Source organism: Rana temporaria, chromosome 7 (assembly GCF_905171775.1).
Source record: "Rana temporaria chromosome 7, aRanTem1.1, whole genome shotgun sequence".
In the NCBI taxonomy this organism is placed as follows: Eukaryota; Metazoa; Chordata; class Amphibia; order Anura; family Ranidae; genus Rana; species Rana temporaria.
This window is the reverse complement of record NC_053495.1, coordinates 150,525,688-150,669,866: the sequence shown is the minus strand read 5'-3', so window position 1 is coordinate 150,669,866 and position 144,179 is coordinate 150,525,688. Positions and strand designations below refer to the sequence as shown.

The following is a 144,179-nucleotide window of genomic DNA, read 5'->3' as shown; positions in this document are numbered from 1 at the left end:
AGTACACTGCTCTCCTTGCTCACAAAGCCTCAGGATGCAGCAATTCAGTGGTAATCCTCTGGATTACTTATAGAGGCCTTAATTGCCTCATTCTGAACAGCTGAAGTTTTTCAACGCCCTTAGACCTTTTCTGGCTACTTTTGCAGCTGACGCCTAATAACAATTGGTGTATTGTCTAAACAAGGCAAAAATGTATGTCCCGTCTGTGACAACACCCACAGATTTACCTGACTTCCTGTCACAATATATACTGACTCAATGTCCACAGGTCAGTTAGGCCAAGGATTCCCCAATGCTCTAAAACAACAGGGTACCATTAAAAAAAAAGAGCTACTACTAACGGACAATTGACAGTTGCCTGAAAGAAATTGAAGAAGACAGCTTCCCACCCCCCAATCCCTTGTCATGGATTTTTATGTGGTGCAACCTCTTTACGTATGGGGTAAATAGTTTTTTGCCTATTAGAATAATAAAATATCATTCAGCCCAAGCCGTAGTGGCTGTGTGGTATTTTGTAAGTGATGTTATATAATGTGTTTTTAATATAATTTTTGTAAAATGTATAAATTGAACCACTTGCCGCCCGCCAATGACAGATTGACGTCGGCAAAGTGGTTGTAGAATCCTGACTGGACGTCATATGACGTCCTCAGGATTCTGAGCCGCTGCGCGCCCCCGGGGCGCGCATCGCGGCGATCGTTGTTGCGGGGTGTCAGTCTGACACCCCGCAACACCGATCTCGGTAAAGAGTCTCTTACGTAAAAAAAAAAAAAAAAGCTGTAAAAAAAAAAAAAAGTCTGTAAAAAAATTAAAAAAAAAGCATTAAAAAAAAAAAGATGCCAATCAGTGCCCACAAATGGGCACTGACTGGCAACATAGGTAAATCAGTGCCGCCCCAGTGTCCATCAGTGCCACCCCACATTGTCCATCAGTGCCACCCTACAGTGTCCATCAGTGCCACCCTACAGTGCCCATCCATGCCCAGTGCCCACCTATCAGTGCCCATCTGTGCCACCCATAACTAGCCAACAGTGCCACCCTTAAGTGCCGCCCATGAGTGCCCATCTGTGCCGCCTATGAGTGCCCAGTGCCGCCCATGAGTGCCCATCAGTGCCGCCCATGAGTGCCCATCAGTGCCGCCCATGAGTGAACATCAGTGCCGCCTATGTGTGCCCATCAGTGCCGCCTATGTGTGCCCATCAGTGCCGCATACAAGCGCCGCCAATCAGTGCCACCTCATCTGTGCCCGTCAGTACTACCTCATCGTTGTCCATCAGTGCCATCTCATCGGTGCCCATCAGTGCCGCCATATCAGTGCCCGTAATTGAAAGAGAAAACTTACTTATTTACAAAAAAATTAACAGAAAAAAATAAAAACGTATTTTTTTTCAAAATTTTCAGTCTTTTTTTAGTTGTTGCGCAAAAAAAAAAATCGCAGAGGTGATCAAATACCACCAAAAGAAAGCTCTATTTGTGGGAAAAAAAGGACGTCAATTTTGTTTGGGTACAGTGTAGCATGACCGCGCAATTGTCATTCAAAGTGCGACAGTGCTGAAAGCTGAAAATTGGCTTGGGCGGGAAGGTGTATACGTGCCCTGTATGGAAGTGGTTAACATTTGAATTTATTATTATACCAATAAAACAGCGGCCTACAGTACTATCCAATAAAAATGTATTTCAAATGAAATTGCTTGTCTGGATTGAATAAAAAAATAAAAAATGCCTGCTGCCTTCTATCCCATGGCTCCCTTTCCTGGCAGCCAGGCTGCATGCTTGGATTAAGGGTCTGGTATGTATTTTTAGGGGGACCCGCATGCATCTTTTGTATGGGGTAAACCCTTTAAATCTATACCAGACTCAATGGGTCTCTATGCAATTTGGAGGGGACTCTATGCATGTTTTTGTCTTTTTTGCTGTAGGATGTGCTAAATTAAATTAATTGGGCATTCATTTTTCATTCACAGAAAGCATTACTCTCAGCCAACTAGAATGTAAACATGTTTTTTGAATGGGTACAGTACATGTTCCCCAGTGCCCATCCCCCATGCTATTTTTTTTACTGCCCTTGCCTATTAGCTCAGAAAATTGGCATTTTTAATTTTGCAGATTGGGCTCCCATTGTTTTCAATGAGAGGTGTAGTAGCTTCAGAATCTGAGCTTTTTTGAAGTTTGTCAAACCCCAGTTCAAACTTTACACAGGGGAGTTCAGCTCATTCATAGTGGTCAGTGGAGAAGGATCCCCTTAGATTGGTAGTCAGTGGGTGAAAGACCCCCTGACATTAGTGTTCACTGGGAAATGGCCTTTTAACTGTTGATTAGTAGAAAAAGGGATCTATTACTACGCTAGCCATTGTGAAATCTACCCCTTACATTGGCGGGGGAAGAATGCCACCCTTACAGATAGCTAGAAAAATCTATTTGATATCTGTTAGAAATGACTGGTTTATCCTATTTCAGCATATGCATTGAAAATAAATGAACCTTTGCAAGCAACCGCAAAAAAAGCAAAACAAGCCAATTACAGGAGTAAGTAGATTCAAATTCTTGAAATAATTTCTGCTAATTGAATAATTTTTTAAGCAAACCATTTCTTAAAGCGGAGGTCCGCCCAAAAAAAAGAAAAAATTAAAAGCCAGCAGCTACACATATTGCAGCTGCTGGATTTTAATAATAGGACACTTACCTGTCCTTGGAGTCCAACGATGTCGGCACAGCAGCTGATGTTTCCATCAGCTGTCGGTTGCTGCCGCCGCCATTGCAGGTATGGGAACCCAGCAATGTAGTCTCACGGCTTCACGCCAGGAACCCTACTGCTCATGCGCGAGGCCCCGCTCCTCTCTCCTACTGGCCTGGGGACAGGGGTAGGAGAAGGGAGGAAGAGGGAGCCCCGCAGTGACGTCATGGCACTCCCGGAAGTGGGAACAGGATACCTGTCAAAGACAGGTAATCCTGTCGTCCCCCCGAAAGGTGCCAATTGTGGCACTGGAGGGGGAGAGGAGACAAATGAGCGGAAGTTCCACTTTTGGGTGGAACTCTGCTTTAAGCAAACACATTTATGTGAATTGGTTGCAAAGATTCTTACCTAGAGATTCTGCCTGCAACAGCACTTCCTGTTTCTTGCTGTCAACGCTAGGCCAATGCCCTGCAATTAACCACTTGCAATTGGTGATCTGGTTTGTAATACACCTCCTTTATAATAGTGCCCCCACTTTGCACAAAGCAAGGTCCATAAAGGCATGGATGAGCGAGTTTGGGGTAACTTTTTGAACTTTTTACTATATCCAAAATAAAAAATAAAAAATAACGTCTTCATCAGTTTAGGCCAATATGTATTCCTCTACATATTTTTGTAAAAAAAAAATTGCAATAAGCATATATTGATTGACTTGCGCAAAAGTTATAGCGTCTATAAAATAGGGGATATATTTATGGCATTTTTTATTTTATTTTTATTTTTACTAGTAAAGGCGGCGATCTACTATTTTTAGCTGGACTGCAACATTGTGACGGACAGATCGGACACTTTTTGGGACCATTGACATTTATGCAGCGATCAGTGCTATAAAAATGCACCGATTACTGTGTAAATATTACTGGCAGGAAGGGGGTTAACACTAGGGGCGATAAAGGGGTAAATGTGTTCCCTGGGAGGTGTTTCTAACTGTGGGGGGATGGGACTGACTGGAGGAGGAGAGAGATTGCTGTTCCTAATAACTAGGAACAGCAGATCTCTCTGCTCCCCGGTCAGTGGGGATCTGTCTGTTTACATTGACCGATCCCTGTTCTGGCTCTCTGTTGAGCGATTGCGGGTGGCCGGCGGACATCGTGGCCGCAGGCCCCGCGCCAATGGGCTTGCGCGCCCTACCACTCTTAAAGCGGCCAACATACACCTACGGCGATTCGCCCAGGAGAGCCAACCTGCCACAGTATAATGACGGCAGCTGGTCCTTAATCTGTTAAAGACTTTACAATCACTTTAACTCAAGGTTTACTTTTGTATGAAAGGCATTAACTTTATATGAAAGTGGGGACTCAACTGTAATCTTTTATGAGAACATTCTGTTACTTATACCTGTATCACAAACAGCACACCAGCTAGCCTGAAAAACAACCAAATTGACCCTAACAAGTCACATTAAAAACAGAGGGTATTGTTTGCACATATTTTCAAATATATATAAATACGTGTTAACCGCAATGTCCATGTTAAAACAGAGTTCCACCCAAAAATGGTACTTCCGCTTTAAGGGAAGGTGACCCCCTGACATGCCACATTTGGCATGTCATTTTTTTTTGGGGGGGGGGGGGGGGGAGCGGCCACTGCTGCTCTTAGCTAAACCTGTGAGTGTGGGGAGAGGAGAGAAAAACTAAAGCAGGGAACAGCACTGGATCGATACAGGGCTCAGGTTTTGACCTTAATCGGTTAAAGACTTTACAATCACTTTAACTCAAGGTTTACTGTTGTATGAAAGGCAATAACTTTATGTGAAAGTGGGGACTCAACTGTAATCTTTTATGAGAACATTCTGTTACTTATACCTGTATCACAAACAGCACACCAGCTAGCCTGAAAAACAACCAAATTGACCCTAACAAGTCACATTAACCACTTGCTTACCGGGCACATATACCCCCCTCCTGCCCAGGTGAAATTTCAGCTTCCGGCACTGCGTTGCTTTAACTGACAATTGCGCGGTCGTGCGACGTGGCTCCCAAACAAAATTGACGTCCTTTTTTTCCCACAAATAGAGCTTTCTTTTGGTGGTATTTGATCACCTCTGCGGTTTTTATTTTTTGCGCTATAAACAAAAAAAAGCAACAATTTTGAAAAAAAAATCAATATTTTTTACTTGTTGCTATAATAAATAGCCTAATTTTTTTTCCAAATTTTTTTTTTTCTCAGTTTAGGTCGATACGTATTCTTCTACATATTTTTGGTAAAAAAAAAAAAAAAATCGCAATAAGCGCTTACAAAATATGGGACAGAATTATTATTATTATTATTATTTTTTTTTTATTTTTATTTTTTACTAGTAATGGCGGCGATCTGCGATTTTTTTTTTTATTGGGATTGCGACATTATGGCGGACACATCGGACACTTTTGACACATTTTTGGCGCCATTCACATTTATACAGCGATCAGTGCGATAAATATGCACTAATTACTGTATAAATGTGACTGGCATTCAAGGGGTTAACACAAGGGGGTGAGGAAGGGGTTAAATGTGTGCCTGTATTGTGTTCTCACTGTAGGTGGAGGGGGGGTGACTGGGGGAGGTGACCGATCTATGTCCCTATGTACAAGGGACATAGATCGGTCTCCTCTCTCCCCTGACAGGACGTGGAGCTCTGTGTTTACACACAGAGCTCCACGTCCCTGCTGTCACCGCCGATCGCGGGTACCTGGCGGACATCGCGACCGCCAGGCACGTGCATCGGCATCTCGGGGACGCGCCGGGCGTGCGCCGCCGCCGGCACGCTCGCGCGCCCCCCAGTGGCCGGAGGAATCCAGGACGTCAATTGACGTCCTGTTGGATATTCAGAGCCACCGTGAGGCCGTCATTTGACGATGGCCCGGGGCTCAAGTGGTTAAAAACAGAGGGTTTTGTTTGCACATATTTTCAAATATATATAAATACGTGTTAACCGCAATGTCCATGTTAAAACAGAGTTCCACCCAAAAATGGTTCTTCCGCTTTAAGGGAAGGTGACCTAACGTTTACGTTAGGCTTTTCCCGGCATATAGTTGCCCCTGCTATATGAGGCGCAGCCTATGTTAAGTATGGCCGTCGTTCCCGCGTCGAAATTTGAAAAAGTTACGTTGTTTGCGTAAGTCGTTCGTGAATGGGGCTGGACGTCATTTACGTTCACGTCGAAACCAATGACGTCCTTGCGGCGTACTTTGGAGCAATGCACACTGGGAAATTCCATGGACGGCGCATGCGCTGTTCCGCAAAAACGTCAATCACGTCGGGTCACAGTAGTTTAGCATAAAACACGCCCCCCCCCCCCTTCCACTTTCGAATTAGGCGGGCTTACGCCGGCCGATTTACGCTACGCCGTCGCAACTTACGGAGCAAGTGCTTTGAGCATACAGCACTTGCCCATGTAAGTTGCGGCGGCGTAACGTAAATCGGATACGCTACACCGCCGCAGAGATACGCCCATTGTACAAGAATCTGGGCCATTGTGTCCAATACCTGCATTTTCCTTCTGTTCCAAAAACTGTGGCAAAAAACAAGATCATCTTTGGGTGTCTATTTTCCAAAATGAAGTTATTGCAGGGGTGTTTATATTGTCCAGGCAGTTTTGTTTTTTTATATGTTTTATAACAGAAAGTATGAGAACTAGTTTATTTTCAAAATGTTTAGTTCCTGTTCACAGTAAAAATTAAAACCCAGTGGTTATTAAAGCGGGAGTTCACCCATTTAAAAAAAAAAAAAAAATCTCCCCTTAGCTTCCTGCTCGTTCGGTCTAGGGGAATCGGCTATTTATATTAAAATAGGTGCAGTACTTACCCGTTTTCGAGCTGCATCTTCTTCCGTCGCTTCCGGGTATGGGTCTTCGGGAGCGGGCGTTCCTTCTTGATTGACATTCTTCCGAGAGGCTTCCGACGGTCGCATCCATCGCGTCACTCGTAGCCGAAAGAAGCCGAACGTCGGTGCGGCTCTATACTGCGCCTGCGCACCGACGTTCGGCTTCTTTCGGAAAATCGTGACGCGATGGATGCGACCGTCGGAAGCCTCTCGGAAACCTGTCAATCAAGAAGGACCGCCCATTCCCGAAGCCCATACCCGGAAGCGACGGAGAGGATGCGTCTCGTAAACGGGTAAGTACTGCACCTATTTTAAAATAAATTGCCGATTCCCCTAGTAATAACGAGCAGGAAGCGAAGGGGGAAAAGTGCCCTCTAAGGGTGAACCCCCGCTTTAAGGTGGAGTTTCACCAAAAAGTGGAACCTCTGCTTATTTGCTTCCTCCCCCCCCCCCCTCCGGTACCACATTTGGCACTTTTCAGGTTAACAGGGGGGGTGGAGGTAACAGGGGCCTGTTTTTGTCCCCACTTCCGAAAGACGGCACCGCTGCACCGTCCCTTAAAATTTAGGCCGCCCTCCTCCTTCCTCCAATTAGACCAACTAGAAAGAGCAACACACTTCACGCATACACAGTTTCCCTAAGTGGAGATGGTGGCATCAGAACCTGACAGCCGATCCAAAGATGGGGTGCCAACATTGTGGGCTCCCTGGTCAGGTAAGTGTACATATATTAAAAGTAGGGTTGTCCCGATACTAGTATCGGTATCGGGACCGATTCCGAGTATTTGCGGGAGTACTTGTACTCCCGCAAATACCCCCGATACCGAAATAGAATACTTGCACCCCGCCGCCGTCGCCGTTACGCCGCATCCCGCCGCCGTTACGCCGCATCCCCGCTGCCGCCGACTGGGTAATACGGGCGTATGGGGGACATGGCTGGATATGGGGGGGACATGGCTGCATATGGGGGGGACATGGCTGCATATGGGGGGGACATGGCTGCATATGGGGGGACATGGCTGCATATGGGGGGGACATGGCTGCATATGGGGGGGACATGGCTGCATTTGGGGACACATTTAAAAAAAAGTATCGGTATTCGGTATAGGCGAGTACTTGAAAGAAAGTATCGGTACTTGTACTCAGTCCTAAAAAAGTGGTATCGGGACAACCCTAATTAAAAGTCAGCAGCTACAGTATTTGTAGCTGCTGACTTACTTTGTTTTCCCCCAAGAGGAACTCCTCTTTAAATACCATCCAAAGAAGCCTGATCTAAAAGCGATATAAAATTATTTTGAGCACAGCGTTATATGACCAAGTAATTGTTAGCCAAAGTTAAACAGCAACAAAACTGAAAAATGACCTGGTAATAAAGAGGTATTGCAGGCAAGTACTGAGGTGGTTAAACCACCAGACAGTGGCTGAAGGGTCAATCATACTAGTTTCTCTGCGGAAATATAGGCATCACATATGTCATACCCTAAGGCGATGTTAGGTAAAATCTCTGTGTTTTGGTTGATCTACTCAATGGCAAAATCAAATGCTGTGTCTACATTTGGAAGATTCGCCACTCTATTTGTCCTGGTGATTGCTGTCACTGGGAAGGAAAGTGAGAAAAAATCCCCATTTTTATAGTTGTCCCCAGAGATGAGGAGAAATCTTCCAATGGGAACGCCTGTTACAAGGACAACTGTCTAAGAAGGGAATACTCCTCACTTTGGGAGATTTCCTCTCTCTTGTAGAGACTCTGGGACTGGAAGTAAAGGGCAAGTTCTCCACAGCCCCTGGTGCACACACTGAAGCAGAGGAGGCAAGCTGCACAAAATCTTGTGTCAAGAAATTTTCAGGCTCATCCAGAAATAAACTAAAGCCCTGTACACACGATCGGATATTGTCGGATATCCGATGAAGCTGACTTTTATCAGTCTTGCCTACACACCATCAGTCAAAAATCTGATTGTGTCCAACGCGGTGGCGTAAAACACTACGACGTGCTGAGAAAAATTAAGTTCAATGCTTCCGATCATGCGTCAACTTGATTCTGAGCATGCATGGATTTTTGACCGATGGACTTCAACACAGACGATCGTTTTTTCTATCGTTTTTGTATCCATAAGAAAATTTTAAAACATGTTCTATTTTTTTTTCACCAATGGAAAACAAACCGATGGGGCCCACACACAATCGGTTTGTCCGATGAAAGCGATCTATCGGTCTGTTTTCATCAGACAAACCGATCGCGTGTACAGGGCTTAAGAGTAACAAAAAAGAGCAGGAACATAGTGACAGTTGCTGAGGCTAACCCTACACAGTTCCCGCCCAAGGGATTATAATGGACTATCTCGGTACTGAAACACCACAACATGCAATGATATGTAAAAAAGGGTAATTTATTACATATAAAAATTACATACAATGTACATTTTAAAATTCAAAAAACATAAAACAGATACTCAAAGTTCCCCCAAGGAATTTCTGTTAATGCAGAGTATAGATTGGTCTCGGTCTCAACTATTTTTGCGGTTAGTACCACTTTCTCAGGAGGACTAATCTATAAAACAAATTATACAATAAAGTACAAACAATATAATTCAACAGCAATAATAATACAGCACACAATAGTATATATTGCTCACCCAGTGGATCGATAGCCATGTGCGGACCCAGGCTGGCCAGAAAATATACCCCCCCCCCCCCCCCCCCCGCGGCAGACAAGGGGGATTATGCGGAACAATAGAAAATTTAAAGAATCTTAGAATCCATGCTTCTTATGAGAACAATCTAAATAGTTACAGGCTGATTCACCATGGCTAGACGGTATACATTATGCGTAACTGCTTATGGATAAAAGGGAAAGGCATAATATTGGTGGAGAAACCTAATACATAAACTAGAATAAACTAAAATGTCTGTCTGCATTAGCATGTAAAGCAGGTGCACAGCAGTTGCGTACTTGCCAGCATCTTATGACAACTAAGATTTGAAATCTATGCTTGCATCTTATAACATTAAACTAACGTAATGCAGTTGAGGCTTTTCGACATCTTGCAGTTGGATAGTTTTAACATCAGGTGGTGCCAACCAAGTTCTGAAAAAATAAAGCGTCTTTATAAAAACAATTAGAACCCTTACAAATGGTGACATCTTGTGGTCTAAATCGGATATGGCAATTCAGTGGTTGTCGATGAGGATGAAATAATTCCTGTGGTGTCATTCAACAGAATGACAAATTAAGAGCATTTTTGACAGTTCAACAAGAATTTTTCTGTACTTTCAGGGTCTTTAAAGGGTTTGTTTTTTATTTTCTAAATATGTTCCTTTAAGCTAGTGCATTGTTGGTTCACTTACCTTTCCCTTTGATTTCCTTACTAAATGTTTTTTTTTCTTTGTCTGAATTTCTCACTTCCTGTTTTTCCTCAGTAAGCTTGCCCCCATCATCCGAGCTGTTCTGGCTGAGGGTTAGTCAGCGTGCTCGCCCCCTCCCTTGGTACTGTGGAAGAGAATTTTATACTGGTTTTCCTTATATATGGTGCATATGGAGCTGTTGTACTCCTGGGAACAAATAAGTTGCCACATCTTCAGGGGTAGCTTTTCCCCCCAGGCCTGCTTCCACCTTCGCATATAGGAATGCTGAGCTGTATGTGGTGTGGTGACGAAAATGAGGAGTTGATACATTTGAGAGATCATTTCCTTGGAGGATGGTCCTTCTAGACTAATTGTGCGGGATGGCATATCGGTAGATAGCTGAAGAAGGCCTAGCTCTGAGGAAGGGGGTGCGCCCCTGAAACGCTTCAAATGTACCCCGTGTTCTGTGTATGTCCATGCACTGTGTTTATGGCCTTTTGTCAGTTGCATTTTGTACCCACTTTTATACAAAAATGTCTTATTTCTTATTATTAAATTATCTCTGGTAATGCACTAGGTGTGCGTGCCTTCCATTTCTGTTTTTCTTGTAGTTCCTTTCGGATTCCCCAATCTTAAGAAGACTGCATCCACTTAGTTTTGGGATACCATATATACCTTTCACACCACCATTTTATCTGACATCTGTTACGCCACACCTTGGAAGACTTATTAGCCCTGGAAGTGACTGTGTTTTTTGTATTTCAGCTGAAGAAGGCCTGCCTGGGGAGAACATAAGCATCCTGCAAGTCTTGGAAGGTGTGCAAGATTTTATTTCCTGCAGCAGTATCTTAGTCGATATGTTATTATTTGATTTGTTTATAAAGTTTGGGGACCCGTTATCTATATATTACAATGCATTTTTCTATAAAAATCATTATAAAGTGTCCCATGCTCCATCATACATCAAATAAAGTCCATTAAATAAAGTTTTGTTCTCCAACAAATGCCATCCACAGTATTCACACCCTTGTGTAAACACCACCTTTTCAGCAACTTACTAGAGGGAATGATTAAATCAGTCTCTATTATTACATTATCCCTGGATCAGCCCACCTCCAGTTTCTGCAAGCTATCACACACGTATGCCAGGTTACTCATCATCGGCTTTCAGTTAATCCCCAATGGAGAACCAGAACAAAAAGAATTGTGTAAAAACCCTATTTTTATTAGAAATACAGCATCAAATTTTGCAGTTGCATATCTCTTAGTGCCAATTCTGACATTTAGGAACAATAACTCATATATAGTTTTAGGTCATGCTTGCACCAGCTGCGATCAGGGCCGCCATCAGGGGGGTACAGGCAGTACACCTGTAAGGGGCCCAGAGGTCCCCAGGGGCCCGGATGGCAACCCCCTTTTTTTTTTAGGGGTCCGGAGGCCAACAGGGCCACAGATGGCAAATTATATTTTTATTTTATTTTTTATTAAAGGGCCAATTTTTTTTTATTTTTTAGAGGTCCGGATATCCCCAGGGCCCCGGATGACAACCCCCCTTTTTTATAAAAAAAAAAAAATGTATATATTTTTTTATTATATATATATATATATATATATATATATATATATATATATATATATATATTTGTATTTATTATTATTATTATTATTATTAAAGGGCCCAGGATGGCAACCCCCCTTTTTTTATAAAAAAAATATTTTTTTTTATATTATTTTATTTCTTTTTTGACGGCATTAACGTAGCCCCCCCGCTTCTCAATTTCAGGCGGCAGCACCCCCCCCCCCCCGGTTCTCTCTGCTCCAGGGGGCCCATGCCTGAAGCTGTGTAAGGGGCACCATAATTCCTGAGGGCTGCCCTGGCTGCGATCCACAGGCTGCAGGCAAGGCAACAGCCATGCAAAATATATATGTTATATATATATATATATATATATATATATATATATATATATACACAGTGGGGATCGAAAGTTTGGGCACCCCAGGTAAAAATTTGTATTAATGTGCATAACGAAGCCAAGGAAAGATGGAAAAAATCTCCAAAAGGCATCAAATTACAGATTAGACATTCTTATATGTCAAAAAAAGTTAGATTTTATTTCCATCATTTACACTTTCAAAATTACAGAAAACAAAAAAAACAGCGTCGGCAAAAGTTTGGGCACCCTGCAGAATTTATAGCATGCACTGCCCCCTTTGCAAAGCTGAGACCTGCCAGTGTCATGGATTGTTCTCAATCATCGTCTGGGAAGACCAAGTGATGTCGATCTCAAAGGTTTTAAAGCGGATCTCCCATGCCAAAAACGTTTTTTTAGTAATGGCTATTTAAAATTTAAATGACACTAATTTGCCAAACTCACGTGTCCTGTCTCCCCCGGCCGCTCCGCTGCTATCCAGTCTCAAAAAATAACTTTTATTCATCCTTCCGGTTTCCTCTCCATTTTAACTGTGGGCATAAGCCCACAGCCCGGCACTTCCTTGTTGCGGTGGATGCTGATCTCCCAGCATCCACCGCTCGATCTCGCGCGCGCTCTCGATGCGCGCGAGCAACGGGGAGCAGCGGCTTTGGCGTCTGTGTTGCCATGCCTCTTCCTCGAAATCGCGCGATATCTTGCCTAACAGGGTAGAATACAATATCAAGGGAGCTATGACACAAGCTCCCAGAAGACACTACGCGGGACAGAAAACTGAGAAACCCGACAAAAAACCCGAGGGAGGCAGACCGGAAGCCCGTACAGTTTCATGGTACAGTAAATATTATTTTAATTAAAAATCTCGGTTTCAGCATTCTTTAGGAGAAGTATTATTTATGCGATAATGTTATATTTTGGGTGGAGATCCGCTTTAAATGCCCAGACTCATCTGACCTTGCCCCAACAATCAGCACCATGGGTTCTTCTAAGCAGTTGTCTAGAAAACTGAAACTAAAAATAGTTGACTCTCACAAAGCTGGAGAAGGCTATAAGAAGATAGCAAAGCGTTTTCAGATGTCAATATCCTCTGTTCGGAATGTAATTAAGAAATGGAAGTCATCAGGTGGAAGTTAAAGCAAGATCTGGAAGACCAAGAAAAATATCAGACAGAACAGCTCGCAGGATTGTGAGAAAAGCAATTCAAAACCCACATTTGACTGCACGATCCCTCCAGAAAGATCTTGCAGACACTGGAGTTGTGGTAAATTATTCCACTATAAAGAGATACTTGTACATAAATGGTCTTCATGGAAGAGTCATCAGAAGAAAACCTCTTCTACGTCCTCACCACAAAAATTAGTGTTTGAACTTTGCAAATTAACATATAGACAAGCCTGATGCATTTTGGAAACAAGTTCTGTGGACCGATGAGCAAAGGTACGTTTGGAGAAGAAAGGGCACAGAATTTAATGAAAAGAACCTCTGTCCAACTGTTAAGCATGGGGGTGGATCAATCATGCATTGGGGTTGTATTGCAGCCAGTGGCACAGGGAACATTTCACGAGGAACACCCACTACTGCACAAGTCTGCTCTCACTCGTAGGATCACCAGGAGGAATCAAATGTCATTTGCCCTCTGTTCTGCTTGCAGTGAGGTTTGAAGCACCTGCTACCAGAGTAAGGTTAGGTAGTCCAGCCAGCGATATTCCAGCCTCCTACATCCAGCCGGACATCCAGCAGGACTCTGCACCCCCAGCGCCGACTCCTAACTCTCACTCCTAGGGCCAGACAGGCAGGGGTCTCCTCAGCCAGGATCAAGGACAGCTACTCTTCCTCCACCTTTGTCCTCCCTCTTTCCTCCCCAACATCATCAGGGTAAGCCCTTTTTTCGTTCAGGTAATTTTTTTCCCCGGTCACGGCAGATTGGCATAGCACGGCCAGGGTTCTTTCGCCTTCCTCTGGATCAAACGGGGAGGAAGACTTGCTGAGTGATTTGCGATTTGGAAATCGCCCTTCCCATCATCATTGAATACCTCCCCGATCAATTATCACTTTCCCTGGCGTTTTTCTGCGATTATGTCTAATCTGAGATACTCTGCAGAAATCATTTGGGGTCCAAAGCCATTTTCCTCAATATTACCAGCCGTCACCAAAAAAGCTCTAAGGAATGAGCAACTGTTAAGAATCATTCGACGATCGACAGTCAAAAATTACACGCATTTACCCCAACCTAAGCACATATCATGCGCTTTGGTCAATACAAGGTCGGCAGTAAAACACAGACAAGAAATCCATGATTTCATTCTACAAAACGATTTAGACTACCTTTTTATCACAGAAAGCTGGCTCACAGCTGACTGTAACGCCATTCTAGGAGAATTGGTGCCAGAGAATTATCGCATTCTAACAGAAAAACCCTCACTCTGCAACTGCAAACAAATCCCCAGGACACCGTTCACATACTCCTGTGCAGTAGACCACCGGGTCCAAAAACGCACCTGCTCATGTCATTGACAGAGTTCATCTCCACCTATACACTAAACACCAAACATCTCCTGCTGCTCAGGGATTTTAACCTCTGGGCCAACTCCTCTCAGGACCCCGTCGCCGACGCCTGCATCAACCATTTGGAAGGATTAGGTCTGCAGCAACTAGTATGTGGGCCCACACATGCTTCAGGTCACACACTCGATCTCATTTTCAGACAAGATCTGGAAATTAATATTCTGGAAAATGAGCCGCAACCATGGACTGATCACCATGCCATTAAATTTGCAATCAACATAATCGCCCCCTCAAAAAAAAACTGTAAAACCAGTGACAACTCACTGGACTAGATCTCAGAAGAAGCTCCACTCGGAACTCTTCAAAACTACATTAGGGAACAAAATAAAAACAATCCAACTACATCAAACAGCCACTCAAACTCTTGATGCGATAAACAAGGCTCTGCTACAGTCAGCCGACTTAGTAGCGCCAAAACGCACAACGAGCATCTGGAAAAACAACTCCAGCTGGTTTAACGACCAGCTGTCGTTGCTAAAGCAAGAGCGCAGAAGAGCAGAAGCAGCCTGGAAAAGAAGCTCTTCAGAGGAAAACCACACCATTTATAAGATAATAACCAAAAAATACCATAAAGAAATCTTTATTGCCAAAAATTATCACCAATGCCCTAAACCGCCCCCGTGAACTCTTCAATCTAGTTACCAAGACCATGAACCCAGTCTGTCTAGAAGCCCCTAATTCTGATTCAGAAGAATTTTGCAACAAATTATCGGATTATTTCATCAACAAAATTTAAAGAATCCGTGGAAGTATTCAGCAAAATACAACCTCCATCTATCCCCCCCCCCTAAATTACAAACCTAATACCCACATAATTCCGCCACAATCACCTAACTTCACTCTAAAACCCATTTCCATCGATGCCACTAAAAATATCATCAGGACTCTGCGAAATAGCACAGCGCCCAATGATATCATCCCCACCAAACTGCTGAAAGAATGTGCCGATATTTTGGCTCCAGCTATCATGCAGCTCATAAACCAGTCATTCAAGGAGGGCGTGGTGCCACCCTTGCTGAAACAAGGTATAATAAAACCAATTCTAAAAAAAAAACACCCTCGACCCCAAAGACCCTAACCACCTTCTCCCCTTAACAGGCCTGAATGTCTTCTCCAAGGTAATGGAGAAAGAAGTTGTACAACAGCTACAACATCACTTAGACACCCATAAATTACTTGACCCATTCCAGTCCGCTTTCCGTCCAGGTCACGGGACAGAAACAGCACTGCTCAAAATATGGGATGACGCTCTAGAGGCCACAGACGAAGGAGAATCTTGTCTTCTAGTACTGCTGGACCTAAGCGCAGCTTTTGATACGATAGACCACAAATTATTACTGACTCGGCTAGTTGAAGTAGCCGGAGTTGCGGAATGTGATTTATCGTGGTTCTTCTCCTTCTTGGAAAACTGATCACAAATAGTGAAACTTGGTTCTTTCACTTCTGAAAAACGCACAGTGTCATGCGGAGTCCCCCAGGGATCCCCTCTGTTGCCTGTTCTTTTCAATATCTATCTCCACCCTCTTTTTGAAATCATCAGTAACCAGAAGTTACTTTACCACTCTAATGCAGATGACACACAACTATATTTTCGCATCTGCAACAAAAAGGATCATTATCTCGGACTAGAGAAATGCCTTTCTTTGATAGAAAAGTGGATGACAGGGTTACCTTAAACTCAATGGCTCAAAAACAGAACTTCTCCTGTTTCAGGCCAATCGGAAGATTCATCCCGCAACAACATGGACGCCCCCGCCCATTCTGGGTCAATCCATCACCCCCAGCACCAAAGTCAAAAGTCTCTGAGTCATCTTCGACACCTACATGACAATGGATGCACAAATAGGGTCAGTAGTCAGTGGATCGCACCATCTGCTGCGCCTTCTACGCAGACTCACTCCCTTTATCCCAAAAAAAGACATAGCAGTCATGGTGGGGACACTTATCAACTCCAGACTTGACTATGCAAATGCCCTCTATCTTGGACTCCCAAAATACCAAATCACTCGTCTGCAAGTCGTTCAAAATACGGCCGCTCGACTTGTGACTGGGAAAAAAACATGGGAAACAATCTCACCTTCGTTGAGATCCCTTCATTGGTTGCATGTAAAAGACAGAATCACTTTCAAAGCACTCTGTCTAACGCATAAGTGTATTCTGGGAAATGCCCCCCAATATCTATGCAAGAAACGAAAAGCTCACAACACCAATCGCATTCTGCGATCCACCAACCAAAATCTACTCCAGATACCCAAAGCCAGATACAAGTCCAAAGGAGAACGAAGATTTGCGGTCCAAGGACCCAGACTATGGAACGCTCTACCAACCACCAGCCGATTGGAGGTAAACCACCTGGCCTTCAGGAGAAAGATCAAGACCCATCTCTTCTGAGGGCCCAGGGAATGAATACCAAGCGCCCAGAAGTGATTCAGTTTGCATGTGTTGCGCTATATAAGTTTCTCACTCACTCACGAGTAGAAGGAAAAATGGGTTCAATAAAATTTCAGCAAATTTTGGATGGTAACTTGATTCCATCTGTGAAAAAGCTGAAGTTAAAGAGAGGATGGCTTCTACAAATGGATAATGATCCTAAACACACCTCAAAATCCACGGGGGATTACATCAAGAGACGTAAACTGAAGGTTTAGCCATGGCCTTCACAATCTCCTGACCTCAACATAATTGAAAATCTATGGATAGACCTTAAAAGAGCAGTGCGTGACAGACAGCCCAGAAATCTCAAAGACTTTTGTAAGGAAGAATGAGCAAAGATACCTCAAACAAAAATTGAAAGACTCTTGGCTGGCTACAAAAAGCATTTACAAGCTGTGATACTTGCCAAAGGGGGCAGTACAAGATATTAACTCTGCAGGGTGCCCAAACTTTTGCAGACGCCATTTTTTTGTTTTCTGTAATTTTGAAAGTGTAAATGATGAAAATAAAATCTAACTTTTTTTGACATATAAGAATGTCTAATCTGTAATTTGATGCCTTTTGGAGATTTTTCCATCTTTCCTTGGCTTCGTTATGCACATTAATACAAATTTTTACCTGGGGTGCCCAAACTTTCGATCCCCACTGTATATAGTAAAACCTTGGTTTGAGAGTAACTTGGTCTGAGAGCATTTTGCAAGACAAGCAAAATGTTGTAATCAATTTTGCCTTGATATACAAGTGATGTCTTAAAATAAGAGTAATGTCATGTCAGAACTGAGTATAAAAAAGAAGAGAGGAGCTTCTAAGTGTAGCAATATCGTTCCATTTAATGAAGGTACAACATTTAGCAACTTATTGCTACAATTAGAGGTACCTCTCTTCTCTTTTCTACCCTGTAAAAAAAAATGCTTTGATATACAAGTGCTTTGGATTACAAGTATGTTTCTGGAACAAATTATGCTTGCAAACCAAGGTCTTACTGTATATATATTGTAAGATTGGGGTTATTAGACTCCAGCGATAGATGCGTTTTCCAGTGAGTACGCCAGTCCAGAACTAAGTTCTTAAGGGCCTGGTAGCCCACTTTTATTTAAAAATGCACAAAAGTTCACAAACACAATAGCACCCCTCGCAGGGGGTTCCACCATTCCTGTATCTTGCAAAACTCAACAGTTTAGCCTCCTGGCTTTCACACACTTGCCATCCGGCTGTTTCAGGTCTTTAACTTAGGCCCAAGTTCTGCTCCTCAGAACTACCCGTTTCCCAACGGTAAACACACACCTAGCTTCTTCTGTCAGCGTCTTGCTGCGCAATTTTTGTTCCTCAGAACAAAACAGTTTCCTGGAGCCAAGCTCAAACCTCGCTTTCTCCGGTCTCTGACTTCTCTCAAAGAGGTTGGGAGTCACCTGACTCCGAGCACAGACCTCCTGTCTGTAGGGTGGGGCCATGAGCTATAGTCAGGTCAGAACTAAATAGCTAAACACACAGCTGTCTAATTAGTGTGTCTTTCCCATAGCACAGGGTCCTGCCTCACAATATATAATAGGATTTTATACTCACCGTAAAATCTTTTTCTCTGAGTTCATGGACGGACACAGCCTTAATCTTGACAAAGTGGGTATTAGCCTTCCTTTAGGAGTGACTAGGCAGAAAGTGTTAACAACTTCAAAGCTGAACAGCCCCACCCAGGAGACGGTCCTACTGGCTATATCCCCTCAGTCTGCACTAAGCAGCTCAGTTCGTCAAAAAGAGTACAAACTTAAAAAAGAGGGGGGGGTGGGTGCTGTGTCTGTCCATGAACTCAGAGAAAAAGATTTTACGGTGAGTATAAAATCCTATTTTCTCTTTTGTTCATGGACAGACACAGCCTTAATGGACGTCCCAAAGCAGTATCAAAAAGAGGGGTGGAAACAGCATAAAATTAAACTTCACCCCAAAACAAAACAGAGCTCCTCAACTGAGGAATTGTAACTCTAAACCTGCAAAACTTTGCGGCCGAATAAGCATCCGAAGATGCACTCACATCAACTTATAAAGTTTAGTGAAAGTGTGACCGGGCGACCAGGTCGCCGCCTTACACACCTGGGAAACAGACGCGTGATGTCAGAAAGCCCAAGAGGCACCTATTGCCCTGGTTGAATGTATTGTGACAGGGAGGCGCCCGACCCTTTATGACCTAAGCCAGGTCACGATCTGTCAGATCCACCTTGAAATAGTGGCTGATGAGACCGCTGGGCCCTTCTTGGGACCAGCCACCGAAACAAACAGTGAGTCCAAACCCTGGAACGGAGCAGTAACAGACAAGTATACTCTCGGAGCTCGGACAATGTCCAAGGAATGCCACGTCGTCTCCTTAGGATTCGGCGGATGAGGACACAAGGATGGCAGTACAATGTTTTCCTTGAGACGGAAGGTCGAAATGACCTTAGGAAGAAAAGAAGGCTGCAGACGCAGCACCACCTTATCCTTGTGGAAGATCAGATAGGGAGCCTTTCATGACAAGGCTGCCAGCTCTTAACTGACATAACGGCCACCAAAAGGACCACTTTCTGATAAACTGTCAACAAGGGAACTTCCCTAATGTTCTCAAACGGTGGTTTCTGAGGCACCTAGAGGCCATGCTGTTAAGGCCATTGACTGTAAAGCAGGATGACGTATGGAACCTTGCAACAGCAAGTACTCTCATAATGGTAGACGCCAAGGAATATCTGCTATTCAAATCCCCACGGAGGTAGTGGAGGACAGACCAGAGGGGCCGCATGCCGAACCCCCTGTACAAACGTTCTCAATAGAGGAGGGATATCTGCCCCCAATTGTACTTAAAGCAAATTTTTGGTCCGCCGCACGCTGTAAGAACAGCAGGACTCTGGGAACCAACTAGGCACCTAATTCCTCACAAATGGATATGTAGGTTGATGTGCGATGGTAAATCTTCAAGGAGGACGATTTCCAAGCACTCCTCATGGTAGAGATCACTGAGTCTGACAGGCCCCGGTCTCTTAGCACCTGGCTCTCAATAGTTCTGCCGTTAAAGCCAGCGACTGTAAAACAGGATGGCATATGGGACCTTGAGACAGCAGGTCCTTTCCTAGCGGTTGATGTCAAGGGACGTCTGCTACTCGACGCACTAGGTCGTCGTACCAAGGACGCCAAGGCCAATCCGGAGCAATTAGGATCACTGGAATCCCCTCTGTCTCCACTCTACGAAGCAGATGATGAAGGAGCTTTAGAGGAGGGAAGGCATAGGTTAGCCGGTACTGACTCCACAGTGCCACTAACGCATCTGTCGCGTCTGCCCATGGGTCTCTTGACCTGGCCACAAACCTCAATACCTTCCAATTGGGTCGAGAAGCCAGGAGATCTACGTCTGGCGTGCCCCATCTTGGGCAAAGGAGCTGAAACACATCCGGGTGCAGAGACCATTCTCCTTGGTCCAGCATCTGGCGACTCAGGTAGTCCGCCTGCCAGTTTTCCACGCCCGGAATGTATATGGCCGACAGGGCCGGTACACTCCTTTCTGCCCACCTTAGGATGTGAGCGACCTCTGACGCTGCAGCCGAGCTTCTTGTTCCTTCTTGATGGTTGACATATGCCACTGCCGTGGCGTAGTCCGACTGGATGCCCCTGTAGCCTCCGAGACCATGTGGAGAGGCACAGCCTGATCGCCCAAAGTTCCAGGACATTGATCGGCAAGTGAGAATCCTCCGGAGACCAGCGACCCTGGGTCGACTGAACTTCCCAGACCCCTCCCCAACCGGTAAGGCTGGCGTCCGTCGTGATGACTATCCAGTGAAAAGGAAGGAACGACTTCCCGGACAGAAGTGCCAGTGAGGTCAGCCACCAAACAAGGGAGGTCCTAACCGGGTGGCTCACCCGGATTTGATAATCATGGGATGATGGGCACTTGTTCCATCTGGACAGAATTTCCTTCTGTAGCACTTGCATGTGAGGTTGCGCATATGGTACCGCCTCGAAGGAGGCCACCATGAGGCCCCGGACTCGCATGCAAAAGCGGAGTGACGACCATTTTTGGGATGTCAACTGCCGCACCGCAGCCCGAAGGGTCTGCAATTTTTCCACAGGGGAAAAACCCTTTGCCTCTGAGGAGTCCAGAATCAAGCCCAGATATACTAAGCATTAAGTCGGTACCATTACTGACTTCTGAGTGTTCAGTACCCAACCAAAGTGTCGGAGGGTTTGACAGGTTATAGACACGCTCACCTCTAATTCTGAGCTTGAAGTGGCCCTCAGAAGAAGATCGTCCAAGTAGCCCACGATAGCGATGCCACGTTGTCTTAGTAGGGCCAGAATTGGGGCAAGCACCTTGGTGAATACCCTTGGTGCCGATGCTAGGCCAACGGAGAGAGCCGCAAATTGATAGTGGTCTTCCCCGACCGCAAAACGCAGATATCTCTGATGCTTGGTGCATATGGGGACATGTAAATAGGCGTCCCTGATGTCCAAGGATGCCAGGAAGTCCCCCGGCTGGAGGGCAGTGACGACAGAGCGAATCGATTCCATCCTGAAACTTTGTACCTTCACAAAGCAATTGAGGGCCCTGAGGTCCAGGATAGGATGAACGCCCTCCTTCTTTGGTACTATGAACAGATTTGAGTAAAACCCCTGAAACCGTTCCTGTACTGCGACAGGAATAACCACCCCGCGTTTCAGCAGGTCTTGAACTGCCCCACGTAGGGCATCCCGAAGAGTCGGCTATGGCTGGAGGTTGGAGGGAAAAAATCTGATTGGTGGGCAAGATAGAATTCTATCTTGTACACTGGAGACACTACTTCGCAAACCCACCAGTCGGGGACCTGAGATGTCCACCGGGTCGCGAATTCGCGGACGTAGCTTTGTTTGCAGGTTTGTTGGGTTTGCGAAACCAGGGACGTCTCTGTCCCTGAGCAGGCGCTTTATCGGCCTGAAGTCTTTTACCTGCCGCACTGGGCGGACGAAAAAAAAAACGCTTATGCGTGGTGAAGAAGGGCCCTAGCCAGTGTGACTCCTTCCTTTTTGGAATGTGGGAGCAGTGTGCTCTTACCTCCTGTGGCATCTTTAATTATGCCATGCAGGGAAGCTCCAAAAAGTCTGTCGCCCTTAAAGGGAAAGTCCATCAGGGCCTTCTTAGAAGATTGGTCCGCAGACCAATTCTTTAACCAAAGAAGACGGCGTAACACCACTGCATGGCTTGAAGCCCTGGCCAGCAGAGGAATCGTGTCCAAGGCTGATTCGCAAACGAATTTTAGGCCCTGTACCAGTTGGTCAGCTAGGGCTACCTCATCCGGGGAAGCCTAACGTGCTTCTAATCCATTGTGCAGCATCTTTGCCCATTCCGTGAGTGTCTGAGACATCAGGGCCCCAACTATGGTTGGGCGTACCACCGAACCCACTACCGTGTACAGGTTGCGGGTGATCACCTCGGTCTTCTTGTCCGCAGGGTGCTTAAAGGCGGGAGCCCCCTCCAACAGTATAGTGGTTAGCTTGTTTAGTCTGGACACAGGAGGGTCCACTATCGGAAGCAAGGTCCATTATTTCCAGAAACTCTCTTCAAGAGGGTAACGCACTGCTAGATTTCTAGGGACTGAGAAAACCTTCTGTGGTTTGTCCCACTCCTTGTATAAAAGATTGTCTATAAAAGACACACAAGGAAACACCTTAGCAGTGTAGGTCGCCTTACGGAACCCAAAGGGGACCGGCGCTTCAATTGCTTTTGCAGACCCCTCAATCTTTAGAGTCACTTACCAGAGCCCTATCGTGTGCTGACCCGGATCCGGAGTCATCCTCACTGTCCGGCCGGTCTTGGTCCACATTCTCAGATACCTCAGAGCCAGGGTTATGAGCCATAGCTGTACCCGGTTCTACATCTGAGTTGTCCCCAGAAGATGGCGGTGGGGGCGCTTTCTAGCCCCTGTTTGCCCACGCGCTGCTTCCACCTTGGCAACAAAGGCATCTAGGATTGCCGACATAGAGTCTACCGATACATCGGGTGCAGGGGCATCAATTGCAAGCTCAGGTGTTACAGGGGAAAAAGCGTCTGCTTCTGACGCCATGCTGACCCACATACCTGACACAGGGACTTCAAGGCAAGGCACAGTAACCCACCCTCCTAGCTGCAGCAGAGACGAGAGGTTCAGACTCAGAGGACTCACCACCCTGGAACAGTAGTATGCTGCCTTCCGCCACTTATAAGAGCTGCCTCCTTGTCAGATATGCAGTCTGACCCTTCAGCAGCGTGTGTCTGTCAGTCTGTGCCATTTAAGTGCTGTTTGATAGATGGCAAAATGGCCTCCGAGTGGTCACTAGAGGCCAATAATGATCGCAGGCCACAAGAACATGGCTGCTGGGCTGCAGCTAGAAGCCCACACAGTGAGGCCACAAAAACATGGCCGCCGACCATAGCCAGTGCATGGATCTCAGCGAAAAACAGGCAGCCGAGCGGTCGATCGAGACCAACCAATGCCACGGTACATAAGCGCATGGCCACTGGGTGTAGATAGATCGAGGAGCCCAGGACAAAGGCCGCCGAGCGGCCGATAGAAGCAGAACATGCGGCCACAAAAACATGGCCGCCGAGCATGAATAGTCAAACACCACCTGGATCACAGCAAAGATGGCCACCAAGCAAAAGATAGAGGCCAATTACAGTGCGGCCACAAGAACATGGCTGCCAGTGCAGTAGAAAGTAAACACAGCAAAATCACCACAAAAAACATGGCTGCCAAGCATGAATAGTCAAACACTACCTGGATCACAGCAAAGATGGCCACCAAGCAGAAGATAGAGGCCAAATACAGCGCGGCCACAAGAACATGGCCGCCAGTGCAGATAGAGCAATACAGCATGGATCACGGCAAAAATGGTCGCCGACAGCATGGAGCAGGACACACAGGTAAGCAAAATCTTTTTAAGCAGCTTATAACAATGCTTTAGCGGATGTATATGCACAGTTCCCCCCAGGCGAAGCCCTCCCCAGGAGAACCCCCCGCCCCAGCAGCTAGCTCAGAGAGCCTAGGGAGGAGGGAAGGAAGGGAGGGGAGAAGGGAAGGATAGAACCTTTTACTCACCTCTCCAGGGATGCCCAGCTCTGTCTTTCTGCCGAAGCAGGGGATTACTGCTTACCCTTCCTGAGGATTGTGCTGGAAGCATCCTAGACACACCATCTCCCGCATGGTGACAGAGGTGACTGTCGGCCTGGCTGCTGTGACTCAGCCCTATAGACTGGTCATATGTATGCCCTGGAGTGAATAGTTCACTAGCCACCCGTAGAGCGACGGACCTGTCGTGGACGACCCAGTGCGTAGCTATGGACGGCACATGCTCTATGGCTGAAACCGGGGGGACTACAAGCATCTGGGATCCAGCCTGTCGCCCAGTCAGCAGTTGATCGAAGATCACAGGAAAAAAATTATTAAAAATAAAACCAAAAGTAAATTTGAAATAAAGCCTCTAGGCCTATGATCCCGAAGGGAGCCATGTCTTCTCCTTAACTAGGCAGAAAAAAAACTGAGCTGCTTAGTGCAGGCTGAGGGGATATAGCCAGTAGGACCGCCCCCTGGGTGGGGCTGTTCAGCTTTGAAGTTGTTAACACTTTTCTGCCTAGTCACTCCTAAGGAAGGCTAATACCCACTTTGTCAATATTAAGGCTGTGTCCGTCCATCAACGAAAGAGAAATATATATTTATATATAATATTTATATATAATATAAATGTTCTATAAAATGTTCTTATTTTAGCAGTGGCTATAGACATGATTGGGGGACTGTCCTGATCACAGAGACCAAGCTAAGGCCCACCACCCTCCCCACTACCACACTTGTTATGTGGTCGTCAAAAGATTAATTAGCTTCACAAGGATGACAAATGTAAATCACCGCAACCCAACTACACGTGAATCTGTAAATCATGCTGTGGTTCCTATTTTACAGGTTTCATTGAAAAACAGTATTTTCTGTAACCACACTGTGGCAGTGTTGCTTTTACATAGAGAAGTCTGGTGACAATGCTGAACAGATTACGCAAACGTAACAACTGTGTAATCTAACAGGTGTAAATATATGTTGTTACTCTGCTGTCAAAAACAATTGTAGTTAGACATTAAAAATAGTTTACCCCTTTGAAGAGAACAGCAATTTTCACAATTAAAGTGTTGCTAAACCCAGGGCCCTGCATTCACTATATCTGGTCTCCCACAGTACACAAAACATGGAAATGCAATTATTTTAGTAAATATAAACGGCTAAATACCTTTTCTCGTCAGCAGTTAGAGCAGTAGTGTGACTTCTATCAGTGTCCAGCCAAGCACTGGTTAATGCTTGTAGGAGGGGTTTTCTGACTATCCTATGAGATTGCAGGACCTCTTACCCTCTGTCTGGACAGTGCTGATTGGCCCTGTGCTCATCATATGCACTTTCCCAAGGAAAAAAACTGAGCATGTGCAGCATGATTCCATAGACTCTGTGTTATCAGGATATTATCTGCGGACCAGTGGCAGCTGGTGCTCCATTTTTTGTGTGTGCGTGGGGGGGGACAGGAAACAATTCACCTACAACCCCTCCCCCCCAGTCAGTCAGATCACCCACACCCAACCCCCCCACCCCCCATACTACAGCATGTCCCTACTGCCCCCTGTACCTAAAGTTTTGGAACCCTTCTGCTTGGAAGCTCCCGCTTTCTTCCGTTTGTCTTCCCCCCATGGCGTCCACTGTGGAAGGGCGACGGGGCCATGTTGGGAGTCCGGGGCTGCTCCATCATTCCTCTTGGATTGGGGCATTGCTGCTGTTTAATGGACGGGTGGCCTGTTGACCTGTAGGTAGATGAGGAGTGTGTAGAGCGATCGGGGCACAGGAGAGGCAAGGCAGTGAGCAGGGGAGAAGATCAATGTACGGATCACTCAGCTCAGAGAAGTCGGTCTTCTCACAAGCCGTGCTCAGCTCCGCACCCCCTCGGCGGCCAATACGATCGCTTCTCCTCTCGGCCAATCAGGTCCGCTTCCTGATTGGCCGGGAGGAGAATCAGAAAGACAATAGCGAATATTAATTTGTTATTGTCACACAACTGTGTCGGCTCAGGGCGCAGTGCTCTGCGCCCCTAGTCCTCCCTTTTTGGAAGCCATTAGAGCTTCAGGCTCTAATCATGTGCTTCTTAAAAAAAACTTTGGAATCCATGCCTCTGGTATCCTGCATGTAGATTAGGGCCTGGGCGCATGGATAAGGGGGGCGGTGCCCCTGCGCCCCGTATAGACATGCTGCCACTGCAGGGGACAGTGGAAGAAGGGGAGGATCAGAGATGCCAGGATCATACAGCCTTTTTACACAATGCAGAGGATTAACCCCTTAGGGTCAACAGTGAGTGTAACAAGCATGCTTTACTGCATATACAGACTGATTTTACTGCTGGGGGTTTAGTAACACTTTAATAACTTTGCCACTTATTACATAAAAGTGAATTTTTTTTTTTTTTTTAAGTGGATTAGGGACTATCTTCCATGAACTGTTGTACTAGAAAGAGTGTGCCTGAGTGGGGCACACTTCTGTATTCAACATGCTGAACAGGGAAGGGCATATCACTGCAGTGGTGGCAAGCACAGAAGTGTGCATTGGTAGAGTGGTAGGCATTGGTGCAGTGACAAGTTAAATGGAGGCATATAGAACAGATGGTTTGGGGCATGGTGGGGAGAAGGAGGTTTCAAACACAGTGGTGACAGAAGGTGGGGGGTGGGGGCTAGTGCAGTGGTGGTAAAGGAGATTTGCAGGATCAGTGTGATAAGTGGTGCCTCCACTGGTGGAGCTATCAGCTTTAGCTCCGAATGCTTATTCATTTCCAGTGGACAGCAACAAAGGTCAGTAGAGGAGGGAGGTTGTGGTGTAAGTTGCCATGTTGGAGATTAGTTGCCAGGCTGAGATTACAGTGACTGTGTGACCACTTTCACACTGAGGCGCTTTTCAGGCGCTTTCACACTAAAAACAGCGCCTAAAAAGCTCACGAAAACCTATTTCCATTAAAAATCAATGAATGCTTTCACACTGGGGCAGTGTGCCTGGCAGGGCTGTGAAAAACTCCCCTCTCCATTGAAATGAATGAAAAACGCTTCAAAAGCATCTGAAAAGCTCTTCAAAAGCGCTCAGTGTTCTTACTGACAGTTTAGAAACGCCTCCGTGTTGAAAGTGGCCTTAGACATATTTGCTAAGATCTCAAACACAACAAAGCAGCTTAAAGGACAGGTTCACCTATAGTAACATTGTACATCTGTATTTAGGGTGAGAATTGTTACTATGCAGCAGCCCCTTTTACCCCAAACCCTCCTGTGACTGTGGGTGTGGGATCCTCTGCCCACGCAGCTGCTCTCACATTTTTAAAATTGTCACTGCTGTGTTGGGGCCACAAGGATAAGTTCATTTTTAGCAAAAAATGTTACATGTGTAGCGGCTACTCCTTAGGAGCTGCAGGAATTTCTTGTCCCGGACTTCCAATTTCAGTCCTGCAGCCATGCACACAACAGGCTCATTCACTCTATCTCCAAAGACCATTCTAGGGATGTTGCTTTTATTTTTGGAGAACGTGGATAGGGATTGATGGAAGAGATGATATATTCCATTTAGTTACTATGTACAACCGAGGACTAAAGCGGAGTTCACACCTTTAAAAAAAAAAAAAAAATCTCCCCTTAGCTTCCTGCTCGTTCGGTCCAGGGGAATCGGCGGCTATTTTATATTAAAAATATGTGCAGTACTTACCCGTTTTCGAGCTGCCATCTTCTTCCGTCGCTTCCCGGGTATGGGTCTTCGGGAGCGGGCGTTCCTTCTTGAGTGACAGCCTTCCGAGAGGCTTCCGACGGTCGCATCAATCGCGTCACTCGTAGCCGAAAGAAGCCGAACGTCGGTGCGGCTCTATACTGCGCCTGCGCACCGACGTCGGCTTCTTTCGGAAAATCGTGACGCGATGGATGCGACCGTCGGAAGCCTCTCGGAAACCTGTCAATCAAGAAGGAACGCCCATTCCCGAAGCCCATACCCGGAAGCGACGGAGAGGATGCGTCTCGTAAACGGGTAAGTACTGCACATATTTTAAAATAAATAGCCGATTCCCCTAGTAATAACGAGCAGGAATCTAAGGGGGGAAAAGTGCCCTCTAAGGGTGAACCCCCGCTTTAATCTTTCTTTCTGCTTAACCACTTCAATACCGGGCTTTTATACCACCTCAATACCGGGCCTATTCTGGCACTTCTCTCCTACATATGTATAAATCATCATTCTTTTGCTAGAAAATTACTCAGAACCCCCAAACATTATATATATATATATTTTTTTAGCAGACACCCTAGAGAATAAAATGACAGTCATTGAAACTTTTTATCTTGCACGGTATTTGTGCAATAATTTTTCAAACCGCCTTTTTTTGGGGGGGAAAGGTGTTTTTCATTAAATTAAAAAATAACAAAACAGTAAAATTAGCCCAATTTTTTGTAAAATATGAAAGATGATCTTACGCCGAGTAAATAGATACCTAACATGTCATGCTTTAAAATTGCGCACACTCATGGAATGGCGCCAAACTTCTGTACTTAAAAATCTCCTTTGGCGACACTTTGAAATTTTTTACAGGTTACCAGTTTAGAGTTACAGAGGTCTAGTGCTAGAATTGTTGAACACGCTCTAACGCACGCGGTGATACCTCACATATGTGGTTTGAACAGCGTTTACAATATGTGGGCGGGACTTACGTGTGCAATTTGCTTCTGAGCATTTTTTTTATTTTAATTATTTTTTACACTTTTTTTTATCAATTTTATTCCTATTACAAGGAATGTAAACATCCCATTAATAGGAATGGTGTGTGGACAGGTCCCTCTTTATGGAGAGATGCGGGTCAATAAGATCCCACATCTCTCCTCCAGGCTGGAAAAGCATGAGATCGGGAAAAAAATTCACAGATCTCATGCTTACTAGCCGCAATCACGGCTTTGTTTACTTCTGGGAACCCGGGCGTGACGTCATCACATCTCGCCCCGGCCCTCCAACAGTCATAGAGATGACTGGTGACCATCTGGTCACCAGTCATCTCTATGCTTCCTATCTGGCGCAGGACAATTCTTTTCTCCGTGCCCCCGATGGCACAGGAGAGCCCGGAGAAGCACCGGATGGCGGCGGGAGGGGACGATGTCCCCTCCTGCTGCCTATAAGAAACGATCAAGCTGTGGAACCGCCACTATGATCGTTCTTATGGTGCGCAGAAATCGCCGCCGTCAAATAATGATATCTGAATGATGCTTCTAGCTGCAGGCATCATTCAGATATCCCCTCACAAAGCCTAGGACATCATATGACGTCCATCCAGGATGGTGGATGTCATATGACTATGGGCGGGTATTGAAGTGGTTAATTTGGTTGTAAACTCTGCAAAAAAAAAAAAAAAACCTGCAAGAGAAAGGCATGAAATACTTACCTTAGAATGATGCTGTGACAGACATGTCCCTGGAATGTTACTACTGGGTTTGCAGGCTCCGGGGATGTGATTTGGCAGGAGAAGCATGTGGGAGCCGCCAGTCATGGCACAGCAGCTGAAGAAACGGGCATGTAAAAGTTGTTTCTTCAGTGCACATGTGCTGAGGATGTTCGGCACATGCATATACAGTGAAACTGTGCCAGTTTAGGAGACATTCACGGTACCTACAGGTACTGTAAAGCCTTATTATAGGCTTACCTGTAGACAAAAGTGGTTGTAAAGTGTTTACAACCACTTTAAGCAGTAGTAGAGCCAGTAGAGCAAAGTTCCTTTTCTTTAGTGTACAAATATCTGACAGAGCTCTTCAGGACACCAGCCGGTAATAGACCCACAGCTAAATAGAACTAGGCACCAGAGGGGTAGCTAAAGCACAAGGTCCCCAAGATGCAGCAATGTCTGTACTCACAAGGGAGCAAGGACAGATGGATGCACCCTTTCAATATTCCCAGCGATGCCCCCCAGTGATACCAGACAGATTTTTGGCAGACAGCTCCTCTTAGTCAGCTTCTCCTAAGCACCTAAGTCTCTGCATTCCTCCCTCTGGTCACCCACCTGAGGCCTCCTCATGGTAGCCTGTGCCTAAGAGGGCAGGCTGGACTCCTCCACTTTGGGACAAGACTCAGAGCTCTGTGTGCTCTAAGAAAAAGTCTTCCTTCAGAGCCTACCTCTCTGGAATAGGCCGGGGCTGTATCAATATTCATGCTGCCATCTGCATAGCTCCACACCTATCATCCAGAAACTTCTCAAGTTGCCTAGACACAGAGGGAGCTATCGCAGGCTTGGAAGCAGCAGAGCACACAGATCAGGCCTAACTAAACAATTGCAGCCCACTGAATACAGTGAGCCAAACAAAGCTTTTAGCTAAGCCAACATTACAGCCATACTGGTTACAGTGTGGCAACTAAATGTACTTATCAAAAACAAATACTAATATTTATCTATCTATCCTAGCACCTACCTAGGAGGGTGCTACACATGTTACTGAAGAACCTGCCTGCAACCAACAGCCTTCCCCCCTTCCCGATCACGCCATTGTGACAGCCACACCATTCATTCAGAGTTCTGTGAATGAATGGCTTGTAGTTCTCAATAAACAGCGAGGGCACTGGTGAGTGCTCTCATTGATTATTTCTGCACTTCAGTAATGAGCAGATAGTTACTGAAGTGCAGCTATGAAACTTTCAGCCCATAAAGTGATATGGACACAAATCTGTAGGAAGAGAATACAGGAGCCTTACAATGTACCCACAATCCACTGATCGAGGGTGCAATGCACTGCAGAAAAATAAATAAATGCACATTTTATTTATGTCCAAAAATATGTGCATTTATATATTTTTTTAAAAGGTGAACTTAGCCTTTAAATATTAAATAAACTGGAAGTTTCATAAAATGTATGGAAAGCACATGCTTCCCTCCATTTTGGGAAGCCCCCTCTTAAAACGGTTGGTAAACCCGCATATACTTTTTTTTTTTTTTTTTTTACACCTGCAAGTCAAAAGCCATAATGAGCTAGTATGCACCGCATATTAGCTCATTATGAAATACTTCCCTCGGAACGAGGTAGGGAACTTACCTGGTCCACGCTGAGCCGAGCGTGTCTTCCGCGTATCGCCGCTCCAGCGCTGTGATTGGCTGGAGCGGGCGATGAGGTAATGCGCGCGGGAGATTTCTTTCCGCATGGGTCGGCGGGGCCGGCCCCTTTTACAGCCGAGGAATCCCCCCTGCGCATGTGCCGCTGCAAATCAGCGGCGCATTGCGAGGGGAAACTCCCTAAACTGTACAGGTTTAGGAGATATTCTTTATACCTACAGGTAAGCCTTATTATAGGCTTAACCTGTAGGCAAAAGTCAAAAAAGTGGGTTTACAACCACTTTAAGTCCTCAAAGACAATGGCTAGCAATGCAGAGTAAACTAATAAAGTGTTACTAAGCCTATATTTTTTTACCGTAATGCATTGTTCTATTAAAGTAAAAAAAGGTTTTCAGTGTCCCTGGTGACCCCCCCCCCCCCCCTTACTTGTGTAAAATGGAAGAGAGGGGAAGAATTAGATCAGCCCTGTGCTGCATTTTTTCTCCCCTTACTTTCTCTTTACACTGCATTCGAGCAGGCTCTTGCTGCTGTCAATCAAAGAAGTGGGGGGGGGGGCAAGTCTTGCTGTGTAAGTCTATGGAGCGTGGTTCTGTAGACACACAGGTCAGGAGCACGGAGACTACCTCTCCCCATAGCCAGCGGCTGGCTATGGTAGTCCCGCAAAAGTAGAGGAGGAGCCAAGATTGCCACTGGGGACCTCAAAGAGGAGGATTGGGACCACTCTGAGCAATACCACTGCACAGAGCAGGTAAGTATAACTATGTTGGTTATTTTAATAATTACATTTTAGTTTAGTAACACTTTAAGGTCACCTTCACACTATGCAGCACAACACAACACATGTAAACAGTGGTCTGCTGAAGTGCAGCTCCATTGTCCACCTACTGCCATTTTAAACTAAAGTCACTTACAGCGCACTGCACAAAGTGCTGTGTATTACGCACAGTACACAGCAACTTATTCAAACAGCATGGGGTTATAGGCTGCAGGTGATTGAACACTGCCAAGCAATTTTGAGGACAACGACCCCTCTGGGGGTGCCTACCAGATGTCCAAATCTGGAGTCACAGCTTTTTGGCACATCAATTGAACACGTCTGGTTAAAGAGACCATTCCTCTTGTTGCAAGCGGTGGATCCTGAGATAATCCACTTCCCAGTTATCTACTTTTGGGATGTGGACTGGCAGAAATCACTGGGCAGTACATTTTTGTCCATGATAGAATCTGGTTTATTTCTCTCAAGGCAGCCATGCTCCCATTATGGTTGATATGTTGCCACTGTGGTGGCATTGTCTGACTTCACCTGAATTAGGTGTCCTTTTAGAAGTAGGGTCCAGTGATGGAAAGACAACCTAACACCTCTGAGCTCAAAGATGTTGTTGGGTGTTTTGGTCTCATTCTCTTGACCATGTTCCCTAAGCTGTTTTATAAACCTGCCAGGGCCTGGATTTGAACCTGGCAACTCTGCTGTGTCTAGCAATGTTGCTTAGACCACCTGGAATGCTGGACACAACCTTGTTTGTCTTTAACCTTGAACTCCTTGCTTCTCCCATGAACTTCCTGATTTAAGCCTTGTCTCTGCACCTCCTGTTTGCCAGATTATTGTGCTCTCTCCAGCCAGTATCTCACTATTGATTTTCCTGTTGCCATCCATATCTTTGCTACCACTTGTTACTGACTGTCAGAAACCATGAATCAGACCGAGACAGAAGTACAGTTAAATCACACTTGTTACAAAAAAGGTAAACAGATTAAGCGTAGTCAAAACATAGCCAGAGTTCAGTAACCGTATCGGGTAGTCACCAAGCCAATGTCCAAGAGAGCAACGATACAAAGGTAGTAGTACAGCATAGCAGGGATCTGTAGCCAGAGGGATGTACTGTACATGCAGGTCTTCAACAGGAACTCGCAGAGAAAGTCTCTTGTGATGTTACACAGGTGAACGGCAAAGAGCAAATGAACTGGACTGGCTTTAAGTATGCAGAGCTTACAAGCAAGACATCAACAGGTGGATCACTGTGGTAGGATGGAGCTGGCAATTAGCTGACGCTGCCAGCACTGAGCAAGGAAGGGCTGGAGCTCAGCTCCTTGACTAGGGTTGCCACCTCATCCCTTTAAAACAGAACACTTATGAATTACACAGGTTCTGTGGCCAATTTAAGGTGGTAAGTAGACAAATTTGGTGCCTTACCTGCATTAAATTAGCCTCAGAACCTGTGTAATTCATATGTGTTCTGTTTTAACTACTTGCCGTCGCCGCACCGTCATAATACGTCCACAAGGTGGCTCTCCTAGGCGAGATCACGTATTATGACGTCCTACCTTTTAGCCGCCACTAGGGGCGCACGCGCGCCGCCGGAGGCGCGCGCACGCGCCCCCCGCTCGCCCCCGACTCCCGTGCGTGTGCCCGGCGGGCGCGATCGCCGCCGGGCACACGCGATCGCTCGGTACAGAGCGGGGAACGGGAGCTGTGTGTGTAAACACACAGCTCTCGTTCCTGTCAGCAGGGGAAATGCTTCTTCGGTTCATACAATGTATGAACGAGGATCAGTGTTTCCCCTAGTGAGGCCACCCCCCCCCCCACAGTAAGAACACACCCAGGCATACTTAACCCCTTCCCCGCCCCCTAGTGTTAACCCCTTCACTGCCAGTGGCATTTTTATAGTAATCTAATGCATTTTTATAGCACTGATCGCTATAAAAATGCCAATGGTCCCAAAAATGTGTCAAAAATGTCCGAAGTGTCCGCCATAATGTCGCAATACCAAAAAAAAAATCGCTGATCGCCGCCATTACTAGTAAAAAAAATATTAATAAAAATGCCATAAAAATACCCCCTATTTTGTAAACGCTATAACTTTTGCGCAAACCAATCAATAAACGCTTATTGCGATTTTTTTTTACGAAAAATATGTAGAAGAATACGTATCGGCCTAAACTGAGGAAAAAAAATGTTTTTTATATATTTTTTGGGGGGAAAAAAAAAATTTTTTTTATATATTTTTGATATTTATTACAGCAAAAAGTAAAAAATATTCATTTTTTTCAAAATTGTCGTTCTATTTTTGTTTATAGCGCAAAAAATAAAAACGCAGAGGTGATCAAATACCACCAAAAGAAAGCTCTATTTGTGGGAAAAAAAGGACGCCAATTTTGTTTGGGAGCCACGTCGCACGACCGCGCAATTGTCTGTTAAAGCGACGCAGTCCCGAATCGCAAAAAGTACTCTGGTCTTTGGGCAGCAATATGGTCCGGGGGGTAAGTGGTTAAGGGATGAGGTGGCAACCCTAGTCCTGACACTTGCTCCTCAACTATGCTTCAGCTTGATTCCAACCTGCAACTACTTATTACCAACCTTTTGTTTATTTACTGACACTTCTCTGTTTGATCCTTCCCTGCTATATCTGCTACTGGACCCTGGCTTGCTCACCTCTCCTGGTGGGGCGATCCTGAGGACCATGACCTGGTACTAAAATGCAGCAAACATGGAGGCCGCTATAGTAAATTCTGTGGCTCCTTTTAGGCAGCATAGCCCAGAGTTGCAAGAATTTGGTGTTACCTACCAAGGACATTTTTCCAAACTGGAAAGTGTAGTAAAAGGGCAACAAGAGCAAATCCATGCTCTGCAAAGACGGTTGCTAGACTTAAGTTCCCAAGATGATGCTAACGCATATATACCTCTACCACTCAAGTTCAATGGAGACTGCCGCCATTACAGAGGTTTCCATAACCAACGCATTTATTTCCAGATGCAACCTGCTGCATTATTTTTGAGAAAGGGAAGGTAATGTTTGTTATCAACCTCCTGACTGAGAAAGCTCTAGCTTGGGTCTTTCCATATATAGAACAAGACAGCACCACTCTAAATAATTTTGAGACTTTTGTGACCGCGATAAACAAGGTTTTTGACATTCCCAACCACTGCGCTACTTCTGAAGCAAAGTTTCACCCAAATTTCCTGTCATCCTGGGCAGTCCTTGTTTTTTTATTCACAAATTTTGCATCCCCCATTGCGAGAAACATTGTAGAGAACCATGTGAAACAAGTTTCCGACTGATCAAGAAATCACGAGTTGATGTGGTAACTACCCAGTCTTATGACAACCTGCCGCATAATTGTCATGAGTTCTGGGATGTCTGTGATTAGAAGAATTTCGATCAATTACACCCTCATCGCCCATATGATTGTCCAATTGAGCTGCTCCAATGGGCAAAAATACTGTTCGGGCGCCTATTAAATCTGTCAGAACCTGAATTGCTTATGGAGTGGCTTGATAAGAATTTAGAGAAGGGCTTTATCAGACACTCAACATGTTTGACCATTCTTTCAGGAGCACATTTGTGAGGTCAGGCACTGATATTGGACGAGAAGGCCTGGCTTGCAGTCTCCGCTTTAATTCATCCCAAATGTGTTCTATCGGTTTGAGATCAGGCCAGTCAAGTTCCTCCACCCCCAAACTCGCTCATCCATGTCTTTATGGACCTTGCTTTGTGCACTGGTCCAAATCATTTGGTAGAGGGGGAATTATGGTGTGGGGTTGTTTTTCAGGGGTTGGGCTTAGCCACTTAGTTCCACTGAAGGGAACTCTTTAGGCATTTTGGACAATTTTATGCTCCCAACTTTGTGGGAACAGTTTGAGGGTGGCCCCTTCCTGTTCTAACATGACTGCGCACCAGTGCACAAAGAAAGGTCCATAAAAACATGGATGAGTGAGTTTGGGGTTGAGGAACTTGACTGGCCTGGTCCTGACCTCAATCCGATAGAAGACCTTTGGGATGAATTGGTGGGCCAACTAAATATTGAACTAAGACTGGAATGCCATCAAAGTTCATGTGAGCGTAAAGGCATGTGTCCCAATACTTTTGGTAATTACAGTGTATTTTTAGGTGGAGATTTTAATTAGTTTATTTTATTTGAGTTGAGCAACACTAAGTTTTGCCCAAATATGTGTTGAATGCAGTTCCGCTTTAAGCTTGATAAATGGGGGCGATCCCCTGAAACGCATAGCCATTATTTATTATTATACAGGATTTATATAGCGCCAACAGTTTGCGCAGCGCTTATGTCCATCAATGTTTCTGCTAGCAAATTATGTCACAGGACTCCCTGACGTTACATAGGCCAGAGCATAGTCAGCAGGAGTGGACACTAAGCTGGAGCCTTTCATAATTTGACTTGTGTTGTTTTGTATGTTGATGTCTTTGTGTATCTGTGTACACATACAGTATAGTAGTTTTTAGAAACAAGTCTAGTCTTGCAACAAAGGGAAGGCCTGGCCACATGTCTTGTGGTCTTGCATCATCCTCTTCAGCATAAAGCCACTTTCTGTGAATGAAAATAGAGAGAGCCTGTGGAGTGAAAAAACTAAGTGGATTAACTGTTCCCTCCAACAACAGAAACAGAACCTGGCCCTTCGACTACATTCTCTTCTATAACTGACTCCTTGGCTGGATCTCTAACCAATATTTTGCCACCTGCTTGTAGCCCATTACTGTTACTCTGATTATACATGGAGGAAAATAAATATACTGATATTTACCAGTGGAACACTGGGCTCCATTTACAAAAGCAGATCGCATGCGGTAATACCACAAATTCCACAGGTGATCCTGAAAATGTCAATTCATTATTGCTGTATGCAGTATTTATCACATAATGCAAACATGCTCCATAAATACTGCATAAAACAGGAATTAAAACAATTAACAAAAGGAAAAAAAGATGCATGCGATAAATAAGTGGTGGTGCTGGCATGCAATATTTAAGGAACAGGCAGCCGCCAGCATCCTAAACAACCAGTAAACAACATGGTTGTTAAGGAGCGGGCGGTTGCTGCATCCTTAACAACCGATGAGTCATCAGCTGTCAGCTGGGTTCCCCACTGACTAAATGTAAAAAAAAAAAAATTGCTGGCAATAAAAAATTTGGGTCTGGTATGGATTTTGAGGAAAAGCCCAACATCCTATTTTGTTTTTTTGTATAATGGGGGCGACAAGTCCTTTGTTTAAAAAAAATGTCAACCGTCAATTACGATGCCCACCGCCAGTGCTGAGCCCAAAAAAAAGCTCTGCACCCAATAAAGGCCCCCACCGTCTGACAGCTCCGCTGCCTCCTGCCGCTAAAAAAATAGTATTTTTTTTTTTACACTACACTTTGTTTTGGTGAATGAGTAAGGGTACTGTGTACCTCCTACACAGGGTTGGGCCCCCTTGTTAAAGGGGGCTTCCAGATTCCAATAAGCCCCCTGTCCACAGACCCTCACAACTACCAACCAGGGTTTTTAGGGAAGAGGCCCTTGTCTCTATCAACATGGGAACAAGTTGCTTTGGGGGGCATGCCCCCCTGCCCCAAAGCACCCCCATGTTGAGAGCATATGGCCTGAAATGATTCAGGAGGGAGGGCACTCGCTCGCCCACCCCCCCTTCCTTCCTTGACCTGCCAGGCTGTATGCTCAGATAAGGGTCTGGTATGGATTTTGGGATGGCCCGTGCCATTTTTTTTACATTTTGGCATGGGGGTTCCCCTCCAAATCCATACCAGATCCAAAGGGCCTGGTATGGATTGGGAGGAGGTGCCATGACGTTTTTTTTTCTTTGTTTTTAATTACTAGCAATTCTTTTTTTACATTCAGCTGACAACGGTGAAGCTTGTTGACAGCTGATAGCGCAGCCGTTTCTAAGGATACGGCAGCTGCCCGTTCTTTAATGCCCATGTTGTTTACCGGCAGCCGCCTGCTCCCTGACAACCAGCTTTTTCAGTGTTTGTTAATGACGCGGGCTACCGCCATCAGGCTTTGTATGTTGTAGTTCGTATTTTGCACATTGGGCAGGTGGAAACCAGTGAAAGGATTGGCAGCGAAGGGTGGTGAACTCTGAGCAGCAATAAGACAGATGGGTCTAGCAGCATTCATGATCAACTTAAAAGGATAACCCCTGTAGAGGTAGACCAAGAAGGAGGGACATCCAGCACAGATAACTGCACCCCATTATACCCAGCATGTCTCACTGCACCCCATTATACCCAACACATGTCTCATTGCACCCCATTATACCCAACACATGCCTTACTGCACCCCATTATATCCAACACAGTGCTCACTGCATCCCACTATACCCAACACAGGGCTCACTGCACCCTATTATACCCAACAAGAGTCATTGAAAGATTGAGCAACCTGTACACCTTAACTTATTTTGTATAAGTATGATAGGAGGTGTTTAGGGCAATTTTATCATATTACAGCACAATCTCTTTAATGTTATGCTTTTTTAATCTTATGTCATTTTAACATTTGTTACAGTAAAATTATATTTTTATAATATATGGTTTCAATCTGTCATGCCATTAAAACCCAGTACTACCAGGGTATACCCCTGCAACCCCCTCCTTTCTGTTTTAACCCAACACAGGGGCTCATTGCACCCCATTATACCCAACACAGGGCTCATTGCACCCCATTATACCTAACATGTCTCACTGCCCCCCATTATTCCCAACACAGGGGTCACTGCACCCCATTATACCCAACACAGGGCTCACTGCACCCCATTATACCCAACACGGGGGCTCACTGCACCCCATTATATTTATTAAAATTCTTAAAAGTACAAAATGGTACAAAACGCAGTCAGTTACCCGTAGGCCTCGATGCGCCGAGAACAACAATACAGCAACAACCAAAAAAACACACAGGCAGCGGAACAGATCAAAATTTAAAATGGTTAGCAGATCAAAGAACTATAAAAACCTATGTAATTCCATAGGCTTGACTGAAAAGCTCAGTTTTTAGAAGCTTCCTGAACTTAAAAAGATCATTCTCAAGCCTTAATTTTAGAGGCAGGGAGTTCCAAAACTGTGCTCCCTGGACCGCACTCGTCCTCCCTCCGCATTTTTTCTTTCGAAATTTAGGGATCACCAAAGCTTACGAATTAGCCGACCTTAAGGTACGGTTGGGCACATACTTGGTGAATTTTTCCTGCAGGTACACTGGCCCCTTGCCATGGGTAGCCCTGTGCACCATGCAACCAGTCTTAAACAGAACCCGTTCCTTCACGGGTAGCCAATGCAGGGCTCTCAGCGATGGCGTGATGTGGTCACGACGACCAACACCCGTGAGTAGCCTTGCAGCGGCATTCTGAATAAGCTGTAGTTTGTGCATCCAACACATGGGTCACTGCGCCCATTATATTCAACACATGGCTCACTGCACCCCATTATATCCAACACAGGGCTCACTGCACCCCATTATACATAACGCAGGGCTCATTGCACCCCATTATACCCTCCACAGGGTTCACTGCACCTCATTATACCCACCACATAACATGTCTTACTGCACCCCATCATACCATGCACCTTATTATACCCACCACGTCCCAATGCACCCCATTATACCCACCACAGGGCTCATTGCACCCCATGCACCTTATTATACCCACCACGTCCCAATGCACCCCATTATACCCACCACCGGGCTCATTGCACCCCATTATACCCTCCACAGGGTTCACTGCACCCCATTATACCCACCACATAACATGTCTTACTGCACCCCATTATACCCAACACGTCTCATTGCACCCCATTATACCCTCCACAGGGTTCACTGCACCTCATTATACCCACCACATAACATGTCTTACTGCACCCCATTATACCCAACACGTCTCATTGCACCCCATTATACCCACAACAGGGCTCACTGCATCCCATTCACATTAACACTCAGCACACACACGCCCCTCATTCATTGAGCGTCTGCACGTATCCCTCTCACACACACACTCCTACGCCTCGGCTGCGACTCCGCCCCGCCCACTTCCTCCCGTCTCCCTGACATCACTTCCGCCCCTGATCCCACTCCACTCCAGCAGCTCCCCGCTGTTAACCGCCATTCACGCTACTGCCGGGAGAAGCTGCCCCGTTCGGATCGTTGGCGGTGTCAGAAATCCCAGGTGAGAAGTCCTCACATAACGGTGACGGGAGGCCGCCATCCTGCGCCGGTAGCCCCGTGTATCCTCCGGGCGGCAGGAGGTGACGCACAGGCCTCAGGTAGCCGTGTGTGCCGGGCCGGCAGTACAGGAGGCGATCCTTGGTGATGTGTATGTGGGGGGAGATGTGTGATCGGAGCTCCCCTCCTTCCTTCCCCCGATGTGTGGAGAGGAGCCGGCCATTGTGTACACCGAGTGCTGGCCGCACATCTGTCCCTACAGGACCAATCTCAGTGCTGGGGGAGGGGAGGGGGGACCATGGTAGTCATCAGCCTCCACTAGACGGCGATCAGTGTCCTCCCCCCTCAATGGAGGCTCATTGTCATGGAGGATGGTGGCTGCATTGTGTCCTCTATGGAGGCCTGACACCTGGGGAGGGATTATTATTAATTATTATCTCATATTTATCACCCATCACTACATCCTCCTTATCCATTTTATATTTTACACCTCCACACCCTTGTCTTCTACATCACTAGATGTGTTTATTCAAAGCACATTGCATGCTTTGTGTTTAATATTTTACATAATGTGCTTTGCATGCTTTTTCTATCTCTGATCACCAGACAAAATTTGAGATGTGAAAAAAAAAAGAAAAAAACACACAAAAAAAGGTATTTCCATTTGCGCTAAAGGAAGAAGATGCGTGTTTCAGTAAGGGCGCTAAAGATGCAGGACGCTATAAAAACGCCACGTACTGTATAAAAACGCCACAGAGATGTGAGCAGTTAGATGGCATTAGGGATCCGTTCACACCCGCCATCATTATGGCTATATCACACCCGCCATCATTGTCGCTATATATAATAATTGAAATGTAACGGACATATATCATTTAGTTGCACTGCAAAAAATCCGTGTTTGTGGTACTTTTTTTCCTTTACAATGCACAGTGCCCGAGTACCACTGCAATGCAGGGGAGGTAAAGTAGTAGTAGTAGTAAAGGTGTGTTTGTGTGGGTTTTTTTTTTTTCGTATTCATTCCTACAGGTTTGCATGATTCTGAATAAAATGAGAATCGCAATTTTTATTTTATTTTTGCTTAGAATAAAGATCACAATTCTCGGCGTAACATCATCTTTCACATTATACAAAACAATTAGGATAACTTTACTGTTTAGGTTATTTTTTTTCTTAATTTGCTTTTGAAAGACCGCTGTACAAATACAGTGAGACATAAAATATTGCAACGGCCGCCATTTTATTCTCTAGGGCAGGGGTCAGCAACCTACGGGCCGCACCCGTCCTGCTGCCGCTAAATTTTCGGCCTGTCGGAGCACAGGATGAGTTCACGTGCACCCCGTCCTGTGGACGTTTTAACCAAAGATGTCTATAGTGCGGGGCCTTAATTCTCCCTGCGGGTGCACATCGGGGAAAATCTGTGATGGCCATGTCCCTTGGATATAACCAATCACAGATTGTGGTAAATGGCCGATCACAGCGGCCATTTACCACGTGTTTGCCTCATCCAATGAGGGATGATCTTAAAGTGGAGCTCCGCTGAAAAAAAAATATTAAAAGCCAGCAGCTACAAATACTGCAGCTGCTGACTTTTAATATTGCCTGTCCTGGAGTCCAGCGCTGTCCGCAGCAGAGCACGAGCAATCGCTCGTCACTCTGCTGCCCCCAGAAACCACCCCGCCATCCTCGGTGAGAGAACCAGGAAGTGAAGCGCTCCGGCTTCACTGCCCGGTTCCCTACGGCGCGAGCCACGCTATGCCTGCTGATTGTGGCTCCCGCTGTGTACTGGGAGCCAAGTGTTCCCAGAACACAACGGGGGGGGGTGACGTCATGCCCGCAGTCTGCCCGAGACTGTGGGGCCGGAAGTGGGTGCAAATACCTGTCTTTAGACAGGTATCTGCACCCCCCCCCCCCCTGAAAGGTTTCAAATGTGACACCGGAGGGGGGAGGGTTCCGATCAGCGGGAGTTCCACTTTAGAGTGGAGCTCCGCTTTAAATGTAAACACGAGATCATCTCTCATTGACGGCTTTCCTTCCTCGTGTGGGGGGTGAGTGATAGCAGAATGAGTGTTCTGTCTGTGTCGTCAGTGCCATTATTATCTTTATTTGTTAGCAGGTGAATTAAAAAAACTAAAATATTTTATACTGTAGCTGCTGACTTTTTTAATATAAGGACACTTGGGGCCCTTTCACACGGGGCGGATCACTAATGATCCGCCCTGTGAACATCTGCTTGCTCAGCAGGGATTGATCTCCCCCCCCCCCTGAGCCGGCGGATGACAAGGCAGTCCCCGCACACTGTGCAGGGACCGCCCTGTCTTTTCTCCGCTCTCCTCTATGGTGGGATTGGATGAACATGGACCGCCTGTCCGTGTTCATCCGATCCGCAGACGGATGGAAAAATAGGGTTTTCCTCCGTCTGCAGAATCGGAGGAATGCGGAACCGGGCGAGATCCGAACATCCGCTGACACCTGCGATCTCATAGGGACCAATGTATGTCCTATTTTCATCCGTACAAACACCCAGTCCCTCGGGTGCAGGCACCGTCATCCTTACTAAGGGAAACGGGAAGTCTCCTACTGCGCATGTGCGAGTCGTGCTTCACTTTCTGCATGGTCTCTGCTGTCTTCTGGGACCTGTGCGTCTCCCAGAAGGCAGCGGGGGGGGGGCAGACATTGCGTTTGACAGGTATCTGCACCCCCCCCCCCCCTTCCAAACCAATTGTGGCACTGGCGTGGGGAAGGAATCCGATCCACTGAAGTTAAATTTCTGGGTGGAACTCTGCTTTAGGTGGTTAAAGAGGAATAAACCCTGATGGATTTTACCTCCTCTTTATTTCACAGCAAAGGTAAAGCATATCCATTATGTGTCACTTAGCTGAAACTGAAGCCTGCGATGTCCTCACTGGCAGCTAGCGTCCATCTTCACCCTTCTTCCTTCCGGGGCCGCGAGCTCCGTTTCTATGACTGTCTGGAGTCGCGTGGTGTCACTCCCGCCCATGCGCGCAGGAGACGCTAGTCACGGCATGTCCCCCTTTAGAAACGGCACAATCTGCCCTTTTTAAAGTGCGCATGCTTTATTGTAAATATCTCCTAAACCGTGAAGGGATTAGGAGATATTTCCAGCACCTACAGGTAAGACTTAAAGGGGTTGTAAAGGTTCTAAATAGGTTCCTTTTAAGCTAGTATATTGTTGGTTCACTTGCCTTTTCCTTTGATTTCCCTTCTAAATGTTTTTTTTTTTTGTCTGAATTTCTCACTTCCTGTTCCTCCTCAGTAAGCTTGCCCCAATCATCCATGGGGGTTAGTCAGAACAGCTTACTGAGGAGGAACAGGAAGTGAGAAATTCGGACAAAGGGGGGGGGGGGGGACATTTAGAAGGGAAGTCAACGGAAAAGGTAAGTGAACCAACAATGCACTTGCTTAAAGGAACCTATTTAGAAAATAAAAAAACTAACCTTTACAACCCCTTAATATAGACTTACATTTAGGTAAAAATGGTTGTACAGGGTTTACAAACCACTTTAAACTGACTTAAATTGCAGACCGAAGTTCACCCCTTTGATCTAAAAGAAGCAAAGAATACAATGTTTCTTTTTTATCTCAGCACTGAGAAACTTTGCCAGTGTTCTGGAGGGCTTTGTGTTCAGGTTTTTTTTTTTTTTTTGCGATTTAACCAGGCAAACAGGAGACCGGGCATTTTACCATGTGGTGGGACTACACTGCAATAGCCACCCAACGCAGTCCATCTGCATCTGGTGTGGATGGAGCCTTAAAGAATAAGTTCACCTTTTTAGTAATATTTTACACTTATATTTAGGATGTTACTAAATCATCTGCTGCCACCCTGAACCTATCCCCTATTGTGACAGCGGGTGGGGGGAAATCTTCTCCCCACCCGCTGTCGCAATTCAAATACAGCACAGCTGTACGAGGGTCCGCACACATGGCAAATCGTTCAGAGTTCTATAAAATAATGAACTACATGTTCCCTTTATTTATTGCAGCAGGGCTCATAGGCGTCCTCATAGTTCATTGATCTTCCTGGACTATAGTAACTGCCTGCTCTTATTGGAGGTTCAGGCAGACATTCTGCAGGAGCCTGGCATTGCACCCACAATCTGCTGATCATGAGTGCAATGCTTTAAGGCTGGGTGACATTACAGAAACGTAGTCACTGGACGATTTTCTGCTTGCACCGCTTCGGTGCGTTTTCGATGTGATCTAGTGCATTTTTCATCTTGTAAATACTTTCTTTGGGGCTGTACACAGCACTTGAGTACCAGTGGAATTGTTATGGAGGTTCTGGATGCTCATGCACACCTTTTTCGTGTGCTGGGGGCTCATTGAAGTCAATGGCAGTATATCAAAATGCAGAAACATGTTTCAATATAAAAAAAAAAATAATTCTAGGTCAAGACTGGACCAATGTAACTGCATTTGTGCTCATTCAGATGGTTGCTTGACCACTGTCTGCATTTATCTCAGAGCTGTGCAGGTAGACTATAGAAGGGGATGCAGACATGGCCACTGCACAGACGCAGTTGCATGTCAAAACTTGACATGGCAGGAGGAGGCGCACGGATCTCAATGAGTTGCATCTCATACCTATGGGATCCTGTAGGGCCTGGAAACACTGTAGTAAACGCTGTAATCCAGTGATCTTTCCTAGCTTCTGAGTTCTGTGCGAAGGTTCTGCCCTATGCAGGCTGCATAGAAACGTACTGAAATCTGAGCATGTGCAGAGTTGCCACCAGAGCTGGAAAATCCCTAGCTGAATTGGGGACATGAACAGAAGGTGGAGATGCAGAACAGCAGGATCAACCAGGTGTTTTGCAGAAAACAAATCCCATAGTGAATGAGTAAGTATGAAAGCATGCAATACACTATTTACGTGTGTGTGTGTGTGTGTGTGTGTGTGTGTGTGTTTTTATATTAATGTGTTTAGTGACACTTTAAGTACTTGTAACTAGACCGGAATAATATCTAAATCATTTCCTCTATCTGCAAGTAGACCGGTGGCTCAACGTGGTTGTGGACCCAAGTGAGATCTCCCGAAGTGTTACTTCCCTTATTGTTAAAGTGGAGGTCCGCCCAAAAAAATTAAAAGCCAGCAGGTACAAATACTGCAGCTGCGCTGACTTTTAATAAATGGACACTTACCTGTCCAGGGTTCCTGCAATGTCATCGGACAAAGCCGATCAGTCGCTCAGCTGCCCCTACTGCCATCCTCGGTGAGGAAATCGGGAAGTGAAGCCTTGTGGCTTTACTTCCTGGTTCCCTACTGCGCATGCGCGAGTCGTGCTGCGTGTCCTCACTGGTCCCTACTGTTTTCGGGACCTGTGTCTCCCAGAAGACAGTGAGAGAGAACGGTGTAGGAAGTAACGTAGGTCACCACGATCACTGTAGTGAACTATGCCAGGAAACATAAGTGTCTCGTTGCTACCAAATGCTCCCCCGTGGAAGATAACTCTTCCACTTCTGGGAATGTCAGTCTTCTGATTAACGTTGTTAGGGCTGGCCATAGACTGATTTTTCTTTCATTGCATGCCCCCCCCCCCCAAATCAACACAGTGTTAACGGGAGAATCCCTCCTGTTGACTGAGAACATACAGTGATGGATTCTAATTGCATATAAAAGTAGACAGGCTGGTTGTATCCAAGTTGATTGCTCAGCTTGCTCATACATGGTTTGAATCTCTGCCTCATTCTGCTGAACCAGCTGAGATTCGAACCGTCTATGGTCAGCTTTAAATAAGTTGTAAAGGCAGAATTTTTATTTATTTTTTTCTATCGAAAATCCTCTGTCACATTTGTCTGTTTAAACAGATGCCTGTTTAATACAGATATTTGCTCCCACTTCCAGGCATAGATATCCACAGATATCTACGCCACGTCCGGTGCCTCCCCACACACACACACACACAACACTGTCTTCTGGGAGACACGCAAGTCCCAGAAGACAGCAGGGACCATTCAGATCATGCAGCGCGACTCACGCATGCAGGCCTGATTCCCTTACCGAAGATGGCAGCGGCAACTTCTGAGAGCCGAGGGACAGCTTGGCTTTGGGTGCCGACATCGCAAGCGCCCTGGACAGATAAGTATCTATATTTTAAAAGTCAGCAGCTGCAGTATTTGTAGCTGCTGATGTAAAAAAAAAAAAAAGATTGGCAGAACTCTGCTTTAGATAAAAAGCCTTTTGTGTGTAGCAGCGTCCCAACACCCCCCCTAATACCTAAGCCCCTTCTCTGTCCAGCGGTATCCACTATTTGCCTTGGACTCTCCCTTTGGCTGAGACACAGCAGCGGTGCCATTGTCTCCTACGGCCATCAAAGGCCGTAGGAGACAGCTCCCTGTCTGAATGGATACACGGAGCTGCAGCTCTGCTCGGGTTGCACCCATAGCAAGCTGCTTGCTGTGGGGGCGCTTGACAGGAGGGAGGGCCAGGAACAGCGGAGAGGATCATCTGGGCTGCTCTATGCAAAAACCAACTGCATGGAATAGGTAAGTATAACTTTTTTGTTTTTTTGAGACTTTACAATCGCTTGAATGCCCTTCTCACAGGAGTTCAGTGGGAAGGAGCTGCAGGAAGTGAAAATCAGGTTCCAATGCTTTACAAATGGCGGACTAGCAGTGTGCGAGTGCTCATGAGGTTTGCTCTAATGTACCTGCAATTCAAATGTGTATTTCTAGTATCCATCTCAGTAGGTATTGGTGAAATTGAACACCAGAGCAGCAGATGGGAGGAAGCTTCATCATCTTTGTCCTAGCACAGCCTCCCTGGGAGTTCAGAGACGATCTATAAACAAAAGGTTTTCAGCTCATTATCTTCACAATGAGACCCAGGAAGTGAGCTTATCAAAAGCTGCCCCGTGTCTCTTTGTGGTGTGAACCATTAGGTATCTAGGCCCAGATCTATGCATCATTTAGCACATTAAAGAGCAATGGCATTAGCATTTCAACTAGTCCTAAATTTTGTTGCATGAAACTTTATTCTATCGTGTGTGTGTATATGTGTTATGTATGTAATTGTATATATAGATATTTATATATATATATATATATATTATATATATATTATATTTATATTAAATATATATCTCACACATGCATTTTATTTTATTTATTTTTCATTTTAAAGAAGTAGTTATTTACTGTTTTATCTCCATCAGTGTAGATGTAGGTCAGTGTTATCTAAAAGCAATAAAAACAAGTAAATTAAAGGGGTTGTAAAGGTTTGTTTTGTATCTTCTAAATTGGTTCTTTAAGCTAGTGGTGCATTGTTCTCCTTTTTTTTTTTTTTTTTTGTTATCCTTCAATTTCCCTTCTAAAGTGTTTTTTTTTTTTTTTTCTTTGTCTGAATTTCTCACTTCCTGTTTCTCCTCGGTAAGCTTGCCCCCATCATCCGAGCCGTTCTGGGAGCTGGGTTAATCAGCCAGAACAACTTACAGCAACCTTTACAGCACCTTTAAAACTGTTATACTCGCCCACCTGCTCTGTGAAATGGTAGTGCACATAGCGGCCCTGAATCTCTTCTGGGATCCTCCACCAGAAATCTTGGAGGTTCCTCCTCTTCTGTGTCTGGCCCCCATAGCGAGCCACCTGCTTTTGGGGGCAAAAATGTGGACTCCCTCTTGAGCTGGGCTTGCCCTGCTCAGCCTTGCCCCCAGGAAGACTTGATGAGCTACCACAGCGCCCTGGTAGTTTATTGAGAACTACAAGTTGAAGGCTGCCGGATCTTGTTTTCCCATTCACAGAACTCTGTGAATGGATGATGCGTCCGGACAGATGTCAGAACCGGGGTTTGGGTGGAGCAGGGGCTGGTGCATCTGTAGCATGTAACATGGTAAATATGGATGTAATGTTACGAAAGGTGCACGTCTCCTTTTAAAAACATTGCATCCACGATCAGCAGATACCGGGTGCGATGCGTGGATCTATCAGACGCTCAGTAAGGTGTCCGCCTGTACCCCTGATATTGGCAGGCAATTACTGTATGGCAGGAAGAATCGATAAAATACGAGGACGCTCAACATTGTAAAAATATCTCCTAAACCTGTACAGTTTAGGAGATCTTTCCAGTGCATGCAGCCAGTGACATCATTGACGCATGTGCTCTGAGGGGATTGCACACTTGTGCCGTTCCTTCCGAGCTGGTGCCTTGAACGGCAGTGTGACGTCCTCGTGGCTCCGGCCAATCGCAGCGCTGGCGAACCCAGGAGAAGCTCTAGGAAATTTGTCTGTCCCTGCAACAGCTTTGTTTTAATGGAAGTACAGTAAAACCTTGGATTGCGAGCATAATTCGTTCCGGAAGCATGCTTGTAAGCCAAAGCACTTGTATATCAAAGCAAATTTTCCCATAAAAAATAATGGCAACTCAGATTATTCGTTCCACTACCATTTATTCAAAAATCCTTCAGTTTATAGTCCATATGAAAAGATTATAGCAATGTGACCAGATTGTGTAACTATAAAATGTCCATCCACAAATGGAAACCTCCACATGGGGATTAGAATCAAAATCCAGCAGGAGCTACAGAGTATGATGTGCCTCTAAGTGTAGCAATATGGTTACATCTAATCTAAGTATGCAGGCATCCGAGGTAAAGCTGTCCACATAGACCATCCCCCGCACCGACCGGCTCTCACCGATGTCAGTCTGCAAATGTGACCGGGAAGACAACCCTGCAGTAGAGCGATCTGGAAGGGCTCGTGGAGCGCAGCGTGGAAGGGATGATGTTGATGGCGGTGCGGGGGATGGTCTGTGGACAGCTTTTCCCCGGATGCTTGCATACTTAGATGATACTTAGATGATTTTAATCATCAACCGTGTGAGTTTTATTAAATGTTGTACCTTCATTAAATGTAACCATATTTGCTACACTTGGAGGCACCTCTCTTCTTCTTTTTTTTTTTTTTTAATTTCTTTTTTTATATACTAAGTTTTGACTTGACGCTACTCTTGTATCAAGACATCGCTTGTATATCGAGGCAAAATGTATTTAAAAAATGTGCTCGTCTTGCAAACTGCTCTCAAACCAAGGTTTTACTGTATGGGATTTCATAATGAGCTAGTATGCGATACATACTAGTTCATTATGCATTTTGTCTTGCAGGGTTTTTTTTGTTTTGTTTTTTCCTTACAACCTCTTTAAAGGTAAAGTAAAGTTACATTTTTTTTTTTTTTTTTTTTTATAAATAACAATCATGCTATACTTGCCTCCACTGTGCAGCTTGTTTTTGCACAGTGACCTTCTGGGGTCCCTCAGCAGCTGTCTCAGCGCTCCCCCCCCTCGCGAGGACTCAACACCTTCATGCAAGCAAGCTTGCCTGCTGTTGAGTTCTTGCGGGCACGCTTTCGTAATACAGCCGGCGCCCATAGCCACCAACTGTATCACTTGGCCCTGCCACGTCATTGGATGTGATTGACAGCAGTATGAGCCAATGGCTGCGCTGCTTTCAATCAACCTATGATTGAGTGGGGAAGACGGCCGAGAAGCCTGTGCATTCACGGTGCGGGACTCTCGAGGGGTCAGGTAAGTAAGGGGGGGGGTTCGGGGGGCCTCTAATCCGTAGATGTTTTGTTCACCTTAATGCATAGAATGAGGGGTGAACCCCTTTTAAGAACTACCGTATTTATCGTGCTATAACGCGTCCCGGCGTATAGCGCGCACCCCCGAACTTGAAGAAAAATCCTGGAAAAAAATACTTTGGATGCCCCTCGTCCGGTCCGGCGTCTTCTGCGGCCATCGTGGGGTCTTCCCCGCTTCCCGCGCTGTTTGAACCACTGCGCCGGCATATACCGAGTGCAGTACACTCGGGTAGGGTCGGCTCCTCTCGCGTAAAGGACGCACAGGACATGACCACGAGAGGAGCTGAGCCTGCCCGAGTGTACTGCGCTCGGTATATGCCGGCGCAGTGGTTCAAACACATCGCGGGTATCGGCGTATATCGCGCGCACCCACGATTTTGCCCTGATTTTCAGGGCAAAAAAGTGTGCCGTATACGCCGATAAATACGGTATCTTTAGTGGAAAGAACGAGTCCTGAAAGTGATGGTTTTGCCCCCACAGAGCCCTGATCTCAACATCATGGAGTCTGTCTGGGATTACAAGTGTACCGAGAAGGATACACGGCATAACTTGAATGAGAATGCCGCTCTTTTCCTGTGCTCATTGGTCTGGGAATCGGCAGTGCAGTGATGCTGATTCATAGTCGGGAGAGGTGTATAATAGGAGCATGTTTTAGTCACCAAACCAGCTGAACAGATGAGACTTCATATTTATCTAACTGTTTTGTTGTTTTTTTTATTTTTTCTTAAATATGTACGCAACAGTTCAGGTGTTTAATGTAAACATAATTATTTTTTCCTGGAGTTGGGCTCTAAACCAGCTGACCCTTAATCTGTATTTTTGCTCCAGTGGCTTACAGGTGACTAGGGCTCTATCACACTAATGCGATTTCGGATGCAGAGAATCGCACGACAATGGGAAAACGCTTTTTTTTTCAATAGTACCCATTCACATCAGTGCAGCTTTTTTTTTTTTTTTTTTTGCAAAAGGCACGTGTGCTACTTTGGTGCGGTTGCAACGCAATTATCACTCCTTAGACTTCAATGGAAACACACTAAATATGTAAGATGCTTAGGGTGTAACACGCTACACAGGCTTCTTCTGCCTCTCTCATTGCTTTGTTCCCTGCATCTCCAGCAGTTCAAGCCATCCTCTGGATCCCATCCCCCCCCCCACTGTACCAGACTGTCACCATCCCCCACTGCCAGACGCTTCACCGGTCCGGGGATTTGAGATCCCTGCGGCTGTCTCTCCTTGCAGTGTTGGCAGTATGGACTACAGGGATTCTAATTGGTCAGCATCCTCACATGGAAGGAGCTGACCAATCGGAAGCTGTCTAGAAACCTACTGCATCCCACAACTGTTTGGCCCAGGTGACCCAGGGTTGGGAAAATCCATTTACTAGAGCCTGCTAGTTGCTCTCTATGCTTGAAACACGTTTATTTTCATGCAAGCTTATTATGTAATGGATTGTTGGCCAGGGGGGTTTAGAATCCTGTACAATTCATGGTTTATCTTCTGTGCGTGTGTATTGAAGACTGAGAGATGCAGAACTGTAGTTACTATAGCAATGCTACTATAGTAACTATGTGCCCCAAGGCGACCGACACTGAGGGGACACAGCTACTAATAACAAGATAGTAAAAGGCACTGAGGTGAGGAAAGAACCCAGGTGTGCAATGTAAGGAGGGCATAGGATGGGGGAAGGGACTTCTTACTGGCTGCTGTATAGTAGGTGTCCCTGTGAACCAGATTCAGTATTTGACACTGACCTGAATAGGAAGGGGTCAGTCAACTCAAAACTGTTTTACTGCTTAAAAAAAATAAAAAATACTGTGTTTTTTTATATATAATCTTGTTTACTGATGACCCTTTTTCATATGATGAGCCCACTCGGATCCGCCTGTCTGTTTTTCAAGCGGGCCATCCATTAGGATTATTTTGACACTCGCACCAGAATGCACTTAGAACGCAGTGCGAAAATCGTGCATAAACGCAGGTTTTTCCCGCACCACGGCCCCTAAAGAATGGACATAAACGGATGGCTTCTGATGGCATTCAGATCTGTCTAAATGGAAAAGTACGTAGCCTTCCTGAACAGACATGGATGTAGTCGGACGTGAAAACAAATAAAAAATGACTTGGATCTCCTTCATTCAGGGAAGGGGTTAAATGGTTATGTGGCAGAGATGTGCTGCACACCCCCAATAGTTTTAGTCATTGCCTGATCGTGGAGATCTGTGTTCTCTACTGTACATATGTTTTATCAAATGTGTTGCCAGTGCATTTGGTTTGAATCTGTTACCAATTGTAGGTACTTTTTTAAATGAACTGTATGTTCTAAATTCCTTCTGTTGTAGTTTTTCTATTTTATTTAGTGTCCTCATACTGTGTTTTAAAGAAGTATGGCCAAAACTATTTTGGCTATACTTCCCCCCCCCACCCTAAGGATCACAGGAGTGCTCTTCATTATACACGTGTAACCTGTTTTCAGCCCACATTGGGTCCAGTCCTGCTGATGTCACTCGGCCGGTCCAGGTTCTGAAAAGATCCTGTCCTTTAAAGTCCAGATCCACCCAGAAGCCTGAACCAGCCGATCCTGGCCCTTGCTCAGTTCCCAGTATTTAGACCAGGGGTTTTCAAACAAAGGGCCAGTTTATTGTTCTTTAGCCTTTAGGAGGGCCGGATTGTGGCCAGCGGGGGGCAGAAAAAGCCCCGGGCCCAGCATTGGGGAGAATAAATATGGCCTCATAGTTTGCGATCAGTAGGATAAGGTGTAGTGCCCCTATTAGTAAGAGTAATTGTATCTCATCATTGGAAGAAAAAGTGCCCCCTTGTTGGAGTCGGTGGGAAGAATAGTGCCTCATATCAGTGGGAGGAATAAAGCCCTGAGGGCCGGATAAAGGCTAGCAAAGCCCTCGGGCTGCAGTTCGGAGACTCCTGATTTAGACCATCAGCGATCTTTGATCGGTCAGTTCTTCTCAGTCATTTTGACCCTTGATCTCACAGAGGTCCTGTCATGCTTTATTCTATTACAAGGAATGTTTACATGCCTTGTATTAGAAATAAGTGTGTGTGTGTGTGTGTGTGTGTGTGTGTACATACATACATACACGCGCCATGTCCCACCGAGCTTGCGCGCAGAAGCAAACGCATACGTGAGTCATGCCTGCATATGAAACCGGTGTTCAAACCACACGTGAGGTATATGAGCAATAATTCTAGCACTAGTCCTCTAACTCAAAATTGGTAACCTGTAGACTTTTTTTTTTTTTTTTTTTTAACATTGCTAATGGAGATTTTTTTTAAGTGCCAACATTTTTCGCTATTCCATGAGCTGGCGCAATTTTGAAGCATGACATGTTGGGTATCGATTTACTCGCCGTAACATTATCTTTCACAATCTAGAAAAAAATTGGGCTAACTTTACTGTTTTAATTTAAAAAACAAAAATTCAAAGAAATTGCACTTTGTTAGACCGCTGCGCAAATACGGTGTGACGAAGTATTGCAACAACCGCCATTTTATTCTCTAGGGCAGTGGTCTCCAAACTGTGGCCGAGGGCCAGATCTGGCCCTTTGCTAGCCTTTATGCGGGCCCTTGGGGCACTATTCCTCCAACTGATATGAGGCACTATTCCTTCCACTGACACCAACAAGGGGGCACTATTTCTTCTACTGATGGGATACTATTCCTACGACTGATATGAGCCCTACTCCTCCTCCTACTGACCACCATTATTCTCACTGGTGCTGGACCCGGGATATTTTCTGCCCCCGCTGGCCACAATCCGGCCCTCCTAAAGTCTGAAGGACAATAAAGTGGCCCTTTGTTTAAAAAGTTTGGAGACCCCTGCACTAGGGTGTCTGCAAAATGTATGTGTTTGGCGGTTCCAAGTATTTTTCTAAAAAAACAAGTGGGTCAGAAGGAGCCACACGATCGGGATTTTGCCCGGCCAAATCGCATCGGAAAAAATAGAACATGTTCTATATCTAAACTCCGATGGAATTCATCGGAATTTCCGATGAAAAAAAGTCCATTGGAAATTCCGATCGTGTGTGTACGGGGCATAAGGCCAGGCTGGTTTCACACCTTTGCATTTTGCAAATTTGCACTACAGTCCATTTAACATGGTTTCCTATGGAATACATTCTGTAGTGCAAATCTGCAAAAAGCACTAAATGCATAGGTGTGAATCCAGCCTAACTGCAGGTTAGAAGCACCTGTCGGTGAATTCTGAATGATGCCTGCTTTGATGTCAAACTGATGCCATGGACACAAGCCCTTAAAGGGGTGGTTCCACCTAAAACTCATTTCTAGCAATATATTCGTAAGACCCGTTAAGCCAGCCTACCCGCAGTGTCTTTTTTTTTTTCCCCGTACATACCGAGATCTCGGGGGTCTCGTCCCTAGGCGGTGGGCGTTCCTATTTGATTGACGTTCCTCGGACGGGCGCATACGTGACGTCACGACTTTCCGAAAGAAGCCGAACGTCGCCGCGCAGGTGCCGTATAGAGCCGACTCTATACGGCGCCTGCGCGGCGACGTTCGGCTTCTTTCGGAAAGTCGTGACGTCACGTATGCGCCCGTCCGAGGAACGTCAATCAAATAGGAACGCCCACCGCCTAGGGACGAGACCCCCGAGATCTCGGTATGTACGGGGAAAAAAAAAAGAAGCCAGCCTACCCGCAGTGTAACGGGTCTTACGAATATATTGCTAGAAATGAGTTTTAGGTGGAACCACCCCCTTTAAGGTGATGCAAGTTATACAACACAGGCTTCACTCCAGGAAGTACTGTCCCTGTGAAGCAATGTGTTCTTCTAGCTGCCGGGGATCAGAGAATTATGGTGTTTGTAAATCAAGTGACATTTCTGTATTTGGAACGATTGAAGTGTTTACTTGATCCGCTACATAACTTGGTTAGTTTTTTGTGTGTGTGTATATATATATATGTGTGTGTGTGTGTGTGTGTGTGTGTGTGTGTATATATATATATATATATATATATATATATATTCAAACACACTTGTAGGATGCGCTTTTTCACACAGCTATCGACTTGTGCGCGTTCATCTGAACGTACGTAATTTCAAAGCCACCTTTCCAGAGCGACTTGAAAGAGCTCTGTATGGGTTCATGCACAGATGTCTATTAAAATTGCCCCAAAGTCACCAAACGTAGTGCAGGAACTACTTTTGAAATTCGGTGCATTGCCGCAAAGTCGCTGTCGCACCAATTGGGACGCTCCTATTGCCGGCATTGGGCTCCGATTAGATTTTTGACCTGTCCGATGTGAACAGCAGCTTATAGCTAGCTATAACACACACTGGGATTGATTTGTCAAACTAGTGCAAAATTTGGTGCAGCTGTGCATGGTAGCCAATTGACTTCTAAATTCAGCTTGTTCAGTTAAGCTTTGACAATAAGCCTAAGTTCACATTAATGCGATTTGGCATGTCAAATAGGGGGCTATTGTCGGCAATGGCACCGTCTGAAACGGTGTGACACTGACTTTGCGGCACTGTACCGATTCCCAAACGTAGTTTCTGTACTACTTATGGCGACTTTGGGTGCAATTTTTCAATAGACATTTGTGCAGGAACCCACACATGTCTTTGAAATCGCCCATGAAGTCAGACTGACACGCAGGTATGAAATCGTGTGAGTTCAGCTGAACTCGCACAATTTCAATCCCGCAGCAGTGTGAATCTAGGCTAAAAACCTGTAAGCTGGCTACCATGCAGAGCTGCACCTGATTTTGCACAGTTCTAGTAAATCAACGTGTGTGTGTGTGTGTGTGTGTGTGTGTGTGTGTGTGTGTGTGTGTGTGTGTGTGTGTGTGTGTGTGTGTGTGTGTGTGTGTGTGTGTGTGTGTGTGTGTGTGTGTGTGTGTGTGTGTGTGTGTGTGTGTGTGTGTGTGTGTGTGTGTGTGTGTGTGTGTGTGTGTGTGTAAAAAAAAAAAAAAACCTGAAAGTCATTGGGCAGCCAGTAAACTGACTTTTTATGTTTGAAAGTAGAAAAAATTTGTCAATTTTTACCATGTTTGTGGTGTGATTTATCAAAAGTCACATGACTCAGAAAATGCATCAAACGCAACACTTGCAGTTAATTCTGCGCTCACCCAATCACTTGATAAGTCATGTGATATACTATCATGTGCTCAAACTAATGTAAAGTGTTCCAACAATTATGCAGCAATCTTTAAGGAATTAAAGGGGCTGTAAAGGTACAATTTATTTTCTCCCCCCCCCCCTAAATAGCTTCCTTTACCTTAGTGCAGTCCTCCTTCACTTACCTCATCCTTCCATTTTGCTTTTAAATGCCCTTCTGTCTGTAACTCCACACAGTAATGCAAGGCTTTCTCCCTGGTGTGGAGTGTCGTGCTCGCCCCCTCCCTTGGACCACAGGAGAGTAGTAATCCAAATATGAAAAAGGAAAAGTATGGTTAAAGGAGAAATACCTGGTGTATATAGTCCACAAAAACAGTGCTTAAAAAGCATTAAATCTTTGAGGACAAAAAGTTTCAAAGGTGCTATTATAGATCAAAATATTTATCAAGGATGTAAGTCTTCAGAGTGCAGTGATATTCACTTATTAGATCGCCTGCTGTTGTTAAAATGTACAACATCTGACGTGTGGATCATTTAACAATAGGTCAGCTTCAATACTTCCAATAGGAGATCAGGAGAGAGAGTAATATAGACAGCTGGATGGCCTCTTAACCAGGAATGATGGACTCCTGTTACAGAAGACAAGCGCGCCTTGTAGCGGGAGAAATCCGCTTCAAACGTTCACACCGCCAGCCAGTCAGTACACACGGATACCTCCGTGAAGGGATCACTCCAACAGTATAGCCTTTGGGCAGCCATCTCGTCCATCACCTCGCCTCCGATCCCTCCGCACGGATAGTTCAATGTTGCCACTCTGTGAGCGTTCAACTCCAAAAAAAAAAAAAATAGGTTTAGATGCAATGTTTAAAAAAAGAGAACGTCATAGTGCAGTAAGCAACTGGTGCTTTATTCCCAAAAAATCTTAAAGCGCAACAAACGAAAACGTTTTTTAAAACGCACAGCTTCTAGTGTTCAAATAGTCCTAAGACGCCACCACACACCAGCAGGCTATCTCCATCCGACGCGTCTCCCTGTAACAAGCATTGACTGGGAACGGTATTGGTAGTTTTAGCTTTAAACTAAAAGCCTGATACATTTGCAAACCTGAAATGAGGTCTTTTGCTCTGTGCCCAGACATTAGTATTGTATTTTGAATGTAATATATTGTCTTTTATGTTTTGTCAGGAGAGAACTGGGTCCAAAAGTGAGGCGGAGGTGTACCAGACTCGATGAATTTCCTTCGACATGTCGGAGAAGCCAGGCCAGAGCACAAAATCAAAGGATGGGAAAAAGTATGCAACTCTCAGCCTGTTTAATACTTATAAGGGAAAGTCACTAGAAACACAGAAAACTGCTGGTAAGTAGAATTGCAATTCAATGTAGTATCTGCTCTCCATTGTTTGCTTTTGACATTGGTCATCTGTGCTGCACTTTGTCTATGGCAAATTAAAAACCTTCAGAAAACAAACACCTAAAGGGAAATCTTTTTAGTTTTGGATAACGGTGAGGGTTTAGAATGAATTGCGGTCTTTGTTCCCATTAAGGAGACTCGCCCTCTTTGTCCTATTTAACATTTGAATGTAAAACAAATCCCCAATTTTAGGTTGTCCCCATAAAAGGAGTAGAGGGGAAATCTTTCAATGGTAATACTACAGGGTGGGCCATTTATATGGATACACCTTAATAAAATGGGAATGGTTGGTGATATTCACTTCCTGTTTGTGGCACATTAGTATATGCAATGGGGGAAACATTTCAAGATGGGTGGTGACCATGGCGGCCATTTTGAAGTCGGCCATTTTGAATCCAACTTTTGTTTTTGGTGTATCCATATAAATGGCCCACCCTGTAGTTCTGTTGACCTGGGGGTCCCCACGGAATACCCTAAATTTGCAAGGGATTTCCTCTCACTTCCTGTTTGGCTATAGGACAGGAAGTGAAGGGAAATCTGCGCAATGTGACACATGGCAAAAAATCTCATGGGTTATAATGCTCTATCCATAATGAAGAAAAAAGTTTTGCCTATGGTTTCTTTAACCACTTGCCTACTGGGCACTTAACCCCCCCCCCCTTTCCTGCCCAGGCCAATTTTCAGCTTTTAGCACTGTTGCGCTTTCAATGACAATTGTACGGTCATGCAACGCTGTACCCAAACATAATTTTATTTTTTCACGCAAGTAGAGCTTTCTTTTGGTGGTATTAAACACTGTTGGGGTGTCGTTAACTTTGCACTGACCCCCACAGCCGATCACAAGGGCAGCTTGATTGGAATGTGGTGCAGGAAGCCACACGGGAACACTGCTTTCCTGCACTGAATTCTAGTGTGGCTTGGCCTCAACTTGTAAAATTCTAAATGTTGTGTAGTTTGCTTGTAACAAATGCTCACATTTCGTGCGAACAAAGTGAAATGGTCTTGGTTTGAAGCTTTTCACTTAATTTTATGCCTTCCTCTCTTAAAGTTGCTGCACGCCATGGACTCCAAAGTTTGGGAAAAGTGGCGGTTTCTCGGCGCATGCCTCCACCTGCAAATTTGCCTAGTCTTAAAGCGGAAAATAAAGGAAACGATCCCAATGTGAACATTGTGCCCAAAGATGGAACGGGCTGGGCATCAAAACAAGAGCAAGCTGAAGAGGAAAAGTGAGTATCTGTAATAAAACTATATAATGATTGTGCAATATGTATTGTCTGGGGTCATTTTGTGCCAACTCTAAACTGATGTTTAACGTTTCCTAAAGCACAGCGTGTGTGCGTGTGTGGTTTTTCTTTTTCTTTCCTTTGTGCTTGCAATGTTTTGAAATTGTAAACCAACAGCCGCACTTGAATCATCTGTTTAGCTCTGTAAAGTAAATCTAAACTGAAAGAAAAACAAGCTACCGTTCAACTACCTTATGAAAATGCAACTTCCCTGGCTGCCTCTGGTGTCAATACTTTGACCTTCTGATTGCAAACAGGGGTAGTTAGAACCAATGTCTGAACCTCCGATCTGCGTGCTTGTCCAAAATCAAATTGGTTGTAAAGGCACATGGTTGCCTTCATGCATGTTTTATCTGAGCCCCCTCTTGATCCGGCGATGTCCTCAAAAGCCTTACCTCTTTCCGGGGCTTGCATTCCTGATTGGCTTTTGGCAATGGCTCCCAAAGTCGTTGAGCCAATCGGGAGCAGGCGTGGTTGAACTGTGGCTCCGTGTGTGAATTGACACACAGCTGTGGGTCGGAGGATGCCTGCCTGGGTGCCCCCACAGCAAGTTGCTTGCTGTGGGTGAATTCAGCAGGAGAAAGGAGCCAGGAGTGCTGGTGAGGGACCCCGTGAAGAGGATTGGGGCTTCTCTGAGCAAAACCACTGCACAGGGCAGGCAAGGTATTGTGATGGATATTTTTTATATTCACACACGTGTTTTTTGAAAATGGATTGTATTCCAAAGGGCAGCTACATGTGGTGTATTCAGCTCTGGCATCTGGCAGGCTTCTAATTAAAGCAGTATACAAATTACAAGTGCGAGTAGATGAGGATCCTAGGAAATCGGTAACCATAGTTGACCCTTTTTTTGCACTTAGAAACCTCATCAAAATAAAAATAGGTTATTTAATCGGGTTCATTTGCAGAATGGCATGTGTATTGGTTACGAATGCTATTCCAATTTTTATAGGTTGAGTGGTTCTATAGTTCTGAGGTAAATGGTAATTCCTCAAGAAATGAAGGATCTTGTGGTTTTTGAGGTGCACTTAGTCATGTGTTTATAACACTGACATTTTTGATCGATAGAGTAGTTGGCCATCTGACAAGTAACTGTTTTTATATGCGATTGTTCTACCCAATATACTGTCTGAACTTCTGATTTACTTGGATGTTTTTTTTTTTTTTTTTCCTTTTTAGAACACCAGAAGTGCCCCCACCCCCACCACCTCCAAAGCCAGTAGTTCCACCTACGCCGGAGGTTCCTGCTGTACCTGCTGTTGCCAAATCATGGGCCACTTCCAAGCCTGGTGGGCCTATTGAGGGTAAGAAGAGTTCTAAAGTGGCTATATTTGTGTCTGAAGAATAGGTTCACGCTACTGCGAGTTTGTCGTGTGTGTGTGGTGCAAATTTCCCTTGCATTTTGAAGTGGACAGGTGCAAATTTCAGGAGGCAGGCGGTGAACAATTCAGAGATGTGAACTGTGTGCTGCGAGTTTACTGCAAGTTCAATTGAGGCCTATGAAGATACATTTCGCACTAAAGCACCATAGGAATTTGCACCCACAGTCAAAACACGCACAGGACCCTTTTTTTTTTTTTTTTTTCTTCTTCTTTCTTTCCTGTTCTCGTTGTAAATTCGCATCAGTGGGAACCCAAGCTAAAGGGGCACTTTACTGCCAAATAAAAAAACTCAGATGTAATTTACAAATGTGCATTTTACTGGTTGACTTTGGGAGTCTGATGCCACCAGAGTCTAATAAAAAAATGAACGTGAGTAAGTGAAAAAAGAGAAGGAAGGAGAACTTGGTCATTGCTCGTCACAGGAATTTTTGTGCAAAATCAAATGATCACTATTTTCTCTCCAAGTTTTATGTTCCTTCATTGAATCAGGAAAAATATCACCATATGGCCACTAGAGCCGCACAATTAATCGTTAAAAATCTGCATCCTTGATTCAACCCCCTCACAATCTCTATTGCAGTTTCCCGATTCTTGCATGTAACAAGTGTAGAGACTTCTCTGCTTACTCTGGCAGTCTGCCAAGTTTTTAACATTGTCTGTGCTAGTAGATAAGTAGAAACATTGTAACTCTTCCTCCTTAAATCGAAGGGATAAAACTTCTGTGTATAAATGCTATAAGTTTAACCACTTAAAGTCTCTAAACCAGGGGTAGGCAACCTGTGGCACTCCAGCTGTTGCAGAACTACAAGTCCCATCGTAATTGTAATTGCCAACCTTCCAATGCCTCATGGGAAATATAGTTCCACAACAGCTGGAGCGCCACAGGTAGCCTACCCCTGGTCTAAGCCTTTTTTTCTGACACTTGTTTCTTACCAAGTTAAAACCTGAAATATATATATATATATATAATCAGACTCTAGGGAACAAAATGGCGATTGTTGCAATATTTTATGTCACACAGTATTTGCACAGTGGTCTTTCAAACAAATTTTTGGGGAAAAAAATACACTTCAGTGAATAAAAACCAAAACCGTAAAGTTAGCCCAATTGTTTTCATAATGTGAATGATGTTACGCTATGAGAATCGTGATCTATCTTCTAAGAAAAAAAAATCACGATTTTTAATTTTAGCCAGTATTGTGCAGCTCTAGTGGCCACTAGACGAAGATGATTATTATAGAGAATATAATTTACTATGGTAGGCAGCTTCATTTAGTGTCTTTGGCCTCTGGTAGGCATGATGTGGAAGATACCACAAATGTTGGCTTATTACAAGTAGCAGTGAAGGGGACCCTTTTGGTTAAAGTAAACCATACCTTTGTCTATGTAGGGTGAAGGGGTTCCACTTTTTGTAGAAGTCATCAGTCAAATGGCATTTAAATCTCTACCATTTTTATTTTTTCTTGTAACATGGTAAATTAAAATTCTTTTTCTATTGTTGCCCATTATGTTATGTTTGCATCATATGCTATTGAAACAAGTATTTATGAATTAAATCTGCTTGCATGTAAAATGTGTTTATAACTGCTTGTTTCTTTTCCTTCCAGGTGTTAAGGTGAACCGCTATTTTCAGCAAGAATTCCCAAGTCTGCAGGCAGCTGGGGAGCCGGAAAAGGCAAAAGAGAAAGATGCAGCTGATGATAATTATGGACCTGGACCGAGTTTGCGCCCACAAAGTAAGTATTTTTTTATATTTATGCATACAAAAAACTTTAGCTAATGTTCGTGTTGGGTGGTCATTGTCTTGGTTTAGAATCTGATGTTTTAGTATATCGGATACATTTTTTTTTTTTATTTTTTTTTGTGCCTACCTGCCTGTAATCCATTTTAAATGTGGTTCATTAGGCTGTAGGGTCTACCGCATCTTTTAACTATAGTGTCTTTGCGGAGGAGGAGGAAGTCTTTAGCACTTGAAGTAGGGTTTGCACCAATACTGTTTTTTTTACCGGCGAGTTCCGATTCCTTTTGTATCGAAACCTTTGCGGTACGATTTAAGCCCAAACAAAATAAATGGGCTCAAATTGCACCACAAAAAATCGCATTCATTTTGAACGGGCACATGGTGCGATTCCTTTTCTAATTGCATGCTGTTTCCTGCACCACTCCTGTGTAAACCCAGGCTGAAATCGCTGACAAGTGGTACAGGAAACTGCATGCAACACAGACAGGGATTGCGCCACATTTCCTGTTCAAATCGTATTTGATTGTTTGCAGGGCAATTTGAGCCCATTCATTTTTGTTTGGGCTCAAATCTCACCACAAAGGTATCTGTTTCAGTTATCTGAGATTTTTTTGGAGTATTAGTGAAAATACGTGGTATCGGTGCAACCATGATTTGAAGCATTATTGTACTAATACAGTTGTTACTCATGGTAATTGCAGAAAAATAAGTATGCCAAGAGGGTACCGATACTTTTTGAGAAACCCAGAAGCACTTAAACAGCGCAGTTTCTTATGCTTATATTGCATTAATCTAGAATGGGGTTGACGGTACTAGTTTTGTTGTGGTTGGTGTATTTGTTTATGTAAACTGTATGGGTCTCGGGCCCCCGATCTGCCATAAAAGGCAAATTTTTTTTTTTTTTTTTTTAACCACTTAAAGCGTTAAGAGGAATCGGCTGAGCACCCAGAGCGGAGCTTATAGCGGTACAGATCGGCTAACTTTTTTTACATTGCACAGGGACACTTGTTGTTATGGTACAGGGGGGGATAAGACAATTTATTAGAAGTGGGTTAAACCACCTTAAGATTTGCCCCGTTAATGATCAGGCCATTTTTGGCAATACGCCATGTCTCTTTAACTGACAATTGTGCAATGCTGTATACCCCTGGGGTGGCCAACTTATTGAAGAGCCAGGGCCACTTAAGCAACTTGGTAACCAGTCGCGTGCCACAATGAGCGGACACATACACAGCCCACTCTACGGGCCCCTCTCATCTGATCAAATGGAAGGGGACGGATCCACTTTTGTTGTTTTTAGCAAATCGGATTGGAAATGGGCAGGTGTAAACGGACACAAGTCTGTTTACAGCTGCCGCTCAATAGAGGTGAATGGAGGGTAGAACGATGGCGGCTGGTCGGCAAGTAGTTAAAATCTTAAAACCTACATGTCGTCGTCCTTGTGTCACATTATGCCTGCTACACAGCGAGTTGACTGCATTAACCACTAGCCGACCAGCCGCCGCAATTTTACGCCGACAGGTAGGCTCGGCTGCGCAAAATTACGTAATTTCGCATTTCAGCCACTAGGGGGCGAGCCACCCGTGCTCGCCCCTGGTGCGGGCGCGATCGCCGCCGGGCACCGCGATCGCTCGTTACAGAGCGAGAACCAGGAGCTGTGTAAACACACAGCTCCCGCAATTTTGAACACAATTGACCCCTTCCTCGCCCCCTAGTGTTAACCCCTTCCCTGCCAGTGAAATTTTTACAGTAATCAATGCATTTTTTATAGCACTGATCGGTATAAAAATGCCAATGGTTCCAAAAGTGTCCGCCATAAGGTCGCAGTACCGATATAAAAACCACAGATCACCCCCATTACTAGTAAAAATATATATTTTTTTAAAAGAATTGCCATAAAACTACCCCCTATTTTGTAGACGCTATAACTTTTGCGCAAACCAATCAATAAATGCTTATTGCAATTTTGTTTGGGAGCTACATCGTGCAATTGTCAGTTAAAGTGACGCAGTGCCGAATCGCAAAAAAGTGGCCCCGGTCATTGACCAGCAAAATGGTCCGGGGCTGAAGTGGTTAAAGTAGAATTCTAGCTAGGCCTAAAAATTATCCCCCCCCCCCAACACTATACTAACTGACCTGGGTAGAAAAGACTTGACTATTTTCAGCCCACTCTGGTCCAGTCACGTGATCCCCTGTCAGCCAGCAGCAGGCAAATGGAGAGATTACAGACAATGGCTGTGGCAAGAAATGCATTTTGCTCAATTCAGTTGTATTACTAGACATTTTGTTTGCCTTAGAATTACTACTTGTTAGAAATAAGATGCTAAATCTTGCTTTTTTTTTTTTTTTTTCCATAGCTGATGTGGCAAGTTGGCGGGAAGGTGGAGGAAGGAATCTTGGTACGCCTGTTGCCCCTACTGACCAAGATAATGTTGCATCAGTTGGAGAAGATGGATCCTCTACTCCTGCACTACCTAATTCTATCGACCAGAGCAAGGGGCCAGGCCCGCAACTCAAACTGAATGGACAGCAACCTGGCCTACCTCCTCAGCACAGAGGCATGATGCCTTCATTTGCTGGAAATGTAAGCTTTGTGTGATGTGTTTTATAAAATATATAAAAAAATGTGTGTGTATAAAATATAATTTCAGTTTTAAGATTTCAGTTTTTAATTATTTTGGACACTTGATAATAGGATGGCTGGCTGTGATGTTTTTAATGTGTTAGGATTCTTTAGGAGTATTGGAAATCTATACTTAACTGATGTGTATCTTTTGAATTGCATCCATTTTAGATGTTTCCTTCGTATCCACGCCTTCCATTTCCTCCGATGCAAGCACCCACACGCTATCCTTCAGCACCAGAACCTTCTAATAATAGGTAACTTTTTTTGTTAATATATTATTACCCTAACAATATTGTCCCCATCAATTTATTGTAGTTTGTGTGTGTGTGTGTGTGTTTTTTTTTTTTTTTCTCAACATTTCATAGAGAATCCTCATGATTTTCCAAATCGGGTTGGAATCTGCTTCTTGCCCATGAGAGCAAGAGAAGCAGTTGTGTTTGAGAACTGTATAATTGCTGCAAACATTGCAAAGCTGCTTACTCCTTGTAGAATATAACTCCAGTCCCTGTTGTGTTTTTGTTCCAACGTTTTTAGGGTTTGGATTTTGTCAGGCTGCATTCACACCTGAGTGTTTTGTCGCCTGAAGCGCGACACTTAAAAACGCTAGAGGGAACATTATTCCCTGTGGAGATGGTTCACATCTCCACTCCAATACACCTGACGCGCAAACAAGTTCCGGACCCTTTTTTGTCGCGCGTATCGGGCGGTTTGGTCGTTTTTGAGCATTTCCATTTCCCATAGAAAGTAATGGAAACGCTCGATTCAAGCGACTAGCGCGAAAACGAGCGTTTGATACGGGCGTTTCGTCGCTTTCATCAATAGAACATTTCACCCAGGCAGAAGATTAAAAAAATCTACCAACATAGCAACAAGTGATGAAAAGAAATTTTTTCCTATTGGCTAAAATAAAAAAACGTCTTAGTACAAAAACGTCGGACGACGCTGTATGCAAACGTGCAAATAAGCATGAATACGCGTGACAAAATGCCAGGAAAAAACGACCGACGCTCGGGTGTGAATGCAGCCTTAAGCTTGCATGCTGAAGTTATTCTGTACATTGAAACCAAATACTGTATAGTACAATGGGATTGTAACATTGTCTCTAATCCTGTTTTTTCATTCTACCTAAACAGAAGACGACCGCCACAATCCTGGGCTGCTGAGGGTGTTGAACGTCCTTCAATCATTAGTGCTACAGAGCTTAAAGAGTTGGATAACCTAGACACTGAGGCAGATGAAGGCTGGGCAGGTAAGTGTTACCTTGTACATGTACACCCTTTCCTCTTGTAACCTTCTTTCCCAAATTAGACAAAGATTTGAGACAACCTGTTAAACCAAAATTGCAACTAACTGCAGACTTGGACATCGGCTCTACTTTGCTGGCACCCAAAGGATTCTAATCAAATGCCAACCTCGCGTTTAACCTAGTCAATGAGACCACCCTCCATGGGTAGCAGTCAGGAGAGGCAGGTCAAAACTTAAATTTGGACACAATTGTGCACATTTGAGGTCGCACAACGGCAAGCAAAGTGCTTTGTGATTTGAGAGCAGTTTAGAGAAGCATCAGCTTTTACAAGAGCATGCCCGCATACAGCCATTCAATTGCATGGCACTCTGTATGGGGCACCTGCGGCTCCACAGGCGTGAGAAATTCCGTTAGTTATGTAAAATGCAGATTAAAAGCCTGTGTTCATGAACCCAAATAGTTTAAGCCAAAGCTGAAAACGAGACTGGTATTGTGACCTGAAATGTGGACAGAGAGCTGGAGCATTTTGTGTATAAGGCAGCCGTGTGATCCAGGCGAGGGGAGCAGAGCCAGCAGTACTGTGTGTGTGTGTGTGTGTGTGTGTGTGTGTCATGTAAAATTCATGTTGGTGGCCCATGAGGTCCAAAAAGTTGGGGACCACTGAGCTAGAGTACTACTTGGCCACAGCACAGATTTAATTAACCACTACAAAAACATTTAAAAAATATTTTGCCGGTATCATTCTGTCCAACGAGTGGGTTGTTAACTAGGAAGTAGCAGATGTGGGTATAACCTAAGAATACGGGTCAGTATTCAAATCCGCTGGTTTCTTTACCACTTCAGCCCTGGAAGGTTTCAACCCCCTTCATGACCAGGCCATTCAATATGGCACTGCGTCACTTTAACTAAAAATTGAGGAGTCATGCGATGCTGTATCAAAACATTTTCTCACACTGCTTTCTTTTGGTGCTATTTGATCGCCTCTTTTTTTTTTTTTTTTTTAATTGTGTTTTTTATAGCTTTCAGAGTTTGTAAAATACTCCCCAAACCATATATTTTCTGAAAGCACAGGACCAGTAGAATATAAAAAGGTGCTGCGCAAAACAATATTTTTGCTAAAAAGACACTAAAAATTATTGGCAGATAAAAACATAGCAACATCTACAAAATTCTAACTAAATTTAACCGCTTAACTTGTATTGAGTTGTTAAATATTTAACTATGGTGAAAAACGTATTCAAAAGTGTAAATATCCAAATCTGAGAGTCTTCAATTTTCCCTTTAAGAATTTGTTAATTTCCCCTTTAAGTCTGTATAGACTCCTATTCATAAAATGAAACATTGTTTCATTCACAAACTGAACAGATAGTTAGGATCAACAAATGTCAGCGGTGACCTGTAGCTGACATCCTATCCGACCCCCTCTGCTAAATTCAGACGGATGGAAACCCTATTTTTCATCAGTCGATCGGATAAAAACGGGCCGTAGGGTCCCCCCATAGAAGAAAACGGAGATTAATAATGATATTATTATTAATAAACAGGATTTATATAGCGCCAACAGTTTGCGCAGCACTTTACATCAGGGAAGACAGTACAGTCGCAATACAGGAGGGATCAGAGGGCCCTGCTCATTAGAGCTTACAATCTAGAAGGGGGGGGTCAAGTGGAACAAAGGGTAGTTAGCTCTGGGGGATGATCAGATGGACTCAAATGAAAATACAGTTGTTGGGTGTGGGAAGGATAGGCTTCTCTGAAGAGGGTTTTCAGGGATCCTTTAAAAGCTAATGGAGATGGACAGACTGGGGTAAGGAGTTCCATAGGCGTGGAGAGGCTCTGGAAAAGTCCTGGAGACGAGCATGGGAGCCAGTGATGAGAGCTAGAGAGTAGGTCTGGAGAAGAACGATTTAGGTTTGTATTTTGAGTCTAGGTCATTGATGTAGCTGGGAGCAGAGTTGTGGATGGCTTTGTAGGTAATTGTTAGTAGTTTGAATTTAATTTGTTGGGTGAACGGAAGCCAGTGGAGGGTTTGACAGAGGGGAGTAGCGGAGACTGAGCGGTTGGTAAGGTGGATGAGTCTAGCAGCAGCATTCATGATGGACTGAAGGGGGGTTAGAGTATGCAGCGGTAAGCCAATGAGGAGGGAGTTGCATTAATCGATGCCAGAGTTGACCAGGGAGTGAATTAAGAGTTTTGTGGTGTCATTGATTAGAAAGGGGCGTGTTTTGGAGATGTTTCTAAGGTTGAGACAGTGATTGAACGTGAGGCTTAAAGGACAGTTCAGAGTCCAGGACTACTCCTAGGACCCTGGCATGTGGGGGATGGGCTGATAGTTGTGCCATCAATTTTGACAGAGAGATCAGGGGAAGAGGCACGTGGGCGGAGGGAAAATAAGTTCTTTTTTTGAATAGATTGAGTTTGAGTAAGTGGTGTGACATCCAAACTGATATATCTGATAGTAAAATAGTGATACGTGAGGAGAATGAAGGCGTTAGTTGAGGGGTAGAGAAATAGATTTGAGTGTCATCAGCGTAAAGATGGTATTGGAAGCCGTGGGTGGCTATCGGCTGACCCAGGGAGGAGGTGTAGATTGAAAATAGGAGAGGTCCAAGAACAGAACCTTGGCGGACCCCAACAGAGGAAGGAGTGGAGGAAGTAGAGTTGTAAGTAACGCTGAAGGTGCGGTTGTATAAGTAGGTAGAGTACCAGCGAAGAGTACAGTCACGGAGACCAAAGGTGTGGAGTTTTTGAGGGGGTGGTCAACCGTATCGAAGGCAGCTGAGAGGTCCAAAAGTAGGAGTACAGAATAGTGTCCCTTAGTTTTGGCCATTAGTATATCGTTTGTTCGTTTTAGGAGAGCAGTTTCTGTGGAATGTTGAAGACGAAATCCAGACTGAACGGGATCAAGAAGGTTATTGTGAGCAAGGTGGACGCTCAGTCGGTTGTAGACTGGGCGTTCAAGGAGTTTGGATAAAAAGGGGAGCAAGGAGATGGGGCGTAGGTTGTCAAGATTGGATGGGTCCAGTGAGGGCTTTTTAAGTATGGGGCTGACAAGTGCATGTTTCAAAGAGTTGGGGAAGATTCCAGAAGAGAGGGAGAGTTTGAAGATGTGGGTTAGAGAGTAGAATAGAGCCAGAGGGTGAACGTAGCATTTGCGAGGGAACAGGATCCAGAGCGCAGGTGGTAAGATGGACGTTGGCAAGTAATTTAGCAACCTCGTCTATAGTGGTGGGGTTGAAAGAGGGAAGTAATGACTGTACCTGTGTGCATGAGGTGTAAAGCGTGGAGGGTACCTGAACAGTAGAGATCTCGCGAATTGTATCGATCTTCTGTTTGAAATGATTGGTGATCTGAGCAGTGAGTTAGTGGGTGGAGGCAATGGAGGATGAAGGAGAGAGTTGAAGGTAGAGAAGAGTTGACGGGGACAGGATGATACGTTTTTAATGAGGGTGATAAAATGGGTCTGCTTGGCTGGAATTGTGTATTTGGAGGGCAGATTTATACTGGACGAAGTCTTTCTGGGACTTAGTCTTGTGCCACTGGCGCTCGAGAGCACGGCTGTGTTTAGATCTGACCGGTTCTTTGCTGCACAGTGTGCAGAGACGGACTTGTCATCTGCTGGCTCAGTGGGGGTCAACTGAGCGTTCCCCGCTGAGCAAGCGGATGTCTAAAAACGGATCCGCCCGTGTGAAATTGCCCTAACACGGCTTACTATCTGTCCGTGATAAAAGAATGCAGGAAGCGACCTGTACCGATCACTGACTGCATTCTTTCAGGAAAGGAGCCGGCTAGTGGCATATGGGGGGGGTAATCTGAGCAGCGTAGGGGGCGGTGTTTTTTTTTTTTTTTTTTTTTAATACTGATCACTCTGATCACTGCCTGTCCTGCAGCATGGAAAGTCGACGTGAAGGAGGAGAGCTGCTGGGCAGGTCGGCTCCCCTGTGCGAGAGCCCGCAGCTATACATCGGCTCTTGTGCAGGCCGCTAGGGGCGGGTGCGTGCTGCCGGAGGCGCGCGCTTGCTCCCGTGCCCGGCGGGCACAATTGCTGCTGGGCACACGCGATCGCTCGTTACACAGCTCCCGGTCCTGTCAGGGGGGGGAAATGCTGATCTTCTGTTCATACAATGTATGAACAGAAGATCGGTAATTTCCCCTAGTGAGGCCACCCCCCCCCCCCTACAGTTGGAACACACCCAGGGAACATACTTAACCCCTTCCCCGCCCCCTAGTGTTAACCCCTTCACTGCCAGTGGCATTTTTATAGTAATCCAATGCATTGTTATAGCACTGATCGCTATAAAAATGCCAATGGTCCCAAAAATGTGTCAGAAGTGTCCGCCATAATGTCGCAGTACCGGAAAAATCGCTGATCACCGCCACTACTAGTAAAAAAAAAAAAAAATATTAATAAAAATGCCATTAAAATACCCCCTATTTTGTAAACGCTATAACTTTTGCGCAAACCAATCAATAAATTCTTATTGCGATATTTTTTTACGAAAAATATGTAAAATACTTATCGGCCTAAACTGAGGAATTTATATATATATATTTATTTATTTATATATATATATATATATATATATATATAATTTTTTATAATTTGGGGGATATTTATTTTGGCAAAATTGTCGCTCTATCTTTGTTTATAGCGCAAAAACTGCAGAGGTGATCAAATACCACCAAAAATAAAGCCCTGATTGTGGGGGGGGAAGACGCCAATTTTGTTTAAGAGCCACGTCGCACGACCGCGCAATTATCAGTTATAGCGACGCAGTGCCGAATCGCAAAAAGTGCTCTGGTGCAATATGGTCCGGGGGTTAAGTGGTTAAGACGTTTTTGGAGGCAAATCTTTTTACATGTTTTAGTCGCCTAACCCCTCTAGATACTTCACCCGTGTCCTAACAGACTCGGAAATTAAAGCCATTTACTTAGTGACTCGGTTTTCCTCCCCTTATTTTATTTATTCATTTTTTTTTAATTACATTTTTAAGAAATGTCAATTGTCGCCTTTTAATATCTTTCTCTGTAGGAACTCAAAGTGAAGTCGATTACTCAGAACAGCTAAACTTCAGTGATGATGACGAGCAGTCTGCAAACCAGAAAGAGAAAACAGAAAGCTGGTAATCTATCAGAGCTATTTAATGTTTATATGTAGATCATTTATTTACTCAACTTGATCCTTTTTTAAAGCTGTATTATGTATTGTATTTGTAGTTTTACATGTAGTACCTTTTTGTAGTATCAGATTGTTTTACACTGTATTATACCCTTTTTTTTGAGCATCCATTAAAATATTGTTTGTTTACTTTTCAACAAAGTATTCTGTTTGTTTATTTGCAATTAAACATGTGTTGAGCCTGTTTAACTCCACTACGGGTTTAACCACCGTTTAGTGAAGTTAATGGGCTCAATTCACAAACCCAAAACATGAGGTTGAGGTTACATATTTAAAGTGGAACTTTACCCATAACTTTTTTTTTCTAAATAGGTTCCTTATAAGCTAGTGCATTGTTGGTTCACTTGCCCTTTCCTTCGATTTCCCTTCTAAATGTGTGTGTTTTTTTTTGTTTTTTTCCGGAATTTCTCACTTCCTGTATCTCCTCAGTAATTTCCCCATCATCTGGATGGGGGTTAGTGAGCCAGAACAGCTTACTGAGGAGGAACAGGAAGTGAGAAATTCAGACAAAGAAGAAAAACATTTAGAAGGGAAATCGATGGAAAAGGTAAGTGAACCAACAATGCACTAGCTTAAAAGGAACCTATTTAGAAAATAAAAAAACAAACCTTTACAACCCCTTTTAATGAAAATTAATCTTTAGTAGGGAACATACATGCTACATTAATTCTGATATTAAAATTAGTATGAGCTGTAAATTGCTTCCAGCATTGCTCCTGTTTTTACTGGAAGCTGCTTTTTTGCTGGAGTCCCTGAACAGCAGTAAATCTTTAGGATGCTGGCAGATCGGCTTCTATAAATTTGTCAGTGCCTAAAAATAGAGAGCAACGGAGTATGTGCAGAGTAGGGTGAGACACTGAGGTTGATTTACTAAGCAAATCTGCTGTGCACAATGGAAGTGCAGTTGCTGTAGATCTAAGGGGAAGGTCTGAAATGAGAAGAAGCTCTGCTGATTTGTAATATATATATATATATATATATATATCACACAATTTAGTTCTTGCATGTCCCCCCTCAGATCTACAGCGACTACACTTCTAAGTTCACAATAGATTTGTGTTGAGTAAAAAGCCTCCAGCGTTACTAGATTTTAACCATTTCAATACAGGGCACTTTTCATGCCCATGCCGTTTTTCAGCTTTCAGCGCTGTCGCACTTTGACAATTGTGCAGTCATGCAACACTGTACCCAAATTAACTTTTAATAATTTTCTTCACACAAATAGAGCTTTTTGGTGGTATTTAATCACTGCTGGGTTTTTATTTTTTTGAACTAAAAGATGGAACATTTATTTTTTATTTATTTTTTTCCTGCACTTGTGGACGGCAGCACTGATTGGTGTCACTGGGCACTGCTGGGGCTTTACTGTAATCATGGCACTGATCAGTGCCCTGTTTCCCTGGTCTCCCCTGTGAGGAGATGCCGCTGAGTGACTCTCCTCGCCATACACTCTGTGTGAGGCAAGTAGAGCCGATTACCGGCACTTCCACATTTTACATGTGACCAGCTGTGATTGGACACAGCCAATCACATGGTTAAAGAGCTGCGTCATCAGCTCTTTACAGAGATCGGGGTCGTCACGTGTCCTAGGGACACGGCGTGATCGTGAGAGTGGCCATTCTGGGGTGCTGTCATCTGATGTCCTCCCAGGGCGAGAGCCACTGTTTGACAGTGGTAAGGTGGCAAGTGGTTAAACAGTTTAGCCACTTATTTTTTAGGGCCCTTTCACACGGAGCGGATCAGTAATGATCCGCTCCGTGTGTCCGCAAAGCTCAGCGGGGATCCTCCTTAAAATCCCCGCTGAGCTGACAGGGCGGTCCCCGCACACTGTGCAGGGACCGCCCTGTCTTTCCTCCGCTCTCCCCTTTGGGGGATCGGGCGAACACGGACGTCCGTGTTCATCCGATCCGGCAGACGAAAGAAAAATTAGTATTTCTTCCGTCTGCAAATGCGGATCTTTGCTGAGGCGGACGAATTACGGGTGTCAGCGGATATTCATCCGCTGACACCCGTAATCACATAGGGACCCATGTATGTCCCGTTTTCATCTGCAACGGACGGATGAAAATGCGGACATACGGTCCGTACGTGTGAAAGGGCCCTTAATGTTTTTACATGGTTATTCCTGAAAAAGGGGCCAGTCTGAAGTGACATAGCAGGACTTTTTTTTTTTTTTTTTTTGGTCTTTTTACTAAAGTTCCACTTTAAAAGAAGTGAGTTATTTCTAGTTGAATCATATTGAAATTTACACTCCTATGGCTAAAATGGAGGTTCTTTCCTTTGTGTAAAAGGTTTAAGAATTGAGTCCAGTGTGTGCATTTTTCCTTTTCTGACCCGTAGTAAGAAATGGCTGAGATTGTTCTCTTGTGTTTCATATTCTGATTTTAAACTATATATTGGGAAATGGGATTAGTTTTCTTTAATGCCAACATGTACTTCCCTCTGATAAAGCTAAAAGCGCAGCCTAAGAGAAGGGAAGCACACCCGTGTTCACTTCTGTCTATGCCCTAGTGGGCCTTGTCCAATGAGCGTGCTATTAGTCAACAATCTTAGTCAATATTCCAATCGCACACCTTCCTGGAGAAACGGCCAATAAGTGCAAAAATGGGTGCTGAAGCGATCACCAGCTGGGAACTGGAACAGTCGTCATACGTACATATTCGCCAGCACGCCGTAGATCGTAGATAATGTCCAAAAATGTATTGCAGTGAAAACCTCACAAGGATTGCAACGTTTCGAAGTCGCGCAGGACCTCTTCGTCATGCAAGTGATATCACTTGCCTGACAAAGAGGTCCTGCGCGTCTTCGAAACGTTGCAATCCTTGTGAGGTTTTATCTACAATACATTTTTGGACATTCTCTACGATCCACGGTGTGCTGGCGAATATGTACTAGTCAACAAGTCGGGCACTTTTTTCACTGGTTCTTCCAAGGTGCGGATTGACTCATTGGCGAGCTGGTCTTGGGCCCCATGTGAAGTCTGCATAGCAAAGTGGAAGCACTCTTCACATGGGGCCATCAGGCAGCTCTTCTGTAAAAATGCGCTAAGAGAGCCTTTTTATTCATGCCGTGTGGAGTACAAGTTTGCTTTGAAAACTGCTCAGCCTCAGTCATTTGAATCTGCATACAGACTTGCCTTGACGCAGAAAAAGGCGAAGTTGCTATGCTCTAGAATGGAGGCCCGTGGTGTTGGCGGTAAAACTATGCTATTTTTACTGGTGACATTATGAGCAGATTTGCAGCACATTTCGACCGCTAATGGGATAGCTTTACCCCCGCTAGTGGTATAGCCGCGCTGTCCCATTTGATTCCAATTTCCATTGATGGGCAGCAGCGGTGAAGGAGCGGTAAACACACCGCTCCTTCACCACTTCAAAGATGCGGCTAGCGGTACTTTTTTTTACCGTCCAGCTAGTGCAACGCTTTAGTGTGTGAGCCCTTGGGCTTTCACACTGGAAGCAGCTGTTTGAGGTACGATTGCAGGTGCTATTAACGCTATATCGCCTGCAATACACCCTCGGTGTGAAAGGGGTCTTAAGATGCACAGTTCCAATACACCTAAAACATGAAATGGTAACTAAAGCAGGAGTCAATATTTGTGGCTTCTAAAATTTTTAAAAACACTGATACTCCTATTGCCTGCATCTGACTGTTATGTTTTCCCTATATGGGGTGAAAGGCAGGGGTTTCCTTTTGTATGACAGTTTACTCATGATGGTATAAAATTGTGGAGACATTAAAGTACACACTTGCTCACAGGAAACAGTCAAAACTGACCCCAAAGGGAAATGCAGGCTACCTGATGTGCCATCTAGAAGAGCAGGGGTCTCAACTGGCAGCCCTCCAGCTGTTGCGAAACTACAAGTCTCATGAGGCATTGCAAGGGTGACCATTACAAGCAGGACTCCCACAGGCAGATGCATGATGGGTCTTGTAGTTTTGAAACAGCTGGAGGGCCGCCAGTTTGAGACCCGGATCTAGAGCATAATGGAACCCCAAATCCTTGGTTGTTATGATATGCAAATATCAACTTTGGGAAGTAGAGTAAAAAGTTCCACCCATTTAAAAGCGGCTACAAAAAGTGGAGCTACTGACTTTTAATAATCGAACGCTTGCCTGTTCCACGGTCCAGCGATGGCTGTGCACTGCGCGAGTCGTGATTGGTTGGGCAATCTTCTGGGACCTGTGATGTGTCCCAGAAAATTGCAGGGAGAGGTGATCTTTCTTCTGGTTCCAGGGGAGGAAGTGGGAGAGCTTGATGCCTGTAAAACACCCCCCCCCCCCCCCCCCCAAATGACATGACAAATGTGGCATGTCAGGGGGTTACCAATACTTTAAGTGGAAGTTCCATTTTTGGGTGGAACTCTGCTTTAAGATTTGTGGCTCTAGGCAAACCTGAGAGGAAGGTTACACTGCATGATTAAATTCTAGTTTATTGAACTGGTTATGGTAAAGTAAAACTATAGGTATTTTATTTATTTATTTTTTAAATGGAGCCTGAAAACTGCCTTCCATGCCGCCCAAATGTGAAACCCTAAGTGCTTTCACACTGGGGTGGTGCACTTGTGGGACATTAGAAAGTCCTGCAAGCAGCATCTTTGGGGAGGTGTGGAAGCACTATACAGCGCTCCCAAAATGCCCTGCCATTTGAAATGAATGGGCACCGCTTCCGAAGCGCTGCCACATGGGAACTTTTAACCCCCTCAGCTGAAAAGCGCTGCATAAACAGCGCTGAATCGCCGCTAAAACGAGCATCGATTTAGCGCTAATGCTCGGGCGGCCCCAGTGTGAAAGTAGCCCAACGGACTAGCTTCAGTGTTTGATGCACTCAATCATAGTTCCCCATCTGCAAAACCTACATAAGTACACGCATATACCGTTCTGCCATTTGGATATTTTTATTTGAAGATGCACAGGAAACTCGCCCGTTGCCATCTTTTTGACCTTATGTATTTTTTATTTGCTCCATTTCATCAATTATAGTTTGCAAAAAATGATTATATATATATATATATATATATATATATATATATATATATATATATATATATATTATAATATATACTGGGAGTTCCTTTTTATTTCTATAAACTCAGAGTAGAACTATAGGCAAAACTTTTTTTTTTTTTTTTTTTCATTTGACCGGTGGCTTTCTTCTCTAACCCATTGGGGAGAATTACCTTCACCTCCTGTCCCTTAGCCAAAAGAGGAAGTAAAAAAGAAAATCCCTGTAAATAAAGGGAATTCCTTGGGTGGGGCAGGTGATCAGAACTAGATTTCCCCTCTGACTTTTCTGGGGACTACCCAAAATTTTCTTTCTTCATTTTCAGTAATAATGGTAAATGGTGAGGGAGAATCTCCCTAACGGGTACAGATGGCAAAGAAACATAATGTGTTCTAATTCATCTCCACCCTGTCCAAAACAAAAAAAAAAAACATTTCACACTGGGACAGTTTGCAGGCGCCATTGTGCTAAAAAAAACCTGGAGTGGTGCGCTAGCAGGACTGCTCCGAAAGTCCTGTTAGATGATCTTTGGAGCGGTGTGTTTACCGCTCCTTCCCATTGAAAGCAATGGAAAACTGCAGCTATCCCGTCAACAATGCGCCTTTGCAGAGGCACATTGCCCGGCGGTATTGACCTTTTTTCGGCAGGTAGCGGTGGGGGGGTTAAACTGCACTGCTAGAGGCCGAATACTGCCGCAATTCCGATGGTAAAGTACCGCTAAAAATAGCGGCGTTTTTACCGCCATCGTACCTTCTGCCCCAGTGTGAAAGTGGCCTTGGTTATCCTTGAAGTCTAAGTGCAACTGGATTCATCTGGTGTTTAGTCAGTGTTAAGGTTTTCACTTGGTTCTCTTTAGATGAATTCATGAAAGTGGTTCTGAAGTCTATAAAGGTTTTTTACCATTGATGCATTCTCTGCATTAAGATAAAAAAAAAAAAAAAACTTCCACGGGTTTCACCCTCCTCATCCCCCAACACTGAACTGACTTGTATTGATCCAGCACTATGCCCAGCTGAAGCTCTTCTGTCTGTCTTCCTGGTCTCACAGGTTTTACTGAAATCAGTGAGAGCTATTGGCCTCTTCTGCTGTCAGTCAAATCTATTAAGCAGAGAGCGGGAGGCGGGGCCCATCTGCACTGTGTCTATGGACACACACAGCCTGGCTCGGTAACAAGCCTGCATGTCTGCCCCCAAAGCAAGCGGCTTGCTATGGGGGCAGAAGAGAAGGAGCGGATGGTGTCAACGGGGGGTCCCCAGAAGAAGAGTTGGGGGCAGCTCTGTGCAATAGTATTGGTAAGTATACACTTTTTTGGATTAAAAAAAAAAAATAATAACTTTTCCAATCACTTTAATTGTAGCATTTCTCCAGGAAAAAGGTTAAACATGCAGCTGAAGGAGCCTGCCAGCAGATTTGCATTTCTGTCATTTTTTGAGAATCTGAGTCTGGTATGGGAGGAGGCCTGGAAAAAAAAAAAAATATATATATATATATATATATATATATATATATATATATATATATATATATATATATATATATATATATATATATATATATATAACATATAACATTTTTTACAGAGATGGATAGATATCTATACATCTCTGAGAGACAGATGGATAATCTCCAACTTAGTCTGAGAGGCCAGTCCCAAGACAAAGTTAACTATTTATAATGTACATTTAAGCATGTATTGATGAATCTTGAGCTCCATTCAATGTTTTTATATCCATCTTGCGTTCAGCTTTGATAAAACATTTTCAAAATTTCTCACTAGAGCATCTATTCTGCTCCTGATCTTTTACAACAATACATTGTTGGTATGTTTTCATATACACATGGTTGATGGAATACTATCTCACCTGATTCACTACCGTATGTGACTTCCGCAGAGAAGCCTTTAGGTTGTTCAAATGGCACATTAACAAGCAGAAACGGGCTGCACTTGTTATGCTTAGTTATTTCAGTAAACGATTAAATAGGTGGTGGTTTTATTTGTGTGCTTGTTCACTGGTTGTAGTTTACTCGCTGATTGGGTTGCATTAATAACTTTTTGGATATTCAAACAAAATCTCAATTTGGGTTTCTTTTTCTTTTTGTTGGGTCTACTAAAACCAAAATGTAATCCATCACCGCTTACAAGTCCTTGGATGTGGTAGCTGCATACATTTTTCTAATTGTAATCTAAATAAAGAAAAATAGCCGTTGGTCTTGCCACTGAGTCTAAAATGTGAAAGGCCATTTTTTTAAATGCTGAATTATTGTTTTAATGGTCAGTGGGGATCACAGCCTTTTACTTCCACAATCAAGATGCTCCCCATTGGCCAGATGGTGATCAGCATGAAGATCATAAGGTAGAGTATAAGCATAAACATGGTCAACCTGCCACAGTGCGCACTAATGAATTGTGGTCACTTTTTTATTTTTTTTCCCCCTGCTTTTATTTAAAAAAAAATCAGTTTACCCAAATGTGATGCTTGGCTAAATATGAATTGTGGTGGGATGAGTTGGCACCTGGCTTCTTGTATCTTTTATTGTATCCCCAAGCCAACATTGTTTCTGGTCAGCTTGGAGAATTGTGCCCACATCCATCTTTACATGTTGCAGCCCATTTTGTTTACATAAAAAAAAGTCCAGCAGGAAGTGGAAACCTCCAATAATGACTCAGTAACTGGATGCAAAGATGTTTCCTGAGAAATCTAAAACTGTCAGGTGGTTTAACGCTCCAGGTTTAAGCACGTTGAGCAATTTCAGTTAATTTGCTTATTTTTTTAATGAATTAATTCCCTCGTCATTTTATTTAGGGATGACCGGATTGCTAAAGTTGAGCAAGTTCAAGGAAAGCCCAGTGAAAGTTTGGAAGTTCACAAAGACGCTGAAGAATGTCCATCCACCACTCAAGCTCCTGCCCCAGGACCGAAATCTCTTCTTGGCAAAGGCCCACCAGTTGACTCGCAGGTTAGCTTTGTTTACTGTATAGCGCTAAACAGGTTGGCTGCAAAAAAGGCTTCTCTACCTGTGACTTCAAAATCATGAAAATTCTAAATTGGATTAAGCCATAGTTCACATTGATGCGATTTGGCTATTGAACGGTAATAGAGGGGAAATGTTCCAATATAGACATTAGTTCTTCCTGTGTTGGCTATGGGACAGGAAGTGAAGAGAAATCTCCCCAATGGGACAGCTTTTTTTTATTTTATTTTTTGCCATCTAACGGGTTATAATCCTCCCTTACTCTATCCAAGGTGAAAGTTTTTTGCCTTTTTGGTTCTACTTTAGGCTCCATTCACATCTAGGCGGACGAAATCGCGGCGTTTTGTCGCCGCAAATCGCGGTACAAATAGCGGCGTTTTGTACCGCGATTTGCGGCGACAAAACGCCGGTATTGTCCGCCTAGATGTGCCCCAGGTTGACCCCCTCTATGGAGATGCTTCCCATCTCCTAGCCGAACGCCGAAAGACGCCTGAAAAAAGGGTCCGGGACCTTTTTTCAGGCGGCAGGCGTCCGGCATTCGGCGTGGAGATGTGAACCATCTCCATAGAGGGACATGTGTTTCCAGCCCTCTGGCGGCAGCGGCGTAGCGCTACAGGCGTAAAAACGCCTAGATGTGAATGGGGGCTTAAGACCACTGTTTAGATGAATAGGATGTCAGCTGTTCCTTATCTCTTTCCTTTTTCCTTAACCACTTAAGCCCTGGAAGGTTTTACCCCCTTAATGACCAGGCCATTTTTGCGATACGACACTGCGTCCCTTTAAAGCGGTTGTAAACCGCATAAACTTTTTTTTTTTTCCCCCAAACCTGCAATGCAAACGGCATAATAGGCTAGTATGCACCTCGGAACGAGGTGTGTACCACTTACCTGGTCCACGCCGAGCAGGATGTCATCTTGCTCCGGCGTGTCTTCCGGGTATCGCCGCTCCAGCGCTGTGATTGGCTGGAGCGGCGATGACGTCACTCCCGCGCGTGCGCGCGGGAGATTTAAAATCGGCAGGGTCCGGCGATGCCGGTCCTTCAGCCGTGGAGTCCCCCCTGCGCATGCGCCGCCCGCATTGCGGGGGTAATATCTCCTAAACCGTGCAGGTTTAGGAGATATTCTCCTTACCTACAGGTAAGCCTTGTTGTAGGCTTACCTGTAGGTAAAAGTCCAAATAGTGGGTTTACAACCACTTTAACTGACAATTGCACGCTGTACCCATTATTTGGATAATGCATATCCAAATAATTTAAAACAAATGTATTCATCAGTTTAGGCCGATATATATTCTACATAGTTTTGGTAAAATGAAATCCCAATAGGTGTGTATTGATTGTCTATTGTTTACTAGTAATGGTGATGATCTGCGATTTTTAGCGGGACTACCACATTGCAGCGGACAAATCTGACCCCAAATTACACTTTTTGGGGACCAGTGACGTTGCATATAGTGCTATAAAAATGCACTGATCAATGAAAGGGGTTAACTCTAGGGGGTGATCAAAGGGTTAACTGTTCCCTGGGTGTGTTCTAACTGTAAGGGGGGTGGGCTGTCGGAACATGACGAGATCACTTTTCCTGATGATTGGGAACACTAGATCTGTTATGTCCCCTGTCAGAACGGGGATTTGCCTTGTTTACAAAACCAGATCCCTGTTCTGCCTCTGAACAAGGCAATCGCGGGTCGCCGGCGCACTTCGAGTGCGCTCGACCCGCAGGCACGTGCCCGCCCGTAACTGCGCCTGTGCGAGCCGACATACAGCTACGATGACGTCGATTCGTGCAGGGCAGCCGACCTGTCGCCATTCAACTACGGTGGCTGGTCGACAAGCTATTAAGAGTATGCTACTTCATTTTTGATTGCCTTTTTTTTTTTTTTTTTTTGCACATCAAATTCTTTGGATTGACAGTTGCTAGGGCACTTGTAGCCCAAAGTCTAATATAGCTCCAAGTTCGCTGAGGCACCAGTTCCTTTCATCTTCTATTGTTACCAATCCACTTTTTGTGATGTCGTTATGTTTTCGTATTGCTGATATTTACTGTCCTTTGAGTGGTGCAGACCCTACTTTGTATTGTTCTTGTACCAACTATGACAGTGATGAGGATCTCCTCATTTTTTTTCTCATAAATATTGAACAAGAACAGAATGTCACTGAATATTGTAACTTGTAATTCTGCTGGCATACATTTTAATTTATTCTGTTTTGGTTTTCGTAGGATCGGCGCCAGATGCCTCCATCACTTTTGGCTCTTGATAAGAACATCCCACCTTTAATGCAAGCCAAAACTGCTCCCCAACAGGTATCTGTTTAAACATATTTCTGCAGCATGTGTTGGTCACTGTAGCCCAATGATTGTAATGCGGATGTATGGACACGGTGCTTGTCCTAATTTAAGACGCGTGCACTGCAGACATTGTGCATATATGACCGCATATTTGTCTTTCCAGATTTACCGCATATTTGTCTTTCCAGATTTACCCCTCCACCAGACACAGCAGATCACTGATCTGACTACCGAGTGGAGATGCTCTGCCCTGGTACTATGTGATCGTTGTGACCAATCACAGCAAACGCATGTCCAGTAGTAAACATGGCTGCATTCATACAGCAGTTGAACTACTGTGATGTCTGAGATTGGTCGCAGTGATCACATGGTACAGGCCAAGCAACACCTTCCTGTACCATGTGATGGCCAAATGCAGCCGAGAGCTGTCAGAAATGATTACTTGACCATGTTACCACGCTAGTGTAAGACTGCAAAGGTGATCCCTGATTGTTGCCACACCAGTCCCAGTGTTTCCTAACCAGAGTAAGTCAGCAGCATTGTTCCTGATTGCTGCCACACTAGTCCCCAGTGTCACCAGACCAATGTAGCCAGCAACAATGTTCCTGATCTCTAGTCCCCAGTGTCACCAGACCAATGTTCCTGATCACCGCCACACCAGTGCAGTGTTGCTCCTGCCTCCTGTACTGACCCTGGCCTGTTTGTCACATTTTTTCCTGTTGCTTGTACTAATCGCTTGTCTGTTTGCTGACCATGTGTATGCCTGCGTCTGGAGAGGACACATATGCACATCCAGCTGACTATGTTCCTGTGAGACACCAGTCCCAGCCATCTCCTGCGCAATACTGCTTTCCTAGAACCACAGAAACTTTTTTTTATTTTTCCCGCTTCCTTGCCTCAGCCTCCTTTACTTCCTGGTCAGTGAACATGACGTTCCTGGCGACAGCTATGTACCAGCTAACAGATCCGCCTGCTTAGCAGTGGGATCTCCCCACTGAGTAGGTGGATGACAGGTCTGTCTGCTCCACTTGTGCAGAGCAGACAGGATATTTGCCGGTCTGACCAATCCCCTAGATGGATGGGGAATCCCCATCCCCTAGATGGATGGGGAATCCCCATCCATCTGTTTTAATTGGATCAGATGTAGGCAGGTGGAAATGGACGCGTCCGTTTACATCCGCCTCCTTATACAGAACAATGGGTGGTCTCTGCAAAATCCCCAACTGCCGCGGTGACATGGACAGAAGGTGGAGATGGAGAACGGCAAGATCAACCAGTTTTTTTTTTTTTTTTTTTTTATGCAGAAAATAAATCTCATTGTGACGGAGTATGAGCAGCTTGTAATACTCCATTTATTGAGTTGTTTTTTTTTTTCTTTGTTTAGTAATTTGTATTCTCTGTCTTAATTGTTTAGCACCCATCTCAAGTTCGCCCAGGTGCCCCCCCATCAAGACCAGCAGCACCGCAGTCCCGTCCCAGTGAGGATGAAATGTGGAAACAAAGACGTCGACAACAGACAGAAGTTTCTGCCTCAGTAGAACGTGCCCGCAAAAGACGCGAGGAAGAAGAAAGGAGAATGGAAGAGCAGAGGAAGGCGGCATGCGCAGAAAAACTAAAGCGCCTAAATGAGAAATTTGCTCCTCCTGCTCCTCCTCCTCCTCCACCTGCTGCTGCTACGACTACTACTACATCTTCAGCAGCTCCTGAACAACCCGCAGCTGAAAATTCTCCAGAGGAGAAAATTATAGCCGAAGAATCTTCTCAAGACTCTCTCCCTAAAGAGGAGCAAGCTATTGAAAATGACCAGTTTGTGAAAGAAACAGAACAGGAAAGACCAGAGACTCCTCCTCCGCCCCCTCCTCCTGTACAACATGAAGAGCCAAAGGAAGAAGTCATCGTCTCCCATCCTGATCTGGAACTTGAACAGGAGGGTGGAAGTGTTCCTGATTTGGAAGAAAAATCATCTGATTTAGGTATTCTATTACCTGCCTTTTTACTTTTTTTATTTTCTGTTTAGCTGCTATATAAATGATATTCAATATATTGTGCTGAGCAGCCGTTTTCAAGTTGAACATTGGCCATCTAGAAAATGCTATGTAATGCAGCTGGATCTGATTATTTAGTCTACTTTTACACTGTTGGTGCTCCGCGTCAGGGGTAAAGCGCTGCTAGTTTTAGTGGTGCTTTTCTGAACGCTAGCGGGGAGCTTTTAATCCCTGCTAATGGCTGAAGAAAGGGTTGAAAGTAGCGTGTTGCAGCGCTGCCCATTCATTTCAATAGGCAGGGCATTTTAGGAGCAGTATATACGCCGCTACCTAACTGCCCCAAAGATGCTGCTTGCAGGACTTTTCAGAACGTCTTGCCGTTGTGGAAAGTCGTACTGAAATTAATGAGGTGGTCTTCAGGTGTTGGGAGGCCATTTCTAGCGCTAAAATGCCTAAAAACTGCCTCAGTGTCAAAGCAGGCTTATTTTAAAGACTATCTCCATTGTTGTATTGTACAGTACAGACACAGGAGTTTCTTCTTGGACCCAATGGGGTTATTTGCTGTTACCTTCAGGTAATTTTACACTGGCAAAAGCTTTGCTGGGCACTTCAAATTTTTGACCAGTTTTCCTTTGACTGAAGAATCTTGACAGCTTATCGTTTTATGGCTCAGTAGCAGCTTTAGTAGCCGTTACTTTTGATGTACATCTTGAGAACTATACCCAGACCCCATCACGGTGGTGCCAGACTGTAATGTTTGCTTCAGACATTGGATCCTGTGTCTGATGCTCAACTTGGTACATGGTGCAACAAGTGAGTTGGCTGTAGAGTGCTATACAGATCCAGGGCAGTGGTCTCTCCCTATGGCACCCAGACCCTGAAGACCCCTTCAAGGATATGCCCATTATGGCAGGCTAAGCCTGGGACACGACCAGCTATTATGTAGATGAGGTAAGAGAGGTTTTTCCTGTTCCTTTTATATACGGAGTCCTTGGGTATGTATATCTTGAATTATTACCTGAATATGTAGTAGATGCTACACTATATCATTTTATCCTAAAATACATATCATGCTAAGACACAAGTGTTTAAGGCAAGGGTTATGGTGTAATCTACATTTTATTTTTTTAATAAAATATTTGTGTCTCGCTCAAAATTGTAGGTAATGTTATGATAGTGTTTACCTAAAATTGGTAGTCTTTTCTTTCACCTCACTGCAGCAAGTTTCTCTCTGGCTAGTAATGTAGTGCTTAGACTGTAGACCGGGGATCCTCAAACTACGGCCCTCCAGCTGTTGTAGAACTACACATCCCATGAGGCATTGTAACACACTGACATTCACAGACATGACTAGGCATGATGGGAATTGTAGTTCCTGAATAACTGGAGGGCCGTAGTTTGAAGACCCATGCTGTAGACTGCTCACTTTTGCCACAAGCTAATCATTTGCCACCTCACCGGTTGCCTGCTACCTTAGACATAGCCGCAGAACTTGGTAGGCACCTGGGTTTTTATTTCTAGTATGTAATGTAAGTTTTGTATGTTGACCATTTTTTGTGTTTTGTAAACCTTTTTTTTTTTCTTTTTCTTTTCATAGTTGAGGAAGAACCACAGTTTACAAGAAAAGACAGTGTTTCAAGTGACCAAGAAATCTCCCCTCCAGCAATACCAGTGCAATTGGCAACACCTCTCCCTGTCATCCAACAACCTTCACTTCCATCTCCGGTTAGTGCACTTCCACCTGCTCCCTCCCCAGTACCAGGGCCTGTGTTGGCACATGACAATGACTCCGATGCAGGAGCCCAACCACGTCCTTCTGTTTCTTCTGGATACTCCAAACAGTTTCAGAAATCTTTGCCTCCAAGGTTTCAGCGACAACAGGTACTACTTCACTCAGGTTTCATATCATATGTTATATTGAAATTTCCACCATCGTCCTTTGTGGTTTCACCATTTAATGGACTTATGCCCTTTTTGCATTTTAGGAACAGATGAAACAGCAGCAGTGGCAGCAACAGCAACAGGGTGTACTCTCCCAGCCTGCTCAGTCACAACCGTCTAGCAGTCCTGTTCCTCCACCACAGCACAGGCCTCTTTACCAGCCTATAGGACCTCATCCTCAGCATTTAGCTTCAATGGCTTTTGATCCGCGCTGGCTGATGATGCAGCCATACATGGATCCCAGAATGATGTCTGGAAGACCTACAATGGATATGCCACCAATGCACCCTGGTAAGATCGTTCATTTATTGTTCCTTCTTTATGTGATTCTTAATATTTACACTAGTTATCCTCAATATAAGTATAATGGAAGCCAAAATTAAGTTCACATTCCCTTTATTTACAGGGATGATGCCAACCAAGCCAATGATGAGACGGGAACAGATGGATGCTTCAGCAACTGCTTCTGAACCATATGACCACATGCCTCGATCTGTAAGAGATCATGGTGTCCCTCTATCTGAACCTCGCATGATGTGGGGAGCAGAGTCTTACCCACACCCAGACACCCCACAGGTTTCGTCATCTGCAAAAGAACCTGAGGCACCTGAAGATTACAGGTAGAGTTATGTTTGTTTTCCTGTGTCCACACAGCTCGGAAAATGTCTGTACTTGTGTGTTTAACCACTTCCAGACCAGGCCTTGTAACAATCAGTATTTTTTGCTAGAGAATTGGTTGGTTAAACAATTTTTAACACTATTTGCACAGCGGTTTTTCAAGCACACAAAAAACCCACATAAAATTATTTTTTTGAATGTTCCTGCTAAAAAAAAAAAAAAACGCCAAACCAAATTTTTGGGGAAAATTTTAAAAGATAATGTTGTGCTGAATAAATGGATACCATTATCAAACATGTCACACTTTGATCAAATTTAAAATTGCGCACGTAACGCAAAGACAACAAAAGTAAATTTTACTTTCCACATGCAACCCTTTAAAACCTTTACAGGTTACCACTTTAGATTTACAGAGTGGGTTTAGTACTAGAATTAATGCTTATGATCTGACGTTCGTGGTGATATGGGACGATTGCTGTTTGCCTTTGTGCGAGAGCATGGGGGGGGAGATGGTGGCACTTTAAATGTTGTGCGTTTTTATTTTTATTTTATTTTTTTAATAGTGTTGCTTTTAACGTGGATGTAAACCCTATTCATGAAATTTGAGCTGGGCACGTAGATCTGCAGCGTTTTCTTGTCTCTCTCCAAAGCACTGTGTTTTATATTGGTCTCTTGCTGCGTTCCTCTGTTATCAGCCTGACAATTTCCATCACATTATGATGAGAGCAGCTTGAAGTTTGAATTTGGAGGTTGCTATAAATAGATTAGCAGAGCTCTGGACGATACAACGGAGAGAGCTTATGCCGCGTACACACGATCATTTTTCGGCATGAAAAAAACGTTGTTTCTTCAAAACGTAATTTTAAATGATCGTGTGTGGGCTACACATCAATTTTCAGGTTCTGAAAAACTACAAAAAAGAAAATTGAACAGGCTGCATTTTTTAACGTAGTTTTAAACTACGTAGTGTGTGATCGTGTGTGGGCTAAAACGACGTAAAAAACCTGTGCATGCTCAGAAGCAAATTATGAGACGGGAGCGCTCGTTCTGGTAAAACTACCGTTCATAATAGAGTAAGCACATTCATCACGCTGTAACAGACAAAAAAGCGTGAATCGTCTTTTACTAACACAGAATCAGCTAAAGCAGCCTAAAGGCAAAAGGAACTTCCCCTTTTATAGTGCCGTCGTACGTCACCGCGCTTTGCTAGATCATTTTTTAAAAACGATGGTGTGTAGGCAACATCGTTTTAATGATGAAGTTGGGAAAACGTCGTTTTTTCAACATGCTGAGAAATGATCGTGTGTACGCGGCATTAGAGTCTCTACCTGTGTGTACAGGGGGATGTGCCTTTCCTCCAATTGGCTGTGTGCCCAGGCTTCTCTGCAACAATAACCGGGTAGATAAAAAAAAAATCCTAACTCCAAGGGCGCTTTATAACCAGTATCTAATGCTGAAGACATCCACTTGAATTTTTTCTTTTTTGTCATTCTTATTGCTGTCACAAGGATTGTAAACATCCTTGTGACAGGTTCTCTTTATGGAGAGATCTGGGGTCACACCAAGATCATTTTTTTTTTTTTTTTATGCTTTTGATTTTTTTTAAATTGCGCTGTTGATCCAGGTAAACTGAAAGTGATGTCAGGTCATTGCTTTTGGGATACCATAGCGGACAACCCATCCGGTCTTTGTTCGGCTTTCTTATCTACAGGCCGGCTGGTCGCTCAGGTCTCTTGGTGGGATAGGGAGAGCCTAAGAAAACTGTGGAAGACGTCCCCTCCAGATGCTTGAAAAAGTCCAGCGGTTAGTTAGACGCTAGGGTTTCTTTTACAAGAGAGCAGCTGGACGCATAATCCGGTATAACCTTTTAAGGTCCAGTCTCAGTCGTATGGGTATGCTTGTCTGCAAGTTGTGAACCATGTATCATCTTGGAGAGACGTTATCTTAATGGCAGACATTTTAAATAGCCCTCAATCCCGTGTTTTTCTTGTGAATTACTTTTCACAGTCCTAAATAAGCCTCAAAAGTTTCACATAAGTATTTTTGATGCAAACTGTTAAGTGAGTGTATGTGCCTTTTGGAATAGTTCTATAAATGATTTAATTTTTTATTTTCTGTTTTGTCAGGTCTGAAACTTCTGTAGATCAGGACATAATATCTGAAACCTACTCAATGGACCGTATAACTTTTGAACCACAACACAAAGCAGACTTCTTCTCAAGATCTCGAGAGCCTGATATTCACAGCGCACCTATAAGGCATCCAGAACCTGTTCAGTTACCGCAGGCAGAGGAACAGGACACAGGACTTTCCGGGTTTGATCAAACAGAGAAGCAGGCCCCCTTAGATGATGCATCCCAAATTGACATCCAACCTGTCTTGACCAGAAGTTTATCTAGCGAGTCAGCACACGCTATGAAACCGGAAGAAAGGAGAGCCGACACTGTGCCAGCAACTTCTAACGTTTCGGCTAGACCACCAGAACCTACAAAAGAAGTAGTGGAAGAAAAAACAAGGAGAGAGAGTTTTCAGAGTTCTAAAGCACCTGAATTTCCAAAAACGGAAAAACCTTTCAAACCCAAATCTGAAACAAGGTGGGGCCCAAGACCTGGTTCTCGCAGTAGAGACGAAGGTATGGATAGACCCATAAGGAGATCAGGACCCATCAAAAAACCTATTCTTCGGGACATGAAAGAGGAGCGTGAATTGAGAAAAGAAAGGGAGGAGGAAAAATTTGGCCATGGGCATGAAAAGTATGGGCATGATAAGTTTGGGCATGGGCACGAAAAATTTGGGCATGGGCACGAAAAATTTGGGCCGCACGAAAGATTTGGGCATGGACACGAAAAATATGGGCCGCACGAAAAATATGGGCCGCACGAAAAATATGGGCCGCACGAAAAATATGGGCCGCACGAAAAATTTGGGTCCGAAAAAATGGCGAAACAAGAAAGAGTTGAAAGAAAACCTTCACCAGCTAAACCACCATCTAGCCCAATTCACTCAGTCAGTAAAACTGAACAAGAGAAGCAATTGCCTGAAGCTGCAACTGTTGCTAAAGTACAAAGTGCTAACACCTTACCTACCTTACACTCAGAAAAGCCATTAGAAAGCACATCTGAAATGACACCTAAACCAGATTCTCAGCCAGCACCACCTAGTCAGCCAAGTAAGGAAGAAAAAATTGTACGGGTGGTTAGCAAGGAAAACAAGGATCCTCCCTTGGATAAGCCCAAACAAGATTCAAAGCCTCCATTGCTTTCGCAGCCCAGTTATCCATCAGTACCTCATCGAAGAGAGCCTCTGCTCCCACCAAGAGCTTATCGGAAAGAGGCTAGGGACAGAGACTGGTTTCCTGAGCAAGGATATAGGGGAAGAGGGCGAGGAGAGTACTACTCCAGAGGAAGAAGTTACAGGGGTTCCTATGGAGGGAGAGGGAGAGGAGGTAGGGGTCAAAGTAGAGACTACCCACATTACAGAGACATTAGACCCCGCAATGATCAAGGTCCTCCTGGAGCTGTAAGGCGCAGAGATGAAAGTGAAACTCGCAGTGAAAGCTCAGACTTTGAAGCTATGCCCAAGAGGCTCAGACAACGTGGGTCTGAAACGGACTCTGACAGTGAAGGCCGTGAAAGTGCAAGTGACACACCTTTATCTGATAAGGAAAGTGCAAGTAGAAGTAAACCTCGCATAGGTGACCGATCTGAAATCAAAAGGGCCCCTAAATCTGTTTCAGCTTCAAAACCTGAGCCTGGAGTTCCAAGGCCAGAGGGTAGAACATCTGAAAGACACTTCCCTAGAGAAGATGACTCTAGAACAAAACCTGGTTTCTTGCCAAAAGGAGAACCTTCCCGTAGAGGCAGAGGAGCTGGAAGTTTTCGGCGTGGGGGAAGAGAGCCTGGCATCCGTATGTCACGCCCACCACCACCACGAAGATCTAATTATAGGGATAACCAATGGATGCCAAGACAGCATGAATCAAGAGCACCACCTCCTCCAAGACTGGGTGAAGGGGAAAACAAACAGGAGCATCCAACTTTACTGGATGGAGACAAAAGGCCGCTTATTAAATTTGAGCATAAATTTGATCCTTCAAGGGACAGACCACGACGGCAGAGACCAACACGTCCCCCAAGGCAAGATAAGCCTCCAAGATTTCGACGATTAAAAGAAAGGGAAAGAGAAGATGCTGGGAAACCTGTTGAGGTTACTGGATCTTCTAATCAAGGAGTGCCCGTCTCTAGTACTGTTCATGAACTTCCCTCTGATTTCTCTGGTAACAAAACACCAGACTTGTCTAATCATAATTCATCTGACCAGGCCAACGAGGAGTGGGAAACTGCTTCAGAAAGTAGTGACTTCAATGAAAGACGAGAAAGAGATGAGCGGAAAGCTGCCTCATCCACCAGTGTTCAGGCCCCTGTATCTAGCAAATCTGCTGATGGTTTGGCTCAGTCTCCACCTAAAAGAGAGATTGCCAAAAGAAGTTTTTCCAGTCAGAGACCTGGCATGGATCGTCAGAATCGTAGAGGAAATACTGGCGCTCCCAAACCCAGCAGGCACTATTCTGGACCCAGGAGTGACAGGCGGAGTGGTAATTCACTGCAGAGGGGAAAAAGAGGGTAAGTTAAGTGCTAAATCTTTAACCTCCCTGGCGGTATGATTCTTTCAGAAAAAACATGCTGAAAGCGGTACCATTATTTGCAAGGAAATTTGGCGTTTTATATTGTAGGTCTGTCATTTTTAGAAATAACTCACTTAAATCTGACCAAACAAGCTTCTAATAGGCATCCCGGGTATGACATTTTCTCTTTCGTTCATAGACGGACACAGCATCCTTTGACCTTCGGGTTATGTTCTTCCTACCAGGAGATTTTAGGCAGAATTTCCACAGCACTCAAGGTGTTAAAACTTTCCCTCATGCCGCTCCTCCCAGGGGGCGTGGCTCCCCCAGGCATAACCCACACCCTGCTCCAGCAGCTTCAGTTTGTTTCTGCCTAACCGTCAGGAGAGTCAGGCTCTCTCTGGAGTCCTGGACTCTGGAGTTTTTTCTTGCAAATTTTTTTGCATTTTGCGAGTTTTTTCCTCGCTTTTTTATTCTATTTTTGAATCCTGCGATTCTTCTATCAACAGCCGACTGGGTGACAGGCTGGGTCCTCGACCCTTGTAGTCCCCCCAGGTTCGGCCTTCGAGCGTGTGCCGGCCCTCAGCTCCGCTTTGGGACGTCCACGACAGGCCCCATTGCTCCAGGGGCGGCCGGGGAACTTCGGTTCTAGGGCACACATATGACCGGTCTCTATGGCCTTGTCACAGTGTGTCTGGCTGACAGCCATGCCGTTCGCGGACGTTGGTTCTGTCTGGGATACCTCCAGCCGGGTAGTCGCAGGACAGGTAAGTAGTGGCCCCTTACTCAGGTAAGTGGTCTGGCTGGAATGTTTTCCCTTGGGAGGTCGACTGAGGGTTTTCCCCTGCTTTCCTCTCTCCCTTATTCCTCTCCCTCCTTCCCCCTTTGGGTGACGGCTGTGCAGGGGGTTTTTTCCCTGGGGCTCATATTTTATTTTATTTTATTTTTTTTATTTTTTCACTCGGGTATGGCTGAGGCTGTTCTGTGTCACTGCAGGGGACTGTGGTGGACATTCTGGGCATTTTTGTGTGTGCTGTGTGCTGTTTTGGTGTACTGTCATTTTTGGGTACACTGTCTTTTTAAAACTGCGCAACGGCGGCCATTTTGCCGGAGCCGCGCTTGTATTATTCGGCGGCCATTTTCTTGTGGCCGGCGCCGTTTTCAGCACTAGTTCGGCCTCTAGTGGCCGTTTCGGCGGGGAAAAAAGACCGCGAATCATCTGAGGGGACAGACGCAGCGCTGCAGCTTCTCCTCAGCACACACTTGTCCTTCACAGACCGCGCTGTACCAGGGGGGTGGTGAGTCTCAGGGGGCCCCAGACTGTGCTCTAGCGGCCGGGAGGTGACCTGTGGGGGACTTTTTTCCTGCCATTGGCAGTGGGGGTGACACGGCAGCTGCAATATGGAGCCTGAATCAGGCCCCTCATTCCTCACAATGCCGGAATTAACCCTAAGCGCCCCTCCCCCTGCCACATCTGTTGAATCGGTGTCGGCTGTCCTGGAGTCTTTTCTCACCAGGTTTGAAGCTGCCAGTGCTCGGTTGGGGGGTAAAAAGCGCCCCCCCCCCCCGGAGGCTGTTTCTGGGGATATCTCTGACGCAGAATCTGATAACGCTGTTGCTGCTTCTGGTTCTGTCATGTCAGAGGATGCGGGCTTAACCCACATGGACAGCGAGGATGACTCTGCTGCGGAGTCTGCTGACAAGGAATTTGTTGGAGCTCTTATTACTGCGGTACGTGAGACTCTTCATTTAGAGGATGTGGCGGAGACACCAGCGGTGTCAGTCCCTTTTGGATTCCGCAAACCACCGCGTACCGCTAAGGTATTCCCCTGTGTTCCTTATTTGGACAATTTGTTGTATAAGGAATGGGATACACCGCAAAAGGCTTTTGCTGTTCCTAAAAGCTTTGCTACCCGTTACCCCCTGGAGGAGGACTTTTTAAAAAAGTGGGTCACTCCTCCGTCGGTGGACCCTCCTGTGTCCAGACTGAGTAAGGCTACTACGTTGCCTGTGGAGGGGGCTCCTGCTTTCAAGGACCCCGCTGATAGGAGAGTGGAGGCCGTGGCCCGCTCCCTGTTCTCGGTGGTGGGTTCGGCGGTAAGGCCGGCTCTGGCCGGCGCCCTGGTTGCTCAGACGCTAACTGAAAGGGCGAAGCTCCTGCTGCAGGATCTGGAGGTCCAGGGTGCTTCCGAGTCCTCTAGGGACCTGGCTGAGCAGTTGATTCAGGGTCAGAAGTTTCTCTGTGAGGCGGCTATGGATTCGATTCCTTTGCTTTCCAGGGCTTCTGTCTACGCAGTGGTTCTGCGCCGCCTTATATGGCTGAAGTGCTGGTCGGCTGACCAGTCCTCAAAAAAGGCCTTGGTGGATTTGCCCTTTAAGGGCGGACGGCTCTTTGGGGCATCCCTGGATGACATCATTAAGGATGCCACTGGAGGTAAGAGCAACTTGCTCCCTCAGTCGGGGAAGGGTAAGGAACCTCGCCGCAAGCAAGGTCCTACTTTTACTACCCCTAAGCGGTTTTTTCGTGCGCCCAGCGCGGCTGGAAAAGGTCCGCAAGGGGCAAAAGCCCCTGCTGCCGGGCGTAAGCGCCCCTGGTTTAACAAACCAAACAAGCCTGCGGACAAGCCTGCTTCCGCATGAAGGTCTGCCCCCGCCCGGGTCTCGGGTGGGGGGACGGCTTCACGACTTCGCGGATCGGTGGAACTCTCTTCTGACCGACCGTTGGGTTTGCGAGGTGGTCGCCTCGGGGTACAAGATAGAGTTCCTCTCTTGTCCCCCAAACAGATTTTTTCCATCCAACCTCCAGCTTCCTCAGGATCGGCGGCTAGCCCTATCCGGGGCTGTCCAGGATCTTCTGGACAGAGGGGTGGTTGTGCCGGTTCCCTCGCTGGAACGGTTTCGGGGGTTCTACTCCAATCTGTTCGTGGTTCCCAAGAAGGGAGGGGTTCGCCCTGTCCTGGACCTAAAGGCCCTCAACTCCTTTGTCAAGGTGCAGCGATTCAGGATGGAGTCGGTCCGTTCTATCATAGCGGCCCTCCACCAGGGGGACTTCATGGCGTCCTTGGACATCATGGACGCATACCTGCATGTCCCCGTTTGCACAAGCCACCAAAGATATCTGCGTTTTGCGATCGGGGAGGACCACTATCAATTCGTGGCCCTCCCGTTCGGGCTGGCGTCGGCACCACGGGTGTTCACCAAGGTGCTCGCCCCGATCCTGGCCTTGCTAAGGCAGCGAGGGATCGCTATCGTGGGATACCTGGACGACCTTCTCCTGAGAGCTTCTTCAAGCTCAGAGTTAGAGGAGGACGTGTCCATCACGTGTCGGACTCTGCAGGAGTTCGGCTGGCTTCTGAATCTCAAAAAATCAGTGTTGGTTCCATCCCAGAGGCTGGAACACCTGGGGCTGGTTTTGGATTCGGGGGAGGCAAAAGTGTTCCTCCCATCGGAAAAACTGCGGACCCTGCAATCTGCAGTGAGACAGTTGTCGACCCAGAAGTGGTCGTCTCTTCGCTTCTGCATGCGGGTTCTGGGTCTGATGGTGGCCTCCTTCGAGGCGGTTCCGTATGCCCAATTCCACACCAGGGTACTACAGAAGGAGGTTCTGTCACGATGGGACAGGGTCCCATCTTCTCTGGATCGCCAGATTCGGTTGAGCCATCTGGCCAAGTCTTCCCTGGCATGGTGGCTGACGTCTCCGGTGCTTCGGTCCGGGAAGTCTTTTCTTCCGTGCCGCTGGACAGTGGTCACGACGGATGCCAGCCTCTTCGGCTGGGGGGGCGTCTGGGGCACCCAGTCAGCCCAGGGGCGCTGGACTCAGGAGGAGTCCCGCCTGCCGATCAATATCCTGGAGCTCCGAGCGATCAAGCTGTGTCTTGTCAGGTGGTCCCTGGAGCTGCAGGGCCGTCCTGTCAGGATCCAGTCCGACAACGCCACGGCCGTGGCGTACGTCAATCATCAGGGCGGCACAAGGAGCTCGGCCGCGGCGACGGAGGTCGCTCACATACTTCGGTGGGCCGAAAGGTCCGTTCCGGCCCTGTCAGCGGTATACATTCCGGGAGTTCTGAATTGGCAAGCCGACTTCCTAAGTCGCACGACTCTGGATCAAGGGGAGTGGTCTCTCCACCCGGAGGTTTTTCAGATCCTGTGCCAAAAATGGGGCACTCCAGACGTGGACCTTCTGGCGTCCCGTCTCAATCGGAAGGTACCACGGTTTGTGGCCAGGTCAAGGGACCCCTGGGCAGACGCGTCAGACGCGTTAGTGGCTCCCTGGGGTCAATATCACCTGATTTACGCCTTCCCTCCTCTAAGGCTCCTACCCCGCCTGCTGCGCAGGGTGGAAGCCGAAGGGATTCCAACGATCCTGATCGCCCCAGATTGGCCGCGTCGCTCTTGGTACGCGGACCTGGTACGTCTGGTGGCAGACGCCCCCTGGCGCCTGCCTCTGAGGGAAGATCTCCTGTCTCAGGGCCCGATCTTCCATCCTGCTTTACGGTCACTGGCTTTAACGGCGTGGCTGTTGAGAACCAGGTACTGAAGGACCGGGGCCTGTCGGGCCCGGTAATCTCTACCATGATGCGTGCACGGAAGTCCACTTCTCGAAAAATTTATCATCGTACATGGAAAGCATACATCTCTATGTGTGAGGAGATGAAGTGGCACCCCCGTACTTACGTGGTGTCCCGGATCCTGCTGTTCCTACAGCGGGGAGTGGACCAGGCTCTTGCCTTGAGCACGATCAAGAGTCAGATTTCTGCTCTGGCTGTTTATTTTCAGCGTCCCGTGGCAGCGCACTCTTTGGTTCGCACGTTTGTGCAGGGGGTCCGGCATGTGGCCCCCCCGGTGCGCCCTCCGCTACCTTCTTGGGACTTGAACTTGGTCCTCTCGGCGCTTCAGCGTGCCCCCTTTGAGGACATTCGGGAGATCCCCTTGCTGACTTTGTCGCAGAAGGTGGTCTTTCTGGTAGCTATTACCTCTATCAGACGAGTGTCTGAACTGGCGGCCTTGTCTTGCAAGGCCCCCTACTTGGTCATCCATCAGGATAAGGCGGTGCTGCGCCCGCGACCTTCTTTTCTTCCGAAGGTCGTTTCGGCCTTTCACATTAACGAGGACATTGTTGTTCCATCATTATGTCCTCAGCCGAAGAACCCGAAGGAAGCCGTTTTACATTCTCTAGATGTGGTTCGGGCCCTTCGAGTTTACTTGTCGGCGACAGCTCCGTTCCGGAAGTCGGACTCGCTGTTCGTGTCTGTGTCCGGTCCCAGTAAGGGCCTGGCAGTCTCGTCGGCCACCATTTCCAGGTGGATCCGACAGGTTGTGCTTCAGGCCTACGCCCTGAAGGGGCGGGCGCCTCCCTTTCGGGTCACGGCGCATTCGACCAGGGCGATTGGAGCCTCCTGGGCTTTCCGACACCAAGCCTCTGTGTTACAGGTGTGTAAGGCTGCGACCTGGTCGTCGGTCCACACTTTCTCAAAGTTTTATAAGGTGGATGTGAGTGCATCTTCTGATGCCTCATTCGGCCGCAGGGTGTTACAGGCGGCAGTTTAAGGTTGGAGTTCCTCCGTTGAGTAACTCCGGTTTTGTTTGGGGTGTAACCTGTTGTTTGCTGTGTTATTTTTCCCACCCCTCGTTTTTTGACACTGCTTGGGGACGTCCCGAAGGTCAAAGGATGCTGTGTCCGTCTATGAACGAAAGAGAAAAAAGGATTTTTGTACTCACCGTAAAATCCATTTCTCTGAGTTCATAGACGGACACAGCACCCACCCCTCCTTGGTTTGTACTGCTTGTTACGAACTGAAGCTGCTGGAGCAGGGTGTGGGTTATGCCTGGGGGAGCCACGCCCCCTGGGAGGAGCGGCATGAGGGAAAGTTTTAACACCTTGAGTGCTGTGGAAATTCTGCCTAAAATCTCCTGGTAGGAAGAACATAACCCGAAGGTCAAAGGATGCTGTGTCCGTCTATGAACTCAGAGAAATGGATTTTACGGTGAGTACAAAAATCCTTTTTTTTTAAAAACAAAATTATAAATTATAATATAATAAATAATTATAAATAATTATAACAAATAATAATATAATTATAATAAAAATTATTCAATAATGTAATCAAATCAAAATCACTGAAATTTGCTCAGTTGCAGAATTGTTGCTGTCATTATTTTTATTTTTTTATGACGAATTTCCCCACAAATCGCTATCGCACAATTCTGCAAGTGATTATAATTTATTATCGCTGTTTTTTAGCTGATCTAAAACTATTTTTGACATAAAGGGACACTTTTGGTTGCTATGGACAATCTACAGTTTGCAGGGAGAAAGAAACGTTTTTATTATATAAAATGACATGCATGACACAGGACAGACCACTAGGGACAAGGGGGGTGTGTTTTTTTTACATACAGTACTGTAATCTATAAGATTACAGTATACTGTATGTATAGTGTTTGTTTACTTTTTTGAATTTGGCGCCGTTCTCCGTCCCCGTGCGTCGTAACGTCGCAGGGAACGGAGATCGGCGTCACACGGAGGCACTGTGTGAATCGAGCGAGGTCCTGCTCGCTCACACAGCGCGGTGGCATCGCTGGATCCAGGGACAAGGTAAGTAAAACTCCCTGTACATCCAGCGAGGCGAGCCCGAGTCTGACTCGGGGTTACCGATCCTAGCCCAAAAATCTCACCCCGAGTCAGACTCGGGAACACCGCCCAGGAGGTTAAGGTCCTAAAGTGTCTGTGGCAGTTTGTTTTGCGTGAATAGCACTGCTATTGCTGCCTGTCTCTGTTAAAGCGGGAGTTCACCCGAATTTTTTTTTTTAACATTCGATGGATGCTCATTTTGTCAAGGGGAATCGGGTAGTTTTTTTAAAATCAAAGCAGTACTTACCGTTTTAGAGAGCGATCTTCTCCACCGCTTCCGGGTATGGTCTTCGGGACTGGGCGTTCCTATTTGATTGACAGGCTTCCGACGGTCGCATACATCGCGTCACGAGTACCCGAAAGAAGCCGAACGTCGGTGCGGCTCTATACGGCGCCTGCGCACCGACGTTCGGCTACTTTCGGAAAATCGTGACGCGATGTATGCGACCGTCGGAAGCCTATCAATCAAGAAGGAACGCCCAGTCCCACAGCCTATACCCGGAAGCGGGGGAGAAGATGCATCTCTAAAACGGTAAGTACTGCTTCGATTGTAAAAAAAACACCCGATTCCCCTTGACAAAACGAGCCTCAATCTAATGTTAAAAAAAAGTTTTTTTGGGTGAAACCCAACTTTAAGTGATAGAGGGGAGGTCCTCTAGTGGGGACACCTTCTCTGATTACAACTAAGAGGGAGTTTTCCTCACTTTGGAGATATTCTTTCTCACTCAACTGTTGTCTGCAAGACAGGAAGTGAAGAGAAATTTCACAAATGAGATTCAGATGGCAATTAAATACTGGTTTTGACGATTCCCTTTTCTATACGAAAGGGCATGGGGTCAGGTGAAGTATTTATTGCCTTTTCAATCTGCATTTATTTGTAATCATAGTGGGTATTATTAAAATGTCACCACCTATTCATTGTGGATTACACCTTTTGCACACTGATAATGACTGGTATTCTAGTGATTCTCCTCTTCCCCAGTTTCTCTTCCTTGCTCAGCTAATATGAACCCGGTGCTGATGGAGAGGGGAAAGGGAAGGGCAAGCAAGGATGTTGTGCAGGAGACAGACATCCTTATCAGCCGAGGACACCATCAGTTAGGATGCCGACGGCTGGTCTGAATGGTGCCCAAGATTGTAATGTTGCATAATAAAAACCTGTAACAAAATGGCAGGCTTGATCCACTTGCTGGCCTGTTGACAATTATTGGGGAGTTTTGGACAATTTTTAAGCATTTTCCCAAGGCACCCCTGTGGAGATCAAAGGCACCCTAGTTGAAAACGGCTGCCCTAGAACATGATACGCGTTTCCCGAATGGCCCTAATCTCCATTTACAATGTGCAGAATCCTTGTAGTTTTAAAGCCTGGACAGCTGAAGCTACCTGTAAAAAAGGGGCTGCACACGCATGCCTTTTCAAGGAAGACCTTCTTTTTGGTGAGGCACTTGACCAATTCATCAAAAATGTCGCAGGAGAGAGGGTTTTCCTCCTACCGTGGAAGATTCCTCCAAAGCCTATCAATTCTTTAACGTTCAGAGCACCCAGCTGCACCACCCAGGCGTCAACTGCAAAACCGAAGTTCAGCACAGACTTTTAAAAAGGTGGTAGACTTGGATCACAAATGAGAACAAGCCAGAGAGGGCACCTCCATCTGAGTGTAAACTGTGTGGAATAAGCATATCATGAATAAGTAATGCACTCCCAAAATGTGAAAAAGAAATTGGCGTGTCATTAGTACTTGTCTGGAAGTTGGCAGAGATCGCCAGGCAATCGTCCGTTTCCCGATCGCTGATTGGATCGGCCGGGCCACATGCCTGCTGATCTCTGCCACCTTTCAGATGACATCTCGCCTACTGATGACATGCTGATTTCTTCTTCACATTTTGCGAGTGCATTGCTTATTTATGATTATGAGCTCATTGCTGTATACATGGCTTACACTCAGATGCATGCGCCCTCTCTCACTTGTCATATGTGCCATAGGTTCACCCAAGACCTTTTCTTCAGGGGATGCCACCTTCATGAAGATCGTTTTGTCCTACATATTTATCTTTCACTTGGTACTCCTCCTTGGTATTTTTGGGGGGCCACAGCAGTGCTATGGTTTTATATCTCAGCTTGGGTCACAAAACCCAGCAAGCCTTCCCCAAAGCCCTTGATTAAAGGGCATCCTCACTCTTAAGAGTTGAGGGATGTCTGTTATACTTTGCACTCTCTGGGTCACAGATTGCTCAGACCTGTGTGTTCAGTTGGTAGTTTCAAAGAGGTACAAAAGAGAAATCAAAATTCTCCATCCTCGCTGCTTTTGCAGACTGTTCTGAACCATCACTTGTTTTATGGAGTAGCCATTACCTCCGCAAGACGGGTTCAAAGGATTCTGTTCAAACCGGTTTACAGTACCCAAAGCCAACAGGGGTATACATCAAATTCTGAATTAAAAATGTCTTAAATATCTTAAAAATTCCAAATTTTACATGGAATGCACAAGGTCTGTAATTGCCTCTCTGAGACAAGGGGAATACATCTTCGATGTCTGTCCGCACGTTCCAATTTCTTGGTCATCTGCACTTTTCCCTACTTGTATAACACATGTAGTTTTGGATGTGAATCTTCTTTTCCAATAACATATAGTGCAGCAGTCTCCTTAATTTGTACTTTCAGGAAAAACCTAACTAAACCTGCTCTCTTCTTTATTCTAAACCTAATCGATCTAACCCTGTAATGCAAAAAATGCTATACTTGCATATTCTGCAGCCGATCCGGTCCCAGCATCAGCTGTCAGCAGTGTCTTCAGTGTGGCATGTGCAAGAGAGGCAGCTGATAACGGAAGCCCCATAGTAAGTCTATGGGTGGTGTCGCTTCACAGCCGTTGTCAGTCCTCTCCTGCACAGAGCTTCCGCTACTGGAAACCAGACTGGCTGCAGAATAGGCAAGTACATCAATTTTTGCTTTACAGGGCTTGAAATATTAAGTTTAGAATGTGACGGAGAGCAGGTTTGGAGTGAGTTTGTTTTTGCCTGAACTTACACTTTAAACCTGGGTTCACACTATTGCAATGCGGGAACCAGCGCAATTCCAGTGCCGGTTCCAGCATTGCATCTCTCTCTCAGGCAGTTCACACTGCCCTCTGCAAACCGATGTGGGTGTCGGTACAAAGGCAATGACACCCCTAGATCTGGTCGCAGTGCAAACTGTGAGTTTGGACAGGAATCTGATCGCATGGGTGTGAACACACATGCGATCCGTTTCCAGTGTGGGGAAAGAGTGATTCCTGCTCCCTTTCCATATGAATCCAGTGCATGTTCAGCCATACATGTATTGCACAGACATCACATGCACACTAGTGTGAACCCAGGCTAAGCCCTCGTTTACACTGAGGGTGGCTTTCAGATTGTGCATGTTCAGCTGAACTCACATTTCAGTGCGAGTTCAGGGGCGATTTGAAAGACCTCGGTTACAGGTTCATGCACAGATGTCTATTGAAATCGCCCCCGAAGTTGCCAAAAGTAGTGCAGGAACTACTTTTGGGAATCGGTGTGGCACCGCGTCAATTCGAAGGGTGCCGTTGCACCGATTCGGACGGTGCCATTGCTGGAAATAGGCTCCGGTTTGGCATGTCAAATTGGCCCGATGTGAATGAGGGCTAAAGCAAACTAATAAAACATATTTGCGTAGTCATTTTGTATCTTCAATGCATTTGCACAGTTAACAATTTTCTGTTCATCAATCAGTCTTATAGATGACATACCTGGCATGAATGCAACAGATTCATCCGGAGGCAGCGGCTCTGTCCACAATCACCACTATCACGGTTATCACCAACATTCAGATGATGGAGGTGTCACTACATCAAAGTCCATGAAAGATTCTTCTGGCAAAAAGAAAGATGATGCCAAGCTGGTCGTGAAAAAGCCTAAGGAGAAGGTGGATGCTTTATCGCAGTTTGACCTGAACAATTATGCAAGTATGTCGTTTTCAGAACAAACTCGTAACCTACTTTAACTGTTTTCTTAAGCTAAAGTGTATCTACCTACCCTACCTTGGTGGAGTGGAAGAATAATATTAATGCTAGTCTCCCTTACTGATTTACATGCATGCACGAGGATGTCCAGGGAAATGTTATAAAATCAGAAATAATTGCCATATAAAAACTGTATCATCTGATCCTGATCCTCAACTGGTGGTTGATCCTATCCCTGCACGTGCCCCCATATGATTCCTTGGTCTTGTGACTTATTTATAGGTGCAATTATTCTTATATTCTATTTCCCCCATATTACTCCTCGTGGCTCATTGGGGGTGTGGTCCTGACCTCTTCTTATGGTGCTCATATTGCCTGTTTTTAGCATTGTACCATACGGTGTCATCTGCTTCTCCTTTGCTTTCGTCTTTTCCCATCTGTAAATAAAGCCTTTTGTAACATATTGCAATTGTATTGTGGAAAACATATTTTTAATAAGAATAAACCATTTGATTCCAAAAGAAAACCTTTTTATAAGCCATTAAATGACTGGCATTTTTTTTATTTTTATGTAGATAAGGTGAATTATCAGCTTACTTTTATGCATGTTTTATATCTTTAAAACTTTTTCAACATCCTTCCCTTTTTTTGTTAAATATTAAGAATAACCTATTTTGTGTTTTCCGTAAGGTGTAGTAATAATAGATGATCATCCCGAAGTAACGACACTTGAGGATTCTCAATCTAACCTCAATGATGGTTTCACTGAAGTAGTATCTAAAAAGCAGCAAAAGCGGTTACAAGATGAAGAGCGTAGAAAGAAAGAAGAGCAAACTGTGCAGGTAAAGCTTATCAATCAAGATTAATAGTTTACAGACATAAATTAAAGCTGCAGCCAGACTGACAACTTACTACTGTGGATTCCTTAGTATTGTATGCACTCTACATTGTCCACAATTTGCTCTATCTCATCCGCTTCAGATGAGTTTTTTGGAGCAGCCTTTACTACAGCCTTTCACCTGGCTATATCCTGTGTCTTTTACCTTTGTTGTATTGTGAAAAGCTTGGGTAGTTTTTATGTTTCTGTCTCTATAACCCGCTGTTGAGGGCTGAGGTATCCTCTGTTTCATGCTGAGACTGTAGGTGGTATTTGCAACAGAGGCAACTTTTTGTTCTTGGCTTGCATTATATGGCTTATTTTCAGTGACGGGCTTTACTAGGGAAATTTTCCCATTTTATTTTTTTCCCATCATCCTTCTCTCTAACAGAACAGGATAACACAGCTTTGTGTACCAATTGAGTGTCTGTGGTGATAATTAGAAAGAAGATTGCAAAATGCTGTGGTTGGGTTTGTCATGCGCCTTCTGCTTTCTTATTACTCCAGAGACTTGAGTTTTAGAAAAATTGGATATGGGAAGGTGAATGCGTTATGGCTGCACTGATGAAGACACAGACCCGTTGACCAGACTTTATAGTCTAAATCAGCTTTGGGAAATCAATCTCTGGCTGGCATGCTAACAATTAGGAAGGTTACTTCCAGTAAGGTCCAGTATCGGGCACAGAAGGCATTCTTCACTTGGTGTGACCCGGAAATAAGAGAAAATAGGACTTTTTATTTTACGTGAATAACTGAGTTACACAACATTATGTCGTCATATGATGAATTAATGTTGTGCTATGCTATTTAAGTTATTCAGTCATGGTTTGATATGGGAATACAGTTTAGTGATTTGCAGCAATATCTAGTAAACTTGGAGGCTTTTTTTATTTTATTTTTTACACATTTTTTTTTTAAGTGGTCTTGACACATTTGGTGTTGCACCGGAAATTGTATTCACTATACAGTGAGGGGAAAAAAGTATTTGATCCCCTGCTGAATTTGTAAGTTTGCCCACTGATCATTATCAGTCTATAATTCTTAATGGTAAGTTTATTTTAAAGCGAGAGTTCACCCCCAAATCAACTTTCTGACATTAGTTCCAGCATACTAACATCTGCAGTATGCTGTTTTTTTTTTTTTCGCTACTTATCGTTTTATGAGCCCTTGTTATCCGGCTCCGAGCGGGGATCGCTTCCGGGTATAGGCGTTCCTAAGTGAAGAGGAGTTGATTGACGGTCGGCTAAAGCGCGTCACGGCTTCCGAAAATACACTCGGGTAACACTCGGGTGTTTACGGCGCCTGCGCAGTCAGCTCTACACGGCAGGCTCTAGTGTCACTTCGGGTATTTTCGGAAGCCGTGACGCGCTTTAGCAGCCCGTCAATCAACTCCTCTTCGCTTAGGAACGCCTACTCCCCGCAGGATTCCCCGCTCAGAGCCGGATAACAAGGGCTCATAAAACGATAAGTAGCGAAGAAAAAAAAAAAAGCATACTGCAGATGTTAGCAGTATGCTGGACCTAATGTCAGAAAGTTGATTTGGGGGTGAACTCCCGCTTTAAGAGAGACAGAATAACGAAAATATCCAGAAAATGCATTTAAAAAAGTTATAAATCGATTTGCATTTATATGAGTGAAATAAGTATTTTATCCCCTATCGGTTACCAAGATTTCTGGCTCCCAGTTGTCTTCTATACAGGTAACGAGCTGGGATTAGGAGCACTCTCTCTTAGGGAGTGCTCCTGATCTCCGCTTGTTACCTGTATAAAATACACCTGTGTCCACAGAAACTGATTCCAATCTCTCCAACATGGCCAAAAATTTGAAGATTGTAGCTGAAAACAAGACCACCACCGCCAAGCAGCTTGGCGAGAGGGTGACAAAAATTTGCAAATGGCAGAAAAACAAAATAACTGTCAATCTTCTTTTGGTCTGGGGCTCCATGCAAGATCTCACCTCGTGGAGATTCAATGATCATGAGAACAGTGAGGAATCGGCCCAGAACTACAGGGGACAATCTTGTCAATGATTTCAAGGCAGCTGGGACCATATTTACCAGGAAAACAGATGGTAACACACTACGCCGCGAAGGACTGAAATCCTGTGGCGTGCACAAGGTCCCCCTGCTCAAAGCCCATGTACAGCCCATTGAATGATTCAGAGGAGAACTGGGTGAAAGTGTTGTTGTGGTCAGATGAGACCAAAATCGAGCTCTTTGGCATCAACTTAACCTGCCGTGTTTGGAGGAGGAGGAATGCTGCCTATGACCTCAAGAACACCATCTCCGCCGTCAAACATGGAGGTAAAAACATTATGCTTTGGGGGAGTTTTTCTGCTAAGGGGACAGGACAACTTCACCAAAGGGGCGATTGACAAGCTCATGTACCGTCAAATCTTGGATGAGAACCTCCTTCCCTCAGCCAGGGCATTGAAAATGGTTCATGGATGGGTATTCCAGCATGACAATGACTCGAAACACAAAGCTCAAGAAGCACGTTAAGGTCCTAGCGTGGCCTGGCCAGTCCCCAGACCTTAATCCCATAGAAAATATGTGGAGGGAGCTGAAGGTTTGAGTTACCACAAACGTCAGCCTCAAAACCTTAATGGCTTGGAGAGGATCTGCAAAGAGGTGTGGGGGCAAAATCCCTCCAGAGATGTGTGCAAACCTGGTGGCCAACTACAAGAAACCTCTGACCTCTGTGATTGCCAACAAGGGTTTTACTATCAAGTCATGTTTTGCAAAGGGGTCAAATACTTATCTCACTCATTAAAATGCAAATCAATTTATAACTTTATTGAAATACTTTTTTTTTTTTTTTTTTCCTTTTTGTTCTGTCTCGCACTGTTAAAATCTACCATTAAAATTATAAACTGATCATTTCTTTGTCGTTGGGCAAACATACAAAATCAGCAGGGGATCGAATACTTTTTTCCCTCACTGTAGGACTTCTTGCCATCAAATACTTTTCTTGGAGTTGATTGACGCGTTCCCCCGCCTGTCTGTATATATTTTCATGTTTTCAGTACTACTTTGCTACAAAACTGAGGTATAATAGTTGTGAGCAGGTTTTCCTGTGCCAGTGTCCAATTCTTCTGTAACTAATATAATTCAAAAGTCGAAGTCCCTCAATGGACTCCAAGAAAAAGATTTTACATTGACTACAAGAGTCCTGTTTTTTTGGGTTGGAAGTCTTATTTTGCTAATGTTACTATGATTTTATTTTATTGATCAGATCAATCTGAAATTTTTTATTTTGTAGGTGTGGAACAAAAAAGGTTCTGGTGAAAAAGGAAGGGGTCAGAATTCCAAACTTCCACCTCGATTTGTGAAGAAACAGCAGCAGCAACAACAAGCAGCTGCTTTACAAGCTCAGTCTTCTGGCTTGTCAGCACAAGGATTACCGCAGGCGGTACCTGTATCATTGCCGTCGGGTCAGCCTCCATTACCTGTCCAGTCCCAGCCAACCACAAATGGCTCAGATTTTCCTGGATCGGTGAAAGCTCCACCTCCTTCGCAACCATCGGCACTAGGAACAGAGCTGTGGGAAAACAAGATGGCTGCTCCAATTGTTTTAAATGACATATCTAAGAAATGTGAGTGTCCTCTACAAGTCATGTTTTATTGTAATATGACTTTTTTTTCCTATGTGTTTGATTAAGTGGGACATTGATGATGCCATGTAGAAATCCCCCCATCTCTCTGCACACATCTGCGGGGTGGAGCAGTTGCAACATTCGCTAATTTTAACATTTGACCAATTATGAGGCCAGAAACTGAAATATTTGAAGGTGTGTTCCCTTCATCTTCCAGAGGCCAAAATATATTTGATCTGACAACCCAACGATCCATGACTGACAGAATATTAAAATACAATTTGGGTGCTTAAATTGATTCCAATTTGATGGCCCTTGTGTTACTAATTTGTTTTATACTTTAATCTGGGCTTTTAAAGTGGTTGAAACTCTGGAGTTTTTTATTTTTCATAATGCATGCTATGTATTAAGATAAAAAAAGCCTTCTGTGTGCAGCAGCCCCCTCTAATACTTACCGGAGCCCCATCTCGATCTAGTGATGTGCACGAGTATCTCGGCCATCCGGACCAGTAAACAGGAAAAGCCGGTAATCGACTTTTCCCCACTCGCGTCTGTCAGACGCGAGTAGAGGAGAGCTGATCGGCTGCTCCTCTGACGGGGGGTTTGCGCTGATCGATTATCAGCGCAGCCCCCCCGAGGATGCACTGGACCACCAGGGATGCCACTAGACCACCAGGGATGCCCACCACAGGTATGCCACCCTAGACCACCAGGGATGCCCACCACAGGTATGCCACCCTAGACCACCAGGGATGAAAATCACAAGAAAAGGATGCCAATCAGTGCTCACAATGGATGCCAATCAGGGCCCACAATGGGCATCACTGATTGGCAAGCATTTTTTGGCACTGATTGGCATCCATTAGTACAACACATACGTTAGTGCCACCTATCAGTGCCCATCCATGCCGCCTTATCAGTGCCCGTCAGTGCAGTACCATCAGTGCCCATCAGTAAAGGAGAAAACGTACTTATTTACAATGTTTTGTAACAGAAACCAAAAAAAAAATTCAACATTTTTGGTATTTTTTTTTTTTTTTTTTGAAGAAAATAAAAATCCCAGAGGTGATCAAATACCACCAAAAGAAAGCTCTATTTGTGGGAACAAAATGATAAAAATGTAGTTTGGGTACAGAGTAGCATGACCGCGCAATTGTCATTCAAAGTGCAACAGCGCTGAAAGCTGAAAATTGGTCTGGGTGGGAGGGTGTTATAAGTGCCCTGTATGGAAGTGGTTAAAAAAATAATACTTTAGTATCACTTTAAATGGGCTTTAAATATTTATTACAATTTTTTAAATGTTAATTTTTTGTTTTGTTTATGTATCTAGTGGGCCCCATTAACCCTCAGTCACAATCATCAAGTGCCTGGAATAAACCCCTCACAGGATTTGTACCAAATGCCAACACTGAGGTAAGTCATCACTTTCAATGCCACTTAAAGTAAAACTATAGGCAAAACGTTTTCCATTTTGGATATATTATAAACCTGTCTTTTTATTTTGATTTACTTTTGCGCAATCTGTGGGGGAATTTCTCTTCACTCCTTGTTCCATAGCCAAAACAGGAAGTCAAGGGAAATCCCAAGTGAGAGGATCACCAGAACTATTCCTTTGGAAAATTTCTCCTCCATTACTGTTCTGGGGACCCAAAATTTGGGTTCTCCTTAATGGGGGACACAGCAATCTGACCAGTGTTCCAATCCCACGCCACAATATACTTTATGATTTTCCGTTGCTGCATTGTTTGAACCAAGCTGAATGTGATTCTTATTTCTTACTCTTTAGCCTACAAAAACAAGTCAAGATGCTGTTGATTTGACAATGGATTCTATTCAATTTGGTGCCCCGGCATCAAGTAGCAGTGATGAGGGTACACCATCCCTCTCTGAGAAAGCATCAGAAAACCTTCCTGAACCTAAAGAGCAGAGACAAAAGCAGCCTAGAGCAGGACCAATTAAGACCCAGAAGGTAATTTTTTTTAAAGTGCATGAGTTGCTCTGGTTATTTGTCTTTTATACCATTTATGATTCGATTTTTCTATTACTTGCCTCCGATCAAAGCCACCGCAGCAGTCCACGTCTTCCCCTCCGGCCGCCGACATGTAGTCCCGGAGTTACTTCCAGGTATCGCGGCTCCGGCGCTGTGATTGGCCAGAGCCACGATGAAGTCACTCCCGCGCATGTGCACGGGAGCCGCCGGTAACGTCACGAAGACTGAAGCAAGGGCACATGGGTGCCATTGCTTCAGTTTCCCCCAGTGCGCATGTGCCAATGACTTTGACACATGCAGACACAGGGGGGGATATCTCCTAAACTGTTCAGGTTTAGGGAGCTATCCTGGGTAGCTACAGGTAAGCCTTCATATAGGCTTACCTGTAGCATAAAGTTAGAAAAAAGGGTTAACCACTTTAAAGTGGTTCCAAAGGCTGAAGTTTTTTTACTTTCAATGCATTCTCTGCATTAAAATAAATGCTTGAGTGCAGCCACTCCTCATAGTTCACTAACCTCAAGCTTGATCCAGCGCTGTGCACAAGAGCAGCGCGTCTTTCTCTCCCTTCTCATAGGATTAGACAGCAGCAGGAGTCATTGGCTGCTCTCTGTTACAGCCAGTGAGAAGGGAGTGGGGGGGGGGGGGGGCAGGGCCGTGCAGCACTGTGTGTGTGTCAGTGGGGGAGACAAAGCGTGGCTCAGGAGCGAGCCCACACGAGTGCCCCCATAGCAAATGGCTTGCTATTAAGAGCCAGTAGCCTTAGTGGGGGAGGAAGCCTATAAGAGGGGGATTGGGGCTGCTCTGTGCAATGGTTTTGCACAGAACTGGTAAACATGACATGTGTGTTTTTTTTTTATTTTTTATTTTATGGGTTTGCAATCACTTTAAACAGACACCTGTTTAGATGGCAGGCGGGTTGTATGGGAATCCATCTCCCAGCGCTCGTGGAGGGGAAGAGAGAGCAGGCGTGGGGAATATCACTAGCGGCTTTCATTTTAATCGTGTTCCCTGGTCCCAGGACTTTGATGGACAGATCGCCGGGACGAGTGTCTTGTATTAAAGTTCCCCGGCCAGGGGGCAGGGCTGTATGTGACGCTGAGTAGCGGGAACACACTACTATTGAAATGAAAACTGTTCCAGCGGTGTTCCTAGGTGGCCGGCAATACTCTTCCCCTCCTCCGCTGCATTGGTGGATTGCGGGCCGGCTGCGTCGGTGGATTGCGGGCCGGCTGCGTCGGTGGATTGCGGGCCGGCTGCGTCGGTGGATTGCGGGCCGGCTGCGTCGGTGGATTGCGGGCCGGCTGCGTCGGTGGATTGCGGGCCGGCTGCGTCGGTGGATTGCGGGCCGGCTGCGGTTAATATTTATTTTTATAACTTAATTCTGCATAAAACATTTAAGTGTAATTTCATGAGATAATTTGCGGGTGTGATTAGGGGCAGGGTAGGGTTTGGGTAAGACAACTGGTGGCGAGTTACCCTTGAGGCCTGGCTAGTAGCTCAGGACTTGAAATTTTGAGCCCTGCATTACAAGGCACAGGGATCCTCACCGCTTTGCATTTGTAGTGTATGGCTTGCCGCAAAAAAACTATGCTTGGGTTATACCTTGGAAGGGAATTCCTGTCTTTTTTGCAAGTGTGCAATCACCTGAAGGTGGCAGTATAGCCCTGTCATAATGGAGACGAAGATACCTTGTGTCCTGTGTAGTATTTCAAGAAAATAATTTTACAGGCAAACTGAATATTCAATTTTTTTTTTTCATTTCACCAACCTTGATAGCTTGATTTTTTTATTTTTTTTTGGTTATTTTTAAGCAGTCTTAAAGCACTGCTTTGTTTTAATAATGACACCACGTGATGAGCAGCACTTTTTTTATACCTTTTTACAGATCCAGGATATCAATGTTATTCAGAGTAAAGAATACAAGCCAGGGCCAATTGGTAAGGAAAGATCACTTAAAAATCGTAAAGTTAAAGAGGTGCAGCAGTCTGAGCCAGAGTCCCAAGAAAAACAGATGCCAGCCACAGTTCGAACGCCAGAACCTGTTCCAATAAAGGAGAGTAAGGTCATACCAGAAGTAACCCCTGAAATCACCAGCATACTTTCTGTGTCTGCCCCAGAATTCGGAACCAGCACCAAGGTAAGTCATGTTTATACAAAGCATGGAGATTTTCATGCTTCTAAGTTCTCTCTTGCACGCTTTTTAAAATGGGTCTGCAGAAACTCCCAATGGGCACAATACACCATCTTTCGGTTCTAGGTGTTGCAGCTTGTTGGTGTTTGAAGCCAGAGTTGGCCCTCGTTCACATTGGAACGATTTGTCATGCGATTTGACAGGTCAAAACGCATGATAAGGTCGCAGCCTTTTGCCGGTAATGACTCCGCACCGACTTGCGAAAGTAGTTCCTGCACTACTTTTTGGCTGCAAATTTAATGGACATCTCTGCATAAAGCAGCACAGATGTCTCAAGTTGCACTTTCATGCAATTTCAGATGAAGTCGCACTATTTCAAAGCTGCGTTCAGTGTGAGTGAGGGCTTAAAGGGGGCTACTGTACCCGGTAAAGATGGGTAAGCCACTGACCAGCGACGTCTATTTTCTGCTAGGTGGCACCAGTAAGGGTGGCAGTTTGCACATAGCAACTTCCAGTGGCGACATCTCTTCCATGATGTTGACAGTCTGAGGGGAATTCACATCACTTCAGAGATTTCCTATAACTTCCTGTTGTATCTTCTAGACAGGAAGTGAAGGGAAATTTCCCCAACTGGGAAGGTTTTCATCCTTTACAGTTCTATCCACACTAAAAAAGAACTTTAGCCATGCATTTACTTTATTGCAGACAGCAGCATAGACTGTACTTTGAAGATGTAAAGTACATAATTCTGTCCAAAGTTTTTTAGCATTCCGCTAGAACAGTGGTCATCAACCCTGTCCTCAGGGCCCACTAACAGGCCAGGTTTGCAAGATACATGACAGGTGATATCATTTGCTCAGCGATTGCAGTATTCTAGTCTGCATCTCCCCCAAGGTAATACATAAAACCTGGCCTGTTAGTGGGCCCTGAGGACAGGGTTGATGACCACTGCGCTAGAACATTTCCATTGCCCACTTCTCCTTCTGAAAATGCCAGTTAGATGGCTGTCGTGCTGCTTCACCCTGTGTTCACACTGTAATGATGCGGGAACCAGTGCGATTTTAGCGCTGGTTCCGTCATCGCATCTATCCCACAGGCAGTTCACACTGCCCTCTGAATTGCTGCAGGTGCCAATACAATGTTAATGAAACCCCCCCAGAACGAATCACAGATCGCAGTGTGAACGGTGGATTCAGGTAGCAATCGGATCGCGTGGGTGAGAACACCCATGTGATCCGATTCCAGTGCGGGCGCGCATTTATGCATAATATATGCGCGAGTTCAGCCATACAATAGTATAGCTGAACTCGCACTGCATAGACATCACATGTGATTGGCAGTGCGGGTGTGAATCGCATGCGATTTCTGACATCGCCACAGTGTGAACCGGGCTCGGTAATGAAAAAATCTGAAATAAGCATGAAGCTAAGGACTTCTCGCTTTCCTGCAAACATCTAGCTCAGTGACTCAACATATTGAAATTGGTCAGCAAAGATGGACAACTGTGCATTTTCAGGAATTCAGCAATGGCAGCCCGCTTATTTCCGTCTTTATAGGTTTACTTTAATCTTTTAATTTTGTGACCGATGTCCTTTACCTACATTTTAATTTTTTATTTTTTTTCTCCTGGCAATTTTAGGAGAGTGTAACAGATTATACCAGCCCATCCAGTGCCCTTCCGAATACAGCACCTTCAGGAAGTTCTAAAATGGAATCTTCTTTGGTGCCTAATGTAAGTTGTATTTCTGATCTTCAGTACCTTATCTCAGATGAGCACTTGTCTCAATAGTTTGGGTACACACATTTATTTGAGATTTTCGTTAAGTTTATCTAAGCGATCAGTTTTATCATTCCTGCTACAGCTGTACAAAATGTGAGTTGTAATGAACATTCATTGTATTCCAGGTACCTCTTCCTCATACTCTTCCTCTGTCTCGGAGGGAGACTCTTCAGCAGACCCCGAGCCTAACGCCTGTATCTCCTGCTACTGTTGACCTCACACTAAAGGTATAATATATAATTATGTTGCACTGAGCTGTAAGGTAATTTAGTGACAAATTATGTCACTTTTTTTTTTTGGCAGGGGGAGGTGTTCATTCATCCTACTTTTTAAAAAAAATCTTGATGCTCGACAGCATGTAAGAAACTACCTTGTTTTTTATTGATGGTTGTCACAATAGCTAAATTATAAATTGATCAATGCAAATGTTCTATAAGATGGATATATTGTGTTTTTATTCTGCAAGTTCTATATTATCCTGGATTTTTCCATCGGCTCTCGGGTGCTGCCATTGCTTCAAAGGGAAACCTTGTGGCTTCACAGCCAGTTCTCTAATGCAAAGCCAGGGGAAGAAGGGGGTGGGTCGAACTGTCAAAACCAAGTGCCCACTTCCCCTGAAAGGTGCCAGATGTGGCACTGGATGGGGGGGTGGCGACAGATTGTGGGGGAGCTCCCTTTTAATGCCAGCTATTTGGATTCAGAGTCATAATGGAGACCCTGGTCCTAGGGTGGGTAAAGGATTTAGAGAAAGTTTGCTGCGCCCATTTACTTATGTAAATTTGCTATGGATGGGTGATATGGGCATGTCAGTGGCTGAACTGTACTCTCCAAAACATCTGCATACAATGGCCATAGACATTCCCCTGCTGCCCTCTGTTGATGAGACTATCCATAACTTTAAATACAAGGCCTTCGCGTTTACAGATAATGTCTACCCTTCACAATTTAATTGGGCGCCAGGAATATCAATTTTTGTGGAGGATGGGAGATTGTATGAGTTTTAATACTGAGCAGGATGAAATGTATTTGTAGCTGACTTACCAGTCCATTGTTTACAAATTACTGTTGAAGTTGCTTAGAGTATGTATACCCGACATTTCATCTTCGTGATCTGTGGCTGCTGTACCATGAACTTGTATGAGCCTCCTGTTGGTATAGCTTCCTTTGTGTAAAATCCCTGGTGATCCTGCCAGTCCCTCTGCATTACAATTAAAAACGGACCACACTAAGCAGGAGAACACATGGTGGTCAGTTCTCAAGCCCCCCCCCCCCAGCTATTATGTAACTGAGAACAGAGGGAATGTGAAAACCTTCCCACCCCCCCATTTTTAGATTATCATCTATACGCAAATGTTTTGTCTTTCATTTATATTTAACTACTTAACCCCCGGACCATATTGCTGGTCAAAGACCAGAGCACTTTTTGCGATTCGGGACTGCGACGCTTTAACTGACAATTGCGCGGTCGTGCGACGTGGCTCCCAAACAAAATTGGCGTCCTTTTTTTCCCACAAATAGAGCTTTCTTTTGGTGGTATTTGATCACCTCTGCGGTTTTTATTTTTTGCGCCATAAACAAAAATAGAGCGACAATTTTGAAAAAAAAATAATATTTTTTACATTTTGCTGTAATAAATATCCCCCAAAAATATATAAAAAAAAATTTTTCCTTAGTTTAGGCCGATACGTATTCTTCTACATATTTTTCGTAAAAAAAATCGCAATAAGCGTTTATTGATTGGTTTGCGCAAAAGTTATAGCGTTTACAAAATAGGGGGTATTTTTATGGCATTTTTATTAATATATTTTTTTTACTAGTAATGGCGGTGATCGGCGATTTTTTTCGTTACTGCGACATTATGGCGGACACTTCGGACACTTTTGACAAATTTATGGGACCATTGGCATTTTTATAGCGATCAGTGCTATAAAAATGCATTAGATTACTATAAAAATGCCACTGGCAGTGAAGGGGTTAACACTAGGGGGCGGGGAAGGGGTTAAGTATGTCCCTTGTGTGTTCTTACTGTGGGGGGGGGGGGTGGCCTCACTAGGGGAAACACTGATCTTCTGTTCATACATTGTATGAACAGAAAATCAGCATTTCCCCCGCTGACAGGACCGAGAGCTGTGTATTTACACACACAGCTCCCGGTCCCCGCTCTGTAACGAGCGATCGCGTGTGCCCGGCGGCGATCGCGCCCGCCGGGCACACGCACGGGAGTCGGGGGCGAGCGGGGGGCGCGCGCCTCCGGCGGCGCGCACGCGCCCCCTAGTGGCGGCTATACGATAGGACGTATAGCTACGGGCTTTCGCCCAGGAGAGCCGACCTGCCGCCGTATAATGACGGTGGCTGGTCGGCTAGTGGTTAAAACTGGATAGTTTTACAAGGTTTACAATCACTTTAACATGTAGCAACCCAGTAAGGATGGTTAAACTGTCTCTTTCCACAGATGGAGTCGGCTCGCAAAGCATGGGAGAACTCCCCAAGTCTTGCAGAGAAAGGATCCCCCATTACGTCTGTTGCGCCTCCCACTAGTACATCTGCAATGGGAGCCCCCACTAATGTCAACAATGGAGTTAAGGGGGTGTCTACAAATGGTGGCAGTTCTGTTCCTCCTCCTTCAAGCAACGTACCCTACAATTCCTTTTCCAGTTCCTCTATGCCTCCTCCCATCCCAGTAGCTTCAGTAACACCAACAACTTCTTTGTCAGGTAGGTAATTGTTCTGATTTTTTTTTTTTTTTTTTTTTTCCCATCTAGCCTTAATCCTGTAACATTTCTTACGGAGATTCTGTTTTTACCCTTTTTCTGTAGGAGCTGGAACATATACCACCTCCTCACTTAGCACAAAAACAACCACAACTTCTGACCCTCCAAATATCTGCAAGGTGAAGCCACAGCAACTTCATAGCAACAGCATGCCCTCTGCTAGTCACTTTTCTCAGCTCAACTGTATGCCGTCTATCATGGCTCAGCAGCAGAGTCAGCAGGTGTATGTCTCTCAGGCTGCAGCTGGTAAGTTCAATTCATTTAAATGATTCTTCCCACTTTGTAAACGTGAGAGCGAAATTGATTTGAAAGGCAATGACACTGATGCATAAATATATTATTTGAAGACTGCTGCCATTATTTTAGGACTAGACAGATCCAAGTCGCCTGGAAAGCAGTGCACATACCAAATAAAAATTGCAGCCCTTTGCCTTTTATCCAGCCCTTTCACTGATGCATGCCACTGACGCCAGTGACGTGGGACTCTTCCTCCCGCTGACGCCAGTGACGTGGGACTCTTCCTCCCGCTGACGCCAGTGACGTGGGACTCTTCCTCCCGCTGACGCCAGTGACGTGGGACTCTTCCTCCCGCTGACGCCAGTGACGTGGGACGCCAGTGACGTGGGACGCCAGTGACGTGGGACGCCAGTGACGTGGGACGCCAGTGACGTGGGACGCCAGTGACGTGGGACGCCAGTGACGTGATTTTTACTCCCACTGATCATCAAGCCTATTGTATTGTTTACTCCCACCAATGCCAAAAGCATTGTCTATTCCCACTGTCCACAATTCGCACCCTCTAAAATATGTTTCATAGGTTTGGAAACCCCTGGCCTAAAGCTTAGTACAGACAAAACAATCCATATACTGACTGGTGCAGTGGGTCCTGAGTTCCTCCTGGTGCACAACAATGCCCGGCATCATGTGGCGAGCATATGCAGCCAGTTCCTGGAGGTTGAAGTTATTGATACCATTGAATGGCCCCCACGCTCACCTGGCCTAAATCCAATAGCACACCTCTGGGACATCATTTTTCAGTCTATCTGATGCCACCAGGTTGCACCTCAGTCTGTTCATGAGCTCAGTGATGCCCTGCTCCAGATCTGGGAGGAAATACCCCAGAACTCCATCTGTCCATTAGGAGCATTCCCCAGTAATGTCAGGTATCCATACAAGCACGTGGGGGCCATATAAACTATGGAGTACCGTTTTAAATTACTGCAATGAAATTTCAGCAAAATAGACTAGTCCGCTGCATAATCTTTTCACTTAAAGCGGGAGTTCACCCATTTATTAAATTTTTTTTTTTCTCCCCTTCGATTCCTGCTCGTTTTGTCTAGGGGAATCGGCTATTTGTATTAAAATATGAGCAGTACTTACCCGTTTTCGAGCTGCATCTTCTTCCGTCGCTTCCGGGTATGGGTCTTCGGGAGCGGGCGTTCCTTCTTGATTGACAGTCTTCCGAGAGGCTTCCGACGGTCGCATCCATCGCGTCACTCGTAGCCGAAAGAAGCCGAACGTCGGTGCGGCTCTATACTGCGCCTGCGCACCGACGTTCGGCTTCTTTCGGAAAATCGTGACGCGATGGATGCGACCGTCGGAAGCCTCTCGGAAGACTGTCAATCAAGAAGGAACGCCCATTCCCGCAGCCCATACCCGGAAGCGACGGAGAGGATGCATCTCGTAAACGGGTAAGTACTGCACATATTTTAAAACAAATAGCCGATTCCCCTAGACAAAACGAGCAGGAATCTAAGGGGAAAAAGTGCCCTCTAAGGGTGAACCCCCGCTTTAAATTTTTCCACAAAGTGGAAGAAAAGCCAAGTCCAGAATAGATCCAGAACAAATCCAGGGGAAGCACTAAAGTCCCAAAAACCGCCACTAAATGATCCCAGCTCTAATCGCCCCATGCGGTACAGATTCCACCTGCTTTCTGGTACCCCATCTTCCCACTGCAGTGCTGCCAACTTCCCTCCTCGCCTTTCCCTCCGACTGCTGCAGGGAATGTTTCAGGATTGAGGGGGGAAGGGGTGGTAACCATTTTTTTTTACCAGCCCCTTTCTTTCTTTCTTTTTTTTTTTTTTTTTTTTTTAAATGAGCACAGTGAGTGGATCTGTACAGATCGCTCCGGCGTTTATTCTCGGCTAAAGCATAGTAAATGATGCTGCCCAGCACAGAGCACTTCCCATTCCTTCACTGTCCAGTGCAGATCTTTCTCAAAAGTGAGACCTCAGGGGTCTGTTTAAGCCGCCCAATGGGGCACCTGATAAATTATAAATGAAAAACATAATATTGAAAAAAATTATTTAAACAAAATTGTAAAAAAAAAACAGGCGGACGTCGTCCTCTGCCCGGCGGGTGTTCTCCCCTGGCGTGTTTTTGCTTTAGGGGCACACCCTAATGCAGTATGCTGCACACATCAATAAGTGCCGGACAGAAATATTTTAGGTTGAGAATTGTACATTATGAATTATTGGTTAAATTGAGATCTCTGTATATATTAAATATATTTATGGTCAGGTTTTCCTCTAAAATTGTATTCCCTTTCTGGAGCAGGTCCAGCAGCACAAATTCCAGCATTCTATATGGACACAAGTCATCTATTTAATACACAGCATGCACGCATGGCTCCAACTTTAACACAGCAGCAGCAATACCAGCAACAGGTGAGCATCTTAATATCGACTTTCTCCTAATAGTTGGCTTTGAGATTGAATACACTAGCTTTGACAATCCACATGAAAACATTATCAGCTTGGTGTTTAGTATAGCACAATTGTTCATTTGTTTGCAGCTCTGTGATTTTACCGGTCTAGAGTTTATATGTTCTTTTGATTCTTTGGGGCGTCCCTTTTTGTTTTTAAAGAGGAACTACACTGCATCTGAGCACCACAACCCAAAAACGCTACTTTAATTCATTGTTAATATTGAAAGCAAGCTCACCCATTCATCTGTGTCTTCATGCTTTATTTTCCTGTAAAAATGCTTTGAAAAGCACCCCCTAGCTTTTCTGGCTGTTGACCATCTTGAATAAGGACTGAGTCAGATTGTGACATTGGGCCGCCTCGCTGACTCATTGATGGAATACAAAGCGTTCTATGAATGGCTGAGCGCCGCTCAGGCTGATGCTATTTTGTTCCTGGTGTGAGATGGGAGCATCTCGTCTCTCACCCGGGAACACCTCGCTGTGTACTGTAAATGGCCTCAGCTACATACAGTTTATACAGCACATCCAGCCACACATGATAGGTAGGGAGTTTGAGCCAGCTCGGCCCAAACAATCCTTTTAAACTGAAACTAAAGCTGGAGATCGGCTTTAATATATCCCACCCACTTTCAGCTGCCATTGTAAAAATATAATAATCAATATTCACTTTACATGACAGTGGTCCTAATGTTATGGCTGATGTGTGTATGAATGCGCTGTATAAAAAAAAGTGCTTATTTCATGTACTTGTATAGCGCCATCAATTTACGCATCGCTTTACATGTATATGGTACATTCAGACCTGTAAGGCAGAAGGCATAATGAACTAGTATGCATACCAGCTCATTATGAAACGCTTACATTAGAACGAGTTGTCGGTATCTCAGCCGGTCTACGCCGAGAGAGATGACATGTTGCCTCCGCGTGTCTTCCGGGTATCGCGGCTCCAGTGTTGTGAGCGACTGGAGCCGCAATGTCGTCACTTGCGCGCGGGAGACTTCTTTCTGGCAAGTCCGGCGTCTGCCAAGCTTTCAGCCGAGAATCCCTGATGCGCATGCGCCGCCGAAGTCAGCGGCCCCTATAGGCTTACCTGTAGGTAAAAGTAAAAATGTGACTATACAACCAATTTAAAGTGGCCTAAAAGTACTTTGGTCATTGCCTGCCTAGGGGCATGGGTACAAGTACAATAGATAATTACAATGTCAGAATAAGGCAAATGATGGCCATCCGTTTTACTACAGGTCTGCGAGGTAAAGAGACTCGAATAACCTAGGCATAGTTAACATGGGCTTAGCTGGTACCACACTTAAAAGATGTATTTTATGATGAAAACTCATCAAAAGGTAAATTGATATGCATTGTAACAAGCACATCTCATGTTTTTTTTTTAAATGATCTAATTGCCAACCAAATCCCTCAAAATTGATGCACTAGAACATTAAAGCCATGTATTAACATAAAATAAAATACCTAGGGGTACTAAGATCTTTTCAAATTTAATTTCATCTTCTACTGTATTTATCTTTTCATGTAACACAGTGCTGCTTTCTCTTCTAACAGCATATTCTATAGATGAGATGGGGTTTCTTTCACAGGGTGACTATAAAGTATATGACTTGTGTTATTGATGTTTACTGTTCCTTCTTCTAGATGCCTATTCCTATATTTGCTCCTTTGCAAGGACAGCATCAGGCGCAGCTTGGTCTAGGACATGCTTCTGCGGTTTCTCAAGCTCAAGAATTGTTTACTACTTCTCTGCAACCTTACAGGTAAGACACAAAAAAAAAATCTGATTAAGCAATCATCTATAATTTTACAATGCATATTAGGAAAACCAGTCTTTTTTTTTTTTTTTTTTTTTTTTTTTTTTCTTCAAATGGGGGGCAGATTTGCTTGACTGCCTCACACTGTCCGCCTTTACCAATAATTTAGTTGGCTCTACCAGGCTTAAGTAGGAGTTTGACATTTCAGATTTTGAACCAAATTCTCTGCTGCTTTTCTTATGTGCACGGACCATCGGCTCTTGTGCATCCTGCTGTATTTACCTTAATGTTTAAGAAAAACAGTGGCACGGTGTCCCACTTGGCGACCCATCAGGTTCAAACTGCTTAACTTTGTTTTTTCATCACATAGGGGACAAAAAGTCCCCAATGTGGTTATTTTTAGGTGACAGGTACAGGTCTCCTGTGGGCTCCACTGAATGTTTTGTGATGCACATCGCACTGCAATACATCCTTTCCTGGTTATGCTAGTCGTGTTAAGTGACGGGGTGACCCGGAAGTGACGTCACGCGTCGCTTTCCGGGTCACAGCAAGAAGGGCAGGAGTGTGTCCACTCTTCTCCCTCCCCTCCACCTGCCAATGTCCGTACTAGGCCCGCAGATGGGCTAGCGGAACCTGGAATACATGGCAAGGTCGCGCGCCGGTACTAGGAGTGTGTAGAAGCAATAAGGAGGCGGCGCAGATGCCCGAATGCTTCCACCTTACAGGTAGGGGTCTGCCTGTCAGTTTTACACACATTCCCAATGGTTGGGAGGGTCGATGCATTTGTAACCTTTTACACCCCCGAATATAGATGTAACGTGTTGCAAAAGGTGAACTTATGTTTTAAAAATTGCAGCTATTTGGTATGTTGGCAAACGGATCGGTCTGCGCAGTACTGCACTAACTAGCAGGTTGGATTGCAATGTAGCAAGCTAGTCTTTAATCCAGTACATGAACTTTTATTCAGTTATTGATGACTTGCGTAATGGGAAATTTTATATTTTTCGGTTGTTACTACAACAGTAGGTAACGGAAGTCTTCCAATGGGGATGTCTGGGTTTGTCAAAGGGGATATATGTATTTCCTCTCTAATTTACCTCACTAATTTAAGTGAGGTAAATTGGTGAGGTGGTGAGGTAAATTGGTGAGGTGGTGAGGTAAATTGGTGAGGTAAATTGGTGAGGTGGTGAGGTAAATTGGTGAGGTGGTGAGGTAAATTGGTGAGGTGGTGAGGTAAATTGGTGAGGTGGTGAGGTGAATTGGTGAGGTGAATTGGTGAGGTGAATTGGTGAGGTGAATTGGTGAGGTGAATTGGTGAGGTGAATTGGTGAGGTGAATTGGTGAGGTGAATTGGTGAGGTGAATTGGTGAGGTGAATTGTTGGTGAGGTGAATTGGTGAGGTGAATTGTTGGTGAGGTGAGGTGAATTGTTGGTGAGGTGAGGTGAATTGGTGAGGTGAGGTGAGGTGAATTGGTGAGGTGAGGTGAGGTGAATTGGTGAGGTGAGGTGAATTGGTGAGGTGAGGTGAATTGGTGAGGTGAGGTGAATTGGTGAGGTGAGGTGAATTGGTGAGGTGAGGTGAATTGGTGAGGTGAATTGGTGAGGTGAGGTGAGGTGAATTGGTGAGGTGAGGTGAGGTGAATTGGTGAGGTGAGGTGAGGTGAATTGGTGAGGTGAGGTGAGGTGAATTGGTGAGGTGAGGTGAGGTGAGGTGAATTGGTGAGGTGAGGTGAATTGGTGAGGTGAGGTGAATTGGTGAGGTGAGGTGAATTGGTGAGGTGAGGTGAATTGGTGAGGTGAGGTGAATTGGTGAGGTGAGGTGAGGTGAATTGGTGAGGTGAGGTGAATTGGTGAGGTGAGGTGAATTGGTGAGGTGAGGTGAATTGGTGAGGTGAGGTGAATTGGTGAGGTGAGGTGAATTGGTGAGGTGAGGTGAATTGGTGAGGTGAGGTGAATTGTTGAGTCATTGACGTTTCAATAAGTGTATGCAGCCAGTATAACCAGGTATAAGACGTGGCAAATTAGAACTGGCATGTGCAGCATGCTTGTATCATAATAGGTTATCCTTTAAGTCGGTGATATGCAATTAGCGGACCTCCAGATGTTGCAGAACTACAAATCCCATGAGGCATAGCAAGACTCTGACAGCCACAAGCATAACACTCAGAGGCAGAAGCATGATGGGACTTGTAGTTTTGCAACAGCTGGAGGTCCGCTAATTGCATATCCCTGCTTTAAGTTAACATATGCTATGAGAAATCAGATTTAAAACTGGCTAGACAAAGTGAGATTTCACATGCTTTTTGGCTTTCATTTAAATTAGTTTGTGTCTCTTGCAGGTCTCAGCAAGCATTTCTACAAAGCAACTTGTCTCAGCCTTCTCAAGTTGTCTTGTCTGGTGCTACTTTGCATAATTTTCCAGGAGTACAACACCAGGATCTGGCTAAAGCGCAAAGTAGTCTAGCCTACCAACAGACTACCAATACACAACCTATTTCTATTTTATATGATCATCAGCTTGGCCAGTCTGGTTTGGGCGGATCTCAACTGATTGATACACACATTTTGCAGGTAAGGATGTTGAAGATATTTGACTATATATTGTACATATTTGTATGTTCTGAACATGTTTAGAATGCTTTGTTTTAAACGCATTTCTCAATCCAAATTGTCCTCAGACTCGTCAAGGATTAGGTCAGCCTTCAAATCTTTATTCTGGGCAACAGAACCAGACAAGCTTCTACAATACTGCCCAGTCTCCTACTGCACTTCAGCAGGTGAGCACAACCAGGGTTCTTGTTTCCTGGGTGTTGGTGGCTGTGTGCGCCTCCATCCCAACTTGATTGCTTTCATTTTCATGTGTTCTCGTCGGGGGCAACTAATCTGGAATATACCGTGTAGCCACAATGTGTCACCTGAATTTCCTTGGCACTGGTATTTTAGGATTCTAGGTGAAACATGCACTTCTGTGTGTTTATTTTTCAGCTCAGAATAGTTTATTTTTTCCTTTTTGGATGTTGGCTTCCCACAAAATTTGAAGGGTTTTTATGACTGTAGAAAAGAGGTTGCATCCTATTTTGATGTGGTCCTAACAATTCCTGATTGGTTTTACAATGCCAAGTAGCAATGTCATTCTTTCCTGCTAGTATCTCCAGTTATGATAGCAATTTTCCAACTTCATGAAAGGCTGCTGTGGGAGCAGAAGAGCCATCAGGTTTATAAAAACCATTAAAGTGGTTGTAAACCTTTACATATATACTCTGTAGGGAATATCCTCGGGTAATATACAGAGATGAAGCAAATCATCCTACATAAGTTGTATCAGTCTATCTGCAGTCTTCTCTACATCTATTCAAAGTGCAAAATGCATAAGCTTGTCTTGAGAGTCCAGAAAAAGGGGTAGAGAGCTGAAGTTACACTCTGGAAAGCTTTGAGAGCTGATTGGAGGGAAGGGACACAGCTCACAGGAACAGAGCTAAGGCTGTCAATCAACTGGGCGGCCCTCGCCTGTCACCTTTTTTCTCTTGATGTAAGGAAAGTTTGTCAGAAGTGACTCATGCTGATAGCAGCAGACGGTAATGAATCTTAACGTGGATGTAAACCCGAATATTTTTAATTTTTTTTTGCTGTCACAATGTAGAGTATAAGATTTCCTATCATCTGTGCCCAGTCTTGTCACAAAGAGTTAATCCAGCTCTGAGCAATCCTTTCTTTCAGTGAAATAAACGGACAAACAGGAGAAAACTTTTGTCTGTTCTCCCCCCTTGCTTTGAGTGACAGGTTATTTACATATCTCATGCACTTGCTTGAGACAGGCATTATTTTTTAATTCACATTCTCACTCCTTTTCTGAAGTCATGTTACTTTTTTGGATTTTGACTGGATGTTGGTGATCATAGCAGTTTTTACAGCTCTACTCTGGAGCTTCAGAACGCCCTGGTCCTGCGTTTTTTTTACAGCTCAAAAACGCCTATGCCATTTGCAGCTCAAAAACGCCTATGTGGGCATGATGCCATAGAATAACATGGACAGGCGTTTTTAAGCTGTAAAAAACGCTCAGAAAAGTGGCTTCAAAAACGTCAGTGGAAATGAAGCCTAAGAGTGGCTTTACATCCAAAAAAGGAAAAAATTAGTTGCGCTAAACCATAAGTGAGTATAAATTATTCAAAGTGAATAATAATAAATAAATTGATATAAATAGTGTCCATAAGGTCCAACGGACAAAAAATCGTAGTGAAAGTTCAAATCAGTGAATTGATGAGTGAAAATATACAGCGTGACTGGCAAGCATAAATCCTCCACCGGTGCAATAGATGAATATATGATTATGCGCTTACCAGAAGGGCAAGCAAACGAGGCTTGCAGCTGGAACCCCCAGCTAGGGTCTTTATCAGGAACTGCCACTGACACTCTAGATGGTATTCCTCCAATTATGTGGATAGGTTCAAAATCCAAGGTGCATGAAAGAAATATATATCATATGGTGATGTACCGCAAATAAATCAAGTTATAGTAGCACACCAAAGGAAAGCCACCACCGATAGGTATCACCAAATAAGGGGGACTCTTACCAGACTTATAAAAACAGAACGCTTGTGGCCAAACCCAGCCAGGGCCTTTAAAAGATTGCCTCCAATTCACCAGCCAGAGCAACAAGGACTCTTACAAGCAGCCACAGCGAAGTATATCACCAAAAGAAAAATGAGATCCACATAGTGATTTACCGTAGATCAGGGGTCCTCAAACTTTTTAAACAGGGGGCCAGTTCACGGTCCCTAAAACTGTTGGGGGGCCGGACTATAGTTTAAAAAAAAATATGAACCTATGCACACATCTTATTTGAAGTACAAAAAAAACAGGAAAAAACAATACAATATTTAAAATAAAGAACAATTTTAATCAACATAAACTTATTAGTATTTTACAGACTCCCTTCATTACGGAACCCCAGCCCCTGCCCCCCCCATCACCGATTCCTCTCCATTACAGATCACCCCCATCAAAAATTCCCCCGTATTAGGTCCCCCCAACACAAACTTCTCTCCATTACAAAGCCCCCAATAACAGACCCCCAACACAAAGGGAGGGGAGAGGATAGAGAAGGAGCAGTCAGGTGGAGGGTAGGACAGAGTGGGAGCAGCCAGATGAAGGGGTGGATGCAGCCATGTGGAGGGGAGGACAGGGTGGATGCAGCCAGGTGGAGGGGAGGACAGGGTGGATGCAGCCATGTGGAGGGGAGGACAGGGTGGATGCAGCCGAGGGGAGGACAGGGTGGATGCAGCCAGGTGGAGGGGAGGACAGGGTGGGAGCAGCCAGGTGGAGGGTAGAATAGAGTTGGCGCAGCCAGGTGGAGGGTAGAATAGAGTTGGAGCAGCCAGGTGGAGGGTAGAATAGAGTTGGAGCAGCCAGGTGGAGGGTAGAATAGAGTTGGAGCAGCCAGGTGGAGGGTAGAATAGAGTTTGAGCAGCCAGGTGGAGGGTAGAACAGGGTTGGAGCAGCCAGGTGGAGGGTAGAACAGAGTTGGAGCAGCCAGGTGGGGGGTAGAACAGGGTTGGAGCAGCCAGGTGGGGGGTAGAACAGGGTTGGAGCAGCCAGGTGGGGAGGGTAGAACAGGGTTGGAGCAGCCAGGTGGAGGGTAAAACAGAGTTGGAGCAGCCAGGTGGAGTGGAGGACAGGGTGGATGCAGTCAGGTGGAGGGTAGAACAGGGTTGGAGCAGCCAGGTGGAGGGTAGAACAGGGTTGGAGCAGCCAGGTGGAGGGTAGAACAGAGTTGGAGCAGCCAGGTGGAGTGGAGGACAGGGTGGATTCAGTCAGGTGGAGGGTAGAACAGGGTTGGAGCAGCCAGGTGGAGGGTAGAACAGGGTTGGAGCAGCCAGGTGGAGGGTAGAACAGGGTTGGAGCAGCCAGGTGGAGGGTAGAACAGGGTTGGAGCAGCCAGGTGGAGTGGAGGACAGGGTGGATGCAGTCAGGTGGAGGGTAGAACAGGGTTGGAGCAGCCAGGTGGAGGGTAGAACAGGGTTGGAGCAGCCAGGTGGAGGGTAGAACAGGGTTGGAGCAGCCAGGTGGAGTGGAGGACAGGGTGGATGCAGCCAGGTGGAGGGTAGAACAGGGTTGGAGCAGCCAGGTGGAGTGGAGGACAGGGTGGATGCAGTCAGGTAAAGTGGAGGACAGGGTGGATGCAGCCAGGTGGAGTGGAGGACAGGGTGGATGCAGCCAGGTGGAGTGGAGGACAGGGTGGATGCAGCCAGGTGGAGTGGAGGACAGAGTGGTAGCAGCCAGGTGGAAGGGAGGACAGGGTGGATGCAGCCAGGTGGAGGGTAGAACAGGGTTGGAGCAGCCAGGTGGAGTGGAGGACAGGGTGGATGCAGTCAGGTGGAGTGGAGGACAGGGTGGATGCAGCCAGGTGGAGGGTAGAACAGGGTTGGAGCAGCCAGGTAGATGGGAGGTAAGTTCTTACCTTGGAGGGTAATAAAAGAATCACTGACTCCCTCAATGCCTCATGGCATTCCTTCTCCTCTCTTCCTATTCCCCCTTCCGCTCGGCATGTTGGGGGCTGAACTCCTCTCAGGGAATCATCATGGGGCCTGCTGGTATCCAGGACTACAATTCCCATAATGCTCTAGTTTCCCAGCTATTGGCTCTGAATGTAGCCAATAGAAGCAGGCATTGTCAGGTGAATTCTCTGCTCAAAGAGAGGGAGGGGTGGAATTCCCCCGCAGCTGCGGCTCTGCCTGTGTCCCTCCTCAGAGCCTGTCAGTTTCGTCGCCACTGCCCTGTCACTAGTTTCAGTCCACGGGCCGGGTAAATCACACTGGCGGGCCGGATACGGCCCGCGGGCCGTAGTTTGAGAACCCCTGCCGTAGATGATAAAAATTGAATAAAGCAATTTGCACTTACATAAAAAACAGTCAGTATCGGCATAAAAAATTCGAGCCGGCCGGCTACTACGAACGCCCGTCCTTCGGGACCTAGACGCAGCACGTCAAAGCGTCTCCTCCTCCCGACGTACGTTTCGTCAGTATGTGACGTCGTCTCCCCTCTGGTTAGAGTCCCCCTTATTTGGTGATACCTTTCGGTGGTGGCTTTCCTTTGGTGTGCTTCTATAACTCGATTTATTTGCGGTACATCACCATATGATATATATTTCTTTCATGCACCTTGGATTTTGAACCTATCCACATAATTGGAGGAATACCATCTAGAGTGTCAGTGGCAGTTCCTGATAAAGACCCTAGCTGGGGGTTCCAGCTGCAAGCCTCGTTTGCTTGCCCTTCTGGTAAGCGCATAATCATATATTCATCTATTGCACCGGTGGAGGATTTATGCTTGCCAGTCACGCTGTATATTTTCCCTCATCAATTCACTCACCTGATTTGAACTTTCACTACGATTTTTTGTCCGTTGGACCTTATGGACACTATTTATATCAATTTATTTATTAATATTCACTTTGAATAATTTATACTCACTTATGGTTTAGCGCAACTAATTTTTTCCTATTTTGTCTGTATATTGTGTGTATATCACAATTTTTGTTGCAGCTTTTTTATTCCTTGTTTACATAGTTAGTTAGCGCAGTATCACATTTTTCTCTTGGCTTTACATCCACTTTAAGCCCCGTACACATGGGCCCAAATGTTGAAAGACAACGGCCGAAAAAAAATGAGACCAGTACACACTATAGAGCGGGGATATGCAATTAGCGGACCTCCAGCTGTTGCAGAACTACAAATCCCATGAGGCATAGCAAGGCTCTGACAGCCACGAGCATGACACCCAGAGGCAGAGGCATGATGGGATTTGTAGTTTTGCAACATCTGGAGGTCCGCTAATTGCATATCCCTGCGGAGGGATAGCCTTTGTTCGTATTTCATGCCTGAGGCTTACAACCACTTTCGCACCCCACTACCTCACTCCAGACTATACAGAACTGTCAGTTTTGGGTGAAGTTGCACTAGAAGTCTTCAGATAAACCACTTTTCACTTTCAAGACTATTATTGAAAATGAAAAATTCGAAATTTTGAAAATCGAAAATGAAAAATTTGAAAAATAAAAAATTCAAATATTCGAAATTTGAAAAATAAAAAATTTGAAAAAAAAAATCTAAATTTGAAAAAATCGGAAATGAAAAATTCGGAAATTTTGAAATTCGGAAATTCAAAATTCAGAAATTCAAAATTTTCGGAAGTCTGAAAATTTGAAAATAGTTTTTTTTTTTAATACGAAAATTCGAAATGAACAAATTTTCGTTAAACGAATTACAAACTAAACGAATTGCACATTGTCTACTGTTTATGTAAGCTTTCACTTTAAACTTGGCGTTTGTACTAGTGAGATTCTTTTGACTTTGTACTTCCAGATGACGTTACCAATGCAAGGATCACAGCTGTCCTTGCCCAACTTTGGCTCAACTGGGGGGCAGCCCCTAATTGCTTTATCTCAAACCCTGCAGCATGCACCTCAAGCGCAACACCAGAATCTCTCTAGGGCAGGCCAAGTGAGCCAGGCTTACCGAGGCCTAATCCCTTCTGGCAATCAGCATGGCATGATGGCTCCCCCTGGCAAGGTGATGACTGCAAATATATTGTTTTTTATTTTTCAGGAATGATGTATTTAATAGGGTTATTGTTAAATGGGCACAAAATACTATGAAATGGCTGTCACTTAATACAGGGACTTGACTTATCTCTTAATTGTCAGTTTAAAAATTAAAGGAATTCTTTATTTTGAGGCGATATGCAAATCCATTCTTGTGTCCTTGTAGACATCTCTGCATCCCAAGCTTTTGGTTTAGAGCAGTGGTCTCCAAACTGTGGCTTGGAACACTATTCCTCCCACTAATACTACAAGGTGCTTTTCCTTTTAAACCAACACGGAGGCATGATTCCTGTCACTGATGCCAACAATATGGCTTTATTCCTACCACTGACCCCAAAAATTGGGCTTTGTTCCTACCACTGACCCAAACAATGGGGCACTTTTCTTTCCGTTTGACACCAAAAATGGGACACTATTCCTCCTGCTGACACCAACTGCAGGGCCCTAGTCCTCCCACTGTAACCAATGATGGGGTACTATTCCTTGCCCTGATACCAACAATGCAGCACTATTCCTCCCATTGACACCAATGATGGGGCACAATTACTTCCCATGATAACAATAGGGGCCTATTCCCAATGACACAGATTGTGGGGAACCATTTATTTCCTTAAATCGGGAGGTAACCCATAAAAAAAATTTTACCCTTAGATTGATGCTCATTTTGTCTAGGGGAATCGGCTAGTTTTTTTAAAATCAAAGCTGTACTTACCGTTTTAGAGAGCAATCTTCTCCGCCGCTTCCGGGTATGGTCTTCGGGACTGGGCGTTCCTATTTTGATTGACAGTCTTCTGACAGGCTTCCGACGGTCGCATCTATCGCGTCACGAGTAGCCGAAAGAAGCCGAACGTCGGTGCGGCTCTATACTGCGCCTGCGCACCGACGTTCGGTTACTTTCGGAAAATTCGTGACGCGATGGATGCGACCGTCGGAAGCCTGTCAATCAAAATAGGAACGCCCAGTCTCGCAGCCCAAACGGTAAGTACAGCTTTGATTTAAAAAAAACTAGCCGATTCCCCTAGACAAAATGAGCAGGAATCTAAGGTTAAAAATTGTTATTTCCGGGTGAACCTCCACTTTAATATCAACAATGGGGCAATATCCCTCCCACTAATACCAATGATGGGGCTTTCTTTACTTGACACCAGGGTATTTTCTACTCTTACTGGCCACAGTGCGACCCCCTTAAAGTCGGAAGACTTGTTAAAAAAAAAAAAAAAAAAAAAATTGTGGAGACCCCTGGTTTGGATCATAGTTAGGATCTTTTATCCTACATTAATCTAGTGGGTTTGAGCCGGTTTGTGGTTATCAGTGCACGATTAGGGAGCCATGACACCCTATGAATCTGAAGAGCAAGGGGATGTATCCCCACTAACAATGGGCTGTGGCAAAACGCCACCCCAACCAACGGAATGATTGTCTTCAGCTACTATCCTAAAATAAAAATTTAATCCATGTTTGTCTGAACTTGTGTTTTAAAGAGTTTAAATTGGGAAGGGTAGGTGAAGACTGCATACAGTAAAAGGCCAACAGTGTTTGGACACCTGATTACCACCTATATAGGCTTGTAGGACATTCCAGAACCATGGGCAATATAGAGTTGGCTCGTCCTCTTGCTTCTATAAGAGCCTAAACTCTTTTCTGGGAAGGCTTTTCAAAAGATGTCTGAGTTTTCCCCCTGAAAATACATTCCCATTCAGCAAAAGAGCATTTGTGAGTTCAAGTACTGATGGTTGAAGCCAGGCCACTAGAGCCCTCTACACTAAACTCTTCAAACCCTATTTCCATGAAGCTGGCTTTGTGCACAGTAATGCTGGAACAGTATTTCCCCCAAACCATTTCTACACAGTAGGAAGCAGACAATAGTCTAAAATTACATCATATGCTGTAGAATTAACAGCACCCTTCCCTGGAAATACCTGAGCTACATATTTAAAAGGGGCATCTATTTTGGCCATATGATTGATACAATGCTCAGGTGTCCACCATTTTGTGTGTGTGTGTATATATGTAACGGTCACCACCGTTTACGATATTCCATTCCATCAACCCACGACAGCTTATCTGACAGTCCGACAGACATCTCCAATACACATCCCTCAGACTTTTCGGCACCGGTCTGACATAATTAACATGACCTAATTACTACACCTGCGAAGTCAGACGTTATGACTCTCACCTGCTATTCACAAAACACATTCCTTTACTAAACATAATTGACACGCTAATTCCCTACCCCTGAAAGTAGACATCTGACCTTTCAGACTTAATCAGTACAATAGACACAACACAGTATAAGCATCACACAATGGACAATGAAATGTCTTTCAGGAGCCTATTGACCTGTTGTGGGTCAGCATGAAATCACCTGTAATATGTCCAGATCTCCTGCAATACATGAATTATCAGTTATCAGTCTCCCTATTGAATTTTGTGGGTATCTATGATTGGGTTATTTCACTTTTCTTGTACTGCTAGTGAGGAGGGGCAGCGCCCACTCTAGGCTATTGATCTCCAAGGAGCAAAGTTTTATGCCATTGTTTCTGTGCCTCAAATGTATGTAAATTAGAAATGCTTTTTTTTTTTTTTTTTGCGCAACACACGTAGGGCAGGCCGATGATTTCAGTGGGCTGCTCTACGTGCGATAAAGGCAACAAAGTAGCTCATGGAGCTTTTTGCCATGTTCGGTTTGCTTGGTTTTCACCAAATGTTTTTGTTATTTTTTTTGCGCTTGCTTGCATGCTTCAAAACACGCATTTTGGATGCAATTAATGATTCCAGAATTCATGATTCAGGGAATGCGTATGGAAACGCTTGCTTCTGTGCATATTCGTAGAATGTGCAGATGTGAATGGAGCCTTATAGTTGAATTCTGGTGGACCAATTCACTACCTGCCTTCAACAGCAAATCTCCCTGCTGTCGTTCTCAGATTTGACACACTACCCTCCCCTCATTACACATGCTTCCATAGTCTCAAACAAAATGCCTTCAGTAGAATGGAACCTTTTCATTTCTTTAGTAAGTTCTCTGATCCGGATACAGAAGTGAAGTCCAAAATCTGTAATAGTTTAGGTAGATGTAGCCCTTAAAGTAGAAGTTCAACCTATTGAACCTAAAGTAGAAGTTCAGCCTACACCCGACTAATGCTAAACTAACTTGCAGCCACATTCTATACATCTATCTTGCCATGTAAAGAACAAATCGCTGTACCTACCTGTTCTGTCGCTACTCCTGTCTGGTCCCAGCATCAGCTGTCATTGGTTGCTTCAGTGTGTGCAGGAGAGGCAGCCAGCAACGGAAGCCCCATAGTAACTTGGTGGGTGACGTCACTTCCCCGGCATTTCTCCTGCACACAGCATCTGCCGCTGGAGATCAGACCGGCTTCAGAAAGGGCATGTATAGTGATTCCTTCTTTACAGGGCTAGATGGATTTGTTTTAGAATGTAGCTGCCAGTAGATTTAGGTTTTGGGTGAACTTCTACTTTAAGTCCTCATGCACACTGGACATAAAAAATGCTGCCTATACAGGTGTTTGCCGTTTTTTCTTTCAGCCTGTAGAAGCAACTGTTAGCCTATGTGTCCATGTACATTTGGGCGTTTTTACAGGCATATTCTCAGAGGAGAAAAAATAAATAATGCTTGAACGCCTGTAAACTTGGCGTTTCAGCACTTTAAGCGTACATTTTTCGAGTGCGTTTTGGAACAATGCTTATAAATGTAAATGCGCACAAACAGGTGGTACAGTGTTTTTTAGTCTTCGGTCACACTGAATCTGACTTTGAAATTGTGCAACCTCACTTGAAGCTGCGTGTTTTCAAAGTCGCATGTCAGTGTGATTTCAGGTGCGACTTGGAAAAGATCGCACCGATTTGACAGTTTCCATTGTGGACAATAGGGTGCGACTTGTCATGCAATTTGAAACTTAAAGGGGTTGTAAAGGATTTTTTTCCCCCTAAATAGCTTCCTTTACCTTAGTGCAGTCCTCCACTTTCCTCATCCTTCGATTTTGCTTTTAAATGTCCTTATTGCGTCTGAGAAATCCTCACTTCCTGTTCTTCTGTCTGTAACTACACACAGTAATGCGGGGCTTTCTTCCTGGTTTGGAGAAAGCCTCTTGAGGGGGGAGGGGGCGAGCAGAATAGTCGGGACACTCTCTACTCTGCAGAGAAAGGAGCTGTGTATTAGTGGGCGTCCTGAGAACACTCCTGCTCGCCCCCTCAAGATGCTTTCTCCACACCAGGGAGAAAGCCTTGCATTACTGTGTGTAGTTACAGACAGAAGAACAGGAAGTGAGGATTTCTCAGAAGAAATAAGGACATTTAAAAACAAAATCCAAGGATGAGGTAAGTGAAGGAGGACTGCACTAAGGTAAAGGAAGCTATTTAGGATTTTTTTTTACCTTTGCAACCCCTTTAAATCGCATGACAAGTCCCACCAGTGTGACCAGGGGCTTATGCTGCATTTTTTCTGTCACCTCCTCTGCATGGACCATGAAGGGTATACTATGCTGTAAACGCACTCGGCATGCGCTGGGATATACATGTCATTTTGTCATGAAATTGCATTGTTTTAATGTATTAGTATGGTAAAATCCAGTAAGGAAGGCTGACAATCAAATGGTCCACTAATACTTCCATTCTAATCATAAAATCACTGTGTATTTTTTATTTACATACATTATGAATAAATTGCAAACCTGCAGTTTTTATATTTTCATCCTCTTGAATAAATGTGCGCAGATTTGTCCAGTCAGCAGACATTAAGATTGTATAATTGTATGCAAATTAAATCTGCATTTAAATATTTGGTAGAGTAGAAAAGTTTTAAAAAATTGACAGTTCTGAGTTGATCATACAGTGTGTGTGTGTGTGTGTGTACGCACGCGCACGTTTTTTTCACCATTCATCCCTTAATTTAAAGTAGTGATTTTACATTACTGAAAAGCCAGCAGTCTAATCGAGATCTGTAATTCCTTTTTGTAGCTATCCGATATGGACCTAAAGCCTTATGGTGCTTTGGACCATGTGAAACCTGGTACACCTCCTATAGGAAGGAGCACCACACCAACTTCCAGCCCATTCCGGTAAGTTTGTTGTCCTAGAACTGAAGTCTCAGCAATCTGTACAGACAACTTCAGTTTAGGTGGCAAGTTTTTGTAAAACGTCTGCTTGCCTTTGTACATTGTCATATTTTCAATAATATATAGACTTAGGCCCGGATTCACAACGCGCCGACGTATCTCCAGGTACGCCGCGTAAGTGCAAATATGCGCAGTCGTATCTATGCGCCGGGCCCATAAACTAAGATACGCCTAAAAACAGGCTTCATCCCGCCGGCGTAGAGTGGGCGCATATTTACGCTGGACGCATTTGGCGCTCCAATTGATTTTCTATTCAAATATGCAAATGAGGGAGATACGCCGATTCACGAACGTACGTGCACCCGACGCAGTGCGCGTAAAGTCATAGGTCCGGCGTAAAGTTAAGCCCCATAAAATGCAGGTGTAACTCAGCAGCATCCATGCAAAGGGCGTACAGGAGATACGCTAAGGAGGCATAAATGTGCGCCGCTGTCTGTGAATCCGGGCCATACTGTTTAAATATAGTTTAATATTGTGGTATATTTTCTTGTGTTTTCCAGGGCCAATTCTACCAGTCCTAACAGTCAGTCAAGTAAAATGAATAGCTTGATTTACCAGAAACATCAGTATACATCAAACGCCAATGTAAGGATGGGCCAGCCTCCCTACCCAACACAGTTCCCACCTCAGGTAATACAGAACTGCCTACTTCAGTCTTCCAAAAATACATATTTGTGTAATGGTGACACGTTTTTTTTTCATTCCTAATGACTATTTCCTAAAATGTCCCAGTCGACTTAAATCATACATTTGTTTCCTGAGTCTGTCTCTGAGGAGATCTCTGCTTGAATTCGGATGTCTGCGCACATGCTGTGGCCATTACAAGCATGCACCCCTCACTTTGTTGTATTTTTAATATTTCAAAAGAATGCAGTTAGGGTGGGAAGCACCGAGGACATGACAACTTCAGTCATTAACTGAAAGATTGAGATTACAGCCTCAATTCCAAGAAATTTGGGATGCTGTGTAAAATCCAAATGAAAACGGAATGCAATGATTTGCAAATATCAAAGAAATGATTTTATTCAGAATAGAAAATCGAAACTGTTAAACGCAGTAATAAACTTCTGTGGATGGAAAAAACAAAAAATCCCATGCAAGGCAATGTCATAATGCATTGCATACTATCACATGAGAGACTTGCCTTGGAGCCAAAGCTTGTACTCTTGATTCCACCAATTCAAGGTCCCCTTTATTAGAGCTTGGCATAGCCACACTGTCTTTTTATAAAAACAAGGCATGTAAATACCTTTTAGAGCGATCTTTAGTCCAGTCATGTGACTCGCAGCCGCTTTACATCTCTGATTTATGGCTCCTGCAGGAGGGGCCGAGATCTCCATATGACGTCAGCTGAGGCGGTCAATGAACTTGACCTACTAAATACGAAAATTCTCCTAAAGGGTTCTTTTTTTTGTTTGTTCAAAAAAACAAAGATGAATCTTTGAAAAAAACTTTTTTTTTTTTTATTGTGAAATTTTCCAGCTACATGTAAATTTAGTATGTGGTCACAAAGCCATCTGGTTGGCACCTGGCACACTTTCTACATTGGGAAATTTCATGTAGAACAAAGACATGTAAATACTTCCTGTTTTTTGTGTTTTTACACATCTGCTTAACCATCCAAGGAAATCCGTTTTATATTTTACACATTTCACTTTTGTTTTTGTTTTTTTAGAAAGCCTTTGATTTTAAGATTTTTAAGGAACTTGTAGGCTCTTGGTTATCAAGTCATGAATGCGGATATATTTAAAGCAGGGGTTCACTCTAAAAAAAAAAAAAAATCTTGGTCTACCATGCCATCCAGCATACTAGCGTCAGCTACAGTATGCCCTTTTTTTTTTTTTTTTTCCGCTGTACTCGGTTTAATCCATTAGTTAAGTTTCAGACTCCCGCGGGGAGTAGGCGTTCCTATGAAGAGGGGAACATGATTGACGGCCGGCTATGGCGCGTCACGCTTCCCGAAAATAGCCGAAATAGGACTTGGCTCTTCACGGCGCCTGCGCAGTCAACTCCTAGTCTGTGCACAGGCGCCGTGAAGAGCCGAGTCCTACTCCGGCTATTTTCGGGAAGCGTGGCGTGCCATAGCCGGCCGTCAACCATGTTCCCCTCTTCATAGGAATGCCTACTCCCCACGGGAGTCTGAAACGAGGCTAATGGATTAAACTGTGAGTAAAGCGCAAAAAAATAAAGGCATACTGTAGCTGACGCTAGTATGCTGGATGGCATGGTAGAAAGTTGTTTTTTAGGGTGAACCTCAGCTTTAAAGTGGTTTTAAAGTCAGATGTATTCATTACTTTGATTCTCCCTGTTTTAGGTCCCTGTTCAGTACAGTGTATGGGTTTTCCTAAAACTATGATGCTGAATACCTTCTTTGCAGAGCTCTGCTGTGCAGTCATGTGACCTCCCTCTGCTTTCCTTCTGATGCGAGTACAGTGGGAGGAGCTGAGATTCAACTCTGAGTGCAAGCTGGCAGAGGGAGGTCGCATGTCTGCACACCAGGGCTCTTCAAAGAAGGTATTTAGCTTTATCATTTTAGGAAAACACACACTGTACTGAACAGGGACTTAGGGGTCTCCAAACTATGGCTATCCAGTTGTTCAGGAACTGCAATTACCATCATGCCTAGTTATATCTGCTCTGCAACAGCTGGGGGGGGCCGTAGTTTGGAGATCCCTGACCTAGAAGATCAAAGTAATTAATACATGTTTCCTTACTTTACAAGCACTGGGGTTGCTGCAGAAAATTGAATAACATGGGGAGGGATGGGGCGATCGGGTCACACACACAGGCTATGGAACTGGAAGGGAGAGAGCTGGATGACCGAGTCATGTAATCTAATTACGCTATCATGGATCAGAAGGCATGATAAACGTGGACAGTTTAAACGGGAACACAGGAACAGGCAGGATCAGCCAGGTATTGTACAACAAGGAAAAGGATAATTGACATGGCAAAAGCACTGTGCTATATCTCGTGTCTTAAAGGGACCCGAGCTTCTTTTTCTTTTTCTTTTTCTTCTTTCCTGCAAATAAGTAGAAAGGACTTGTAATGTTATAAGAATCCTTAAGCCATAAATGGCAGATATACTTAACCCCTTTACCTTGCTAGTATAGTTTTCCCCACAATAAGAAGAGCTGTGGGTCATGGTAGGTGAAGTTTAGTTTATTCTTTGTGAACGAATATGCTTACAAATGTTAATAATAGAAACTGCTTGTTGTAAGCGGTGTACTAGAATTCTCTGCATGTGGTAACAGATTAGTGTTTGTACCAGGCATGTTTCTAACTACACTGGTCAAATGTTGGTTATTTTTCTGTTTTAAGAGACCTTTTTTGAAAATGTTTAATTACTTTTTTTCCTTGTTTTACTGAAATTGGTGTCTTGGCATATAATGGAGAAAAGCGAAAGTTCCGTACAAACTCCTGTTGACTAATCCGCTGGGTTCTTGTTTTTTCTTCTTCTTCAGATGCTTTCCCAGCCTAACCTGGTGCCTCCAATGGTCAGAGGACCCCATCCAAACTCTTTCCAACCACCAGTTCAACGTCCACCAATGACACTTACCAATCAGATGCCTCCACAGATGCCCCCACAGATGCCCACAGGCCTGATGAACCATCCACGTTTGCACCATGTGTCCCGTGCACCACCTGTTCCACCTTCTGGGGTGCGAATTAATGCTGCTATAAGGGCAGAACAGGATCTGAAGGTCAGCATGACTTATGAATTTGTAAATGATACTTTGTAAAACTTTTGTGTGTTTTATTTTCCACTACATGCAACTGGTCAAGTCTTGATTCTGTATGGTACCTTTATGGTAATTTATGGATCATTCCTGCAATCAACATTCTGTAGAACTGCTGTATCCTAATGTTACACAGAAATGTAAAAGATTTTTAGGTGTAATTTCTTAATGAAATGATATTTTGCAGAATGTACAGTATATAGTTAGGGCTTATTTAATAAGTCAAGGGACAGAGTGTAACCAATAGCAATCAGCTTGAATTTGTGAATTGTAACTGCTTTGAATTGTCTCAACACTGTTTTAGTGTATTTTTTGCATACTTGCTGTTTACATTGCCTTAATAAATAAGTTTGTTTATAACATCCAAACCGTTTTCCTAAGTGAATTGACTAGTATGAGGCTTTTTCATGTGTATTTTTTATTTTATTTTTTTTTTCCTCTGTGTGCCCTCTACCCATAAGATCATGGACTGGTTTTTCATTATTCGTACATTTTTTTTTTTGCACCTAGCATTGTTTTCAGTCTGATTAGTAGTTCGGAGGGTACAAGAAACACGATTTCATTTTCAGTTGCAGAATGAAATATGGTTTTGATGCAAAGACAAATTTGTAAACACCTTGGCACATCCTAATTTATGGGACACATCTCTTTCCCTTTTTCTTTTGCTTACCCTTAAGGCAAAACAGAGAGCGGAGGTATTGCAGTCTACACATAGATTCTTCGAGCAACAACAGCATCAGCAGAGCAAACCAGTGATCCCCAAACCTCAGAAAGTCACCCCAGGTGCCACCAAGCCTTCAGACTCTATACCGGAACCCTCCTTAGTCTCCCAAGAAAAGGTAGAAGAGAATCAAGCTGCTGCCGCTGCTGCCTTGCCTCCAGCTGCAGTGCCGACCTCTACCAAACCCATCAGAACTGGACCAATAAAACCTCAAGCCATCAAAACGGAAGACACAAAGTCCTAGAGATAGCTGGAAAATTCATGTTCTGAGCACTAAACTGAGGTGTATCGATTATGAGTTTTTTATGTTTACCTAAGATAACAGCAGCTCATCTAAAAGTAGGAAGTGGAGATAGCAGAGCATAGTTCGCTATTGTGTGAACAGGGCAGAGGAGTCTTCAGTGGCTATACTCTCAGCATTTCAAGGTGTGAAAGGTAGAAGATACTATGTCCAGAAGGTTTTTTTTCTAGTTTCTACTCAGTGTGTCGTGGTTGTTTTAGAGAGTGCAGCCTGTATGCTGGAAATCACAAATGTCTATGTAAGGGATTGTGTACCATCCAGAGAGGCTGACGCTGAATGGTTCGTAAGAAACACTACCCTACAATTCTACTCTTAATAACTGTGCCGAACCAGAGTGAGTTCCACATGCAACATAGGATTTGTATACCCAAACACGCTTTATGGTCTTGTTTAGGGTTACACTGTTGTATTTGTGTCACCTACTGGGTTTTCCCCATGCATATAAACATCAGACGCTAGTTTTCCCACCCATTATTCTCCCAATGTATCATCTAGATGTTACTGATAAGAATCCTTAGACTGGGCTCAAGCAGTCGGTATTAGAGGTTGCAAGAGATAATCTGAGCACATGCCAAGGCTGGCCATACATTATGCAGGTTGAGGGAAAGAAAATCACTCGATTACCCATCAATATAGTCAGTTGACTATTGTATTCTGACAGCAGGACCTTTCTTCACCTTTAGAATACAATGATCACTGCTGGGGGCTATAGCCAAAAAAAACGACCGGCTGGTTGTAGATCAACTTCAATACAACCAACCTGCCCGTAGGTGGATCGAAATTCGGCCGCTTTCTGCTGAACTGGCCGAGTTCCCATCGTCTATGGCCAGCTTAAATTTGGTCTGAAACAAGGCATTCTGGGTTTAAACAAGAAAACAAAGCAGTCATATGTTTATTTCATAGTAAGTGACTTAGCTGCTGATTTGTTTCCCAAAAACAGTGCTTTGCTAAAGCAATTTAAACGATTGCCATTGTTGCTGCTGTTTTTAAATGTTTCAACAATATCGCTCTATACTGTACCCTTCAAATCTGACCTCTTTGCGACCATATTTTTTTTTTCTTCTGAACATAGAATCAAGTTATACATCAACTTTTTTTATATAAATATATATAAATATAAAGGAAGTGGAATAAAGCTCTGCTGATCTTAACACAACACTGAACCTGTACATTATAAGATATCTTGTAAATGCAGCTATGTTGTGGTAGAAGTGTTCTTATTAAACTTAAACACTCATTTTGTCCAATAAAGGGTGATTTTTTTATTTCTCCCCCCCCCCCCCCCCCCAAAAGAATTCCATCATCTGATGCTTGCGAGCTGTGTGAAGTTATTCAAATGAAATAATAATTGAAAAATGATCTATAAAAAAAAAAAAAAAAAAAGTTGCTATATGATTGATTAAATGGCACCCTTGAGTATTGACTGTGGAAAGGGAAAGAGATTGGAATGTGTCAGTTATATTCACCTCTGTAAATCCAGCCTGTGGCCGTCCAGTTTTGAGTCCTCGCCTCATTGTCAGAAATATCCCAATTGACTCGCAAAGATCCAGCACCTAATGGAAAAGGTGCTGATCTGTCACCTGCTTTATAGCCTAACTCCAGGTTTCTTGTGACTTTAAATGCTTTGTTTGGACCAAGCTAGTCGCTTCGCTGCATTATTAATTGTTAGGAATCGAGATCGCAATTTTTTTTCCCCCCTCGCAAAACATTTTTTGATTCTTTCTATGCAGAGTTCTCTGCTCAAGCTGACAGCTGTCAAAATAAATAAATAAAAGAAACAGGCAATCTGCCAAGTATCACAACATTCCTCAGCCGCTGAGAAAACTATAGACCTTGTTCTTTTAATCAAAGGATTGAACTTCGGTCTGTAAATGAGGGAAGTTTAACCATTTAAAGACAAAAGCATTTTCTGACACTTGTTGGTTTCAAGTTAAAACCATAATTTTTTTCCTTGCTAGAAAATTACTTGGAACCCCAAATATATATATATATATATAATGTGTTTTTTTTTCTTCTTCTTTATTTTTTATTTTTGAAGAGACCCTAAAAAATAAAATGGTGTTTGTTGCAATATTTTGTGTCGTGTCGCTGTATTTGCACAGCGGTCTTTCAAATGCTATTTTTGGGGGAAAAAAATCACTTTAATGAATTGAAAAAAAAAGTAAAGTTAGCCCAATTTTTTTGTATAATGTGAAAGCTGCAATAATCATGAGGCTCTTTATTCTAAGCAAAAAAAAAATAATTCTCATTTTGGCTTGAATCGTGCAGCTCTACTGTTGTACAGTGCTGTGTTCCAGCAGCAGAATGTGCACTCCCATTACAGGTGAGAAAAGAAAGCTGATCCCGTAGCTGGTCACCCATAACAGGTGCTAGCCCAGCTTGCAAAAGAACACACAGCATGGCTTGATTTTGTTCCAGGAATGGGAAGTGAAGTCCCTATGCTGCTGCCTGAACATGGCACTGTATGTAGCTGATGTTGCAAACTGTTTATCCAGCATTTAGCAAATAGTTCAGTTGGACCAGCTTGGTCCAAACAAATGAAAGTCACAAGAAACCTGGAGTTGAGCTTTAAAGTTAGTCTAGGACTTGGCATGAAGATGACTACACACCGCACTCACCTTCCTATGCTCCTGCAGTCCTGCTTAATACATTATCTTGGCATTGGCCTGTAAGTTTGTTCCCTAAAACAATTCCAGTAGTTTTGTAAAATCCCCCAAAAAGTTGCTTTGAAGATATCCAGTTTAGTATTTAAGTATTTTCTCGAACTCCTATAGTAATTGAAAGCCACCATTTATTTCCATGTTCTTTCATAATCTCTTTGACTTGCTGTACAGGTTAAGAGCAGACAGCTGCAGTTTAGTTGTATCTTTTTTTTCTTTTTTTTTTTCGTTTGTTTTTAATATAAATATATAAATATATTTTTCCTTTTTAGCTATGATGTAATTTTTTTCCACGTTTTATGGGGGCTGCTTAGCACCTCCATTCCTCCTTTTTGGCATTGTACAGAATTTGCAGCCAATCTTCAGCTTGTTCAGTTGAGAGGAAACGCAAATGCATTGTATGAAAATATTATTTACATCATTCGATTTGATTACAGGAACTAATAAAGTATTATATAAATAAAGATGTCTGTAGTGCATTAATTTTCCTATAGACCATGCAGAAATCAAAACAAAGAAATCCTGCAAGGCAGACTACAGACTTTTTTCTTTTATTATTAAAACGGTACTACACTGCATCTGAGCACCACAAACCAAAACAGTTACCGTATTTATCGGCGTATAACACGCCCCCTAACTTTAAGAGGGAAGTTTCAGGGAAAAAACGTTCCACAGCCCCCTGCGTATAACACGCAGGCACAGTTTACCCTCTATTTTCAGGGTAAAAAAAGTGAGTGTTATACGCCAATAAATACAGTATTTCATTCATTTTTAGTATTCAAAGCATCCATCAATCCATGTCCCCATGCTTTATTTTGCTGGGAAATCACAAAATGATCCCCTAGCATTTCTGGCTGTAGTCATCTTGAAAAAGGGCAAATGAATTCATGTAGCATTTACTTCCAGAAATCCACCTGCCCTTAGCTCGGGCATGCAGGCAGGAGAGGGTGCTTAGCTGAGAGAACACCTCTTGGGATGTATGACATCCATTTGCCTAGGCCAGAAACTAGAAAGTTTAAAACAAGGAATGATATACTTTTCTATCTATTTACTAATGATAAAGAAAGGGAACCACCACTCAAGGCAGAAAGTGCAAATGATGAACCTCTTCACCGGATCCGAAGCCACAGGTGCTGGCAATGCATATGATAATGCAAAATAAAAGGGGATGTCTGGACAGCCGCACTCCGAAGAAAATTGCTTTCTCTTCCGTTCATGGACGGACACAGCATCCTTTGACAGTAGGGATATATCCGCTTCCTTTAGGAGAGTTTAGGCAGAAAAAAAGCACTTTAAGTGTTAACACATTCCTCAGTGCAGCTCCTCCCAGGGGTCGTGCCCCCCCCCCCCCCCGGGTATAACCCACACCCTGCTCTAGTAGCCTCAGTTTTTTCCTGCCTAACAGGAGAGGTCAGGCACTTCTGGAGTCCTGTACTCTGGATATTTTTTCTTGCGATTTTTTTTTTTTTTTTTTTTTTTCGCTTTTTATTATTTTGTTCCTGCATTTTTGAATCCTGTGATTCTTCTTTCAACAGCTGACTGGGTGACAGGCTGGGTCTTGACTCTTGTAGTCCCCCCATGTTCGGCCATCGAGCGTGTTCCGGCCCTCAGCTCAGCTTTGGGACGTCCACGACCGGCCCCGTTGCTCCAGGGGCAGCTGGGGAACATCTTGTTCTAGGGCACACATATGACCGGTCTTTTATGGCTTTGTCAGTGTGTCTGGCTGAAAGCCATGCCGTTTAGCAGACGTTGGTTCTGTCTGGGATACCTCCAGCCGGTGGTCGCAGGATGGGTAAGTAGTGGCCCCTTGTTTAGGTAAGTGGTCTGGCTGGAATTTTCCCCTGGGAGGTCAACTGAGGGCTTGCCCTGCTTTCCTCTCTCCCTTATTTCCTCTCCCATTTGGGTAGCGGCTGTGAGGGGGGCTTTTATGGGGTCTCTGGTACACCTGGACCTGTGTGCGTAGCGGGGGCTGAGTGTGTTCACTACAGGGCCTTTTTGTGTGCTATGGTGATTTTGTGCTGTACTGTTTTTTGCTGTGTCACTGTCTTTTTAAATGCGCAACGGCCGCCATTTTGCCAGAGTCCCGCTTTATATAGCTCGGCGGCCATTTTCTTGTGGTCCTGTGCTTTTTTTACACATTCGGCGGCCATCTTAGAAATCGTTTGGCCTTGTGTGGCCGCTTTAGCGCTGCAGTAAAGACCGCAAATCTGCCTGAGGGACAGACGCAGCACAGCCGGCTTCTCTGCACACTTAGTCTTCTCTCAGACCACGCTGCTCCTGGGTGAGGTGGTGAGTTTCCCTGGGGGCCCCCATACTCTGTAAGGCCGGGAGGTGACCGTGGGTATTTCTGCTTTGCTGTTAGGTGACACAGCGGGGGGGCATTATGGAGCCCTGGACAGGTACTTCTTCCCCTGTAAGCCTGTGTTAACCCTCCCCCTGCCGCATCTGCTATGGCAATCTCGGTGGCGTTTTTTCTTGCCAGGTTTGAAGCAACTGGTGGCCGGATGGGGGGTATATTAGCGCCCCCCTCCCTGGCGTGCTTCTGGGAATATTTCTGACATTCTGTATTGTGAGATGTGTGCTTAACCCACGCGCACAGTGAGAGCGACTCTGATCAGGGTCGGTTACTAATAGGAATTGTTGGAGCTATTTTTTCTGCAGGCGTGATACTCAGTACTTGAGGATGGGGCGGGGGCACCTGCTGTGCCAGTCCTTTTTGGGTCCCGCAAACCGCCACGCACTGACAATGTTTTCCTTGTGTTCCTTTTTTTGGGACAGTTTGTTCTACAAGGAATGGGATACACCGCAGACAGTTTTTGCATTGCGACCCGTTATCCTTTTGTGGAGGACCTTTTTAGTAAAGTGGGTCTCTCCCCCGTCCGTGGACCCTCCCGTGTCCAGGTTGAGCTAACCACCATGTGGATGGAGCTCCTGCCTTTGAGGACCCCGCGGATGGGAGAATGGAGGCTGTGGCCTGCTCAATCTTCGCGGTAGGGGGTTCGGCTGTGAGACCGGTTTTGGCCGGGGCTCTGGTGTCACGGACTCTGACTGCATGGGCAACTTTTTTTTGCTGCAGGAGCTGGAGCCTTCCGAGACCTGCAAGGACATGGCTGAACAATTAGTTCTGGGTCTAAAATTTGTCAGTCAGTCCTGGTTACGCTCTTGCTTCCCAGGGCTTCCGCCTATGCGGTGGTACTGCGCTGCCTTGTGTGGCTAAAGTGCTGGTCTACGGACTAGTCCTCAAAGAAGGCCTTGGTGGATTTACCCTTTAAGGGTGAACGGTCTTTTGGGGCATCACTGTATGGCATCAATAATGCCACGGGTGGTAAGAGCACACTGTTCCCACAGTCTGGGAAGGGCTGGGGGCCTCGCCTTGAGCAAGGGCCCTCCTTTACTACCCCCAAGCGTTATTTTCGCCTGCCCTGTGCGGTGGGGGAAGGTTTGCAAGGTGCCAAGACCCCGGCTGTGGGGCAGTAGCGCACCTGGTACCGTAAGCCCAACAAGTCTGCGGACATACCTGTTTCCGCCTGAAGGTCTACCCCCGCCCGTCTGTCGGGTAGGGGACCGGCTTCGCGAATTCGCGGCTCGGTGGCGGTCTCTCCTCTCCGACCGTTGGGGTTGCGAAGTAGTTTCCTCGGGGTACAAGATAGTTTCTCTCTTGTCTACCAAACGGGTTTTTTCCCTCCAACCTCTGGCTTCCTCCGGTTCGCCGGTTGGCTCTGTCAGGGGCTGTCCAGTATCTTCTGGTCGGGGGAGTGATTGTGCCAGTTCCCTTGATGGAGCGGTCTCAGGGGTTTTACTCCAATCTGTTTGTAGTCCCCAAGAAGGACGGGGTCCGTCCCATCCTGGACTTCGAGGCTCTCGTTTGTTTTTGTCAAAATTCAATTTGTGGCCCTCCCATTCGGCTTGGTGTCGGCACCACGGGTTTTCACCAAGGTGCTCGTCCTGATACTGGCCCTGCTGTGACAGCGGGGGTTTGTTATCGTGGAATATCTGGACGTCATTCTCCTACGAGCTTCTTTGGACTCAAAATTAGTAGAGGACGTGTCTATCACGTGTCGAACTCTCCAAGAGTTCAGCTGGCTTCTGTATTGTCCAGAAGTCCGTGTTGATTTTGTCTCAGGGACTGGAATACCTGGGAATAGTTCTGGATTCCGCCAAGGCGAGAGCTTTTCTCCTAACGGAGAGACTTCAGACTGCAATCTGCAGTGCAGCAGTTGTCGACCCAGAAGTGGTCATCTCTGCGATTCTGCATGAGGGTTCTGGGTCTAATGGTGGCCTCCTTCGAGGCGGTTCCGTATGCCCAATTCCACACCAGGGTGCTACAGAGGGAACTGCTGTCACGTTGGGACAAGCTCCCGTCATCTATGGATTACCAGATTGAATTGAGTCAACTGGTCAAGTCTCCCCTGGTGTGGTGGCTGGCGTCTCCGGTGCTACGGACCGGGAAGCCGTTTTCTGTCGTGCCACTGGACAGTGGTCACGACGAATGCCAGCCTCTCCGGTTAGGGGGGGGCGTTCGGCACACCCAGTCAGCCCAGGGGCGCTGGACTCAGGAGGAGTCCCGCCTCAATATTCTGGAGCTTCGAGCAATCAAGCTGTGCCTTGCCAGGAGGTGGTCCCTGGATCTGCAGGGCCGACCGGTCGGGATCCAGTCTGACAACGCCACGGCAGTGGCGTACGTCAATCATCAGGGAGGCACACGGAGTTCAGCTGCAGCGACGGAGGTCGCGCACATCCTTCGGTGGGCCGAAAGGTCCGTTCCGGTTCTATCGGCCGTGTACATTCCGGGAGTACAGAATTGGCAAGCAGACTTCCTAAGTCGCACTGCACTAGACCAAGGAGAGTGGTCTCTCCACCGCAGGTGTTCCAGGGTCTGTGCCAAAAGTGGGGCACTCCGGACATGGACCTTCTAGCGTCCCGTCTCAATCAGTAGGTGCTGCGGTTCGTGGCCAGGTCGAAGGACC

General features: G+C 44.9%; 1 protein-coding gene across 3 annotated transcripts; it reads left to right on the top strand.

The window, feature by feature from the left end:
• The first annotated feature begins 39,716 nt into the window (after window positions 1–39,716).
• On the top strand, window positions 39,717–137,935 carry PRRC2C (proline rich coiled-coil 2C). Of its 3 annotated transcripts, none has more exons than XM_040360135.1 (35): window positions 39,717–39,862; window positions 56,729–56,900; window positions 58,003–58,180; window positions 59,417–59,541; window positions 61,227–61,355; window positions 63,718–63,944; window positions 64,155–64,240; window positions 65,120–65,235; window positions 70,265–70,355; window positions 78,221–78,374; window positions 80,609–80,692; window positions 82,092–82,650; window positions 84,260–84,543; window positions 84,648–84,894; window positions 85,010–85,223; window positions 87,348–89,843; window positions 100,208–100,440; window positions 101,128–101,279; window positions 104,575–104,908; window positions 106,239–106,321; window positions 106,695–106,877; window positions 108,784–109,035; window positions 110,669–110,761; window positions 110,935–111,036; window positions 113,262–113,523; window positions 113,626–113,826; window positions 116,137–116,246; window positions 117,938–118,056; window positions 120,390–120,621; window positions 120,729–120,827; window positions 126,411–126,617; window positions 131,633–131,733; window positions 132,291–132,420; window positions 135,255–135,494; window positions 136,208–137,935. In XM_040360135.1, the coding sequence occupies exons 2-35, from the start codon at window positions 56,789–56,791 to the stop codon at window positions 136,493–136,495; spliced, it is 8,523 nt and encodes a 2,840-aa protein (XP_040216069.1). In that variant the 5' UTR covers window positions 39,717–39,862; window positions 56,729–56,788; the 3' UTR covers window positions 136,496–137,935. The 3 variants fall into 3 exon arrangements, with proteins under 3 accessions (XP_040216069.1, XP_040216070.1, XP_040216068.1); XM_040360136.1 differs by having other exon boundaries at window positions 116,134–116,246; window positions 136,217–137,935; XM_040360134.1 differs by having other exon boundaries at window positions 116,134–116,246.
• Window positions 137,936–144,179: the final 6,244 nt, after the last annotated feature.

Bases quoted from the DNA above. Each gene is read 5' to 3' on its own strand.
- PRRC2C (XM_040360134.1), top strand. From the start codon at position 56,789: ATGTCGGAGAAGCCAGGCCAGAGCACAAAATCAAAGGATGGGAAAAAG. The intron at 106,878-108,783 runs GTAATTTTTTTT...ACCTTTTTACAG, and splicing joins GACCAATTAAGACCCAGAAG to ATCCAGGATATCAATGTTAT. The intron at 126,618-131,632 runs GTGATGACTGCA...TCCTTTTTGTAG, and splicing joins TGATGGCTCCCCCTGGCAAG to CTATCCGATATGGACCTAAA.